The 117,249-nt window shown below is 38.1% G+C and overlaps 2 protein-coding genes across 2 annotated transcripts in view; both read left to right on the forward strand.

Annotated features, from left to right (window-relative positions):
- ranbp10 (RAN binding protein 10) overlaps positions 1 to 9,768 on the forward strand; it is a 108,324-nt gene extending 98,556 nt beyond the window's left edge. Inside the window, exon 15 of the mRNA XM_039763093.1 lies at positions 7,349 to 9,768. The gene's annotated coding sequence lies outside the window, so the exon portion shown is untranslated. The remainder of the gene's footprint in view (positions 1 to 7,348) is intronic.
- A 36,304-nt stretch (positions 9,769 to 46,072) lies between these two features.
- Positions 46,073 to 116,686, forward strand: dync1li2 (dynein, cytoplasmic 1, light intermediate chain 2). The gene is made up of 13 exons (XM_039763094.1): positions 46,073 to 46,206; positions 46,899 to 46,972; positions 48,185 to 48,301; positions 50,140 to 50,370; positions 80,422 to 80,591; positions 82,040 to 82,133; positions 82,408 to 82,543; positions 83,816 to 83,927; positions 91,281 to 91,340; positions 92,524 to 92,565; positions 96,294 to 96,411; positions 108,771 to 108,887; positions 113,278 to 116,686. Exons 1-13 carry the CDS (start codon positions 46,112 to 46,114, stop codon positions 113,385 to 113,387), a joined length of 1,476 nt encoding a protein of 491 aa, XP_039619028.1. The 5' UTR covers positions 46,073 to 46,111; the 3' UTR covers positions 113,388 to 116,686.
- The last annotated feature ends 563 nt before the right edge of the window (positions 116,687 to 117,249 follow it).

Raw genomic sequence — 117,249 nt, forward strand, 5'->3', positions numbered from 1 at the left:
TAAATAGAGTTTAGTTTATTTCACCAGCACCAGTAATCACTACTACATTTCTGTACTAAAGAGGCAACAAAAGCATACATTAGTGTTTTAACTTGTATAAAGCAGGATATAGCTGAGTATAGTATACTATAGTATATAGTATAGTAACCACTGAGCAAGTAAGTAAATTTAGAAAGATTTCAAAGAGATTAATCAGAAGAGTGAATCAGTGTATTCACAGTACACTGGTTATAATGTATGTATAGAGCATAAATACTGTATACATTATTAATTGGTATCTACAGTATGTCTTGCCACTTAACTATAATACTGAAGAAATTTAAAAATAACATTCTCAAACCACTTAGTTCAGTTCAGTTGTGAATGGAGCAAGTGCCTATCCAGACAATGAGTACTTACCCTGAATAAACGGCACAAGAAATGTAACTACAGGAATTTAGGAATTCCAACCAGAAGACTGTGACTCTCCATAATATACTGTCACTGAATTAACTTGGCTGTCCATTTGAGAAATTCTAAATCTGCTGGTGATTCAAGTCATATACTTGTGTTTGCTGCCTCCTACTGGTTATGTTGCTATCCTTACAGTTGAATACTTGGATTTTGGTCCAGAGTTGAAAAGAAGAAAATACAGATTTCCTTTTTAGAACATGTCCAAAAGTTTTGCCTGTTGTTAAGATCTAAGATCTAATGTATATTTATAAATATACTTGTATCATTTAGCAGTCACAGACAATTCTATTTTTGTAAGATTTCAGTTACAGATATTTAACCTCAAGAGTTTCATTCAAGAAAGTTCACAAGCACAAAGAATCTTAAAAGTATCTGGAATAATCAAAGTTACGTTAAACCTTCAGAAGTACTAAATATCAAGTCGTCATTATTACACAAACGTGAAGCTCCAGAGATGAACAGAATAAAAATTACAGTGTCTAAAATATGGGCAAGTCCAGCTTTTTATTACATTGGCTGGATATTGAAGTAAATTTTAAATAATTTTCAACTTTTCCATTAATAGCATTTTTAGACGCTAAATAAACATATTTTAAAATTTTTCATTAAAAGCAAGTTTTTACCCATCTATTTTGAACTAAACAGTAATGCAACTACAATGCCGAACTTCAGTTTTCACGCATAAACTGCAGCAGGAACAGATTTTTGGTTAATTTGTATTATAGATTCTTTTTCTTGTCTACTGGGTTTTTTTTAACCAGGTACTCCGGTTTTCCACTACCTCCCTAAGATGTATTTGCTTGGTCAGTTGTAGACATGAATTGAGCCAATATGAGCGAGTGTGTTTGCTTGAGTGTTCCCTTTTAAGGGGTATTTTCTAGTTTCTATACATTGCCACAGGGTTAGGCTTTGGCCAGTGGCAACTCTTAACAATAAATTAGGGAAATTATGAAAATGGATGAATGACTAGTATATTGGACAATAATAATGGCACAGTTTAGTTGCTGGATCTGTCACTTATCATTTTAATAGTAACACTTTAGTTTAGGTACTGCAAAAATGCATCTATTGCTCATTTACAACAATTATAGAACATCAGTAGATAGGTTATTCATTTCTGAGCAGTGTGGCTTATTGATATGATGGTAAAATTATTTGTTAATGTGAAGGTCTACTAAATGTATATTATCAAAAGAAATTTGTCTGTGTTAGGCCACCTCAGACCACTCCAAAGTGAAGTTTTGTTAGCAGGTCACATATCAGAGATGAGTAAACACTTTATTGATGCTTTTTAAGTGTTCGGAAGACCCAAAGAATTGTTTGTTTCATAATAGTAAATAAGTAATAAATGCATTTGTGCAGTACCTAAACTAAAGTGTTACCTATACACCAAAAACATTTACATATGAATATCCAATCAGTCAAACAACAAATCAACATACACATTAGAAGAATACGGATTTGGTTTCAGTTTATCTTCATCACATACTGTGTATATAGACCTATACTACATCTCATGAAAGAAAAACAGCACCTTTGTCATTCAAATGATGTCCTTAATATGAAAATCTCTCCATATATGTGGCTTAAAAACTATAAAATCTTAAGTAAAAATATTGTTTTAATGGTATTCAAACATTGTTAATTCATAATATAAGAGAGGAAACCGAATGAAGAGAAAGGTTGAAGGAGTCTGTCAGAAGTTCCTTCTCCTAGGAGTTTCCAAGCCAGCTGAGTGTGACAGAGAGAGAGAATCCTTTCAGCATTTTTACAAATGCAAAAACTATTTAGTGAATAATGGTTATTTGATACCATATTTATCTCTGTATCCAATCCACATGCTTTTTAAGAGCTCTTTAAAAGTTCTCAACATGTCTACTTCATCTGTTTGATTCAGTAGCTTGTTCTAGATTAACATGACCCTTTATGTTAAGTTCAGGCTTTACTAATAGCTCTCATTCCAGTAGGCGTTTTCTGGTACATCTTCTGTGGAATGGCCCCAATTCTCTCAATGTGGAGCACCCACCTTTAAGGCCTTTCTAAATTGTCACTACCCTTGACTTTGACAGAGAATCAGCCTCACAGCTCAACACAGGAGGCCCTTATATCAGCCAATTTTATCTGTAAACTTGTTTTTTCGGTCTCTGCCTTGAACTCAAAACCATACGTGAAGAGGAGGGTTTAGTTATATTGATAAATCAAGAGCCTCCCTCAAGGACATGTCTGCTGCTAAATGACAGTTTGGAATAACATCAGTTGTTCTGTTACTACTTCGAAATCCTTTGGGGAGAACAAACTAACTCCCTTCTCAGGAGAGAATCCCAAACTCAAAGTTGAAAGTACTGAACTTCATTCCAACTTTACATTTGGCTGTGAATTACTCTGGTAAACATTTGAGATTAGCTATGTGAGACTGAAAAACATCATGTGGAAATTAAATTGATGCTGTCATCAGCTTCACGGGCTTTATGCTTTCCAAGTCTCACCTTTACATTGCCAATGAAAATTCCACATAATGGAATCTCTCCTGCCCCCCCCCCATGAATCTGATTGTTCAAGGTTACCTGGAGTCTTCTTGTCAGCAAGCCAGTATAGAATTTTCTGTGAACAGCGAGGATCTCCCAGTTCCTCATTGTTTGAAAATGTGGGCTGTTGCCTCAGTCTACTAACTTAGAGGTACTGTACCCACCTTCCAGCAACAGTAAAAAAATGAATTGAGAAAGAGCAGCAACTTGCAGAACATTTCTGGCCCTTTTCCATGTAGTGCTGCATCCCTGCCACCACTGTGGAGCTCCTTAAAAACTGAAGTGGCCACAGCATTGCCTGAATATATATCGGTGCACTTCTGTGGAGGATGCCTCCACTGGGCACAGGAGTTTCCGAATATGTTCCATTTTCACCTTGAAAGTGTCCGTATTCCCAAACGTCAGCCTTTATTATCTCACAAAACTATTCCTAGAGACTTTGTAATGAATATTATTGCAGCTGCTCTTTCCTCATTTCAGAGGTACAGCTTAATGTTTGACATTACATGGAAAACTTCCCTATTCATGATGATGGCTGCTTAATTCCACCAGTTGCTCCTACAGTAACCCATAACATGCACAGATCATCTTTTAGTCAGAAAAAAGCTTTAGATCGTTAACAAAATAATTTTAAGACTTCATGTCTGCTACTTCCACTAAAAGGAGGTAAAAGCTTTTTCCAAGGTGAGATTTGAGCTGCGCCTAAATAGAATAAAAGCAACTGATAGGTGATAGATTTCCTTAGTTTTGCTGGGTCTTTCTGGGTCAGGTGGTGATCAGTTGACAGCTCAGCAAATAAGAGTCATATGAAAAAGTTTGGGAACCCCTCTCAGCCTGCATAATAATTTACTCTACTTTCAACAAAAAGATAACAGTGGTATGTCTTTCATTTCCTAGGAACATCTGAGTACTGGGGTGTTTTCCGAACAAAGATTTTTAGTGAAGCAGTATTTAGTTGAATGAAATTAAATCAAATGTGAAAAAATTTGGGTACCCTTGTAATTTTGCTGATTTGAATGCATGTAACTGCTCAATACTGACTACTTGCAACACCAAATTGGTTGGATTAGCTTGTTAAGCATTGAACTTCATAGACATGGGTGTTCGATCATGGGAAAAGATATTTAAGGTGGTCAATTGCAAGTTGTGCTTACCTTTGACTCTCCTCTGAAGAGTGACAGCATGGGATCCTCAAAGCAACTCTCAAAAGATCTGAAAACAAAGATTGTTCAGGATCATGGTTTAGGGGAAGGCTACAAAAAGCTATCTGAGAGGTTTCAACTGTAAGGAATGTAATCATGAAATAGATGGCCACAGGCACAGTTGTGAAACCCAGGTCTGGCAGGCCAACAAAAATACAGGAGCAGCATATGCGCAGGATTGTGAGAATGTTTACAGACAACCCACAGATCACCTCCAAAGACCTGCAAGAACATCTCACTGCAGATGGTGTATCTGTACATCATTCTACAATCCAGCGCAATTTGCACAAAGAACATCTGTATGGCAGGGTGATGAGAAAGAAGCCCTTTCTGCACTCACACCACAAACAGAGTCGCTTGTTGTATATAAATCTTTTTTCTTTCTTTGGTCCCTAGCTGGCGTTTGGTCTGGACCTGGTCCTAAGCCCATACGCTGCTGTGGGTGCCAATGGTTGTCGGATTTCATTTTGCAGGCGTTTCCATGCAAGGCAATCCATGGCGGCTGTTCTGGCCTCATCGAGGTTGAGTCGACGGTTTCTGATGTCGTCTTCGACCTGCTTGAGCCACATTTTCTTTGGTGCCGTTCTTTGGATTCTCCACTGGGTGGGTCGATCGCACCAGAGGAGTTTGTGTGGTAACCGGCTGCCTTCCATTCTGCAGACGTGGCCAAACCACTGTAGTCGTCGTTGTTGGATTTGCTCCTCGATTGTTGGCTGTTGATCACACCGGCGACGGATTTCCTCATTTTGTATGCGGTCTCGGAGTGAGCTTCGTAGTATTGTATGCAAATACTCATTTAGACAAGCCAGATTCATTTTGGAACAAAGTGCTTTGGGCTGATGAGACAAAAATTGAGTTATTTGGTCATAACAAAAGGCACTTTGCATGGCGGAAAAAGAACACTGCATTCCAAGAAAAACACCTGCTACCTACTGTCAAATTTGGTGGAGGTTCCATCATGCTGTGGGGCTATGTGGCTAGTTCAGGGACTGGGGCCCTTATTAGAGTCGAGGGTCAGATTAATTCAACCCAATATCAACAAATTCTTCAGGATAATGTTCAAGCATCAGTCACAAAGTTGATGTTACACGGGGTTGGATATTCCAACAAGACAATGACCCAAAACACAGTTCGAAATCTACAAAGGCATTCATGCAGAGGGAGAAGTACAATGTTCTGGAATTGCCATCACAGTCCCCTGACTTGAATATCATCGAAAATCTATGGGATGATTTGAAGCAGGCTGTCCATGCTCGGCAGCCATCAAATTTAACTGAACTGGAGAGATTTTGTATGGAAGAATTGTCAAAAATACCTCCATCCAGAATCCAGACACTCATCAAAGGCTATATATTTGCAAAAGGAGACTCACCTAAGTATTGATATAATATCTCTGTTGGGGTGCACCTGTCTAATTTTGTTATGACGCATATTTTCTGTTAATCCAATAAACTTAATGTCAATGCTGAAAATACTACTTTTTCCATAAGGCATGCCATATATTAAAAGGAAGTTGCTACTTTGAAAGCTCAGCCAATGATAAACAAAAATCCAAAGAATTAAGAGGGGTTCCCAAACTTTTTCATATGACTATATTTACCTTGGGGTCCAGGACATATCGCCTCAGCACAAATAATTTGGCTACAGAATTCTTCATAAATCTTTGGCCATTGGTACAGTAGTAGAAATTTGTCTGGTGTTTGAAAATGCTTTAAGTGAGCATAATCCATGCCTAGGAAAAATCCCATTACTGTTCACAAGTGTGACCCTTCAGTCATGTCAGTTTTCTAAAAATTAGTTATGAATATGAATTTTTCTGTTGGTCTACCAAGTCAGCAGACATTTATTTGTTTTAAGGCTGTATTTTTTTTTTTTATAATTCTTGACATCCCACCTAGGCTTTGACTCCTTCCCGTCATAAGTCTGTTTTCATCGGCATGATTTCATCAATTTGAGCAGAGCTTCAAATGATACTTGATAGGCGTTCTTTGCCTCTGTTAGGCCTGGCCTGTCCATGCTAAGTGGGGCACCCAATTTGACACCTGAAATGTTTCCAACTGTCCATTTCCTGGGAGAAAAAGTCAGTCAGTCAGTCATTATCCAATCCGCTACATCCTAACACAGGTTTACGGGGGTCTGCTGGAGCCAATCCCAGCCAAAACATGGTGCCAGGCAGGAACAAATCCCAGGCAGGGAGCCAGCCCACCGCAGGACACACACACACCAAGCACACATTAGGGACAATTTAGGATCGCCAATGCACCTAACCTCAAATATATATGTGGGCTGTTATGGGGGTTAATTTTCAGCTTGTATTTGTTTGGGATCTTTCTTTAGACAGATTTGCCAAGCATAAATGTACCAAGAAGTCAAGACAAAATAGCACTAAGAATCAGAGTGCGAACCTGACACTTGTATAATAGTATCATCACAGACCTAGATGGGGATAAATGAAATGGTGTGGTGATTAAATTGAAATCTTAAAAGAAAAAAACAAAAAAAAAAACAGATGTGCCATGTTTTATATTGGGAATTCGTTCAAAGCACTTTGCAGATATCTGTTTTCACTTTGACATTAAAGAGTCTCTGTTAGTCAGTGAAAAAGGCAAATTAAATCTAATGAGATTCAGTGTTGTGCATCAATAAAATGGGGGAACAAGGAGGTGAATACTTTTATACACACTATAAGTGAAACTAAAGGATTAACATTTACACTACACGTCACTTTTAGTCAAGTCTATTTGATTTTCATATGAATATGTATATAGATGGGTTCCAAACTAAAATGTACAGTACATTATGCTGTACTGCTCAGATATTTTTATTGTCTATGTGTAAAGTGTAATTTAGTCTGTAACTGAGTGTCAACTTTGTAGACAGCTGATTTATACTTGGGATCATTGCCAAAGCAATGTACTAAATAATTTGTAGTGTGTCTTTGATCAACTTCTGTATGAACTCACTCACAATGAGATTTATTTTTACTTTACATGGCTTGCAACCCTAAGTTCTGATAGCAGGGCTGACCCAAAAATATGTTACATTGTTGTTTGGTTGAGGACGGTGATGCACTATTTTGTTCAATGACGGGGTCCTGTACACCCACCTTTTGAGCTAATGCTCTTATCTTTATCCTGACTTTTTAATTTATGTCTTTTTTCACCGCAGGCATTTTAGCGGACAGCCAATGCGTGGACTTGGCAGCAAGGACACACCAGAGTTCCACACGGCTGAGGGTTTGGTTTTGCGTGCTGTTTTTCCAGTGTGTGTGAAGCATTTGGAGGAAAACAAATACGACAGACAATGAGTAAAGAAGGCGTCTTTTTAATTTAGCATTATCTAATACAAATGTGTGACACTATTTAAAATTATTATGTTTAGCTAGTTATTTTTAGTTTTTATTTTATGTATTTTTGTTATGTATATCTCTGAAATTGTTTTTTTCCCTTCTGTTTTTATTTTCAAGGGTGACAGTAAAACCCTCTCAAATATTTTAAAACTTCTGTATACATTGCAAAGTATACATTGTAATTAAACACAGACAAAACTTTGTGGCTCATAACTCAGGTATATGATACATCATACTTTCGCATGGATTGTGGAGAAAAAATGTTTACCTGCTACAGAACTTCATGTTTCAAATGTTTTAAATGTTTTCTAACCTTTAAAATGTGGATAATGTGGAGATATGGTAAACTTCGAATCTCGTTGCATCTTTGCTGTTAAGATACACAGAATCACCTTCAGTTAAATGGCCGGCATGTAAGCCATCAATTACTCTGATCATGCAATGACATTGATCTCTCGGTGACAGTTGTATGCCAAAAGCTGCATTAACTGCATCATTATTTTTAGTATTGTATTGCCACTAACGGTGATGTCTTTTTTCCAAGGGACAACTGTTTTTAAGCTGTCAGTCACAAGACATTAGTTTTCAGTATTTCTTTATAATGACTACTGATGTGTTGGTCATAGTGCAATAAAGCAATCCAGTTCATACATCTGTTAAAACATACAACATTAAAATGCTGTCAGAGAAATAACGCTGTGTTTTCTCTGAATCATAACTGCAATATTCATTTTATTGTTTTGATCGCTCACATTTAATGATCTTTGCTTTGAAGAAAGCACAATACAGGGAGTGGTGAATATTAAACACTTGCTGTAGAAGTACTCAACTGCACACAGTTTTGTTCCTTTCCCTCCAAACATTCACAGACAGAAAGGTGGCACATAAATGTGAGACAATAGGCCATTATTAGAATATTCATACGGCAGACTAAATTAGCAATTCTTTGAACTAGAAGGTAACAACCCTACTTTCTAACACAGAATGCTGACATCTACAAGGACTGAATAAATCCAACAGACATGTCTTTGCATCACTTCTTTGAAGTTTTAACATTAAAATGAAGATGGAATAGTCAAATACTCTCACCCACTTTGACAGGCTGCTACCTGACACATTTCCAGAGCTCTCCTACACTTCCAGCACCCGTGTTCCAGTTTTAATTGTACTTGTCCCCAACTTTCAGGACATCTCTTTTGACTGAATACCTTTTTCTATTGTAACAATTTGAATGGAGCTCCAGTTTTGTGTTTGGGTAATCACAACTGACTTTATGTAAACCTCCAAGGCTACACCCTATCCAAGATTCTATACCAGCTGGAAATAATGGATTGAGTAAAACAACTGTATTTCCTATTTCTTCTTCCTGCCAAACTAGCACAATGTTTGTTTTTTTTCTTCACATTTGCTTCCAGCGCTTCAATATTTAGCAGGCTCCCTCTGGGGTGCTCCAGTGGTGGTGATATGCTTTTAATTTATGAACAAATTATGACTTGCTGAGTTCGGACTCTTAAAACAACATTTCAGATAACCTGGAAATAGTTAAACTGCCAGAAAACATACAGTGTGTTAAATATAGCTTCAAAGTATTTGAAATAGTGTCTCTGCAAGTGTCAGTATGTGATTGTGAGATTTTACAGAGAAGTTTCCAGAGAGCAGCATCTCAGTTTGACCCAATCTTTTTTTTATTTATTTATGTTTTTTTTTTTTAAATATTTTATGATTTTTATACCAATCATGTTGACTATTTTTTTTCACCCGCTTTAGTTTTATTTATTTATTTTTTGACCAGTTCAATACGTTCTGATGGAAAGTGTTACTTTTGCTGTTACTATGGGGAAAAGTCAAGTAGTTTTGTATTACTCAATACAGAAAATCACAAACTTTGGAAGAGTATGAAAGAATATGCAGTGGCTGACCTATGACCATACAGTATATCCTGAGCCAAAGTTGAATCTTATTACCAAAAAATACCATCTAGCTCTCTCATAGTGATTTAGCTGTTGTGTTCTTGTCTCCTTTCCCCCCTTCAGACTAAGCTGCTTCTTGATCCTCACACATCCAGCACAAATGACAGGCTGAATGCAACGTATGCTCTCCTTGCGGACTGGAGAATCCGTTGGCTCGGTCTCGGTCAACAACACAGGCAAGTTTTAGCAAGTAAATCACTAAGATGGCTAAAACGGACTCTTAGACTGGTCAGTGAGTGCACACACCTGGCACATATTTCTGATATATTTTTTTAATTTATTTGAGATATAAAAATATTTTAACATATTCCAGCAAAACAGGTTCATTTAGTTTTCTCTTTCTTTAATTATTCATCCACTTTAAACCATAATAGTTGAAGTTAAAGGGAAAGAAGGTAATGCCAGCTTACCCAGTGCGATCCTAAGCCTGGCAGCTCTACAAAGTCATTATTCTATGAACTGGTCAGTTTCCGCTGATTTGTATAAACACCAGTACCCGCTGAGGACTTGGGATCATTTTGACTATCGGCACACATCATTTTGCACTTACTTTACAAGAGCAGAAAATGACGCCAATTTCTTCAGTAAGCTGAAGACTGAGAAGTTATTTATGGAACATAACAATCTGTGCGCCATGTTCTTTTTTTTTTTTTTTTCCCAGATTTAGTTTAGTATTTGTGAAATACATTAATCTCTACTTAGCATGAAAATTTGAAATCTTTAAAAAAAAAAATTATCAAATACCTATGTACTGGAAATATAGTAAAGAAAAAATATTGTACTCTGTTGTATTTTGACAGAATTATTTTTTATTAAAATACACTTAAATGTGCAAAACATGATGTGTCTGTGTTTGATTGTTAAATGCTGTGAAGACAGTAGTGAAATGAAACTTGCTTTTTTTTCAGCATTTTCTCCTAGGAACCAGTTTGTATTATTTCAGTTCTGTGTATGTGTGTGTGGTGGAGATTTAAGATTGCAGTTACTTGAGCTATTTATTTAGTGTGCATAAGAAAGTTAAAAATCCCAGGTGACATCTCTGGCAGCAAGTCGAGCAGCCTTTTGAAAGTACAGCGCCGACCAAGTTGCTGGGATCATTTGTTGATCATATGAAGTCTGTCCCCAAGATTCATGATGATGGCTTTAGGATACAAAAGTATGGCGAGGGCATTTCTGTTTGGTGACCGTGAAATTCTCAAAGTCTGGTCGACTTCTTAGATAATCGGTCACACCTACAATTCACCTGCATCCGTTCTGCACAGTGCACTTTCTGTCACCAAGCAGGCAGAGCTTGGTTTGGCTGGCTGCTTGAGTTTGTTAGCTTAGCTGCCCTTATTAGGCCTTTTCTTATTTTTAAAAGAAGCGGAGGGTTTCGCCCCCAGCCCTCTTCACTCGGCAACCCTTTCTACCCCCTGCCAGCGCTACGCACCATTGTGAAGAGGGGGGCTGAACGCATCCCAAGGAGATGCGGCTGATCCTCTGAAACCCCTCTTAAACGGTGATACAATGGGAAACAAATACATTTTTTTTAACCTCCTCTTTGCTCGATCAGTTCCTGGCTTGCTGCTGCTGCCATGCCGTGTGATCTGCATCTTGTGCGGCGCTTCAAATTTTTAAAAGCCTGTACAGCACCTGTCCTTTTGTCTCACTGTCTTGTCTCTCTTGTCCCCCAGACATCCTCAAACACTATTCAGTCTCTTTTCGCTCTTTCGTTATTTCACTGAGTAACATTTTCCGTTTGTTTGCGGTAATGTGATCTTTACTGTTATTTTATTGAGACTTTCGAATATTCCTACTTCCATTATCTCTAACCTGCTCTGCATGTGTATCATGGGACTTGCTTCCAAAGGCTGTAAGTATGATGTGACTTGACCGCCTCGCAGAATGTGAAAGTGTCTCTCTGTCTCTCTTCAAAAGATCACGTCTCGTCACATTGCAAGATTTTTTTTTTATAATAGAGAGATTAGTCTATCTATAAGACATTGTATATTAAAGTGAAAATTGTGTACAAAGCAGTGTAGATAGTATTAGAGGAGAACAGGCCATTCAGTCCAACAAAGCTCGCCTGTCCCATCCATGTAATTCTTCTAAACAAATCATCCAAGTCTAATTTTGAAAGTCGTACTGTCCACCACACTACTTTATTTCATTTGTCTGTTATTTTATCCGTGATCAAGTTTTACCAAGAGTCCAGCTGCGTCCCGTTGGTCTTGATAAACTCATTTTAAAATAATAGTCTCAATCCACTGGACTAATTCCCTTCATAATTTTAAACACTTCAACCAGGTCTCCTGTAAGTCTTTTTTGTTGAAACTGTAAAGGCTCAGCTCTTTCATCTTTCCTCAGAACTCATCCCCTGTAGTCCTGGAATCAACCTAGTGGCTCTTCCCTGGATTTTTCCCAGAGTTACCTCTGTACCAGTTGATCACTTTATTTCATAATTGGTAAAATCATTTGTGTGAGATGTATATAATAAACTAATAATTGCGTAGCAAATTAAAAACCGTTCCTCAAGAAAGCTTAAAAACTAAAGGCATAAATGGTGGCAGACTATCACAACATTTCTGGGTCACCACTACTTATTAAAACACTCGCTGACAGGGAAACCATTATACATGTCAGCCTGAGACAGAACTGTACTAACAGCCTCACCCTTATAACACATTCGCCATTTAACAACACCTTTCCTAACAGCTTTATCGACATCTATTTCCAGACCTGTATTATCAGCTTGTGTTTTGTAACAAAACCAAATGCATCAAAATATCCTTTCAACATCCATATAAAGCAAATATAGTAAATAACGTCTTATTTTAAATCACTCATTTTTACAGAATCCACCTCCAAGTTTTTACAATTGCAAAGTCATAAATTCACAAAATTCACCTAAGCTCCCACCCAGACAAGAGTTTGCCTTTCTTTGTACATCATTTGCCTCAGTAAGTCATTTCTCTATATAAGGACCGCTCAGTCAGGCAGGCAGGCACTGTTGAATGCAGTCGTGACCAAATCGTTTGAGAATGACACAAGTATTAATTTTCACAAAGTTGGCTGCCTCGGATTTTTTGATGGAAGTTTGCATAGAGAATGTTATGAAGAGAGATCAGAAGAATTGCAATTAACTGCAAAGTCCCTTTTTACCATGAAAACGAACTGAATCCCAAAAAACCCATTCCCATTGCTGTTGTGAAGAAGCCACTTCTCTCCAAGAAAAACATCAGGGACAGGCTGATATTCTGCAAAAGGTACAGAGATTGGACTGCTGAGGACTGGGGTGAAGTCATTTTCTCTGATGAATCCCCTTTCTGATTGTTTGGGGCATCCAGAAAAAAGATTGTCCGGAGAAGAAAAGGTGAACGCTACCATCAGTCCTGTGTCATGCCAACCATGTGTAGGGTTGCTTCTCAGCCAATGGAGTGGGCTCACTCACAGTTTTGCCTGAACACATCAATGAATAACGAATGATGCCAAAACATCCTCCAAGAGCAACTTCTCCCAACCATCCAAGAACAGTTTGGTGACAAACAATGGCTTTTCCAGCATGATGGAGCAGTGTGCCATAAGGCAAAAGTGATAACTAAGTGGCATCGAAATTTTGGGTCCATGGCCTGGAAACTCCTCAGACCTTAATCCCATTGAGAACTTGTGGTCAAACCTCAAGAGGCGGGTGGACAAACAAAAACCCACACATTCTGACAAACTCCAAGCATTGATTACGTAAGGATCGGCTGCCATCAGTCAAGATTGGGCCTGGAAGTTGATTGACAGCATGCCAAGGCGAATTGCAGAGGCCTTGAAAAAGAAGGGCCAACAAATATTGACTCTTTGCATAAACTTAATGTAATTTTCAATAAAAGACTTTGAAACTTATGAAATGCTTGAAATTCTACTTCAGTATACCATAGAAACATCTGACAAAAGATCTAAAACCACTGAAGCAGCAAACTTTGTGAAAACCAACACTTGTGTCATTCTCAAAACTTTTGACCACCACTGTAGATGAAATCTGGCTGAGGTGGGAAGCCACTAGTGGTGTGCATTTGGTTCAAGTCATCATGCATGCCCGTCACTACTTTTGCCAGTATTGTTAGTGATGCCGCCATTATAAAAACAATATATTTTGGCATAGACTGTCCTGCGTCCCCCACAAACTCCTGGGCTGGCTCAGGACAAGTGCTGCCATTTTGCCCCATCTGTCATTGCTCATGCTCACATTAGATACAAGAAAGGTTGCTGGCACATTATATCATCTTCACTCAAGAGGTACGGCCATCTGGACGGCTGACAGAAAACGTGCAGTGCAGCCATAATACAGCCCAGCATCTCCGTGTGGATCTCTTGAGTACATAAAACTGTGCTACACAATTCAAGGGTAGGCCATAGAAGGAGTGGTCAGAGCACAGCAGCCATATGATTTTAATAAAACAAGTGGAGTTTAGCAACGTGGTCCTCTTTCTGGACATTGAAGTCCTACTGTGGCCTTTAATAACTTTCCATGCTCAGCGTACAGAGGAAACCTTGACTGATGTGGACTGGGCTGAATGATTCTTCAATCAGGTATAAATTATTACTTGGGTCACAACTGCTTTTTGTTGTTTCTGTTGTGGTTGTTTTGTCCCCGTGGTGGCTTTGAGGTGGCACTGTAAGCAGATGACCTTTCCTCAGTGCATTTCTCAATATTGAGCCTGGTCTCTTTGCAGAGCTCCCTACTGGACATGGCAGATGAGTAAACTTGCTGCTTCACACAAATGTTAATAATCTGTAAAGTTAAGTTACTCGAGGTCTCCAGTGCACAGGGCAATGCCACCTACAGAGCTCCAGTCATGGGGGGAGTGATCTGCTTTTGGTGCCTGCATCAACCATTTCCACTTCTGGCTCCATTTATCTTAATTTTCTATTTTTTGCTTCTTCTTAATTATCCCAGAGAGTTCATATAAGCATTGCTGTTCTTTCTTTCTTATGTTGCTTGGCTAGCAGTGGAAACAAATGCCAGGAGAGTTTAATTCCCAGATAAGTGCCAAGTCTGGTTGGGCTGATGAGCTGGTCCATAGCGCCAGGAGCCGTGAATTGGCGCACATGAGGTTGTGCATCTGTTAATGATTCATTTCATCCTCCAGACCTAAATCCCTTTTCAGAGCGTACCCTGACAACTTCTGGGTACAAGGTGGGGAGCCGTCTTGGCCAAGATAATGTGGCATCCCCACTCATATGGGGACAATTTAGAGGTGTGAATCAAGTCAAAGCAAGTGGACAGAGGGGAGACTGTGGCAGGCCGTGGATGTTGAGCACAGCTGCTTAGAGCTGTGGACCAGCAGTACTAACTACTGCGCCACCATGCTGCACATAGTGTTGGAGAGACAGCGCCAATCGGGATACGTGTCTCACATTTCAGGGTGCAGGTCCCAGCATGCACGAGAACAGCACATACTATTATGGGATGTTCGTTGAGAGAAAGAGATGCATGTAGTAGTCATTTCTGCATGGAGAAATAGTAATTTGTAATAACGAACAGTCCGTATTATGCCAAATCCATAAGAAAGTGTGAGCTTAATATCTAGAAGTACGTTCATTGGATTTAACTTGCATTACCTGTTTATTATACAGTTAAGATATAACGGTGTTTAAAGTGTACTATTAGGCATTTTCCTATTAAGAATATTTGCCTCTGTTTTATTTACATACAATAATATTTATTTCAATAATGTTGCTACATTAATACTTTAAGTTTGTTGATCGTGTTTATTGGTAAACTTTATTGCTTTAAATTTCATACTGCCGACAACTGTACTAATTTGACTGTAATGCTGACATCTAGTGGACTTTTGTGTGAGTTACTAATGGGTTTTCTGTATCCTTTATTGTAGAACAGGGGTCACCAACTCCGGCCCTGGAGGACCACCGTGGCTTCAGGTTTTATTAATTTCATTCATTTTACTGAATCAGCCTGCGATCTTGGAGTTATCTTTGACTCTAGCAGGTATTGTAATTTAAAGCACACATTCCAAAGTTGTCCAAATCATGTTTCTTCCAACTTAAAAATGTTGGGAAATTAAGGCGCTTTGTAAATAAACAGGATTCTGAGAAATTAATTCATGCATTTATTTCTAGTTGGATTGACTACTGCAATGCGGTGCTCACTGGATGTTCAAACTGTTCTTTATACAGCCTTCAGTTAATCTAAAATGCTGCTGCAAGAATTATTACAAGAACAAGAAAATATGAACACATAACTCCAGTTCTTAAATCCTTACAATGGCTCCCAGTTAAGTTTAGGGTAGATTTCAAAATCCTCCTTTTAACATATAAAGCATTAAATGGCCAAGGTCCAGCTTACTTGTCTGAACTTATCATGACTTACAAACCAGAGCACACATTAAGATCTCAAGATGCCAGTCTGCTACTATGATTCCAAGGATTAATAACATAACAGTGGGGGGTCGAGCTTTTAGTTACAGGGCCCCTAAACTGTGGACTGGTGTGCCTGCTACTATAAGAGATGCCCCTTTGGTCTCAGCCTTTAAATCCCGGCTGAAGACTCACTACTTCAAGTAATATGATAGTTATGATTTGTTACTAACCCTCACCTATTCGGTTTCTTTTCTCAGTACTTAAATGTAGCACTTGGTGCCACGGCCCACCTGCCAAGTTGTTTTGCCTGCCTAAGGTAAAGTCATGCCTGATGGAGGATCACAGGAATCGTGGGAAAGAGGGGTCGTTTCATCGGATTAGCGCTATTTTAACTGTGGAATGGCCAAATGGGGGAGGCAGCCTGATGGATATGGTCTCCAGGACTCTAAACAAATCCAAATTATATTATGTGATATCATCTACTGTTAAATTCTACTCTGTACTTCTAAATTTTTTCTTTTTATACTGTATTGAGGATTTGTTCTATTCTGTGTATTGTACTGTATTATATTGACCCCCTTGTTTTTGACACCCACTGCACGCCCAACCTACCTAGAAAGGGGTCTCTCTTTGAACTGCCTTTCCCAAGGTTTCTTCCATTTTTTCCCTACAAGGGTTTTATTTTGGGAGTTTTTCTTAGAGAGTCAAGGCTTGGGGGGCCTGTTAAAGCCCATTGCGGCACTTCTTGTGTGATTTTTGGCTATGCAAAAAAATGTATTGTATTGTATTGTATTGTATTGTTTTCATTCTCACCCTTTTCTTAATTAGTGACCTGTTTTGCTCCTAATTAACTTCTTTTCAATTCATTTTAATTGACTTGCTCTTTAAGACTCAGGCCCCTTCATTGTTTTTTTTCCTTAATTAGCAGCCAAACAATAATGAGATACAAAATGAGCCAAAACAACTGGTGTCCATCATAAAATACCTGAAAATAAAGAACGATGAAGGTCTAAGGAATGTCGATCTGCTCAGGTCCGCATAACATTTTAACAGAAAAGAGAAAATCAACAATTTTGGAAATGTCTGGTAGTGCACCACGAGAGCAGCAACAAGCCATGGAATTAAAGAACTGGTTTGGAGTTTGAGACCCTGACCCCTGAGTTCTGATCTCCTCACTTCTCATTTCATTTCTGTTTGAATGCCATTTAAGGATAAAAATGAAGCAATTATGAGGAACAAAACTTAAAAAACAAGTCAATTAAAATGAATTCACAAGACGTTAATTAGCAGCACAAACGGAGCACTCATTTAAAAAAAAAAGGGTTAAAATGAAAACCTGCAGCCACGGTGGTCCTCCAGGACGGGACTTGGTGACCCCTGTTGTAGACCACACACACCTACTCAAACACATGTCTACTTCTCTTTATATCATCCAGTAAATTAGCTGTAATTTCTTTCTGAGCTGCTGTGTTGAATCGTCTGAATCCTTTACCGGTGCTCTGAGCGACTCTCTGGCGTCAACACTGTGTGTCCTAAACTCCTCACCGATATCACTGGTCTACAAAAAAGTATTTTTTGTTTGCTACTGAGAACTTCTGACCAGCTCTCTATCAAGTTTTTTTACACTGGTTTCATATATGAAATCGGAATTAAGCTAGCACATCAGATTTTTGAGATACAGATCATTGCCGTTTTGGCACTTTTGAATATTAATATAATATATCGACACGATATCTGGAGTTTGGATTATGGATGTCCCACCAAAATTGTTTGAATGTGTTTATTCTGAAAACAATCCAGAAGATGATACCAGAGACACTTTAAAACAGGTTTATGTTAATTTACCTCAATATAAAAGCGAGGTCAGTGTGCTCAAAATTGTCTGAGGCAATTGCTTTTGCGCTTGTACTGCACATCCGTCTGTCTTTGCATGAACCAACAGTAGTCACCCTTCATGCTCGGAATAAATTTTCCCTGATATCGATTTTGCATCACCTTTGTATCTTGATGAAATCTTTCCCCATGCTCATTGCTGACATCGCTTAGATTTGGTGCAAAAAAGTCGAGATGAGTATGTAGAAAATGCGTCTTCAGTGACATTCTGGCTCCCGTAAGCTAAAATACTTTCAGCGTATTCTCCACAAGCTCAGCATACAGGAATTCTCTGCTCTGTGACTGGCAAGAAAATTCTGGACAACCTGCACAAATGAAGGTGCTGATTCAGTTTACCTTCAGTTTCCTTTTGAACTCTTCATCAAGCATCAGTTCATGGATTTCAGGACTAACAAAAACACCTTCCTTAATTTTGGCTTCACTTTTCTCGAGATCAAACTCTTTTCTTAAATGCTGAAACGCATCACCAGTCACCCTAGTTGTCCAAGACCTGGAACATCATAACTAAAAAATGGGATGTGCTGGACGAAAACAGTTTTCAGATTTGGCGTCAGCAAGTGAAATTTGTTAAAGTACAGGTGAAAGAACCCCAGTAGCAAAATGCTTGTTGACCAGTGACAGTCCTCCTCTGCTACAAAATTTGGTTCTTCAAGCTGGATTAGTTGCTTATGGGTTGAAGGTACAGTAGTTGCTCTTGAATGCCTGCCTGCACCTCCCATAATCGTCTAATCCCTGTCTCAACTATTGATTCTCAATTTCAAGGTTATGAAAAACGAATTTGTATCTCAGTGGTAAGAAGTCAGCTCCTTCTGATTGAAGTAAAGGTGTTTTCATATTTTGTACATCCCCACTGGTCTAAGGTGGTGTGCAGTCTCTTCTTTCCTCCATTGGACCTGTGTGCACTGGTAGAAGATGAGGCTGTAGGGTTACTTAGCGTTGAATTCATTCAGGTGTAGCATTTACTGGCATGCTGGTGATACCTTTCCTGTTCTGATGTTTGGTGTGATGTATGGACCACAGCCATGAAAGGAACGTTGACCAGGATAGTGGACCTCTGTCTTTAAGACTGGCTGGTGGACAGGTCAAGCGTTGACTGCAGTCACTGTAGAACTGAAACTCCAACATCCTTCTTCCACTGTAAACACTCAACCCGCTTGAAGGACTAAATTTTGTAGCAAAGGAGGAGTTCAGGGAATGTAGTGTTCACTCTGGAGTGTCGGTCAGAACACCGGTAAAGGATTTTGAGTATTCCACAGAGCAGCTCCAGAACAGTGATAGTCCTAAAAGTGCAGATCTGTGCATTGATAAAGATGATCTCAAGTAAAGATGAGCACTTGCAATAAGATGGCATTTTCATTTATTTGCTTGGCAGATGCTTTTATCCAAAGCAGGGAAACATAATTGAGTAACATTCGGCTAGAGCCTGTTTGTTCAGCAAGTGTAGGTAACAAAAAGTTGACTGCCACAAGTGGACAAGATGTAATAATTAATAAATATACAGTCGTGGATTACAATCAATAAACCAATTAAACTAAGTCCAACAACAAACTAACCATCCATCCATCCTCTTTCGCTTATCTGAGATCGGGTCGCGGGGGCAGCAGCTTAAGCAGAGAGGCCCAGACTTCCCTCTCCCTGGCCACTTCTTCTAGCTCTTCCGGGAGAATCTCAAGGCGTTCCCAGGCCAGCCAGGAGATATAGTCCTCCAGCATGTCCTGGGTCTTCCCTGTGGCCTCCTCCCGGTTGGATGTGCCTGGAACACCTCACCAGGGAGGCATCCAGGAGGCATCCTGATCAGATGCCCGAGCCACCTCATCTAACCTTTCAATGCGGAGGAGTACAAACAAACTAACCAAGAATATAAAACATCACAGAGTTTGAGTTTTTTTCTATCAATTATACAGATACTAGGGGGGAAAGCCCCCCCTGGCGCCAACCTCTAGCTGTGGCCAGAAGATTAGTAAATTCTGTAAATGTACAAAAGAAAAATGATTATTTATAGGGGTTTTCCCCCTGCTCACTTCGCTCACCAAACCCTATACGTCTCTCCTGCTCACGTTGTGAAGAGGGGGGCTGAACGCACCCCAAAGAGACACAGTCGCTCCTCTGAAACCCCCTCTTAAATGGTGATACAATGGGAAACAAATAACTCCTCTGTGCTCAATCAGCTGCCGGCTTGCTGCTGCTGTGCCGTGTGATCTGCATCTCATGCGACGCTTCGAACGTTTAAAAGCCTGTACAGCAGCTGTCCTACTGCTTGTCTTTTATTTCCCGCCCCAGGTGTGGTTAAATCTTTTGGTACAAAGTCTCGTCTCGCGGGAGGTGAGTTCTTGATATTCTTTAGTTTATAATTTAAAAACGGAATAAGAATCTGAAAATCTAACAACCTCACATTAAAGGTCAATAAATTCTGAAAAGAATGATACCAAACATATACAGTATGTGTAAGTTTTAAAATAAGCCCGATTTAATGTGTGACAAAAAAGTGACATAAAAACATCACATAAAATCGTTGCACAAACTGGTTGCACTTTTAGGTTTAGGATATTATATACTTTATATGGAGTAGATTCACAGAACAGATGGGTTTTCAGTCGCTTCTTAAATACACTGAGGGAGTCAGCAGTTCCATTGGAGGTGGGCAGCTCTTTCCAGCAAGTGTGAACTACACAGGAAAAAAGTCTGAACTGAGACTTGATACCACGCAGAGGTGGCATCACCAGACACTGTCCACCAGCACACCTGAGTGGGAGAGAAGGAGCATAGCATCTCACCAGTGTCTCCATGTATGCAGATGCTGACACACTGACTACTCTGTAGGAAAGAATCAGGGATTTGAACCTAATGTGTGCTGCTGCAGGAAGCCAATGTAGCGACCTGAACAGCGGAGTGATATGTGCTCAACACGGCTGGTTAAATATAAGACAGGCCTCTGAATTCTGGACCTACAGTGGCTTCATAGAACATATGGGTACTCCTGCCAGGAGCAAGCTGCAGTAGTCCAGATGTGAAAAGACTGGACCAGAAAATGTACTGCATATTCCATCAAATAAGGTGTGATCTTGTGGATGTTGTACAATGTTAATCTGCATGAATGAGAAACAGCATCTCGGAAAAGCCAGTGTTGTATATCCACCCCGATGGAACGTCTTGCCTTACTTGCCAATGGAATGGATGGGCATACTGGACAGAGTATGTGCTGCTTACTGCCTCAGGTGCAAGTCAGGAATAATGGATTGACATAAGGATTCTGCCTCTCAGGAGCGAGTGTTCCACCAGCATGTGAGATGACCATGCTTCTCTGGCGTGCCTCTGGTTTGGCCTCCTGCAGGAGTTCATGGGACCTGTAGTTTGTGAGAACAATCCTGTTGGGTTTCTGCTGGAGAGGACTCACATGTTTCATGCCTGTTCTGCCTGACCTGGACCTGCTTCCTGAGTCCAATGTTCTAGCAGTGGAAGTAACTCCCGACTCCCAAGATGGAGAAAGAACAAAACTTGTCTGAGAGGAGTGGAGGAAGAAAACAGAAAAAGAAATGAAACTGTCCAGTATTTTGTGTGGAAAGCTGGTAAATTTGAATTTCCTCAAGTAAAAAGGGTCATCTGAACCTGGGACTGTTCTTGTGCACTTGTATCTGGGGACTTGGGGTTCTGTTACTCACCTCATAGGTCACAAAATGTCAGGACTGACACCAAAGCCAAGTAGATGATAACTGAGAAGCTTAAATGTAATGATCGGTAAGCATTTTTAAAGCTTTGCCTTCTTCACTTTACCACCATTGTGTGTTTTTTTTGTGATCTGTGATAATAAATATCTTATACAAAACAAAAATAAAGGAAGAAAACAAGACATAAAACACTCCAGCACTCCAGAAATTCCATACAGAGACCAGAGCAATGGGTACAAGGAGCCCTGGTGACAGACCAAAGAGGGTAGGGTCCGTGACCAGAATGAAGAAGAAGAGGAAACGATGAGGTTAGGATCTCAGCAGACACCCAGAAGATTGGGATCTGAAGATTGTTTTACCTGATGTCATTTCCAGAGGATTTTCCTGAGAACTCCCAGAGGAATCCTATCATTGAAATAAGATTGCCAAAAGTCAGCAGAGGAAGAGAGAGGGGCTTTCCAGTGAAATGCCTGTACCAGCATGAGAGAGAATGTGGCAAAGTCCAGGACATACGTAGGGAATATGAGCAGGAGAGGAGTTTGAGACAAAAGACCAATAGGAAGAGACACAGGGACTGTCCCGTAATAGTGTTAGTCACATTTTTAGCAGATTTTTTTTTTGATAATCAAGAGCTTTTCAAAACTCCAAGTTTGGAGCAAGATACTTAAACATGATTTTAGATGGACCTGGCCTTTCATGTACAGTGGAACCTCTGGTCACAACTGTAATTCGTTCCAAAACTCTGGACGGGACCCAATTTGGTTGCGACCCGAACGTAATTTCCCCATATGATTGTATGTTAATACAATTAATCCGTTCCAGACCGTACGAACTGTATGTAAATATATAGTTTTTTAAGCTCAAAAATAGTTAATGATACCATAGAATGCACAGTGTAATAGTAAACTAAATGTAAAAACATTGACTAACAGAGAAAACTAACATTGTAAGAGTTTGCGCTATAGCCTTACGAACCACTCGCTGTAAACACTTTTTTTATGAGTTTTAAGCACAGAGGAAAAAAATTAATGCTACTTCTCTTGCAAAGCTTTTCAAACCGTCCTCTAGTGGCTTTAAATTCCTCACCTTCGCCACTCGAAGGATTTTTTTCAGCACATTGCCATGAATCTTTCTGTCTTTCTCGCTTATGCTCGCTTCCTTATCGTTATCCCCAGCAAGTGGCTTCTCGTTCAACCACACTAGCAACAGTTTTTCCACCTCTTCCAGCACTTGAGGCCTCTGCTTGGTTAACATTGTAACTCCTTTTGCAACATCAGCTGCTTTGTTAGGCCCGATATACGCAAACAAAAGAAAATGGAAAAAAAGAGAATGGGAAATCATTGGCGCTGACGAACGCGCGTAGGGAAACTGGCCGCCAGTGTTTCTGTTCACCACCAGAGCGTGTGGTCGTGAACAGTTGCAAAATTTTGGCAAACTCTTTGATCATAACCCGATGTGTACATGTTCGGAAACATTTGTGACCAGAGGTTTAACTGTTCTTGAAAACAAGATGATGGTAGGTAAAGGTTTCCATGATACTTGTCACAATAACAGACCACAGACATGAAAAAGGTTTGGGGCAGCCATCTGAATATTATGCCTTGGGTGCAAATGGGTATTTTTGGTTGAGTTGTTCACAGGTTGGAGTCCAAAACAGAACTGATTTAAGAGTGCAAATACGGCGGCTTCAACGGCCAAGGAACTGGAAGTGACATCATCAATAGCAGCAGAACCAGAAGTGACATCTTCGCGACCGGAAAGTGATGTCATCAATAGCGCCAGGACCTAACGGGATTTCCCATGGATAGTCTGCAGAGGATTGAGAGAGAAAGTCAGTGCAGCGCACCACCACCTGGTCTGGTGTGGTACTACTATTATTCAGGCCCTTTTGCTGCCTCCCAATCACACGTGTATGACAGCTGAAACATAAGTTTTATTTTATTTTTTTTCCCTGTATAGAATTATCTTTTATTTATTTTAGGTACATTTACATATATAATGTGAAAAGCACCCACTGCCATAGCCATGTCTGTCTGCATTAAACAACATGAGTCTCAGTGGACCAATTTTGTTGACCTTTGGCACACTTAAGGCTACCGTATGTCACATTAGACGACTCTTCCAGTGACTTTCATCATTTCGTCCTAGCAAGTCAGAGGCAGTTGCCGGTGTGTTCTCGTGAAGGCAGTCGTCTGATGTTCAAAGACATGCAGGTTAGGTGCATTGGCAAGTCTAAATTGTCCCTAGTGTGTGCTTGGTGTGTGTGTGTGTCCTGCGGTGGGCTGGCACCCTGCCTGGGGTTTGTTTCCTGCCTTGCGCCCTGTGTTGGCTGGCATTGGCTCCAGCAGACCCCGTGACCCTGTAGTTAGGATATAGCAGGTCGGATAATGGATGGATTTATACAGAGTCACATAGTACTAGGGTGTTGTCGCGTCTTAGCCATTATGAATGTAGAGAAAAGCCAAGCAAAATGACACCTTTTATTGGCTAACTAAAAAGATTACAATATGCAGGCTTTCGAACTCCAGTTTCTGTATTGCATCCTGCCTGAAGAAGGGGCCTGGGTTGCCTCGAAAGCCTGCATATTGTAATCTTTTTAGTTAGCCAATAAAAGGTGTCATTTTGCTTGGCTTTTCTCTACAGAGTTCATTTAAACTATATAAAAGTTTGAATTTTTGGCTGATGTGGGGAAAACAAAACAAATGGAAATAAAATCTCTGGTGGCTGTGTGATGGTCCAGGTTGGCTCCATCAGCCACAGCATCCTTGAACCCAGAACCGCTGAGAGTTAATGCCAGTGCAATGAGGACACATAACGCTGCAGGAGATGATGCAAAGAGCTTTGTGCTTTTATTTTTTAATGCTCAAACACACAAATTGCAAATAGTGTGGTGCAAAGCCTTCCTTAATCCATCCATCCATCCATTTTCTAACCCGCTGAATCCGAACACAGGGTCACGGGGGTCTGCTGGAGCCAATCCCAGCCAACACAGGGCACAAGGCAGGAACCAATCCTGGACAGGGTGCCAACCCACCACAGGACACACACAAACACACCCACACACCAAGCACACACTAGGGCCAATTTAGAATCGCCAATCCACCTAACCTGCATGTCTTTGGATTGTGGGAGGAAACCCACGCAGACACGGGAGAACATGCAACTCCACGCAGGGAGGACCCGGGAAGCGAACCTGGGTCTCCTAACTGCGAGGCAGCAGCGCTACCACTGCGCCACCGTGCCGCCCGCCTTCCTTAATAATAAATGAAAAAACTAATATGAGCTCCGGTGCCTCCTTCACCACCACGTCTGTGCTGCCCACCCAAGCGCAGTCCAACCTTCACGTGGGCTCTCCCTCCAGCCACCTCATTTGGTCATCGGCCCAACTCTTGTCACTCGCTGCCATTCCTTGGCTTTCAGGCGGGTGCCCTGCTGCGTCCGTCCTTCGGGTGGGAGCACACTAAGCAGTTGGTCGCTTTTGCTTCTGCAGGAGTGACCCTGATTTCAGCAGAGCTACAACGACAACAACATTTATTTCTATAGCACATTTTCATACAAACAGTAGCTCAAAGTGCTTTACATAATGAGGAATAGAAAAATAAGACACAGTAAGAAAATAAAATAAGTCAACATTAATTAACATAGAATAAGAGTAAGGTCCGATGGCCAGGGTGGACATAAAAAACAAAAAAAAAAAAACTCCAGACGGCTGGAGGAAAAAATACAATCTGTAGACCGCCCAGTCCCCTCTGGTCCGTTGCTCCATCTGGGGCTTAGCACGCTACATGCCTCACCCTTCTCCAGGCTTTCTTATCTTCTTTGACCCTTTCCCTCACTCTGGCTCCCTGTTTTCTGCTCCTGTGGGCGCAGGGTGGTTGTGGAGCAGCAGACCACTTAAACAGTTAGTGTACCTCCACAATGAACACCCCGTGGCAGCCCTATGAAGCCTGAGTCCCACTGCTTTTAATTAAAGATTTGTGTCGCCTTTCCCATCACAGGCTGTAGTTGCAAAAAAAATGTCGGTTTGCTAAAGGAAAGTCACAAAATGGCCAAGCGGCAGCAAAATATTTAAATGTGTTTGGCAAAGCCCCCAAAATCCCCAGAACTCTCCTGTTGGCATTGAAACAAAGCAAAAGCGAAAGCAAGCCAGCAAATTCTGCTGAGGATCGAGCTGTGAGCCACTTGACAATGCTGACGTAGAGGAGGAGAGACGCAGGGAATGGGAGAGAGGCAGCGCGGACATGACACATCAGACGAGGCTGAAGAGAGTGAAGGACCCAATATGAACATGCTGCCCAACGAGTAGCAGACGAATAATTTAAGATTCACTAAACCTTTTAATGTGTGGCTGAAATAGCACGAATTTAGAACATTAGAGAAACTGAAAGACGAGCAGGCCACTCAGCCCTACAAAGCCTGACAATCCTCTTCACCTAGATTGTCCAAAATAACGTCAAATCGAGATCTGAAGGGCCCTGAAGTCTGGCTCCCCACCACATTACATGGTAAATTATTTCACATGTCTGTGGTTCTTTGTGTGAAGTTAAATTTGTGTAAAATCTGCCCTTAACAAGTTTCCAACTGTGTTTCCATGTTCTGGATGCAGAGTTTGGTTTTAACGACACAACTGTACTAATTCCTTTCATACTCTTAATCTCTGTTTGCTTGAACTGAAAAGGATCAACTCGTTCAATGTGTCCTCATAGCTCATACCTCTTAGGTAGCCTAGTCGACCTTCTCTGGACCTTTTCTAGCGCTGCTTTGTCCTTCTTGTAGCCTGGAGACCAAACCTGCACACAGTACTCAAGATGAGGCCTCACCAGTGCGTCATAAAACTTGAGCACAACCTCCTTGGACTTGTACTCCGCACATCAGGCCAGGGCGCTATATAACCCAACATTCAGATTAACCTTCTTGATCCTAATTATACCCTGCCAGGCTGTAGACAATCACAAGTCCACTATGACTCCCAGCTCTTTCTCATTAGGGGTACTTTCAATTTTCAGACCTCCCATTGTGTATTGAAATCTCACATTCTCGATTTCTATGTCTAATACATTTACTTACATTCAGTTTAATCTGCTTGAGCCTGCTTGCTGTCCAAGTCCCTCTATAATGATTCACCGGATTCTAGATTATCTGCTAGTCCACCTATCTTGGTATCGTCTGCCAACTTAACCAGCTTGTTACTTATATCCCAATCTAAATCATTTCTATATAAACTGCTCAAACAAATTTAAGGAACACTTTGAAAACACATCAGATCTCAATGGGAAAAAGAAATCCTCCTGGATATCTATACTGATATAGACTGGGTAATGTGTTAGGAACGAAAGGATGCCACATCGTTTGATGGAAATGAAAATGATCAACCTACAGAGCCCTGAATTCAAAGACGCCCCAAAAATCAGAGTGAAAAAATTATGTGGCAGGCTAGTCCATTTTGCCAAAATTTAATTGCAGCAACTCAAAATTGTACGCAGCACTTTGTATGGCCCCTGTGTTCTTGTATACATGCCTGACAACATCGGTGCATGCTTCTAATGAGATGACAGATGGTGTTGTGGGGGATCTCTTCCCAGATCTGGACCAGGGCATCACTGAGCTCCTGGACAGTCTGAGGTGCAACCTGGTGGCATTGGATGGACCAAAACATAATGTCCCAGAGGTGTTCTATTGGATTTAGGTCAGGAAAGTGTGGTGGCCAGTCAATGGTATCAATTCCTTCATCCTCCAGGAACTGCCTGCATACTCTCACCACATGAGGCCAGGAATTGTCGTGCACCAGGAGCCACTGTACCAGCATAGGGTCTGACAATGGGTCCAAGGATTTCATCCTGATACCTAATGGCAGCCAAGGTGCCTTTGTCAAGCCTGTAGCGGTCTGTGTGACCCTCCATGGATATGCCTCCCCAGACAATCATTAACCCACCACCAAACTGCTCATGCTGAATGATGTTACAGGCAGCATAATGTTCTCCATGGCTTCTCCAGACCCTTTCACTTCTGTCACGTGCTCAGGGTGAACCTGCTCTCATCTGTAAAGCACAGGGCACCAGTGGTGCATCTGCCAATTCTGGTATTCTATGGCGAATGCCAATCGAGCTGCATGCTGCTGGCAGTGAGCTCAGGGCCCATTAGAGGACATGGGGCCCTTGGGTCACCCTCATGAAGTCTTTCTGGTTGTTTGGTCAGAGACATTCACACCAGTGGCCTGCTGGAGGTCATTTTGTAGGGCTCTGGCAGTGCTCATCCTGTTCCTCCTTGCCCAAAGGAGCAGATACTGGTCCTGCTGATGGGTTATGGACCTTCTATGGCCCTCTCCAGCTCTCCTAGAGTAACTGCTTGTCTCCTAGAATCTCCTCCATGCCCTTGAGACTGTGCAGGGAGACACAGCAAACCTTCTGGCAATGACACGTATTGATGTGCCATCCTGGAGAAGTTGGACTACCTGTGCAACCTCTGTAGGGTCCAGGTATCGCCTCATGCTACCAGTAGTGACACTGACTGTAGCCAAATGCAAAACTAGTGAAGAAACAGTCAGAAAAGATGAGGAGGGAAAAATGTCAGTGGCCTCCACCTGTTAAACCATTCCTGTTTTGGGGGTCATCTCATTGTTGCCCCTCTAGTGCATCTGTTGTTAATTTCATTAACACCACAGCAGCTGAAACTGATTAACAACCCCCTCTGCTACTTAACTGACCAGATTAATATCCCATAAGTTTCATTGACTTTATGCTATACTCTGATTAAAAAGTGTTCCTTTAATTCTTTTGAGCAGTATATTAAGAATAGCAGCGGCCCCAGCACTGACCCTGTGGCTCACCACTCCTAACATCAGCCAGTTCTGATGAGGGTCTTCTCGCCATCACCCTCTGTGTCTGAGCCAATTCTGCACCCTTCTACAAACATCACCCTGAACTCCCACTTGTTTTAGTTTGATGCCCAACCTCTCATGAGGCACCTTATCAAATGCTTTCTGAAATTCAGGATAAATAATATTTTATGCTCCACTTTCTTTCTTCCTAGAATTCCAGCATGGTAGTAAAACATGACCTCTCTCGTCTGAACCCCTGCTGATCGTTGCTCCGTCTTTCCCTTAATAATTCCTTCTATTAAATGACCTGTGAAGCAAGTTACGCTTGCTGCCTTATAGTTAGTTACTTGGATCTGCCTGATCAAACCCTTTTAATATTCAGTAACATAATATTTGCTGGCCTCCAGAAATTTCCCCAGTGTGCGAAATTTTCAAATATTTTTTTGCCAAGGGTGTGTCGTGATTTTTTGAGTCCCAAAGCATTGCCAATAATGCCCACCATCAAACTATGACTAGTAATAAAGACAAGTACCAAATCTCTCTATTGTAATAAAAACATCTTGGGACGAGACGTGATTTTCTGAAGAGACTATTTGGAATGAAGTCCCGCGAGGCGGCCACTTTTAACATGAGATTCTTTCAAGTCACGCCATACTTAACGACCATTTTTTAACAAGACCGCGGTCATCTAAGCTCTCGGTCGTGTGAATGCTTTTAGCAGACACACTTCCTACACTCTCATCTCTTATTAATTTTATCAGGACAATAATTTTATGCGTTTTAGATGATACGTCAATGACTAAGCGAAGAAGAAAGAGCATCGCGTACAAAAGAAACCCAAAAGCATTGGAGATAAAAGCATGCAAAAAAGAACAATAATACAGTAATCTATGTGCCAATTCTGGAAAATAAGGAAAGTAATCAGCCCGGACCAAGTGGAATTGAAAACCTCGCAGGTCCAATCGGAGTAAGGAATAAAACACAAAGAGTAAAAGACAAAGTAGAACTTCATTTTAACAGGCGGCAAGAAAGGTAATGTAGTACATATTCTGTGAAAAACATTAGACACCAAAGGAGATCTTGATATGCCATTCGTATTAAAACATTTACAGTTTCCTGTGAGAAGGGCGTTTACAAAGACAATTAACAAATCACAGGGACAAACATACAAAAGTCGGGTAATTTATTAGAAAATAAAGAAACTAAACTCACTCACGGGCAGTTATACATTGTGTCGTCACGATGCAAATCCAAACACGGAATCAAAGCGCACTGCGATCTTGAAGAAAAGTTAATTCCAAATATTATTTTTACTGAAGTAAAAGTGAAAATAATGAATTTGTAACAATTCCCACGAAAATAACGATCTCTTTAAATCGTATACCCGGTTAACCAAAACCGGGGGTTGGCGAGCGGAGCCCCCTAGTCTTTATAAGATAAAAAAAAGGTTTATTTCACAAAATGCTCTGTAGATATGAAGTGACAGGATCACGACAAAAACATTTACAGTGACACCTAAGCATGTCACACAAATGTGCCTTATTTTAGGTGAGGCTTGAACGATAAGCTGCTTTGGTTGTGTTTGTAAAACTGATGGCAGCTGAGATGTGCTGTGCGCATCCTCTCCACAGCAGTCCTCCCCATCCATGTGGTCTGCCTCCTGCTTCCTTAAGTCCTGCCTTATAAGCCAGCGTTTCTCATCCTATTTGCGACCCGAGTTTTCATAACAGTTTTAATCGCTCCGCGTAACATTTTTTGAAATGTAGATGCATATTTTATTATACCTACTTAACTTTTATCGACATTTATCTAACTCTATATTTATTTTTCTAGTATCAGAATGTAGTTTGATTCATTTGTTTTGGTTTCAAAAGATTTTTTTTTTCATATTTTTGATTCTTGTTTTCCTTTTTTCACATCTTCGCGCCCCCCTTTTTGCTACTTCACGCCCACCTAGGGGGCCCACCCTACAGGTTGAGCTGCTTGGATTTTCCAATATCAGGGAGAGGTTATTTCCATGGCACTGTTGTGTTAAAAGTCAGATCTCTTCTATGGAAGTTGCCTGATCATTGCTGGTGGGGTCAGGTCTGCATGGCAGGGTCATCAGCACTAGTTTTAAATTGCCACCAAATCACCAGCACAGATAATACGAAGGACATATTTGTCTGCTCATTGAGTTGTTTGCATAACTTTATCTTACAATTTGAACGAATAGTCATAACAGCAACAATGCTGGACTTCGCAGCAGAATACTCGGCTCTTGTGTGGCTCGGCTGTATTATGGATCTGAACCACTAGGTGGCGAAATTGGCCGTCCTAATTCCTGTAATGGCAGCGCATCAGCTTTCACCTCCGCTTTGGCATTTAATCTTTAAAGCTTATTCGTACATCAATTTCACTTTTTTCTTTTCAGTGAACATTGCACAAAAATAAAAATGGTTGTAAGTAATAATTAGGAAATCAAAATAAACCATTGCTCGACAGTTTGTGAACTGGGGTTCATGTTCTTTTTTGCACTGAATACTGCCTATAGAACAGGGGCATTTCTAAGATTAGACAGGGCCGCCTGTGTTGAAAAAGATAGCCAAGACATTAGTAGAGTGTAAAATGGGCATTACTGCTTGAAATGACTGATTTTTAATACATTATTCACATAGAGCTGCAAAACCCCACTTTCAGCACAAATTCCTTCATTGACCCAATGGTAAACTTCCTTACTTTATCATTCATTAGTCACGTTTACATGCTAATTGGTTATTAGAGAAACCTCTGTAATTGTATTAGCACCACTGAAACCTGTTATTCTGCTCACTTGGGCTGCAAGATACTGGCATTCCTAAAGTTAAGCTCTGGGTTCCAAAATGACCAAAATGAACCAGCTTTCTCAAGAAACATGTTCGTCTTTTGCTTCTTTTGCAGAATGGAGGCTATTTCATGTGACAGATGCCAAAAAAACTGAAGATTTCATAGAAAGGTGCCTGTTACTGTCTTGTGAGAAGAGGGTGAACTAGATCTAAGCAGGACAGAAAAAGAAGGGTCAAAAAAAAAAGTCAGATTTATTTTGCAGATAATATACTGTTTTTACATGGTGCTCTTGTTTGCTGAATATCTTCCTACAAATTTACACTTTGTGTGGCTGCTTTAGGTGAACATATTTTTCCCCAAGCACCCCATGATGCTTTGCGAGGCCAGTGAGACATCACAGAGCGGTAGTAGCCATACGCAGACCACGTGATGTCACCACCCAATCAGTACTCCAGCATTTCACCCTGCAAGCGTTTTAAAGTAAATAAAAAAAAATCTTTCAGCATTTTCATTTGAGCAGAACTTTAGCTTATCATAATGAGGCCAGCACTGCTATGTGACTATTTTGCACGCATAATTAGCCATTTACCCTGCAACAACTGTAAAACAAGCATTACAAGGGCCCTCTCCCTCCCTGAGAAAGAAAAAACAAGTAAAATAATAACAATGAAAGGTCCATTACTGTTTACAAGGCGATTCTATGTTCTTCTTCAAAGAAAAAAGTGGAAGCCATCTGCACAGGCATCGGAAAATAAAGACATTTGAATGACACCCAGTGCTGGGACTTCCAACAAAGGAACGGGCTTCCACGTCGTTGCATGGCTAATGTGTTCCCCAAGACTGGAACAATGGGAATGCAATTATATATATATAATTATCTATATTATATACTGTATATTGTGGCGGACGGCTGGGGGTGGTACTCAGCCGGGACGCCCAGGAGGACCGGAGGAGGGCTTGCACTGGGGACCACGGGTTCAGAGCTAGGAAGCTCAACCCTGTAGGAGCCCGTGGTTACCACCAGGAGGCGCCCTGGTGCCTGAAGAGCCCTGGACCTCAGCACTTCCGCCACACAGGGGAGTGTCCGCGGAGGAGTGTCGGGAAGCAGCTGGAGCCCATCCAGGCTGGTATAAAAGGGGCCGCCTCCCTTCATTCGGAGACTGGAGTCGGGTGGAAGTGGACGGGAGTCTGGAGAGAGAGGAGTGGAGGCAGCCAGAAGGAAGTTGCTGGAGAATGATGCCTGGACTTTGGGAGATTGGTGCTGGAGGCACTGGGTTGTGCATGGACTTGTAACTTGTAAATAGTGTAAATAAACTGTGTGTGCTGGGTGACAAAGCTTTGTCCGTCTGTCTGTGTCCGGGCCACGTTCCACTATATATAAATATATATATATATATACAGTATATAGAGAGAGAGAAAGAGAGGGGGTTGCTGCCCACCACACGCCAAATCACCTGGATTGGCACCTGAGTGCAACACAATGGAACAATGTGAGGTATTTTACGATGGCTGGAGTGCAATTGTGCCAGCAACACCCAAGTTTTCCGTGTAAATCGGAGGACCTGCTTGCAGGCCTGGATGCAGATTAACGTCATATCCAAGAAAAGCAATTGCAGGTTAAGGGTCTTGCTCAAGAGACCAACAGAGTAGAGTGACTTCTGGCATTTTACGGGATTCAAAGCAGCAACCTTCCAATTGCCAGCACAGATCTCTAGCCTCAGAGCCACCACTCTGCCCTATACACACACACACACATACACATAAAGTATATATATATATATACAGTATATATATTGTCGGAGATGGCTGGGGGGGCGACCTGGCCGGGACGCTAAGGAGGACCGGAGGAGGGCTTACGCCTTCCCCAGACCATGTGGGGGTGACCGCCCTGGTACTTTTGGGGGCATGGGTACAGAGCTTTGAAGCTCAACTCTGTAGAGACCCGTAGTCACCGCCAGGGGGCGCCCCTATACCTTTGGAGCCCTGGACCTCAGCACTTCCGCCACACCCGGAAGTGCTGGGGAGAAGAGGAGCAGGGACACCCGGAGTGCTTCCGGGGATGCTGCCGGCACTTCCGCCACACTGGGGCGTGTAGGTGGGAGATTGCCGGGAGACACCTGGATCAAGTCATACAATGACTTGAGTCGGGTGGAAGAGGACGAGGTCTCTGGAGGAGGCAAGAAGGCGGCCTGAAGAGAAAGTGAGGCATTTCTGGTGTGTTGGCCAGGACTTTGGGGGACTTTTGGGGTTTGTGCACTTATTGTAATTATCCATCCATCCATCCATTTTCAAACCCGCTGAATCCGAATACAGGATCACGGGGGTCTGCTGGAGCCAATCCTAGCCAATATAATTATGTATAATAAACGTGTTGTGGGTGAACCTACGATGTCCGCCTCTCTGTGTGCAGGCTAGTCTCCATAATATATATATATACTAGCAGACCTCGTGCGCTTCGCTGCAGTCGCTGTATTTGGAATAATTATATATCTACATGCGACTTATAGAGCTTCTTTATATACAACATTTTTGGTTTGTCCTCCTGGAGCCAAAATATGTACATCTTCTCTGTGACTAATTCGTGAACATGCTACATAAAAAATAGAAATGGGAAAAACGGCAACACCGCCGGGAACAACAGTAAAAAACAACATTAAATGAGATAAAGTAAAAGTCTACTAAACACTAAAGTACAAAAACGAAGTAGAAAGTAACAGTAAACCGCAACACCGCCGGAACACCGCACACCGAGTACTAAACACAAAGAAACACTAAATAGAAACACTAAAGGAAAAAATACTATTCAGTAAGTACTGCGTCTAGTAAACAGTACATCAGTAAAGGAGAGAAGACTAAACACTAAGGACAAAGAACGGCAAGACCGCGTCAGCTGCGGAGCTCAGCTCGGAGCGAAATGAAGTGAATGAAATGACGTAAATGGGAGGGGAGATGATCACGTGACTCCCTCACCCTCCCTCCACAAACACACAAACACAGTCTCTTGGATCCCAACTCTCCTTTATATATATAGATATATATATATATATATATTTTTTTTGTGGGCTGGCATTCTGCCCAGTGTTTGTTTCCTGCCTTGCTCCCTGTGTTGGCTAGGATTGGCTCCAGCAGACCCTCGTGACCCTGTAGTTAGGATATAGTTGGTTGGATAATGGATGGATGGATATATATATATATTTTTTTTTTGTGGAAGAATACGCCTTGACACAGGAAAAAAGGTTTGGGGCAGCCACCTGTATACTTAATATAAGGCTGCAAAATAGACAATTAGATGCAATGTTATGTACAGATTCGAGTCCAAAACAGAACGATCTAACAGAAGGAAGACGGCAGGATTTTAAGGTCGGTCGGGGAAGTAATGTCATCAGACTGGAAAATGGAAATGCTGTCATCGGGCCAGGAACTGGAGGTGATGTCATCAGGCCCAAAAGTGACATCCTCAAGCCTGGAATCGGACATGGTGTCATTGGGTTCAGGCAGAATTTCCTGTGTTTGGTCTGCAGGGATAAAACAGAAAGGATTATTGCACTCTGCCCCAATGGCCTGGTGTGGAATTACTTTCTTCTGAGCCTTTCAGCCACCTCTCATGCACACATGTGTGACACAACCCAAGAGATCCATTGGGTCAGATGTTCCTGACCGAGAGATTGTGAACTCGAGCATTGGCATGAAGGGTGCCTTGGTGGTAAATGACCGAAAACTTGTAAGGCTGTAGGTCTAAAAACCAGTTGTGACCCATGGGTTTGACTCCTTGTGTAAGGCCATCCACTGTAATGGTGCATGGTCTGTAACCAGGGTGAACTCGTGGCCCAAGAGGTAGTACCTCAGCTAAGTATTCGCCCATTTAATTGCCAAGGCCTCCCACTCCACCACTGCATACCTGGTCTCCCGATCCAGCAGTTTCCGACTCAGTGTTCAACACTGTCGACAGTTTGACTCAGCACGGCACCAAGACCTGTGTCCAAAGCGTCCATCAGGAGGATGAAAGACAAAGAAAAGTTAGGCACTTCCAAGATTGGTACTGATGAAAGGGCCTGGTTCAAGTCATCAAATGCAGCTTTGGTGTTAGCATCCCATACAACGTTATTCAGGTTCCTCTTCTTTGTTAGGTTAGTCAAGGGCACCGCTCTCTCTGAGAATTGGAGTACAAACCAGCGGTATTAGCCCACAAATCCAAGAAAGGCTTGGACTTACTTCTTGGTCTTCAGACAGGGCCATTTCAATATGGCATCTATTTTGGAACAGTGTGGCTGTACTGTACCCCAGCCCATGAGGAAGTCCAAATATTTGGTTTTTATTTATTACAAAGAAAATTTCTTTGGGTTAATATCTGGACTCCCCTAATGGCCACAATACATCTTGGACCTGCTGAAGGTGTTCCTTCCAAGTGTTCGAATAGATGACTATGTCATCCAGGTAGGCAGCACTATATGAGTTATGAGGACAGAGCGCTTTATCCACCAGATGCTGGTAGTTCTCGGGTGCCCCATGTTACCGAAATGTAAGGGCAAGAAACTGTCAGTGCCTATTATGGGTGCTAAACATAGTCTTATCCCTCGCAGTATCCATTAAAATAATCTACCAGTACCTCTTCGTCATGTCAAGTGTGGTCAAGAATTGGAGGTTGTCCACTCGCGGCATTGGATATGCGTTGAATTGGGAGACCTGGTTAACATTATCTTCTTCTTCTCAGCACCAAGATACTGCCCAGTGACGGCACCCGACTCTGCCCCTTTTAATACCTCGTCCATAAGAATCCTGGATTCTTGGAAGGAGGTGTAATTTTTGCAAGAGTGAATCGCAGGGCAGAGCTATCGATCAAAGTGACCCCTATGGAAGAGAAAATTGATTTTTGTTACTGCAGTGATGCCAAAGCAAGCATTTCTTTTGTTTATTTTTTGGTTTGTGTTAAATGGGATGACCTGGTTGGCCTCCCAGATTTTTAATCTGGCAGTCTGTAGTTCCCGGCCACAAAGTACATGGAGCTCCATATAGCCAACTAGGTAAAAAGGAGCTGCCAGCAAGGGCAATCCAAGGTGAACAAGTCACGACACAATCTGAAACAAAGCAAAATGGTCAGAAATCCAGACAAAATCACAAAAGCACAGTAGAAAACTCACCAACTCCCTAGCACTTGAAACTATGAGAGGCCCTCCAGATTTATAGGGTGGATGGCAGTCCCTGGCGGTAATTGGCAGGTGGCCCCACCTCTTGGGGGACCACCCAGAAAACACATGGAACATAACACAGGCTTAGATACAGATTCATAAAGAATACTGCAGATGATAAGCAAAGGAAATAGTATCACATAGAAATGAATCAAAAATTTAGTACAAAGACACAAAACAAGCATTTGAACCCCAGGTTGGCAGAGATATGACAGCTGCAGGGTAGGCTCTGACTTGAATTAGGTGTGCCTGAGAATATTTATACAGCAGATTTGGTTGCCAGTCGTTAAAATGTATATTGTTACAGCTGAAGTTTAACTAACTTGTTTATAAAGAAACAGAAACACTAAGTGATGCAGGGGCCTTCTGTTTTAAAGCTCACCGTTCCTATCCGTTACACCACAATGGCACACTTGCAACACTTTTTTTTGAGTGTACAACTGTTCTACTTTTCTGTATTACAGAGTCATGGGACATAGAGCCTTTCCCAGCTACAAAACAGGAATTGATTCAGGATGGCATGTCAGCCTACCACAGGGCTTAATCATTCAGACACGGGTAAACCTGTTCTGCATGTCCCTGCGTCACTGGGTGAGAAACCTGAGCATATAAAAAAAATCCAAGCCGAATGTGCAAATGGTGATTTGAACCCATGACTCTGGAGCTGGGAGGCAGCAGTGCGGACACCCCACACCACATTTTAACTAATAAATTCTGGAATCGTGTGCAGCATTTCTGAAGTTCAATGTTATTTTAGCATGCATGCCAGGAAAGGAAATTTCCTTTAGGGTAAAAATCACAGAAGATTGCACTAAATGGCTTTAAGCACCGATATGTTTTGTCTTTTGAAATGCAGAATAAGGCGTGTCACCATTTGATTTTTTACTAAAATATAACAAATATATTTTGGCCGTTAACGAAGCAGAATTATAATTATTTGCCAATAACTACATGAAATAATGAACAAAGTGTACAGCACACTGGAAAACCCATCAAATATAGGAGCAACAGCACGCAAAATATACACAAATAAAAAAAGACTTGAAAAACTGGACTGTGAAATGTTACACAATATTAGAAAATCATAAAATCTCAGTGCCCAACAACAGACTGGCATGCCAGGCTCTGGCTTGAGTCCTGACTCACAACGCACAATGCCCAGGGCTGCCATGATGGATTCTGATGCCATGTCATTTTCCAACTCACATAATCCAGACCAGGGTTCTGGGGGGCTGCTGGAGCAGGAACAGACCCTGGACAGGGCACCAGTCCATCGCAGGGCAAAAACACACACACGCACACTGCAAACACACACTAGGTTGCATTTACAGTAGCATCACCAACTCAGCTAACTGGCATTTCTTTGGACAGTGGAAGGAAACCCATGCAAACACCAAGAGAATGTGCAAACCTCACACAGAGAGGACCTGAGATGCAAACCCTGGTCTCCTTACTGCAAGACAGCAGTGCTACCACCATGCCATTGGGGTGAAGAGATAACTAATAAAATGTATGCAAAATAATATTTCAGCATGATGTGACACAAGTTTTTTCTGTTTTTTATGCACTGTAAGCCTACCTTTTGACAAGGAAAAGTTGCTTGGATTTTTGCATATTGTTAGTTATTCATTTGAGCATTTTTCATTAAGTGCAGAAAACAAAAACAAACCAACACACCAAACTCACAGCCATTGCAGGTCCTGAGTGTTTTATTAAAGAGGATGAACAACCACAAATGTCAACATCTTACCAGGTACTATTCAGCGAGGCTGGAAATGAAAGTGTGTCAACAATTAGTAGTGGTTAGGGTTAGACTTAGGGTTGGGGTTAGGGTTAGGGTTGAAACGAACCAAGAAACCAAAATGCAAACCAAACTTGTAGGCAGAAAGCATACAAAGTCCCAGCTCTCTAGGAAAATTTTTGCCCTAGCTAACACGGTGTCATGGATGGGCTGGCGCCCTGGCCTGGATGGACTGTATGTACCTACCCAGCTGCAAAGCCAGTGTAACAAACAATCCAAGGGTATGGAGGAGCATCGTGATGAAGATGCTTGGCGTTTACTTCCCCAGCCAGGAGGCTGTTGTGGATTGTCAATATAATGCATGGTATAAAAGGACAGGCATACTGTCTGGCTGCTGGGTGACCATAACAAGTATGGATGAGCATAATGACCAGAGTGGCTGCTGTTCTCTGCCTTTGGAAGCAGGGATAATGAATTACAGATAGAATCTACCTCTTGAGACCCCAAAGCACTAGATGTCAGTGACCCTCTGGGTCTTGCTCTGTTACATCCAGCACCTGCATGTCCTCTCTCACCACATCCATAAATCTTCTCAGGCCTTCCTCTTTTCCTCTTCCCTGGCAGCTCTATCCTTAGCCTCCTTTTCCCAATATACCCAGAATCTCTCCTCTGAACATGTCCAAACCAGCGTAATCTCACCTCTCTTACTTTGTCGCCCAACCGTCCAACTTGAGCTGACCCTCTAATTTCCTCATTTCTAATCCTATCCATCCTCGTCACACCAAATGCAAATCTTAGCATTTTTAACTCTGCTACCTCCAGCTCTGTCTCCTGCTTTCTTGTCAGTGCCACCATCTCCAACCCATATAACATAGCTGGTCTCACAACCGTCCTGTGGACCTTCCCTTTCACTCTTGCTGATATCCGTCTGTCACAAATCCTGACACTCTTCTCCACCCATTCCACCCTGCCTGCACTCTCTTTTTCACATCTTGTCCACAATCCCCATTACTTTGTACTGTTGACCCCAAGTATTTAAACTCATCCACCTTCGCCAACTCTACTCCCTGCATCCTCACCATTCCACTGACCTCCTTCTCATTTACACACATGTATTCTGTCTTGTTCCTACTAACCTTCATTCCTCTCCTCTGTAGAGCATATCTCCACCTTTCCAGGGTCTCCTCAACCTGCTCCCTACTATCGCTACAGATCACAATGTCATCAGCAAACATCATAGTACACTCCTCTCTAATCTCGTGTCTGTCAACCTGACCATCATCATTGCAAATAAGAAAGGGCTCAGAGCCGACCCCTGATGTAATCCCACCTCCACCTTGAATGCATCCGTCACTCCTACCGCAGACCTCACCACTGTCACACTTCCCTCGTACATATCCTGTACAACTCTCACATACTTCTCTGACACTCCCGACTTCCTCATACAATACCACAGCTCCTCTCGAGGCACCCTGTCATATGCTTTCTCCAGGTTCACAAAGACGCAATGCAACTCCTTCTGGCCTTTTCTATACTTCTCCATCAACATCCTCAGAGCAAACATCACATCTGTGGTGCTCTTTCTTGGCATGAAACCATACTGCTGCTCACTAATCATCACCTCACTTCTTATCTGAGCTTCCACTACTCTTTCCCATAATTTCATGCTGTGGCTCATCAATTTTATCTCCCTGTAGTTACTGCAGTCCTGCACATCCCCCTTATTTTTAAATATTAGCACCCGTACACTTCTCCTCTCCTCAGGCATCCTTTAACTTTCCAAGATTCCATTAAACAATCGGGTTAAAAACTCCACTTCCATCTCTTCTAAAACACCTCTATGCTTCCACAGGTATTTCATCTGGACCAACAGCCTTTTCATTTTTCATCCTCTTCATAGCTGTCCTTACTTCCTCCTTGCTGTTGTATTGAGGTAAATTACTTGCTGTTGTAAATGTATTGCTGTTAATAAAGAAGGTACTTGAATCGAGGAATGTTGTTCTTGTAGTTTCAACTGGGATTCAGGGGGTCTGAGACCCACACTTGTGGTCAGAACTGCAAACGTGTTTTATTTAGAATCCAACTGGATGCCAGAGATACAGTAGCCACTATCTTAAACACTTTCTAGAGGATGACATCACATGGCAAAACATCTGAAGATTACATGGTAGCAATGGAACTCAGTTGCTAACAACAGCGGAGACAAAACTGCAGTAAAAATCTATATAAAAGTATAATTTTATAACACTTAATAAATGAAACAGAAATTGCCCAAAGGGTAAAAAAATGAGAAGCATAGACGGCAGAAACATTCAAGTCATAACATAACACTATGGGTGTGACCATCTGTCTTTACTAGATGTTTAAGGTGAAAGTGACACACTAGTCTAGAAGCATGAACAACCTGAAACAGCACCCATGAACAATCCCCCAGACTGCTAATGCACCAATGGACCAAGTCAAAAACTCCAACTGGTTGGAATTTTGTGGACTTCAACTTCTTGCTTCCCATTCACATCAATCAGAAAAGGAGAAGGATATCATCTATAAGGACTGATACAAATGAGTTTTAATAGGGACACATAGAAAAAACCATGGCTCTCAAAATGGACTGGCAGATACACTTTATTTGTGACAGGACCAACATGTTTAAGTATAGTGCAGGGACCTAGAAAAGGGGGTTAGGGTGTTTGAACGCATGCTAAGGAGAAGCGGTCGGATCATCTGCTGGCTTTCTGTGTGTTTAGCTTGTTGCTTGTTGTTGTTTTAAGACCTGGGATTACATGAAGCGTATCTGCCAAAAGCAATCCAACAACTGCTAGGTTAGATGTCCGTGGACTTGTTTTAAATGATGTCTCACTGCCTTGTCTCGCGTGACGTGGTTAAATCTCTTACTAGGATGTATAATGCTGCTTGCGTTGTGAAGGGGGGTGGCTGAATGCAAACAAGGAGAAGCGGTCAGATCATCTGCTGGCTTTCTACTGCTGGCGAGCTGCGTGTTTTGCTTGTCGCTTGTCGTTGTTTTAAGAGCTGGGAGCAAGTTAAAGTGTCTCTCTCGGGACTTCAAATTGTCTTCCGTGAATGTCTTGTCTCCCTAGTCTCCCTCCTCAAGATTTTTTTTTATAATAGAGAGACAATTCTTACTGCTGCATTCTGCATTAACTGTAACCGATTGATGTCTTTCTTAGGTAATCCTGTAATGAGTGCATTATAGTAATCTTGTTGACTGAAAACAAAAGTGTGAATTCATTGTTCTTGTAAAGTTATAAAAAGTCTAGCTTTAGCTATATTCCTTAAGTGAAAAAATGCAGTCCTAGTAATCTGATTATTATGTGATTTAAAATGTAGGTCAGAGTTGATAGTTACTCCTAAATTCTTTACCTCTGACTTGACTTTTAAACCTAAGGTATCAAGGTTATTTCTAATACCCATATCAGAGAGCCAAAAGCATCAGGTGTTATCCATAAATACAGCTGAGTGTCTACATAGCTGTGGTAGCTCACCTTGTGCTTTGAGATAATTTGACTTAATGGAAGCATATAGACTCTAAAGAGCAGCGGACCCAAAATTGATCCTTGTGGAACACCATATAAAACATCATGGGCCTCCGAGGTATAATCATCACAACTAACAAACCATTTTCTGCCTGTTAAGTAAGACTGAAACCAATTTAAGACACTGCCAGAGAGCCGAAACAACCAACCGACTAAGGCAATTAATTAGAATACTGTACTGTGATCAGTGGTGTCAAATACTGAACTTAAGTCTAACAGAACAAGAACAGATAAATGGCCTCTGTCTGCATTAACCCACAAGTCATTTACTACTTTAATGAATGCAGTTTCTGTACTGTGATTTATTTTAAAACCTGACTGAATCATGTCAAGAATAGACTGTTTATTCAAGTAATCATTTAGCTGCATAAATACTGCCTTTTCTTCAATTTTACTTAAAAAAGGCAGGTTACACATTGGTCTAAAATTGTCAAAAACACAAAAACAGAAGAGTTGAGATTATTTTTTTCTGAGCAGGGGCTTGACAGCTGCAGTCTTAAGGCAATCAGGAAAGACTCCCGTATCTAATAATGACATTCAGTAGAGAAATGTAGTTCTGTGTAGTTCGGTTAGATCTATTCTGGTGAAATAATTTAACTTGCTTAAAATGGAATATGGAGGTTCAATTGGATTAACTTTGGGTGGGTGTACTATATTATTTCTTTATGTCTTTAATTTTGTGTTTAAAAAATATAGTGAAAGCCTCACAAGTTTCGCTAGTAGTTTTTAGGAGGCATTCCATTGAGTGAGCTGGGTTTAGAAGATAATCAAGAGTTGAGAATAAGTAGGAGGAAGTATAGGCTGAAGAAGTTCCACTGGAGGTGTCTTACTACAGACAGTGTGAGCTAAGACTAATTGTTGAATTATCTTGAGGCACACTGATAAGCTCTCTAATATGTGAAATACCGAGAGAAGCGAAGAGGTTGGGGGCATTGATCGGTAGAGCGTATTACCGCACCCACCACACAACAAACCATCTCAGGATTAAAAATTTGGACCCAAGCGCAGGCGTACAATGGTTGACACTTCAGCACCACAGCAGTTTGAACAGAATGGAACAGTGTGAGGTTTTTATTTATTTATTTATTTATTTTTAAAGTGGCAGGAGTATCAATTCAGTTACCAATCTTTGAGCTCTACCTGCAAGTTGGAGGACCTGCTTGCAAGGCTGGATTCATGTTAACTTCACACCCAGGATGGAGCAATTGCAGGTTAAGGGTCTTGCTCAATGAATCACTTCTGGCATTTACCAGATTCAAACCAGCAATCTTTTGATTGCTGGTGCAGATCACTAGCCTCAAAGCCACTACACCACAATACCTGGATATCCAAAAAAAAGAAGAAGAGTCTTGGGCTCACCAAAGAACTTTTTTTCCTTTAAAACAAAGAATGATCAAAGACTTTGCCTTCTGGGACCTCTGAGAATACCAGAGCACTATCTTTAGCTTGCTCGATTAAAGATATTATGTTAAGAGGGTTTTCCACAAGACAGATTTAGGTTCACCATGATCCTCCTCACGATCAAATCAAGGAGGGAGTGCATCTGCTGTTCTCTTCTGATCTATCTCCCTATACAAGATTAAAATCGACTAGAAAAGAGAGATTGGAGGTTTGCGCACCAAGATCCACTTACTTAGATGTAGCATGCTTAAAGTGTTTCTTAGAAATAAGTTATTTTGTAGCAAAATCTACACAAATTAAATTTAATGTTAATGCATTATTGAACCAAACTAAAATAACATTTTATGTAATAGACAGAATTTTATTTGTTCCTAGGAGGAAATCTGGCTTTTTGCAGAAGCTTTTTCAAATATATATATATATATATATAGGTGCTGGTCATAAAATTAGAATATCATGACAAAGTTGATTTATTTCAGTAATTCCATTCAAAAAGTGAAACTTGTATGTTAGATTCATTCATTACACACAGACTGATGTATTTCAAATGTTTATTTCTTTTAATTTTGATGATTATAACTGACAACTAATGAAAGTCCCAAATTCAGTATCTCGGAAAATATGAATATTGTGAAAAGGTTCAATATTGAAGACACCTGGTGCCACACTCTAATCAGCTAATTAACTCAAAACACCTGCAAAAGCCTTTAAATGGTCTCTCAGTCTAGTTCTGTAGACTACACAATCATGGGGAAGACTGCTGACTTGACAGTTGTCCAAAAGACGACCATTGACACCTTGCACAAGGAGGGCAAGACAAAAGGTCATTGCTAACGAGGCTGGCTGTTCACAGAGCTCTGTGTCCAAGCACATTAATAAAGAGGCGAAGGGAAGGACAAGATGTGGTAGAAAAAGTGTACAAGCAATAGGGATAACCGCACCCTGGAGAGGATTGTGAAACAAAACCCATACAAAACTGTGGGGGAGATTCACAAAGAGTGGACTGCAGCTGGAGTCAGTGCTTCAAGAACCACCACGCACAGACGTATGCAAGACATGGGCTTCAGCTGTCGCATTCCTTGTGTCAAGCCACTCCTGAACAAGAGACAGCGTCAGAAGCGTCTTGCCGGGGCTAAAGACAAAAAGGACTGGACTGATGCTGAGTGGTCCAAAGTTATGTTCTCTGATGAAAGTAAATTTTGCATTTCCTTTGGAAATCAAGGTTCCAGAGTCTGGAGGAAGATAGGAGAGGCACAGAATCCACGTTGCTTGAGGTCCAGTGTAAAGTTTCCACAGTCAGTGATGGTTTGGGGTGCCATGTCATCTGCTGGTGTTGGTCCATTGTGTTTTCTGAGGTCCAAGGTCAACGCAGCCGTCTACCAGGAAGTTTTAGAGCACTTCATGCTTCCTGCTGCTGATGAACTTTATGGAGATAGAGATTTCATTTTCCAACAGGACCTGGCACCTGCACACAGTGCCAAAGCTACCAGTACCTGGTTTAAGGACCATGGTATCCCTGTTCTTGATTGGCCAGCAAACTCGCCTGTCCTTAACCCCATAGAAAATCTATTGGGTATTGTGAAGAGGAAGATGCAATACGCCAGACCCAACAATTCAGAAGAGCTGAAGGCCACTATCAGAGCAACATGGGCTCTCATAACACCTGAGCAGTGCCACAGACTGATCGACTCCATGCCACGCCGCATTGCTGCAGTAATCCAGGCCAAAGGAGCCCCAACTAAATATTGAGTGCTGTACATGCTCATACTTTTCATGTTCATACCTTTCAGTTGGCCAACATTTCTAAAAATCCTTTTTTTTGCATTGGTCTTAATTGATATTCTAATTTTCCGAGATACTAAATTTGGGACTTTCAATAGTTGTCAGTTATAATCATCAAAATTAAAAGAAATAAACATTTGAAATACATCAGTCTGTGTGTAATGAATGAATCTAATATACAAGTTTCACTTTTTGAATGGAATTACTGAAATAAATCAACTTTGTCATGATATTCTAATTTTATGACCAGCACCTGTATATATATATATATATATATATATATATATATATATATATATATATATATATATATATATATATATATGTGTGTGTGTATGTTCTCAACACACTCCAGAATGACTAAAGAGGAAGAAAACTTTGGACTTGACAGTCCCAGTCAAAATGAGGCATTACGTAGACGTATTGCTGTTGGTATAAAGGAACTCCTCTGTTTCTTGACACGCTTCTGCTAAATTATTTATTAATGTATTAATAATGATGCAATTGTTCCCAATTTAATGACTGGTTTATATAAATTGCTGTACATTTTCACATGATTATTCATTTCAGAAATTCCTTTTTATGCAATTCGTTTTAGTATAAATAGTATTCCATAGTTTAGCTCGGTCCTGCGTATCAAGTTCCAGGCCAGGTTTTCTCCGTAGGTGCGTACCTAGTGGTTGAACTCTTCGCTACATCATATCTGAAATGTACTGAAAATTGACTCATTATTCTAGAAACATGTTTCACTTTTGAACAATTTTTAGTGCAACAAAACAAGTCGCCGTTCATTTTGGTTGTTTGCGTAGTTTTAAACGCAAAATGCCCCGGCCCCCATTGACCGTGACACTCAAAAAGAAATGAAGAAATAAAACCTGCGACGTGGCTTGGCCCCATCATTGTATGTATATGTGTGACGAAAACGTCATCCGTTTATAGTCATATATACGAAATTACACTCCCCTGAATGTTAGAATACATAATGTTTAACCGAAAGAAATACACCGTCGTTATGAACGGGTAAAAAAATCATTAGAAGAATAGAATGATTGTGATCAAAGCTCAACATCCATTCTGATCTTATGACTAATTTACGGTTTGGTCCCTAGCCAGTCCTGGGTGGATCGCATTTCCTGAGGCTGTGAAGATCCAGGGCGGCAGCCCTAGCCGATGACATCATACTCCAGAAGGGGAGACCGCGTGAAGCGGAATAGTCGTCTATGGCACTGCCCGATTTAACGAAGAATAATTTCATGCGTTTTGCACTCTACTCTTTTAAGTACTGTTTTATCAGCTTTTGAGCCATTATTCAATTTTTTCACTCTGTAAGGGCGGCAACGCCCGTTGCGTGGTCCCCTCCAGCTCAGGCGGGGTCTTGAAGCGCTCAGGTGATGCTTCTCTTTGTGGCAGTAGGAACAAGATGGCTCCCGTGCTGGAGAAGAAGCTCCTGGGCGCCGGTGGGGCTATTGACACCTTAGACAACAGCAATGAAGACGAAGAAGGACAAAATCTATGGCAAGTTTACGGTTTTGTTTTAGAAGCAAATTGCAAACTCCACCTTGAAACGTGGAATGGCCAATGAAGGATGTATCTGCTTTGTCACTCCCATGTGTAACCAATCTTAAAAACGCCGGCCGGAATCAAGCAAAGAATCGACGCAGAGTTCCTGTTGATGCATGCAAATAAAGAAGTAGATTTTTTTTTTAATTTCAGTTTCTAGCATATTTGAATAAAATTTATAAGAAAGCTTGGCTGCACTGTTCTCTTCGTTTGGCTTTGCCTTCTGCCAACGAGGCAAGGGCGTTAGTTTTTCTTAATGCTGTTGTTATACGTATTCTTTTTGTTGTTTATTAAATAAAGCATTCAGTATTATTTAAAACAAAAACATCATGCTGCTACACGTGTCTTTAATGTACGGAGGCTGTGCGTAAACGCACCTTCAGCTGTCAAAACTGCCTTTGCTGTAGAACTGGCAAGTTTGTTATTGTTTTGACAGCTAACACGGCATCAGCTCGGCTCGCCCAGCCAGGCAGGAAAAATCGGGACTTGGCTTTGGAGCGATCTGAACGTCTCACTAAGGCTATTTCTGTATTTCGCTTCAGATTGTTCCCAGTTCTTTTCAATTGGCCATAAAACGACATTGGCTTATCATACAGAGCAGTGTCAATCAATACTGAATACTGAACGGGATGTTATTGATGTTGCAGGTCCTCTATTCTGAGTGAAGTGTCCACCAGGTCGAGGTCGAAGTTGCCGTCCGGGAAGAATATTCTTGTTTTTGGTAAGTCAAGTTGATGTCAGAATGCTTAAACATTATTTTGTTGACCGGTTAAACTTGATAATTTCCTATATAGCAAAGTTGTAGCATAGTCTGTACACCCGCAGATTAAAAGGACACAAAAAAGCAAGATGTATTTTTTGTAGTAATAATTTCTGATTAGAACAGTGACTTTACGAAAGTGATATATTTAAGGGTGTTTTGAGAGAAGAACATAAAGACACAGAGCAGATGTAAAAAACTTAAATAAAAAAGTTTTCAGTAGTTGATTATTTAAAGTTTGTGTTTTTTGTTTGTGTCAATTTTATTATTTCTCAAGGTGAACATTGTTTTGCATTTAAACCAAACCATCACCCTTAAAATTGTGATATTTACTTCTATCTTAAATCCTGCCTGGATGTCCATGAACAATTATTTCTTGTGCTACTGATGACAACAATGACATTTATTTCTAAAGCATGTTTTCTTAAACAGGGTGTAGCCCAAAGTGCTTGACAAGATGTGTATATGAAATAGTTTCAATAAAGACCCCCAAAAAAATTGGATAAGAATAATAATGGATACTTAATATTTGGTGAATATTCCTCACCACCCTACACTTTAATCTGTGTTTAGGAAGTGTTTTCTGTATGACTCATTCTCTGTCTTTAGAGGCTATTTCACTCACTTCCCCATTTTTGATATATTTTAAATGTGACTATTTTTGAAGTTTCATATCAATGCTGTTATCTGTTTTATAAATCTGTGTATAATTGCACCTCCTGTATGTAATGCAGCTCAAGAATGGTAAGTTGTTTTTTTTTTATTTGAATTTATAAAGGTGAATTGTCATGGGTAATGCTGTTTAAAATAGCAATTGGTTGAATTTCTACACCAACTTGTACTTTATGCCCAGAGGGGACTGGGCGGTCCCGTGGCCTGGAACCCCTGCAGATTTTATTTTTTTCTCCAGCCGTCTGGAGTTGTTTTTCTGTTTTTTCTGTCCACCCTGGCCATCAGACCTTACTCCTTTTCTATGTTAACTAATGTTGTCTTATTTTAATTTCTTATTTTGTCTTTTATTTTTCTTTTCTTCATTATGTAAAGCACTTTGAGCTACTTTTTGTATGAAAATGTTCTATATAAATAAATGTTGTTGTTTATAGCTCTTGCATTACAAAGCTTCATCATAGGTTATTTATTTTTATTTATGCATTTTGCTTTTTTTTCTTGCAGGAGAAGATGGCTCAGGAAAAACTACAATTATGGCAAAGTTGCAAGGAGCCGAACACAATAAAAAAGGGAGGGGACTGGAGTATTTGTATTTAAGTGTACATGATGAAGACCGAGATGGTAAGTTGCTTTAGTTCTCCAAGGGGGCTTTTTTCAGTTTTGCTTTGTTAAAGCAAAAAATGGTTACAGGTTTCACAGTAACTAACTTCTTAAGAAGTCTTGAGTTTGTCTCCTGCAGAACATGTTTTCTTTTAATTAGGTTTTTGATTTAACCCTTTTTAGGATTTTTTTTGAGGCCTCTGTTTCAGATTCTGCATCATTACTTCCCTTTGATTCACTTTGAAAAATAAACTGTGCACATATATAGTTTTGCAGTTTTTATTTATTTTATTTAAACTTCAGAGAGTAATACGTTTCGGTCTTTTTATTACTTATGTTTATTTAATAAATATCAGTACATAGAAATACTGTATTAGCATAAATTCAACTAAGCTAACTAACCTAAAACGTATATTTAATGCAATGAGAAAGTTTGGTTTTCTAGACTAAGGGGAACATTTTCTGCTCAGATGAACTACTCCTACTTTATGTACAAACACACGGTCTCCCTGCTCCTAGCAGTTTAGCAAATAAAATACTGTTCTGACGTTTCTTGTTATTTCTCTTGTATTATCATACAGCTAAACATCTGTTTAATTGATAAAAAAAAAAAAAAATCATACAGTGCTTTAAGTTTAACCAAATTACTGGAGAACTCTGCTATATCAGTACACTAGCATTCTGTGTTTATGGCAATACACTAGCATTTGATTGTGCACTAAGGAGGGTGGGGAGTTTCCTTGTGAAACTTAATAACATTTGATCAAAGAGCAGATTCCCCTGTGAACTTCAAAAGCCATGTGTACTGTAATGTGACTGAGAAACTGGACATTAAACCACAAGCTTGTGGATCCACTTAACCTGCCTCTTTCCACTATTAATTTTAAAAAAAGATCTAAACATTTTTGCTAAGTGCCTAAGGGCACAGTTGTATTCTAGATGAATCTGTACTTGTAAAAGCTCTCAGAATAGTGTCCAATATTTGAAACTGCAATGTAAATTATTTGTTCTTGCCTTTGGTAGAACCATTGGTTCAGCTATTATATTAGACATTTTTAGCAGACAATAAAGACAGGTAAAAGCACTTTAAGGTAATGCAAAGTATTTTTGATGAGAACTGACTTTCATAAATCTATTTTCAATACCACTTAATTTTATGTTGGTTTGGGAACAAAGCCTAGCCGTTCCTGCTGTACTTGGTCTGCATAGAATCTACAAACTCCAGTAAAAAATACAACTTCACTTAAACAAAAAATATGGAACACACCTCAAAATGTGTCGTATTGGTCACTGGATGTGGCCTATGTGTTATAACCAGCTATCCGTTTTACATGGATAAACAAGCATTGAATTGCTGGGCTGTCCTTTTAATTAATTAATATGGGCCTAAGTAACCAAGTTTTATAGAATAAACTATGAGAGGAACCTGTAAAGATGTAGGTATCGTTATAACTTTGCAATTCATAGTAGAGTTGCTGTGAGAATCCCTTTGACTGTTTGTGTGTTTGCATGTGTGAAATTGCTTACTTGCATGCATCATATCACCACTCCCAGGATCCAGAGATTTATTCTACTGTTTTACCTTGGTATTTTATGTATTGATGTGTTTTACAGATAGTTTTTCTTTCTTAATAATACACTTTGAAATGGTTGAAAAATATTTTTGAGAATATCAATCACATAATGCAAGAAGTTATGTTTCAATATTCTCTACTGACAGAAGTCCTTGACTTGTCTGCTTTATAGGATTGTCTTGGGTGTGCAAGTCAGGAAAAAGTAAAGCATACTCTTTTGGTAGTGTTTCTATTTTTTTGTATAAAGATATGAATAATCGGCTCTTTTCCTTATCATTAAAACAGATCAGACAAGATGCAATGTATGGATTCTGGATGGAGACTTGTATCACAAAGGCCTTCTGAAGTTTGCTGTTTCTGCAGAGTCGCTGAAAGACACCTTGACTGTGTTTGTTGCAGACATGTCAAGACCATGGTCTATTATGGAGTCGTTGCAAAAATGGGCTAGTGTTCTCCGTGATCACATTGATAAGTTGAAAATTCCACCAGAGGAGATGAGGGAAATGGAGCAGAAATGTAAGTAAATTTCACATATCTTTGTATATGCAAAAATTAAGGTTGCATTGAAATACTAAAAAGATTTTTTTGGATGAATGGGTAAACCTTTAAAGATGTATTTTACATATTTAAAAGTTATTTAAAGGTGCATTTCACATATTTAAAAGTTATCTTTTAATAAGTTCTTTTTAAATTAATTTTGTAGCTGGTGAAGTAAATATTCCCTCCGTATTTCTTACTATATACTGTACAAGTGTAGCGTGTGCCTTTTGTAGAACTTATATCTCAGCAGAGTAGCAGGCTGCGTGGAAATGGTCCTTTTTCTTAATTTTAATATCTGTCCATGTTGTAAAGGTTTCTTCACCCTAATTAAGCACTGAACCAACTTCAGCCCCATCAGCTTCTGTCTGCAGCACAAAAATTATGCTTTGTGCTGCAAGTATTAAGTCAATTATCCATTGTATTTAAATTAAATAATATCTTTGCCATTCTCCTTTTCTTATGGTTGTACATCCTGAACAATAACATGTACTGTACTCTTTATATTTTTTAACTTTCTTGTCAGTGTCATGATTTTTGTAAGATATAATATTATAGTCATTAGAGAGAGGTGCATAATGATTTCATATCCATCAGGGTAGACAAACTGCAGTAAAGGAAAATAACTGCCCCATCTGTTTTTCTTTTATTATTTTTAAAAGGGTTTTAAATTGCAATTTTGAGAGCCTTTTTTAAAGGAAGAGAGAGTCTATTCTGCTGCCTCATGCCACAGTGTAATGCTAGTCAGTATACAGTATGTATAATGTATGGTGTGACAGAAGTGGGTTCTGCTGTCTAAGTGGTGTGATACCTAAAAAGTTAATCCATTCCTGGACCTTAAACAGTACCCATTTCGACACACTTGGCAAATACAGTACATGTAATGTAACATAAAAATAACACAATTAAATACCCTAAATAATAAATTAAAACATGAACACGATAATAAATTCTGCATAATAATGAAAAGTGCATTTACTTTATATATAACCAACCACACTAAAAATGAAAAACACACAAGCGTAAAACGAGATGCTTTCACAGTGAGAGCAAGAGACAACTTGGGCACACGAGATGGCGTTTATGCTCTTTCCGTAAGCACCATCTGTTGCTGCATTTTTCACTGTGTATGAAAACGTAATGTAGCATCGTTTGAAATCTGGATCAAATTTCTCTTTGAATTTAGCATTTTAAGTTAGAATTGTTTAAGCTACGAGGCACCACTGTAAATCAGTTATATGTGGAGGCTAAGAGAAGAAGAAAATGTATTTACTTATTTTTGAATTCAACTTCCCAAATTTCATTCCTTAACCACCCACAGCACTTGAAAACCACACAGGATTACTGTGGGTAAGGAGGTCTCTGCCATATGGTTTCCTATGTAACTTTTCAAAACGTGCATCCACAAGTTATTTAATGTTTTAATATGTTTCATAATGTTTACAATAGTCTGTTCAGATCTTAAAAAATAAATAAAAAAATGAAGAAAAAAATTTGCAAAGTGTGTGAGAACTAGATTTATAGAGCCCTGTAGCAAAAAAAAAAAAAAAAAAATCCATTCAGATGTATTATTTTTATTTTTTTCCTTGACTCTCTATTTCAATAGTACAGAGCCCCATTCTATATGGAATTCGTTTGAACAGATTATTATTGTTGTTAACTGTTGTGGTCCAGTTCTTATACAGCCCATTACGATTTTACTGGCATACAGTCCAGTCAACTGTAAAGTGTGTATTAAAATCAGTGAACTGGAAGACCACTGCAGTTGAAATGATCCTTTTGAAGAGTCTTAAAATTAGTTTCAAATGCAGAAGAAGTAGGCTAATGAGAATTAATTTATGGAATTTTATCTAAGAAGATGATATTTCTGAGTCAGTGGTGGAAAAGTTAATAGAAGAAAAGGTAAGTTTAAAATTTAGATGATGATGGCACTAAACAGAGTAGAATAGAATAATATTGGCTGGCTATATTCCTCTGATTCCGCTTTACTAATTTGTATACCAGGAATAATAAATAGCCACTGAAATAAGAGTAAAAAAAAAAAAATATATATAAATAATCTGTTTGAACAAGTCACATAATTCATTTGAATGGATTTTTTTGTTTGTTTTTGCCTGACACCTACAGGGCTCCACATGGGGTTGTTAAAAGTATTGAAAAATCGTTTAACATTTACAATTGCTTTGATACTCATTTTTCATGGTATCAATTCTACAGTCTTCATTTTTGAATGCACTTCAGGTTCAGGTTTGCTATTGTTTGCATTGCAGCCCAGTCCAGTCCCATTTCCACCCTCTCAAAGGTGGTAATATAGCAATTTCAGTGGCTTTGAGACCTTCAGCGTGCTTAATTGACAAAGTGGGCATCAGAGTGGTGTCTGGAATTACATCGGCCTTGTGGCAAATGGGGACAGAAAACCACACAATAACATGCAAGCCTGCATGCAAGATTTGACACGGCACAATACCAACTAAAGGGCCTAACATAATCAGTTTAGTCAAGCTCTCAAAGGTAGCAATGGATGAAGCTCATATGGAACTGAGAGGGGGGCGGGAGGGGGTTCACTGTTAGTAGTGAATTATTTTGGCATGTTCACAATCCTAGTCTGTTTGCTTTGTGCTGAAGCAGGAGAGAGATTGGCTTGTTCAAATCTCCAGTTAGTTTGGTATTGTTTCAGATAGCAAGCCTGCAAGCTTTCACATGAAACAGACACACTTACCAGGTGTGTTGTGGACTTCATTCATTGGGCAGAAATAAGTGTTTTGTGGTTAAAAACCATTATGGAGTGTCAGCAAGGGCTGTGTTTGTCACAGTTGCATTTGCAATAATCACACAGTTTGTTAACGAGACACAACTCTCTGAGTAGAATGCCTATCATCTGATAAGTGGAAGATTAAATAGAACTTACACACCACGTCTAATGCTGCTGAAAAGACATATTTCATGTGCACGACTCTACGGAAAAAGGCAATCTCTGTTGAGGGCATACAGTGATCTGGTTTACTGTCATTTAGATGATAGAGGCATCAAGCGGGTTTCATTTCATTATATGATACTGCATATTTACTCTCCAGTAGTCTGCTATATGAAGCAAATGCTGTTTAGTTTATCTTAAATCACGATTACTGTCTTTTGGCATGTAACCTATAATAAGTTTAATTTTAGAATGTTGATTAACATTTACTATTGTGTTTAATCATGTTGATCACATGTTGATCGCACAGAGCACTGCTATTCGTTTCTCGCCTCCTCTGTATGTTGAGTTTACACTTATTTTTAATTTGGTAAATTTCAATCTGATTGTGAGACAGAGAGGCTGGGAGTCTGAATCAAATACTAAGCTTGCCCTGATTGACTAGTTCTTATGAAAGCTGTTTTATGCCAATTGTGTTATGTTTGTTTTTATTTTTACGTTTATTTTCTGTTAGGACAGTCGTTTTGTTTGTTTATATTCATTCCTCACACAAACCATTCCAGGATTCCCTTGGTACCACATGAGACCACCACTTCTTTAAGGAGTTTCTAGTTGTTTTGGTCCACATCAGAGTGCCATTGCTCTGTTTACATCTACCTAAATGAACCTATGGGGGAAATTGCTGCAGAGTTCACAGCAACTGCTCCAAATTAACTAGGTGTGAAAACACTTATTAACTATATTAGCATGTTTACATTTTCTGTACTTCGATGTTCTTTTTTAGCAAGCAAAATGATATTTTGGTTAGTGGACTTTTTGGCTAGCATTAATTCTACCAGCCTTGGCCAATGCATCAAGCCTTGGGAGAAAACGGACAGTTGGAAGCCACAGATGGAACCTGATAATCAACTATATGAATTTTGCATCTGCTCAAGCAGAGAATGAAACTTGCCCAGGTCATTAAATATTTTTAGGGAGAGAAGGGAAGAGGGATTTCTGTCTAGCAATAGTTGGGGGATCTGCACACACGGTTTACACCTGGGGTGTTACTGTACCTTGTTCAGAAGCCAGATGTGAATTGGGACTTTGCTTGATGGAGAGCACACTCCTGCACACCCCTGCTCTAACTCATACTGATCTAGTTGTAGCATCACCAGTGTAAAGGAAAATTTATGTACCTGGAGAAAGAATCACTCAGACATGGGGACAATATGCAAATTCCTTACAGGTAATTATTGTGCTAAGATTAAAAACAAGTACACTGGATCTGTCAAGCTGTAATGCTAACCACTGTAACAGCATGCTCCACTTACAGTTTGAACTATTAGGATAATAAACTGTGTTTATCAGCAGTAAATAGAGGCAGTGTTTTGAGAAAATGGGAGAGACCAGCATTTAAATAGATTTTCTTTCAAGTGTTGTGTTCTTTGCTTCCACTGTCTTTATAAATACTTGAGTGCTTGTTTCAAGCCTCATGGCTTGTGATGGTTTACTGTTAGTGGGGGTGGAAGAACTGTATCCACTTTATCTCTCATCTGTCAGCATTTTGTTTTTATGTTTGTAAAAAGCTTCCCAACTTTGTGTTTTCTTTGTGATCAAACCACAGGCCCATCAGCATTTGTGTTTTGTACACACAGTTTTCTTTAAACAAAATCTGTGTTTTGTAGGCACCATGTGATTAGTGTCAGTTTATAGTATACAGTAATTAGTCCTGTTACTCCTTATACAGCTTAAGCAGTGACATTAAGTTTGTTTTTTTTTAAGCTTTGTTACTAAAAATGATGTGCCTCTGTATGTATGACTGGAAAGAGTTGCAGGTAACTTTACTTTTAGCTTCATTCAGCTACTTTACCTTGACCTTGCTGATGTCAGTCTTTTCTGTATTTTGGTTGCCAAGTTTTTATTGTTACATTAATGTACAATTTTAAGAGTCTGAAGCTCTTATTCCTGAAACAGTTTTCTGGTAGTTGTTAAAGCTGGCTGTATATTACTTGACATCTAGTCAGAAGGGATGTCAAACTTGAATACAGGAGATGCACAATTAGAATCATAGGGGTGGACAAATGACACAATTCTGTGACAGCTTTTCAGCAGAGGTTTAAATTTCCAAAGTATCATAACTTTGCTCTGAGTTGACAACCAGTTAACGTGCAGCTTGACCATGCCAGCCTTTCTAGATATGAGTTCAGCCATAGTCTCAGCCCCTTTTTATTTTTCCATTCTTTTGTGATACGATAAATAAGTGACTTCAAACGGTTGAGCCTCTGTTCTATTTGCACAGTCCAAAACACCTGCACCACACCTTATTCCTCATGGCTGTATTGTTTTCGTACGTGTGAGCACCAATCGGTTGTCGCCTCTTGGACCCATAGGAACAACCCTTATAATTTAAGACAAACTCAAACCTGTTTGATTTAGTGTGGATAAATCTGAAACTGGTCTAGGGTGAGTTGCTAGGGATGTCAAACTACATGACTGGAGGTCATAGGAGCTCACTGTGACTGCCCTCAACTTCCTAAAATTTATGTACGTAGTGTCTGTGACTGAATTAGGCGAATGGGGTCCCTTGGGTGTTAGTGCTGAGAATATTACTTAATATGTTTAGGATAATTTATAAAACATTTTTAAATAATCTGGTTAAGTTTGTAGGAGAAATGGCATGTATCCATCAGTAACAAATCAATTAAAGTAATCACATGTGCAGACTGTGCATTGAGCCAAAAAAGCATGTGAAGAAGATATTAAGTTACATAGCACAGTTATGTTGAGTAATGGTCAAGGAAGGTTTTTCCTTAATTGTGTAGTGGACTTGTGGCATATTGTCCAGACATATGTATGCAGGTTGAGTCTCCATACTGCCAAAAAAAAGTACAGGTATAGATTAAATTGACATGACAGTTGTATTTAAAATTGTAAAACAATTTGAAACATTTAATTCTAGCTGTTACAGGTTTGGTACCGGCCATAACTGCAAAGTTAGCTAATTGTCAAGAACACAAGATTACAAATTAAAACTGTCAAAAATTAAGTGAACATTGCATGTTCACTGTACATTTCATAAAATTGTTTATTGAACAGCTGTTTATTGTACAATGCATAAAACAGTGTTTTTTTTTTTGAGTAATCTAGTCTTCCTCCCACATTACAGAGATGTGAATGTTAGTACTCAGTACACAGGGAGAGAGGGAGAGAAATTAGCACTGCGCCCTTTAATAGATTAGTGCCTCATCGTTTTCGTCTCTAGTATCAGTATGAACCACTGGGGCCCCATCAGCATTTTATGGCAGGAAGCACAGTGACAACTGCTAAACATATTCAGTAGATATTTTTATTTATTTATTTATTTATTTTATAAACATTCTTGCAGTCTTGTGATGAGTGGAAATTCATTTCCTTTAGTATGCTATATTGGTCTACATGGAAACTAAAGGGAGAAGCTTATATTGTAAGCCATGTATTGGAGCATAGAAACTATTTGGCTTTGCAAACTTTGTGCCTTGTAGCCAGAGGAGAATGAAATGGTAATAAACAACTACTAGTACTGTAGCATGAACAGTGACAGCTCCAACTGGAGTAGAAATAAGCAAGGTAATGCTAATTGTTGTAAATCTTTAGACTGCATGATCTAAATTTGCATTTTGCTTTTAAGTAAAAGCCTTGTATCTAAATTCTTTATTGCCTTCAGCAATTCCAATCACAAATTTAAGTGGTTTTGCTTTAAGTGCAAATTTTTTTACAATCCTTGATAAAACTGTGAAACATAAGAAAAGCTAGACTATTTAATTAATTTTGTTGTTTGATTTAATTGAAAACTACTGAATAGCCTGAAGTATGCTTAACATAAAGACAGTGTTTGCTTAGTCTAAGCAAATAAAATCATCTAAATGTGCTTTTTGAGCAAGTATTCTGTTATGTGACTGGTATGTACAGCTTTGCAGACTCTCCGTATGTACAGTAATATAGTTTGAAGCTAGGTCAAATGAATGATTGAATAATGTTGTGCATTCTAGCAGCAGTGCATCTTAAATATACTGGTATTCCCCTCCCCAGAATAATAATCATTAGTCACACAGTTGTGTTTTTTTTTTTTTTAAATAATATGGCTTTTGTTACTAGAAGCTGCTAGGGAAGCTTTCTTCTCTGTCATGCTTTGGGGGTGACTCTTTGCGGCTTTGATGGTGACTTGATTATGTGCAAACTAAGTGAAAACCAAAGTACTGTAGATCCCCACGAAGAAGCGTTTCAGAGTTCGTGGCTTCAGTCATTCGGGGATTTTTCCTTAGAACCTATCTAATAATTGTTAGCGGAAACCGCAAATATCCTCTGCAATTTTTATGGCTTTTATTGTTGCAATACTGCACTTTAGAAGAACAGGAAGCGACTGTAGAGGAAAATGCGGCTTGGGATGGTGAAAGTGGCCAATAGAATTTAAAACTGCAACTCCCAGCAGTCTCTGCAATGGCTCTGATTGGTCTTCTGCTGAGGGTGCTGGGGTTGTCGGGGTCAAAGGATGTCAGCGTGGCTTTTAAAAGAGAACCGGTGACCAAAAGCAAAAACAAAATGCCTTCTGTTGGGTTACCTGTACTTGTTCATTTTGTCCTGGATTGTTTCTTGCATCTGGATTGTCTGCTGTCTGCCTGTGTATATGAGGACTGTAAGTGGATTCATGGCCATCCTACAAAGAAACGAGCGCTCCTGAACCCGTCCACCCATCTTTGCCATTTCAGGAACTAGCGGTAGGACTATCTTTACATTCCCATTCAACGTGCGGATCTCTAGACCATCTATTTTCATCATTACATTTCGTCCGTTGCCGTTTTTCATGATTTACTGTGTGTTTTTTGTTGTATTTAATGTGTAACCGCCGTAAAGGGAACAGGGGTGGTATCGTTGTTTTCATTTATTTCAATTGTTTTCATTACATTCTTTATTTGCTGTTTGATTACCGGTTTGCTTTGTTTTTGTCTCTGTTTGTGAGTGTGTGCGGGTCGGGCCAAGGCTAGGTGAGTCCCTGGAATCTCCACCATAAAAATAAATAAATCGCCGTCTTCTCGACGTCTCCTCTTCACCGGACCACTACAGTGTTGTTCATTTCTCCTTGCTGCTGATTGACTGTGATGCATCTCCAGCTGAGTTTTCTTGTGTTTTCTGTTTTGTTTCTCTTAAACCTTAAGCCGGTACAACCGGCTATAGTCGTTTCCCACTGCCATTTGTGAGCATGCAGGAGCTGATCAGTCAGTGCCGTAAATTCGTTGAGTAGGAGGGCTGAATGCATCCTTAGAAGACACGGACGCTGCTCAAAAATCCCCTCTTAAAAACGCTGATAGACTACTTTCATATTGCTCCCTTACTTGCTGGGCTTATTTGTGGCTGCTCTATTGCGTGACATACTTCTCGCACAACGCTATGCTATGCATACTTTAAAGCCGGAACAGCACCTTTTCTTTTTGGCTGATTGCTTTGTTTCTCTCTCCTCCCTCAGACATCCTCTGCTCCTGTTGGGAGTCCTGCTTCCATTGTGCTCCCCTATGATGTTTGTCTATTCTTTAATTGAGTACTAACTGCATACTGAGCTTGTTTTACTTCTGAAAGAGACATGTTTGTTTGAAATGTTTGAATAAAGTTCCTGCCTCTCCAGTCTCCTGTGTTTCTGTACAGTTCTGTGACCCAAGCGTGACACCCTTCAGCACTGCCCCTGAGATTGAGCTTCTGCAGTAGACTAGCCTGGAGTCATCAGCGCTTACCTCTGTGTGCTTGCGTGCAGCCTGTTCAAGCGCAGTTGGCTCAGTGATTTACTGAGTTTCATCCATGGTGTTAGTTGCACTTTGTATATATTGTTCCAGTAGTTTTTTAAATAGTTTTTACAGTTCATTAGCAGTGTGTAAAATGATCAGTGTTGCAGTAATTGTGATGCTCTTTGCATGAAAAAATGTTTTCCATTAAAATTTCACTTTTTCTTTGTAAATTGTGACGTTTACTTAAAGTGCAGCAAATAAGTATTTGGCATCCAGGGATGCATTAACCCCCGAGTATGTGGTGGTTTAAGGGTTAAAGCCCCAAGATACCGCCGAAACTCCCTGCACTTTCTAAGGCTTCTGGCAATGAAAGTGCTCTTGCATGAATTACAGTACATATAGCGGCAACATCTGTATTTTACATTCTAGCACTGTGGGAGACATAGCAGTACAGTATACAGGTTTACCTTTACATTCTTTTTTTAGGTAATGTATTAAGCTGAGTTTGAAATTAAAGTGTTTTGGGGCATTTAGGGTTTAAACTATAGGAATTTTTTTAACCACATCCAAAATTCTCGGTTTTTCACAATTTGTGGGTGCTCTTGGAATGTAACCCACACGAATTTTGAGGGTGTACTGTATTTAAATATATACGGTGCATTGCATGGTAACGTGCAGTGAATACACATGACTGGAGCATTCATAGTTTTCATCCTCTTTCTCTGCACGTTTAGCATTCATTTGCTCAGAGGTTGATGCGCTTCATGCTTCCTGAGTAGCTAATTTTCTCCACTCTAGTGGCACGCTTCTTCTCTTTTTTTGTCGGCATCTTTTCGCTTTAAAACTGATTAAGTCAGTTTTTGTGTTGCAGTTACTTAGTATGTTTTTCGTAGTTTTTCACTTAAGCTGGCACTTCTGTCTTTAATCTGCCTCAATAATGATTTAATATATGAAGAGGTAGAGGAAATGATGGTGAAGGTGGTAGGGATGAGAACGGTGCCTTCACGCATGTGCCTCACAGGCGCCCTGCTGCCGAGAGTTAATTCTACAATAAAATAAAATTGAAATAAAAAGAGTAATAAAAATCATCACCCCGAAAGCATACAGTGGAGGTCACGTAGTATATGTCTACCAAATTTCAGGTTAATAAGTCAAATGTTTTGCGAGCTACAGGTGATGTAATATCCTGGACAGACAAAAGCAACAGCCACGGTAGCGTATTATATATAAAAGATATATAGAGTGTGTGTGTGTGTGTGTGTATAATATAAAAATAATATGGAAGCAAAGGTCTGTGATACAGTATCTTAAAATAAGACAAATACTGTACATAAGGAAATTTGTCTTTTTACAGAAGTACTTTAAATAAATAAATATATAAATAGGTAGATAAGTTAAATAAATTTACACTCACACCTTGGTCTGAACAAAGAAGAATATTTAGAAGAAAGAAAACTACTGACTTAGCTGTTACAGTTAGGCATTTGTACTAGTATATTTTCTGTTGTTGTAAAGTGGTGTTTAGGCTGGAAGTCCTCTGTGTTAGTATTTCAGAGAGAGAGGATTTGCAGCATTGTTCATAATGGCACTCGGTTTTCTTTTAATTCTCTCCTTTGCTTGCCCGTTTTAATTGGCTTGTTGATTCATTGGGCCTCTCTTGAAGGGATGCTACCAGCCCAGCATACCGCAATGTAAAAAATAATACTGGCCCTCACAGAGTTATAGAAGATGTGAAGGATGTCACTTCCCACATTAAAGGAAATCTGTCTCCTTAGGAAAAAGAGCAAGCTCTACCCTTTCTTGTATAGTTTCTCTGTGTTCTGACACCAGTTCAACCTGTTATTAATGTAGACCCCGAAGTAGTTGTAGGAGTGGACCACCTCTACATCCAGTCCTTGAATGGTCACTGGACATAGAGGCTCTTTGGTGTGGCGAAAGTTAATACATATTTTGTTGGTTTTGCTCATGTTAAGATGGAGACAAGTAACAAAGTTCTCCACCTGACCTCCTATACTGTCTAATCCCTTTTATCAATACACTCCATAAGTGCAGAATCATCTGAGAATTTCTGCAAGTGACATGACCCTGTGTTATATTTATAGTCTGAGGTGTCCAGAGTGAAGAGAAAAGGAGACCGGACTTTCCTTGTGGTGCTCCAGTGTCGCTCACATCTGTATCAGAAACACAGTCATTGATCCCACAAACTGTGGTCTGCCTGACAGACAGTCCATTATCAGTTGATATTGATTAATACTGATACATCAAAATATCTTTTCTTAGTGGATACTTACTGCTGCAGATGTACCATCCTGTCATATTTCAGATTTTTAAGCTAAACAGGAAATATCATGAAATGATTCAAAAAACAAAAGAAATGAAACCAAATCTTGTATCTCAAATGTTGTAAATCACTTTGGATAAAAGTGCCAGAAATAAATAAATAAATGTAATTGTAAATAAAGGCTACCATTCTTCAGTTTTATTTAGTTACAGTACAAGTGCAGAAATATAAAAACTTGAGTTTTACCAACTTTCAAAGTACACTAATGTGAACAGTAAATCATTTGTGAGTAGATGGTGTCTTGAGGTTAGAAAAGTTGACATGTTAGGCTGTATGAGATAATTGATAAATATTTAGAAATGGATGCATAGCCACAATAAGGAAGCAGTTCTTATTTATTTTATGAAGGTATGAAAATAAAAATTCAGACCAGTTTTAAACTAGATGGCTCTCTTTGTAACCACGAAACCCCCACCCCCAACCAGTTTGCAGTGATTGATAAGTGTTGTTCTGTAGGCCGTTTTCAGTATAAAAAAAAAATTAAGGCATCATTTTAAAACATTTACAATTGACAGATACCCATGATACTGTTTTCAAATGGCATTTAGTGAGGCTGCTAAAAATCTGTTTCATTGTTAAGTTTGAACTAGGTCATATCATATTTTTTTGAAACACATTGGTTTTTAGGGAAAACTGGGAGTCCATGCATACAGCAACCTAAATATGATGATGGACTACCATAGTATAGAGTGACAGGAATGCAGTAACAAGTTGCAAGCATACGTCATAATTACTGCAAGTAGAGCCATTCCTGTTAAAGGGTTGATTTTGGATTAGTCCAAGAGTGTGATCATGTATAGGAACTGAAAAAAGTCTGTTTTTGTTAGTGCTAAATTAATGGGAAGAAAGGAATTGATCCTCTTTCACAAAAGTTTGTAAGTGATTAGGTAAACTTTCCTGAATGTAAAAATGCTAGAATAAATCACCTAACAATAAATATAAAGCAGCTTGCAAAAGTTTGGGCACCCTTGCTTAAAATGTTTGTTAGTATGAATAGTTAAGTGATCAGAAGATGAACTGATCACCAAAAGTCATAAAGTTATAGATGACACTTTTCTTTAATGCTTTAAGTGAGATTGTTTTTATTTCCATCAATCACTGGTACAAAATACCAAAAAAAAAAAAAGTGAAAAGGGCCTGAAGGAAAATTTTAGGCCTTGACATAGTCAGTACTTAGATACACCCCCTTTGCCAAGTATCAGTAAATGATTTTTGTAGTCTTTCAATTCTTATTTGGGGTATGTTCACCTATTTGTCCTTGCAAAAAGCTTCCAAACCTGCAAGATTCTTGGCCTGTCTTGCACACATTGCTCTTTTGAGATCTATCCATTATAATGTTTAGGTTGTTTATCCTATAATGTTTAGGTTGGGGGACTGTGAGGGCCATGGCAAAGCTGTCTTGAGGTGTTCCATTGTAGATTTTGAGGTGTTTCAGATCATTATCTTGTTGTAGGTCCCATCCTCTTTTTAACTTCAACTTTTTTTTTTTTTATAGACGGTGTGATGTTTGCTTCCACAATTTGCTGATATTTATTTGAGTCCATTCTTTCCTCTACCAGTAACATGTTCCCTGTGCCACTGGGTGCAACATAAGCCCCAAGCATGATTGATTTATTGCCATGTTTATGAGTCTACTAAGTCTTCCCGAAGGTCTTTTGCAGTCAAACTGGGATTTATATTTGCCTTTCTAGCAATTCAATGAGCAGTTCTTTCAGAAAGTTTTCTTGGTCTTCCAGACCACAACTTGACCTCCACCATTCCTGTTAATGTCATTTCTTAAAACATTATGAACTATGGAAAAGGCTACCTGAAAAACAGTCTTGTCCTGCTTTGTGATTATCAATTATTTTATTTTTTAGAGTGCTAGGCAGCTGCTTAGGAGTCCACGGCTGTTGACTGTTGGGGAAAGGTTTGAGGAATCTAGACAATTTATACAGCTTTGCAATTTACATCACCTGTGGTTTCCTAATGATGAATTTAAACAAGCCATAGTTCAAACAAGCTAATTAAGGTCTGGAAACTTGGTAAAAGTTATCTGAGACATCAGATATCTTGGAGTGCCCAAACTTTTACATGGTGCTCCTTTCCTTTTTTCACTGTACAATTGTAAAATGCTGAAAAGAAATATGTCCTCTTTAACGTTATGCCTTTTTCTGATCAGTTCATCTTTTGTTCACTCAACTATTCACAGTAACCTATTTTAATCAAGGGTAGTGCTGGGCTGTATTTTTGCAGAAAAAAAAGGATTCACATCCGTTGCCTGGAGATACTTTGGTTTTAAAAGGTCAGATGTGGACCATTATGTTTAAATGTGTGAATACTGTTTCTATACTACTAAATAATACTGCAAGCCAAGTTGTACTTGTTTTATTTTTTTTTTCAATACAGTGTAATGTACCTGGGTACTGTGTAATAGTATGACGACATGTTGACTTTATTCTCGACATTTCCAGTTTAATCTCGACGCTTATGACGAGAATAAAGCCGACATGTTGACTTTATTCTCGCCTTTTGTCAAGATTAAAGTCGACATGTTAAATTATATTCTTGTAATTTGTCATTAAAGTAGAACATCGTAAACTAAACTTCATCGCTAAATGAATATTTAATTTACTAGATTTTCTCAAACCCCACCGTAAGTTACATAGCACATTAAATGCTTTGTGTTAATTGTTCCCCAAGCCATGTTGAATCGTAATGTGCTTCTTAAACTGACTTCCTCTTGTACTGAGGAGGCGCTGGCAGCGGTCACTGCACAGAATACACAAATACTTGATATCATCTTCATGATGAAATGCATTAAAGCATGTCTTAATCATGTGGGGGCACGGCAACGTGGAGGTTGCACTGCTGTTTCGCATCAAGGGGGTCTCAGGTGTACCCTGCCTTGAATTTGCATGTTTTTCTGGTGGGTTTACTCGGCGTGCTTCAGTTTCCTTTGAAAGTCATATAGAATGTGGGTTTTGTTATGCTATATTGACCCTGCTAGTGTATTGCTCGTAATTCACCCTGCAATGTGCTGGTGTTCAGGATTTGCTCCTGCCTCGCACACAATGCTTGCTGGGATGGGCGCAACCCTGAATGGATGCATAATTAAACATGTATAATGAAGATTTTTTTAAAGTTCTGAACACTCCGTGGGCTAAGTTTATAACTAGTTTTAATTTCACAAAGACATTTATCGTGTGGTGGTTGGTTAGATGGAGAAAGAAAAAGGAAGGATAGGAGCTAAAGGTTTAGTACGTCAATTGTTTGTTCGTGTCTCCGACCACCAGATCACAAACCCAAAATTTACACAATATTGAAGTTAATCCTGTGCGATACCCATTCATGCATCCAGTTGTTTGGAGCCTCGTCACACCTGCCATAAAGTTCTCTACACTGAACATACACCTAGGGACCCCTTACTGCGACTACCGCCACACTACTCTGCATGTTTAATACCAGCTTTAATACATTTCATCATGAAAATGATATCAAGTATATATCTTAGCATTCTAAATTTTCAGAGAGCAGGAATATCATGAAGTGAATGGATTCTGTGTGGTGATTGCTGCCAGCGCCTCCTCTTAATGCGGAGGAAGTCAGTTTAAGAAGCGTAGTGATTAACAACTGGGTCAGGGAACACAACACAAAGCATTTAATGTGCTGCATTAACTTATGATGGGGTTTGAGAAAATCTAGTAAATTAAACATTGATTTTAGGATGAAGTTTAGTTTACGACATTCTACTTTAATTATAAAACTATGAGAATAAAGTGGAAATGTCGACTTTAATCTTGACATAAGCGTCAAAATTAAAGTGGAAATGTCGAGAATAACGTTGACATGTTGTCATACTATTACACAGTATAGTTTGTTTTTTTTCTTCCCTGTGTCCATATTTTTTTTCTTCACCGTGGCCCTAATACGATTCCGTAGGGCTATACCACAAAATGCAAGTTGCATTTTTATTATCTGTACTAATAAAAGGCAAAGCCCTCACTGAATGACTGATTGACTCACTGACTCACTCATCACTAATTCTCCAACTTCCTGTGTAGGTAGAAGGCTGAAATTTGGCAGGCTCATTCCTTACAGCTTACTTACAAAAGTTAAGCAGGTTTCATTTCGAAATTCGATGCGTAACGGTCATAACTGAATCCTACTTACGTACATATATACGGCCATAGCCTGCAGCTCGGTCGCAGTGTGAGACGGAGTTGCGTCACCCATCACCACGCCTCCCACGTAGTTGGCTGCCTGCCTATATTGCGTCCCCCATACGCACGCCTCCCACGTAATTGAGTGCCTGCCCATATAAGGCCATCCGTCAGCAGCAATCCAACAGACACGCTGCCGCTACGAGGCATTTGTCATGCCTAAGATGAATATGATATTCGCGAGATAAAAGTTTAATGAGAAGACGCAAGGTATAAACGAGACTTTTGATCACTTTGTAACGGAGTTAAAATTGCTGGTGAAGGACTGTGCTTATGCAAACGAAGATGAGATGGTCAGGGATAGAATAGTGTTTGGCACAAACTCAGCGAAGGTGCAAGAGAAACTTTTAAGTGCCAGGTCTGAGCTAACATTAAATAAAGCTGTGAACATCGCAAGATCACACGAGATAGCACAAGCACAGCGGAGAACCTTCGATCGGTTGACAAACACGGAATGTAACTTCAACAAAACACATCCTCTAAATACGAACCTGATTGAAAGAAATAATGATAATCAAATCCTTGATGACAGCAACACTCAGAACAGTCACAAAGCAATTACATTGACAATCAGGTTACGTTATTTTTAAAATGTTTCCTTTTCTTTTTCATAACTTCTTTAACACACTACTTCTCCGCTGCGAAGTGCGGGTATTTTGCAAGTTTATGTATATAGCTTGGCTTGAAGCAAGGTCCATATTAATGCAATTTGCCTAAATGATGGTTCAGTTGGTAAAGATGTCATCACCAAGTTGCACTTGTTTTATTTTTATTTGGTGAATACTGTGTAATGCACCTGGGCTTGAAGTCTTGAAGTAATAGTATTATTACTGGAAGTTGCACTATTATTTATTTTATTGTTATTATTTATTAGTTTAAATATTATGCAGTTTAATGATGGTAAAGTTGTTTAAAAAGTCACTTTAACATGTCAGTGGACAGAGATTGTTAACATTAACAGAAAGTGTAGTTGGTTTACAAAAAATATTTACTATTTATTCCTTTTCTAAGACATGTTCAGTGCAATACAACTTTTGACAAGCACCTCTGGATATTTTACTTTTAAGTCTAAATGCCTCTTTGGATGGTTGAAAATATAAAATTATAGTTTAAGTTATTTGCAAAATTAGTTCAGTAAAAAGGTTCTCTATTTTGACTGCATCTGTCATGCAATGTGATTCTTTCTCTTCATTAGTGCCACCCCCTTGAAAACTATCACTTTATGGGGCCATGCAAACCTGTATTAATAGTTGTGTGCAGATTAAAATGTTTTTTTTTGTACAATGCTCATGACAGTGGAATAGGTTATTCTTAGCCATTCTACTGCAGTAATTGCAGTGGAAAATGTGGTTAACATCAGCTTATGCACAGGGAAAAAATACCATTGAATACCGTGAAAACAGGATAATTTAGAAAAATACAGCCCACCCCTAATCAAGGGTCCCCAAATGTTTGCTTGCCACTGTAGCTACAAAGTGACTTGTTGATAATATTGATGGCCAAAGTAGCTTTAAAATATTGTTGTAGATGAGAAATAAAAATAAATGGAAGTAGTTTGATAAATTTTCTTTTTTCTAGTTTACGTGGTTTGTGGGAGTGATTTTAATTGTTAAACATTTTTTCAGTTTGAATTACTGTAAAGAAAATGTCAGATTAAATTCAGTATATACATATGTTAATATTAAGTTGTTTATGATAGTCACAAATAATTTAAATCCCTTCTAAATCTTATAAAAAAAATAAAAAAAAAATTTTTTTTTTAATCCTTGCCTGGAAGGGGTTATGGAATCTGCCTCTTGTACAAAACTAAATTCAAGCTCTGAGTCATGGGTTTTGCTGCTGCATTTTAGTCTAACTATAGATGGAACATAACTGGTTTAAATAGCTGATATGTATTATATAGTTGGGTCTGTTTTGTATTCATATATCACAACGGTTAAAACACATACTTAGTTCTGAGTTAATTATTTCTTTCTGTCAAGAATATAGCAAGTTAAATCCTTTTATGGTTAGAGTTAATACATTGTTTTAATATAATCTAAAGTCAATGATTAAAGACAAGGTTTAGTAAAACTTTAGGTTGAGCCTTTGGTTTGGTGTCATTAATGACCAAGTTTTCCGCTTTATGTATTAAAAGTAATGGATATTGTATGCTAAGTAACTTGTATAAGCTGTAGAGTGTGTGGTGTTAAAAGGAGAATACACCAGCAGTGGATCAGTAATTTTATCCAGTAACATGTCTTTAATTCTTTAGCTTAAGCACATTTTCTTTTTTATTGAGATATTGTGCACAACAAACCAGAAGAGAGCAGTGTAGCGAGAAGGGGGTCCCTGGTGAGTGACCTTTAAAATTGGAGAAGCGTAGAACAAAACTGTTAAATCAGAAAATCTATGGATATTACAAAGAAACTTTTAAAAATGTTTCATATATCTGTGTAAACTCAAAATACTAAATGACAAAGTGGAAACTTTGTATATTGCTGGGAATAAAAGAAATATCCTTGTCGCTGTACTCTTATGTTCTCTTCTCAGAAATGTCACTCCTCCACCTGCTTCTGCTAGGGTAGCCTTAGAATCTGCAATGGCGATGGTGAATGTCATCTTGACCCAAGTTAAAAACAAAATCTGTCAGTGCGTGAATGACTGATATGGCTCTGTAGAAAAAAAAAATCCTTTATAGAGCTTCTGTTTTTCAGAGTTTGCCAACTTTAACCCATTTACTGGTTTATCCTAATTGAAGGTGTTAACTTAAGGATATACTGATTCTTTTTCGATTTTTTTTAAGGATCTAAATTACTTCAGCATAGGAAATGCAACACAAGCTGTTTCCTGTATTTGATCTCTCCTAATAGTAATACTTACAGAGAAAACTAATAAGATGGACTCTGTAGAACTGAAATGTTAAACAAGAAGGAAGCAGTATAGTTGTCAAACATCTGCACAATCTGATATGACCCAAGTAAAGTAAACTGTTTTACCACTTTAGATAGTGGCGTTATAGATTGCGGAAAGGTGTAACATTTACACATGCAAGAGCTTATCATTGTATAGCTATGAATGAACATATCAAATAGAGAACTGAAACTAAGAATGCTTGCTGTATGATGATTGATACAGAGGTACAAAGGTTAAGTCGTCTTTAATTTGTGCAGTGTGCAGATTCTCTTGTAATCTTTTATGATACTAGTTCTAGGAATTACATGCTCAAGGATCAGAAATAATGCAAAGTAATTTTTTTTTTCTATTTATCTAAAAACATTTTTATTCCTTTTATCGCATTTGGATAATTGTCATTTCGATTCTTATGCAAAGGTCCTCTAGGCTTCAAAATCAGCATAGCCAACAATGGATGGTTGTAAGAATCTCAATAGCTATTTTTCACTCTATAATTTTGTGTAATTTTTTCTAAATACATATGAGAATTTTGGAAATGCATCAAAAAGGTTGGCTATCATTTTTATTTTGTGTCTTTATTGAACAGTTACCATCACATTGTTATAAAAAGGTCATAGTCTGTGTATATGCAGCTTTTTTATGGGATGTCACCAAGTATAACTTTTTATCTAATAGATAGAATAGCATTTTAGTGTCATGAATGTTAAATAGATATGTTAGATTTTGCAAAATGTGCTTTATACACTATATTAATATAAAGTGACATTCTCAGGTTACAGTTCAAAAGTTCTTTTTCCTTCACAGCATAGTGTATTTTGTTTCAATAATAATGGAGGTGGAACTAGACTTGAGTGTCTTTCCCATTGGAGAACTTACTCATCACACCCTGCTGCTACTTGATCATATTTGTAGTGTGTTCCCCCCTCTTCCCCCAGTAAACCTTTTCATTTATAGTCTTGAATAAAAGATGTGTGTATATGTATGTATGTGTGTGTATGTATTATGTATAACGTGTGTGTGTGTGTCGAATAAATGTGTGTAATTAATAGTGATTTATCACATCTAACATTAAAACGTAATTATAAAATTAATACATATAGCAAAAAGTAAATACATACTTAATCATAAAATTAATATAGAATTAACACAAAGGAATTTAAACAAAAATTAATGGCATGGTTAAACATGAATAATGACATTGAAGCTGACCTTTTAACAAAATAATACTTGAGCAAGTACAACCTGAATTTGAGTGCCTTCCTAAAAAGCAAGTTGAAAAGAAAGCAATAAGAAAATTAAGCCAATTTATTAATTCTCAAATTGGCATAGCATGTGAGTCACAGTTGTGTCAAAGTAAAAAACCAATCGAAATGACTGTTGAATTTGAATGCTCTGCTAAAGAGTGATTTTAATTGAAAGAATATGCATCTCTTAAATGGACAGGCATACTTTACATCTTACGTTAAAACTCTGCAAATGCTATCCTCAATTGCTCATCACCATTAATGACTTGATGATTATACTCCACACAAGTGTTTTTCAACTGGTGCACTATAGAAATAACAGTGTAGTGCCCGGGTAGTTGAGACCTGTCTGAGGAGGATGGGACTACCTGGGGAAGCCCACATAAAAGATGCAATGTGATCACCATTTTGCAAACCACAGTCTCCAAGCTGCTTTTTTTTTTGCCCTCCCTGTCCCACTCATTCAGACAGTTTAGCACGTCTAAGAGATTTAATACTTTTTTTTGGTTGGTAGAATTGTGGTGTGCCTGGGATTTTTTGGTTTACAAAAATTGTGCCACCACAAACAAAAGGTTGGAAAACACTGCTTTCCCTACATCTTCACTCCTGTCACACTAAAAAAGTTCTCTGTAGCAGCAATCTCACTTAAAAACTGACACAGTGTATTTACTTGGATGGCTGTGTTGTATTCTTTGCTTAAATTAGGGAAGATACTGTAGACTGGAGTAATGAGTAGGGATAATCATTTTACTTCTATTTCGTAGAATTTGGTCGTCATATCGGAGCAGTCAGCACTGTAAGCTACCTGGCACACTTTAGAGTTAAATACAAAGGTACTAGAGACTTATTTTGGTTTTAGTGCAACTCTAAGATAACCTACTTAGCACTTGTGTGATATGACATTGATTTGATCTTGGACAGTGCAATTTTTACCTTTGTGACTTTTCTATATTGCACCATTGCTGCCTACTTGACATAAATAAAGGGTACGGGATCAAAGCACGTAAAAAATGCACACTAACAAAAGCTGACAGTGACAGATGTGCGCGGTTTGTAAATCCCCATTGGAACATATATAAATACGAATGTCTGTGGCTAACACATTAATAAAAATGCATATTGACACCCCAGCTGAAAATGTAATTGATTTAAACTTACCAGGGGATACCAGGTGATTTAGGCTATGCAGCATAAATTAGGGATGGAAATTAGAGTGTGAGTACCACTGAAGTTCCACTGAGGTATACATGCATTAGACCTGTGCAGTGGGCTATTTTTTAATCACATTCTCTCAGATGCCTTGACTGCTTCTATCAGTTATAGAGTAATTTAAAATCTAAATCTGTGGGTTTATCATTGCAAATATGAGTCGTTTACATTAACACATGCCTTTGTTTACTTAAAGTGCTTCTTTGGTTTCAGCTGCCAAGTTCCACTTTTGTTCACTTCGGTCCATCAAAGGTGTTTCACACTGCCTCATATATGGTAGCATCTACATGTTGGAGTTGAAATTTGAAAAAAGCAAAAAGCACTAGGGCTCCAACTAATGATTATTTTGGTAGTCGACTAATCATTCTTTTTTTTTTTTTTATTTATCACAATTATTTCATGCCTGACTATTTTGATGCCTGCAATCTGTGGTTGCACATCTTGTTCTGGGCTCCAGTGCATGTCTTGCCTCATCTGCTCACATCTGTCCACATGTGAACGTCACCCTGATGTCTCTGTATTAACACGATTAAAATTAATAATAATCAAATTAAAATAACAACCAATGAAACATATGAATTTGAAAATAATCAGATGTTTTATTCAGATGTTTTATATTAGTCACAATAAAAAAGAAATACATTAAACAATACATACTAAAGTGCGCATAGTCTTTAAACAAAAAAAGTACATTTAACTTAACCAAAAATGGCCACTGGTGTGTCTTAAAGTCCAAAAGTTTAAATAAAGCTTCAATTCAAATAAAACAATAATGTACAGTTTATGAAAGATTAAGTTGATATATTCCTGATTGCAGTGCAGGAATGTGAGCATTTCGACATGCTCTGGTGTGAGGCTGCCTCTCTTCTTTGAGACAATGTTCCCAGCTGCTGAGAAGAGACTCTCAGAGGGAGTAGAGGTAGCAAGAATACACAACAATGATTTCTGCAGACAGAAAAGATGTTTTAATCATCACACTCTAAAGGAAAAGTGTTGTAGTTTATCACATCATGTACTATATTATGCCAAAATAAAAAAAAAATAATAATAATTGACTAAAATATGTAACAAGCTAATTACTGCCAGCACGCCGGAGCCGAGTATATTCGGAAAAGTACATTTGTTGAACACTGCAACCGGCTAGAGTCTGTTTCCGATGCAATTTGGAAGCACGCTGAAGCCGAGTATATGCGGCGACATACATTCATTGAGCTCCGCAAACGACTATATTTGCTTCACAGAGCAATAATAGATTGTTGCAGTAGTAGTTTTTTTTTTTTGTTTAATATATTTTTTACAGTTCATTTGCAGTGTGTAAATTGATCAGTGTTTCAGTAATTGTGATGCTGTTTGCATGGAAAAAAAAATACATGTTCCATGAAAATTTCACATTTTCCTTGTGAATTGTGACATTTACTTAAAAAGTGCAGCTAAAAAGTATTTGGCGTCCAGGGGTGCATTAAACCCCAAGTATGTTGCGGTGTAAGGGTTAACTATCATTGTCGAAACCTTGATATACATATTATAGTACAAAAATCAACGTTAACACGTGACACTAACTTTACTCGCTAAAACTTACCTCTCGAGAGATGGCGGCGGCAACACAGCTGTAGGATGCTTGTGTTGGTAGGACTGTGTGCAGTCTTGACAAACAGTAACAAACAATACGCTCCCAGACGTTCATGCAGTGCATTGTAGTTACAAAAACCAATGTGGTTCTTTGTGACTGGAGCCTCTATTTAACGCTCTGTTTATGACGTGTCGACAATAAAAAAAAATCCCCGATTTTTGTACTCAACGTCGTCGATTACATCAACTAATCGTTGCAGCCCTAAAAAACACCTGGTCCAATTTTGGTGTGCATTGCACTTGAAGCATTATTCATATACAAAAATCAAATTTCCAATATTTCATATTTTAATGAACAAAGTATTGCACAGTCTGGCCAAAGCCGTCACCAGCTAGAAAACTAAGAATAAATGAGTGAATATCTCCACATACAAGTACAACACATTTCTGTATTTTTTCACTTGCTTGCTCCTACAAAAATGAACATCTTGCTTTTCAGCAAAGAGCAATTTGGCTTAGCATGGAAGCATTAAACATAATTCAGATAGTATAGCTCCTTTCCTTCTAAATCCCAAACCAGTAAAAGACTGCTATAAATGTCTGACTTACTTTTTTATTGGTACCTTGCCTACAGCTCATAGTCACTTATTAGTATAATTCCATGTTGCATTTAACACATTCATTAAAGATGTTTATGTGAAAAATACAAAAATTCTAATATTTGTTGCTGTATTTGAATTTTGAAGCCCTGAATTTCAGCCAGTTATTCATAATCATGCCCTCAGCCATGAAGGTAGTATAATAGCAGGCATTCTGATAACTGTGAAGTAGCAGTGTCAAACATAAATGGCCACATGGAAGTAAAGGTTTGCAGTGGTCTCAGGTGGGTTCTCTTGGATGACATCATAGTGAGCTTAAAATAGAGACCTGCATAATGACTAGTAAAGGTTGGACTGGAGGAGGACTATGTTGAAGAAGTGTTTAGTGATGCTTCTTCCTGCTCCTGTTCACAAAAGTACAAGTTACTGTAGCATAGGGGCATCAATCCTGGAGAGCTAAAGTGGCTCCATGTTTTGTTCTAACCCAGTTGTTTAATTAGAATGTTGATAAATGATTTCATTTTATGGCTGCTTATTTTATTCTGTCACCATAGGTAATTTTTCTGTTGTAGATTTCTTTTTTTACCAAGAATAACATCCACATGATTTGTGAACCAGAGCAGATTAGTAATCGTTAATCTTTCACTTTTTGTTTCATTTTCTTTCCACATATTAAAAAAACAGAACCTAGCAAATAAGCACACACAGTTTTAGTAGGATAAAGTTTTTATCTTATGCTGTAAGTTTTACTTCTAGTTGATCATATTGTTTAAATAGATGGTCATTTTTTCTGCATTCAGAAAAGCACACTTGTTTAAGATTGAGTTTTATACAAAAATTCAGAAATCTTTGTCTGTGAAGCTCCATGAGCACGGGAAAGGTGCTATATAAATGTTTATTTTTAATAATAAAAAATTATAACTTTTTATATTCACCTTTTTTCTGTTGAATATAGGAATTTCATAATGACAGGATTTTTCCATTTTATACCAATACCTATCTATATATCTATCTCCAATGTCTGTCTGTCTGATTTTCACGAGAGAACTACTTAATGGATTTAGATCAGGTTTTTTTCTATAATTTGCTTGAACATTCTGGTTGATTTTGTGACTTCTCTCATCATGCTAAGTATAATGGTTCGCTTGCAGAAGCGATTTATTTGCTCTAATCTGAGACCGATGCTGAGGACCAAGGCGAAGGGGAAGCATGACGCCAGGAGTGGGGAGCCTTGTGGGGTCCTCCTCACTCACGCACCAGCCTGTGTTTGAGTCGGTCCGCCTGTCGCCACGATTTGGAGCATACTTTGCTTCCGCTTAGCTAGCGATATCTATTTGTTTATTGATTTTTTAAGTTTGTCCTGTTTCACTTCTATGTGGGACGTCTGGAATGGGGAGCTGGGTGGGGCCCTCCTCACTCACACTCCAGCCTCCATTTGAGTTGGTGTACCTCTCATGATGTATTGGAGCGTACCTTGTCTCCGCTTAGTTAGCGATACCTGTTTATTGATTTTAAAGTTTATCCTGTTTCACTACTATGTGGGTGGAGCAACAGTGGACAGTTAGTACACTATAAAATATATAAATGCTAACAGAAACAGCATCCTTAAAATAGTGGCATTTCCATAATGTAGTTCACCAACTGTCATTTAAGGAGACTAGTAATTGGAATTCATTAATATTAAAATACAATGCACAGCTTAAACATTAATGTGTGTCAGTGCAATAAATGGGGTTTGTAAAGAATATCATCAAAGACTATGTGATTCTTTATAGTATGTGCACATTTTAAGGTTGTATAATATTTTCCCTGAAAGATACTGCTTAAAATCAATACTAAATATAAAAATCCAAACATCATTATGTCTAAACTAATGAATTAGTTAATTTTGAAGTGTGTTATTTTGACTATATTGGTTTCTGCATGTTCCAGCAGTTGTTGTGCTTCTGTACATGTCATATTAATTTAGAGATACCTTCTTTTATGAAGTACTGAATAATGTTTGTTCTGGAGAAATGGAGCAACTAAATGGAGAAACTGATTTCATCATCGTCCAGTCCTCTCACTTTCTATAGTCCTGCTTGTACGAATGGATTTTCAGTAGACGTGCTCATTATATTTAGAGAATGACTGTGAAGTCACCATTCTTTTATTGGTACTATGTAGGACACTAATAAAAAGCAGTTAATCTAGCCATGTTTTCATGACCTCTTACAAATGCATGACACTACAAGCTAAATGATTACACCTCATCGATCAGTCTATTTATGTCACTATCAAAGCATGCACAAATCTGTTTCTATACTAATTCCAGAATCAGATAAAAAGTGCAGTTCGTGAGAGCCTAAGTGTGTGTGTTTTTTTGATTTTAAATAAGAATTCCTGCCATCACAAGCATTTCTCGTCATGACCTTTGCTGTTTCTCTTTTCAACCTGTATTAATGCATTACATTATTTTCACAAATTTGAGCCATTTTCATATGTAGTTTTTACCCATTATTTTCTCACTTGTTATTATGCCATTTAAAAATCATTTGTCGCATGAGTGCAATACTGACTTCCACTCTGTACTACTAATACCATAAAAAGGTTACTTTTTTGAGATGTTGGCATTGACTTGGTACCAAAGTATAGGTTATTCCTTATTGGAGTCTGCTGCCTAAATTGCAATCTAAATATAATTAATGACAAGCAAAGGAGGTACCAGCACAAATCACTCTTAAAGACTACAGCTGCTCTTGTCTAGTGTGTCCATTTATGGATAAGTTTGGTATTTTCTAAGTCTTAAGTTATTTCTTCACAAACAAGGTACATATAGTCCTACATTTTCTATAAATTACATAAAATTTATCAGTGGTGTTTTACATTGAAATTAACAGGGCATTGGTAAAGCTGGAAAACATGCTCATTTTTCAAGTCAAGACTGTTGTTGAGTATTAATTCATGTCTTACAATTATGCACACATTGTAAAACGGCTTATACATGTCATTTTTGAACAAGAAATTGCCAACATGAGATTCAACCATTTTAGAAGACAACCCGATATGCAGAGCTACCTCAGCACTTGTAGTCTTCTGCAATAGCTTTTCACCGACCACAGGAAACTTTTTGTGCCACATTTTTTGTTTTCTTTTGATTTTACTTCTGTACTTATGAGAGAACTTACACAAGCAAACTGAAAAGATACCTTATGTTGTAGAAAAACAGTACCTAGAATATGTGATAAAGTGATTATTTCCAGATCCTTCTTGTCAGAAACTTTGATGGCATGCTTTCTTTTATTGAAATTCAAAGAGGACATATTTTGTAAGTTTTTGGCTTTTATTTTCCGGTGGTGCTTTGTGCCCATTGCGTCCATTGTAAAGTGCCAATGTGGGCAAGATATTTTTTTTTAATTTATAGAAAACACTGAAACATGGAACACAGTTTTGAGTGGCAATTGCATATATTACTATGTTTGTGAAGAAATAACTTTGACTTAAAAAAAAAAAAAAAAATTCCATACTTTAATACCTTTATTAAACAACAGCCTAAAAAACTAGAACAAACAGGAAAAGTGGAATGAATACAAATGATGGTAATGAAAATCTTAAAAACCAAGGTAAAAATATTCACCCCAAATGACATGCATAAATCCTTGATACATTGTAATTAAAATTTCAAAAAAACAGTTTTGTAATTTATGAATCGACTGTAAAACAAGGATGCAGAGAAATAACGGCTTGCCCAATTAAAAGCTCATTGGTTGGGGCAAAAACCTGCACCTGGGCCTCTAGGACTGAATCTTGGAATCATTGAGTTAGATGGTGAACATCTGGCTTCTTTGTCATTTATGTCTTAATAAAGTATATCATCACTATTATCATTAGGAAAAACAAAAAACAGTTAAAAATAGTGAATGAGATTAATACTATAACAAGCAAAAAAAAAAAAAAACCAAAATACTTGGCAGTCTTTATAAACAATTTAACTAAAGCATAGAAATTTTGTTTGAGCACCCAGTTCCTAACTCAGTTTGCTGAAATAACATTTAACTAACTTGGTGCGGAGTGGTGGCTCTAAGGCTAGGGATTGAATCTTGTAAACTGCAGAAGTGACTGTACTCTGCAGGGCCCTTGAGCAAGGCACTTAACCTCCAATTGCTTCATCCTGGGTATGACGTTAATCTGCATCCAGCCCTGTAAGCAGGTCCTCCAACTTACAGGGGAAAAAAAGGTAAAACTTGGGGTTTGGTGGCACTTAAAAAAAACACCACCACCCTCACACTGTTCCAGAGTGGTGCTGAGGTGTCACTCACTACACTTGGGTCCCAATCCAGGTCGTTTGTCATCTGGTGGGTGCAGCAATGTGCTATCGGCGCATGCTCCCAACCTCTAACATTACCCAGTCTGTTAACTACCTAAATTAACCATTCATAAACCATCAGAAACATCACTCGCCATATTCTTGATGGATTGATGCCAGAAAGCCAGATTTTTTTTATATATATTTTAGCTACCATTCACAAAATCACCAGCAACATTGGCAAACATTGCAAGACATTCAAGGGATATTCATCAGCATGCGTTTCTGTTTAAAGTCTGTTCAACTTCCTTATTTCAATGTCTGATAGATTCACCTGTTTTAATAGTTGTGAGCTTTGGGCTGTTATTTGTGAGATCATTGTTCTTCATGTTTGCAGCATTTTACAGTAGCTGGTTGAATAAGAAGGCAATCCATTTTATGAATGGAAGTATTTATGTAGTCAACAAAAGTATAAAATTAGATGGATTTGCATTGAATTTCACTAGCAAAATTGATACATTTGCAGGAATTTTTAATATTTATTCTTAGGTGTATAATTGATGTTGTTATTAATAAGGTATTCTTAAATTGATACAATCGCATATTAATGTTTCCATTCAAAATTACTTCTGTTCTTGTGGAATTCCTTGATTTACACAATGTGTGTCAGTAATGGTTCTCCAAACCTTAGACATTAAAGCTGCTTCCACAAAACCTTAATAGGGGTTTTGAGCGGGCAGTGTGCTGGCTAGTCCATTATAGACAGTACTCCAGTTAACTGTTTTTTCCGATAAAGATCTTGCATAACGTAAAATGCTTGGTTTATTGCCTTGCTTCTTGATGAAATTGGCACCTTTAAGTACATATGGAATGGCAGGCCATCATGAAATAGAGTTGTTCAGTATTTCTTGAACTTGGTATAAAGCTTCAACTTTACCAGCACCGAAGTAGCCCCATACCATTACATTTGCTCCCTGATGCTGTTGTCATGCAACCTTATAGCATCTTTTCACATGCTCTTCATCTCTTCTTCTCTTTGATGCAGACATCTCGAGTTGTGTGTACGGATGCATTTATATTCCAATCATCTCATGTGCAACCCTAATCCTTGTGCCTTTTTTAACCTCTCCTTGTTTGTCTGTTTTAGATGTGGCTTTTTAATTGAATCTTTCCTTGCAAGATCATCATCCCCATGTCATATTTATACTGTTGCAGATATTGATAACTGATATTTAGTGTGTACTGTTTAATGAAGCTGTCAGATGAGGAACCATAAGGCATGAGTTTCTTAAATGTCAGGCCCTGACATATGTCAGTGCTTATGCAGTTGAGTATCTGGGCCTATCAAATATGCTTCTGTATTCTTTTATTTTGTCAAGGTAGTGGTGGTGCTGTCCTGTGAATGAAATTGTCCATTTCTTGGCAGTTGAACTCGTGGAGAAACTGTCATCTTTCAAAACAAGAATGTATAGAGTTTTAACAAAAGTCTGTTTTTTTTTCTTTTTTATCTTTTTAACTAAATTTCAATTTAGAGCTATCAGTGTTTAGCAACCGATAGAAATGCATTGTGTGGCAGTTTTTACACTCCACTCCACTACACTGTGAAAAGCTGTCATTAGAGAAGTTTAAGTAGGGGAACCATATATTAATCAGTCATTCAGACCTGGAGAAATATGGCTAAAATGAGCTTGCCTGCTTCTTGGCTTTTCTTTGAAAAGTGACTTTGAAGCCCTGTGAAAGAATAGAAACAAAGGTCAGTGTAGCTGTGATCAAGGGACATTAAATGCTCTACAACAGACTTTGTAAGGTGTTTGATCTTAATCTCCTTAGCATTACATTTTGTTCCTCAAAAAGTCATGTAAAAAGCATTGCATTTTTGGCTTGAAAAATTACATTCTTATTAAATCACATATTTCTACTGTAAAACGTGAAAAACACTAAAAGTATAAAGTCAGAAGTGTAGAAAGTTTAATAATGACACTAATAATAATAACGATGAATAAAAGTAATAATAATACAAATAACACACTGCTCATATGCGAGTGACATGGAATGTCACTTTTGGAGTCCCAGAATCCCTTTCAATTTTACTATCCATTTCAGTTTCACTGCCTGAAGACAGCTTCACTTCATCAACACTGATGATGAGAGGTGTTTCACGCTATTATGAGGCTAGGAGAAGATGCATCTACACTGTTGCCTGGGTAAAGTTCAGACTTGACAGTTATGCTTATGTTGCCTGAGTAACGCTCGGCACAAACGCTCTTCGTACTTTTACACCCCAAGTAAATCTCGGGTCTTGAGTAAGACGCGTCTGTACAGTTGCCTGAGTGACACTCGAGACTAATGCTTTTAGCACTCTTTTTACAGCCCAAGTGATGCTCAGGTCTAACACTAAGGAAGTCAATGTCTCAAACATGCTCCCAGAAAATATCTGCTAGTTTTCTCCCTGTCTCACCTATATAGATACCTAGACACTTCCTAGAACAAATGAAATAAATACAATTTTTAGACGGCATGAGGTTCTTTGTTTAACGTTGAATTTAACAGATGGACCATATGCAAACATATAGTTAGTGACATAATTGCAAGTGATACATTTGCTTCTGTTGCAGCTCAAAGTGCCTGATGGGAAATGTGGCTGTCCTTGGTGAAGTGAGCTACAGTGAAGTATGCCTGATTTTAAATGGCCAACAGAAGAAGATCAAAGGATAGTTAGGAAAAAAGGGTCCTGTGTAAGGAGCAGTCTGTAAATAGGGAAATTTGTGTTTAAAGCAAGAAAGAGTTTCACTGTATTCAGTATACATCACAATATTACTAAATAGGCACTCTGTCTGACGTAATTTTTATATTAAGTTTAATTTACAAATGCTAATTTTTTATGTGCCTTAGTGATACTGTCTTTATTCTCTGAGGCTGGTAATCATTGTGGAATATTTAGACAAAATTGAATTGATTTACTCCCATGCAAAATGTAATCGGTAAGAGCATGTATGTAGAAGTAAACTGTTACAGCTTTTTTTCTTCATCTCTGCAGTGGTGAAGGAATTTCAGGAATACATGGAGCCTGAAGATGCAACTCAGGGATCTCCGCAAAGACGAGCACCTACATTATCAGGGTCAGAAGATGACAGCGTTGTCCTTCCACTTGGTGAAAATGTACTCACGCACAATTTGGGCATTCCAGTGCTAATAGTTTGCACCAAAGTAAGCATGTAAAAGTTCTGAATAATTGTCACATGGCAAATCATTTAGTGTCCTCCTTTTGGAGTGATAGTTTCTGTAAGGCATGTTATTGATCAAAGTATTGACTTTGCTGTGCTACCATCTTTATTTGCGTTTCACTAAGAGCTACATTTGGAATAGAGTGGTCAATTACTACTGAATATATTGATAAATTAGATTAAATTAAAATAAAGGTTAAGCTGAAAAAGAGGACGTTTAAAAATTGGATATTAAGTAAATAAAAATATCAGACAAATAAAGAGTTCAATTTATTTGGCTGTTCCAGTAGACCTAATTGTACAGCTGAAAGAATGAATTGTCCACTTTCCTACTTAGAAAATGACAGTTGTTTACCATTTTGCACCCTTTTTCTTGCACCACAATTTGTTGGCTGCACTTTCTTAATGTTTGTTGTTCCTTATCTTTACCCAAATGCACTACAATTAAAGAAAAGACAGTTTATAATCTCAGTAGGTTAGTTTTATACTCTAAGGGACAGAGAAACTAGGGAGTACATTGCCACCATAAAATCTGAACCTCCTGGTTCCAATGCACTGCTAACTTTTTCCCCCAGAACTCCTCTTAATTTGGATTTCTAATATAAGCAACTGAATCACCTTAAAATTTTTTTCAGAGCTCATCTTCTTGACTTTCAATTGCAGACTTCTGTTCTGATGTTTCTTAAAAACTTCTGAAGAACCGTCTATTGGCTGAATTTGTGCTCCTTGGCAATGTCTGTTTACACACATTTATTTTTTTAGATGCTGTCTAGTCTCTAATGTAAAAGAAGAATTTCCAGAAAAATATGTTTTTTTTGACCAATTGTGATTACACATTTAGAGTTTTTATTTTAATAATATGCTTTATGTTTGAAAGTGTGGGGGATTAAAAAAAAAAAAACAACAAAAGAACATGCATGAGGAATATTTCTCTCATAAGGACATTTAATAATTTAAGGTATGATTTGATTTATTATTTCAGTAAATTATTTTTTATCAGTAGGTTTCATATTCATTTAAACATTCTCAATACCCTTTACATTATAGTATTTTCTATTTCAGGTAATTTTAGGGTAGTATCAAAGAAGCAGAAAAGGATTTGTATAGTGTATAAAGTGGTTAAATGGGGCTAAAGTTATTAAAAATACGTGTTTATGATGGAGATTTTTAATGACATTTTCTGTTTTGGTTTTCATTTGTGCTGTTTTCTTTGAAAAATATCCCCTATTTAATAAAAAAAAAACCTTTCCAGTATTTCCTCATCCTTATTTGCGTAATGTTTTAAAATTAGGAATATCAAGAAAGAACTTTAACATCTTGTGCTTATTAATTGTACCTTAATTAAAACGTTACATTTACATTGCATTACTCATTTACATTGATATTGTAGGTGTTCCAAAATTCTTTTTTTTTTTTTTCTTTTGTTTATAGTGTGACGCAGTGAGTGTCTTAGAGAAGGAACATGACTATAAAGAAGAGCATTTTGATTTTATCCAGTCCCATATCCGAAGATTCTGCTTACACTGTATCCTTTTTACATTCTTTATAGAGTAAGCAAATTTTATGGTGAAATTAATAAATACACAGAGTGCAGTCCAGCAAATGTGGAAGAAGTAATATGAGCTCAGAGTTAGGCTTTTAGTATTTTGTGGTTAAGATCTGGAAATGAAATGGAAGAAAACACAGTTTTGTAGATATGAAATGTTTTCTTTTTGTAATGGTTTACTTTTGAAAATATTGCAAAATATATATTATATTCTTGAGCAACTTAAAAAAAAATCCTTACATCAATTCTTTAGATGGAGCGGCCTTGATTTATACTTCAGTTAAAGAAGAAAAGAATTTGGATCTTCTTTATAAATACATTGTACATAAAATGTATGGCTTCCAATTTACCATTCCTGCCTTAGTGGTAGAAAAAGATGCAGTTTTCATGTAAGTTGTGTTTATTATGCTAAATAATAACTTTTATGAATATAATGCTAATACGCCAACACATTTTAATCTTTGTAACTTTTTTTTTTTTAAATTGTGGTAATTAAAAATCTTTATTAATTAAGCTCTTAAAAGAGTAACTTATGTGAAATGTGTACAAACAGCATACAACTCAAGTTGTGTTAAGTTTGTTATATTTTGTGATTTGTATGTATTATTTAATGCTGAGCTCGTTTGATTTAATATTTGAAGGAGGAAGGTCTTTTTTGTTTGTTTTTCTTTTTCTTCCAATTCCAAATAAAATGTCAAAGACCGTATACAAATATTTTTCCCTAAAATTCTTCCTCCAAAGAGAGACACCCCATTACATGTGGAAAATTGGAATAACTCTTTTTGGTGTTTTAATTTGCTTAGAGTTTGAGCAGTGACAGCACCCTTCATTGCTAAAATATAGTCAGTAGTAACAACTAAATTGTTATTTTTAAAACTTAACAGGAGTGTAACGAATATATGTGTAACAAACACCACAGCACTAAATAATACACAGGTGTCAATTTCATTGAATACAATTTTTTCCAAGCAGTGATTAAAACACTTCTGCCTTTAGTTAAAGTTTTTGAACTACCTAACTGGGCTGGACAGTGGTTTAGACACTGCCAATGTTAGTAACCGTGAGAATGATAAAGGGAGTGATGGTGAAGGCTGATACATTTTCAAAGTCTTATTAATTTCTGTTTCAATCCAAATAGTAAAATTCAGAAAGACGAATCAACATCTGGTAAGTGTAAATTGGGAGATGCATGAATAGCTACTACAGTAAAGGTAAAGCCTTGTCATTCTTAAGTACATTATATTTTCTGAACATTCTCAGAAACCTAAATTTGCCACTAAAGGGGAACTTGTACACAAAAATCATGAATGGGCACAACGCAGCTATTCTCACATAAATCACCCAAAAAGAGTGGACTGTTGATGTCACTAGTCTAGTATTAAGCTGGTGGAAGAACTGAAATCCCAATTTTCAATAATACACAAAAAAATGTTGTTGATTAAATGTAAGATGTCTTAGAAAATGCTAGTCCATAGCTTTTCCCACTTTAATGGAATGCTGTATTTACCACTTTTTAGCATTACTATCATAGATACTAACTATTTAGTCTGTTTCCTGGTCAAGTCAAAGTAACCTCTGAACTCTGGCAGTGTTGAATTAGGACTTGTGTCAATAGCTATACATGCAAGTAACTCTTTGCATAATGTTTCTTTCTGTAATAGACCTTCTGGATGGGACAATGAGAAGAAAATAGCTATTTTGCATGAAAATTTCACAACAGTTAAACCAGATGATGCTTTTGAAGATGTCATCGTAAAACCACCTATTAGAAAGGTAAAAAAACTCTGCTTCATTTAACACATAAAGTAAAATTTTGCTGCAGCTGTGATGATTCTTAATTATAATTGCACTATCATACCATAAAATGCTTTTCCAGATGTTTTCCTGTTTACATATAATGACAGTTTTCTAGTATACCAAGACATTTAATTAGCATGTTGCATACTCTCATTTATTCACCATTTTTTTTTTAGTCCATCTATATATTTTTATAACTTCTAATTCTAATCCACCAAGAATGTTGAGCTGTTTACATGGATGTCCTGAGTGGCAGCATTTTTTTGGTTCCTGTTAACTTCTTGCTTAATGAGCAATGCTTCTAATGGAATATGCTTTTTTGGTATATTTTACCAAATTTAATTATTAGAATTTGAAAATTTTACTTACATTTTTACAACTACATTTAAAGTCTTTTATAATTGCTTCTTTGTTTTCTTAACTATTTGTTAGTCAACAACGAGATGCTATTAACAGAGGAACCAACCAGCATGCATACTTATTTGATTTCAGTAGTATATCTGTTTGTTCATCATAGTTTGTGTTTCAATAAAATAACTAGAAAGAATTAAAAGAAAAAAGTGAAGGGCAGACAAGTATTGACAGTCCATAAAGCATTTTGTTCAGAAATAATCTTCAAACATGATGTTAGAGTAGGATAGCAATAATTAACATTTATTTGAAGTGTAAACACTAAAATGGTTAACTAAAAAAGCACATAAAATTATAACTATAATTTTGGTTACTGTGAAAAAGATAGCCCAGCAACAGACAGACACAGAGGCTCATGATATCCCAAAATACATGCACCATTTATTTTGTGACACAACAACACACCATAGCATGCACAAACCACAGTGTACTTAGTCCTTATTCCTTTAGCCGCCTCCACTCCTCTCTCGCAACCTCTGTCCTCTTCCACTCAACTCCAGCCTCTCGAATGGAGTGAGGTGGCTCCTTTTATCCCGTCCCGGATGTGCTCGGTGATGGTCTTTTGGCAGAGCTTCCAAGTGCTGCCTTTGCACCCAGAAGCACTCTGGGCGTACGCAGTTCCTGGTTCGACAACACTTCCTTGTGTGGCGGAAGTGCTGTCCTCAAAGGCTCCATGACCATCCGGGCGCCTCCTGGTGGTGGCCATGGGTCTCCACAGGGTTGAGCTCCCCATCTCCATATCCGTGGCCCCCGATGAAATCCAGGGGGGCTGCCCTCTTGCCTTGAGGGAAGATATTGCCCCTCTCCTGGTCCTTCCCTGCTCCAGGTGTCCCAGTGGGGCAAGGTCCCTGGTCGTCTGCCACACTACATAGGTAACTTCCAAATACTAACCAGCAGCAAAATCCACCTTACATTTATTGCATATCAGAGCCATTCTACTTTGTTATGACATTACTGCTAAATCAGCTAATGGGTCCACTGTTAGTGTCTCTTTCAAATTAATTAAGACCTGCTACTCAAGCACATAATTAAGTTAAGTCTTTTATAGCTTTTGTCCATTCCATTTCTGCTCATAAACTTGCAGCACAAAAATTAAGGTTGTTGTTTTTGTTAGTCATGAAAATGTGGACTATCTTTCTTCTTGTTTACTCTGTACACAATGCTCAATTTAAGAAAATTGATAGCTGTAAAATATGTAAAAGCAGTAAATTTCAGATTAGATCCATTATGCAACCTGTACATTTTTTTTCTTCATACAGTATAGTTTCAGTATTGGATAAGTTCATAGCCTAAATCACAAGGAACACCTTCCTCACCACCTTCAATGGCATATTTTAAATGCTTAATCCACAGCATTACTTTCACTTTAGATTGATAGTATAAAAGTGATATACAAAATATTATGATCTCAATTTAATATTTATTCTGTTGCTGAATCTTTCAGTACTCTTCCAAACTAGCTTTACATTTCAGTATGTGCTGCTTCAGTTCCACTTAATGTACTTTTGTGGTTATCACTTCTATCACTATAGCGAAAACCAGCTGACTTGGAATGAATTTCTGGTATAGCCCCACATTTACCTCAAAACCCTTTATGTCCCTGTCTACATTGCTCATCTTAGTTCATATTTGTTCATAAATTGACGTCACCACAGACATTCTCCATTCCTCAATATATTAACTGTTTTCAGTGCTCACCTCATTACCTATTTTAGTATTTTGTTAAATGACTTCTCGAGAACTACACATGCATAATATAGCATTTGCCTGACAACAAAGTTTGCATCTGTTGTTATCTCTCCCGGCATGGAAAAATGCATTTCATTAACAAGCCAAGTTTCCATCCAGTTTTTTGGGACGTTTTGTTATCGACAAACAGAATATACGTAAAGAAAATGTGCGAAATTTGCTGTCTCCAGCCTGTTTCCATCCAACTGGCTTTTTATCGATAAAATGGTGTGTGTGATGACGTCATCCCCTCCAAAACGAACTGCCGCATAAGTTTTGTTGTATCGCGAAAAAAAATCTGCCCTTGAGCCGTTTCCGTACATAATTTTGTGTATGTCGCAAATTATCTACCTTTTGTTTTCCACGTTACACCCCCTCCACTAAACAAAGAAACGGAGAGATTATTCAGACAGTTTTTTGAAATTTGCCAGCTTACTGTTATTTCAGTTTCACAAATAATTGGAATTGTACATAATATCCGACGACGACAGCAGAATGAAGCAGTTGCTTGTCTGATAGCCCTAGAGCTCGAAGAAAGTACCCCAGTGCGACGAAACCCACGGGTATGGGAGAGATGACGGAATAAGACCTTCTGGGAGGAGGTGGTGGGGAGACACTTCACAGAAAATCTCTGGCTGCAACATTTTAGAATGACACGGCTGACGTTTGAGATGTTGTGTGGATTCATCAGTCCTGATGTTGCGCCCATCATAGGTTGTCACCGACCACCGGTTCCAACCCCAAACCGGATTGCCATCACCCTTTACAAGCTGGCAACCTGCGCCGAGTATAGAGTAGTTGGAGAAACTTTCGGGGTTAGTAAAACTACCGTCCATCGATGTTTATATGCTGTATGCACCGCTATTAAAGAAAAATTAATGCGGCATTATATCAGACTTCCGACTGTAGCGGAGGCCAATGGAACTGCATACCGCAATTCCTTGGTGCATCTTGTGCCACAGATTTATGGTGCTCTGGATGGCACGCATGTGCCTATTCTTCCCCCGACGGAAGGCTACCGCGATTACATTAATCGCAAAGGGTGGCCATCTATTGTTCTCCAGGCCCTTGTTGATGACAGGTGCATGAAACGAGACATTTGCGTTGGCACTCCTAGAAGTGCCCGTGATGCAGCTGTGTTTGCAGCATTGGATCTGTACAGGTGAGCCTACCTACCTTTCAACATCTCTTCTCAGTGCGATAACAACTGAATTAGTACTGTAACGTGCTTCCCTTAAGGTTTTTAATTAAAACTGAAATTTGAATTAATACAAAATAACGACGTTTAATCAAAAAAAACCTAAAGTTAATATTAATGAGAGAATTTCTCATATATGCTAAAACATCTGCCATTTAATAATAAGAAAAAAATGTTTAGATAATGAAACACACGGTTTATTAAATATTTTGACTGGCACAGTAAATTACCTTTGCGGTTTTTGTATTATTTAGACATCCTGAGACACACCCCCAGGCTACAGTTGATGTGGAGGGAGTTCAGGTACCCCTTTTAGTAGCAGGAGACCCAGCCTATCCGCTACTGCATTGGCTCATGACGAGAAATAACGAGTCTCTTCATCAGACCATGCGAACCGCTCCGCTATTCTCGTTTTGATTGCATGTAATGAAAATGTATCATGTGACACATTTATTTGCGTTAAAGCCCTTTTTTTTCCCGACAAAAAGTGTTTCCAATGTAGTTTTTGCGACATCTGAAGTATCGATATGGAATTTATGCGCTAAAGTTAAACGGAAAAATATTATTAATTTTAATTATTAATTTTATCGATAATTAGCATTTCCATCAGCTAAAATTTGAAGCGCTAAATATTTTTTCGCAAAAACTCCTTGGATGGAAACCTGGTTACAGTCATCTGATCTTTGTTTCTTTTCTCTAGCATTTTCTTTGCCACCTTCATTACATGCTCCAAAAGTCTGATTGCTTGATAAAATTTATATTCCAATTGATCACCCTTTCCTTTGTATTATGGAGTGAAGCACACTTTTTCATTTTCTTGAAATTCCTTCAAACACAATCTTGTTACACAGAGCTCTCCAGCATTCAACTCCAGGCCTGTCTGCTGCCTTTAAACATTTCTGACACCACTCCATTGCATATCTTAATTTTTTTCAGTGCCTCTTACTCTTGTCTCTCCTTGATAACTTGTGCCACGAAATTGGCATCCCCACAGTTAATCAGGTTTAGCACAATCATAAATCTCCCTGTTGTTCTACTGAGTTCAACTTTTTGCTTGACGTAAGCAGATGGTGGGGGGGTATGCATTGGGTATTGTAGATCATTTCCCACCCATGCTTTATAATTATCAACTTTGTATATCATAATGGGGGTACTGTGCAGAAAATGTTAGTTTTGGATGCCGTTCATGATGCCAACATCCATTAGTTACCTTTTCAACAGTATGGTGACTTTACCTAGTCTTTATTAATACCTCATTTTAGAAATTAAAATTAAGGTACATTTTTGTGTGGCTTTTTTACAACATTGCTACCTCTTGAATGCACATTTCTGGCACTATTTTGTACTTGTAGGTTTGTTTAAGCTCTTTAAGCCTGACTTTTGTGAATAGCACTATGTAAAAATAAGCTTATTTGACCTTAACTCTTTTAGGGTGGATGTCGACTTTTGTCGACAGGAGAGGTTAAGGGTGCTTGTCAACAAAAGTCGACATCCAGGGGTAGAGGGCGACAATTAGCTGTTAATGGCGACAAAACTCACTGTTACGCCACAGGCATTCCATCTCTGCTTGGAGGAATGTAAGACTAATTGACTCGGCATCTAATCCTTGCGTGTGCGTGAGTTCCGAAATGTAAGCAAATATAAACAAAGGCAAGATGGCATCGAAATCTCACGAGGGAGCGAAGCAAGTGCAGAAAAGAAAATACTCCGCTGACGATGTTTTGCGCATTATCGCTGAGTCAGACTCTGATTTTTCAGAATCTGATTTTGTTGACGGTGATCAGGAGATCGAGCAAGAGAGTGAGGAACTGGCATCAGCTGATTGGACACCAGCCGATGCCGTCCCAGCTGATCGGCTGCCAGCTGAACGCATTTGTGCAGCCAATGCACCTACGGCAAGGTTCGTGTGGGAGGAATAGCCAGACATTGATCCATGTGAGCCAAACTGGCTACCGGACTTCACAAGACAGCGTGGCTTGCTGTTGGACATGACAGATTACCAGCTGCTGGACTACTTCAGGCTGTTTTTTTTCCTGAGCCTGCTTTTCAGCTACTGTCAGACGAGACAAACAGGTATGCAGAGCAATTTTTTTGAATCGTGGGCTGTGCTTGCACCGCATTCTTGTTTTTCAAAGTGGCTTGACATTGTGGAATCAACATATAAACAATTTTATCAGCTTGGCCGTGATTTGTCTGTGGATGAATCTATGATAAAATACAAGGGACGCATTTTTCCCACCAGTATATATATGCCAGACAAGCCCACAAAGTATGGCATAAAGGATTTTGCACTGACACAAGCAAACACTGGTTTCTGCCAGAAAGTAATTACATATACTGTACAGGAAAGTTTTCCTTTCAAAGAGAGAGCTGTCCCTTGACAAGTCAGGTTGTGCTGGAGCTGCTTCAGGGATATGAACATTTGGGTCATGTGCAATTTTTATACATAACCAGAATTGTTCATGGAGCTACAGAGCAGGGGAATTGGAGCTTGTGGCACAGTAACGGTGAACAGGAGACACAGGCTTTCACAGTTGAAGCCAGACAGGCTTAAGATGAAAAGAGGTGACAATCCGGTTTTCATGTAGGCGGAAAAACTTGGTAGCAGTAGCATGGTACGATGTAAACGGATGAGCGCCACTTTCCTGCAACATATGAGGACAAAAAATACAAACCTGACTGTGTTGTGTGCAGCAACAGACAATTGAAAAGGAGGCATCAGTGCAACACATATTGTAAAGCAGTGCAATGATGGCAATGCATACAATTGGCTGCTCTGAGCGATATCATACTTTGCAGCACTTTGCTGTGTAACATGTACAGTATGTAAAATCATATAGTATGCAGGCTCATATAACATGCAAGACAGTAACATTTATCAAAAATAAATATTTTTTGTTGATTTAATATGTTAAATCATTGCTTTGTATGTAATAGTATTAGTAGTTTTATTTATATAGCGCCCTTCACATACAAAAGGTCACAGTGCACTGAACAGCAAATACAGTACAAATACAACAGTTAAAACAAAATATAAACAAAACCAATAAAAACAGTAAATAAACAAACTGGAACTATTCAGCACTGATTAAAAGCTTGTTTAAAAAGAAATGTTTTTGGTTGTTTTTTAAAAGAATCAATAGACTCGACTCCACGCAGACCACAAGGCAGGCTGTTCCATAGTCTTGGTGCCACAGACTGAAAGGCACGATAACCGACGGGTTTTTAGCTGAGTGCGTGGGACAATGAGAAGGCCCTGTTGCCCAGATCTTAGAGTCCGGCAAGCTGTATGGCATTGGAGCAGGCTGGTTAGGTACTCAGGAGCTTGTCCATGCAGAGCTCTGAAAGTAAGCACCAAAACTTTAAAATGAATTCTATAAAACACTGGGAGCCAGTGCAGTGTGTGCAAAATGCGGGATATGATCACTCCTGCTAGGGTGAGATAGGAGCCTGGCAGCTGCATTTTGAACTAACTGAAGGCGTGAGAGAGAGGACTTGCTGAAACCTGTAAAGAGAGTATTACAGTAATCAAGCCGTGAGGAAATAACAGAAAATGTTATTTTTTTTAAAAAAGTTAGTTTTTGGAAAAATATTCAGCCCTGGGAGAAAAGAAACAAAAAAAAATTAGCCCTAAATGAGTTAAAGATTATACTGACATGTACGTTGAATCCACCATTTGTATCAGGTAGGGTAGTAGAGGCACTTTTTTGCCTCGAGGTATATCAGTCAGCTCTTTAAGACTATCACAGATGTGGCTAGGCATCATATAATTTATGGTTTTATCAAAATTTTGATTCTTTTTAATTATTGTTAAATATTGTTATTGTTAGTACTATTGTTATTATTGTTTAACAAATAGGTATTTGGTGGCTCTATTTCCTGTGACTTGTGACTAGTGAATATAATCTCCTCCATGGAACTGGCAACTACCATTGAGTTTACACTTACAACAAAACTTTTGTAAACATCTATCATGCTTTATTTTTGTTTAGTTGGTACACGACAAAGAAGTGGCAGCAGAAGACGAGCAAGTTTTCCTTATGAAACAGCAGGTAAGCAGTTATACTGACTTGGCTATGATTTTATATATATATATATATATATATATATATATAGATATATAGATATATAGATATATAGATATATAGATATATATATAGATATATAGATATATATATAGATATATATATAGATAGATATATAGATATATATATAGATAGATAGATAGATAGATCTCTGAAAGTATTTTATCATGGTTACAGCAAACTTTAATTTAGGCTACTCCTTGGTTAACATTTTCTTTACACAATATATAGATACTATACTTGACTTTCTGAGAAACTTTTATAATTGTGATAGAAAAATGGCTTCTAATCAGATGGCAAAAATTATAGAAGCACTTCCTCTAGATTCACATTTTTGATATAATGAAATCACAACCTGTCAGTGATAAACTAATCGGCTTCCTCCATGATAAGGGGAAAAAAAACCTGCTTACAGGTAGTGACCAACTAATTATTGCCTCTCCCAGTTTGCATGTTAGTAATTAAAAATGTTTGTCTGGAATGAAATTGAGATATTTGTTAGATATGAGCCAGACTTCTTTTTTTCCTCATGCCTCTTCATCTATACTCACTTCTTTGTGGGGTTCATTGAAATACGAAATAGACATTTACTATTAAAATATTGTTCATTCATTGCAGAACATGTGTTGAGACAATTTTTGTAATGCTGACTTAAACTATTACAATATGGATTTGCCTATAATATTGAAAATAACATTACTGACATGTAAGTTGGAAATTGTAATTTCCATTAGTTTATTTTCTGACAATGATGATTTATTTACCATCTGTATAAGCTACAAGTACTATGCATATCGTGTCTACTTTCATTAGCTGGGTTTTTGAAAGTTATTCAGAAAAAATAAGATTTTGTTTATTAAAACAAAAACTAGGATAATTGTTTGAAAAGATGTACCAAATTAAAAAGGAAAGTGAGTAGAATTGTTGTTTTGTGGGTGGCTGTCTGAAAATTGGGTGGAAGATTTATTAATTAAAAAAAATGTTTTTTGAAAATAAATTACTCTAGGTGTACCCAAAACCACAACTGAAAATTGATACCCGATTAAGCAAATAAAATAATATATTTGCATTTAGTTTTATTTATAATTGTATAGGTGTATAATTAATGTTCTCCTTCCTCACTAAATCTTACTTTTATTTCAATGAACAGTCATCATTATCCAAGCAGCCTGCTACTCCAACAAGAGTAACGGTAAGTATTTATAAGATTTGCGAATTTAACTTTTATCAGAACTAAACAATAACTTAAACCTGGTAATTTGCTTACAAATGATTGTAGTTTGTTGCATTGCTGTAAGGTGTTTAAGACCAAAATATTTTATCAATATGGCAAAGTCGTTAAATATCTTCAGTAAGGCAATACAAAGTGTAGGTTATACAAAGTGTAGGTTAATGTATTTTTGTCGTGTTAAAGTGTTTCACATAAGGTACTTTAACCTCTAAGGTTCTTTTTATATTGGTGGACAAGTTAATATTGGAAATTCCTAAATTTTTGGCCATGATGTATACATACACCTCATAGTACTTACCTGTTTGACATTCGGTCATCACACATGTTTTTAATCCAACAGTGCCCAAGGGCCTGTCACTTCTCCTGCCAGGTTACTGATCAAATACAAAGCAGGAATACCTTAGCAGAGGCAAAGGATCTATCACTGCCTCTGGGTCACGTGCCCTGAAAGGCCTTCAATTCAGAATACCTTAGCAAAGGCTAATGGTCTATTGCTGCCTGTGGGTCACTTCCCCTGCGAGGGCTACACTTCAGAATACCTTAACATACACCTGTTGCTGCCTCAGGTTCACTTCCCTTGAAATACTTTAGACTGCTTTAGCAAAGGCCAAGAGCTGCACTCTGGGTGTGACTTACCAGAAAACTGTCTTTGAAAGGGTTGTGCAAATCTAGCAGAATGAGCACTGCTCACACTTGAACAAACATTTAAGACATACTCATAAAAAATACCAACAAATAATCACATAAACATGCTGGTGCAAGTGATACCAATAATCAAGGCATGTTTCAGTAATAATATTCAAATGTTAATTATTACTTTATTTAATGAGCGGTTTCTTTGTAAATACTAAAAATCAAAATTAGAAGAAAACAGACAGTCAGAATTATTCAGATTAATGTCCGTAAAAGAAAACTTAGCTTCAGTATGATTAGAAAAGAGATGTTTGTGTAATTTAAAGTGACCATTCCACTTAATCCTGCTAAGGTGTGGTGTTTTTTATATATATACTAGCAAAATACCCGCGCTTCGCAGCAGAGAAGTAGTGTGTTAAAGAAGTTATGGAAAAGAAAAGGAAACATTTTAATAAATAACGTAACATGATTGTCAATGTAATTGTTTTGTGACCGTTATGAGTGTTGCTGTCATCAAGGATTTGATTATCATTATTTCTTTTAATCAGGTTCGTATTTGGAGGATGTGTTGTGTTCAAGTTATATTCCGTGTTTGTCAACTGTTGTAAAGATAACAGGTTTCATTAATCGAAGTGTTCACTACCCAAATCGGTACTCGTGAATCTAAGATGTTTAACAGACATTCCCGGTGTTAAGTTGTGGATTTGCCTGCGAATATTTAGTGGTAGCATGTCTATGAACACCTTGCTTTCCTATTGATATGTCTCCAAAGGCTTGTTCAGATTCAGAGGGCTGTTCCTTTCTTACTGCGTCAATAAACAGCTCGTCTTCCTGTTTATCTGAGACATCACACAGTGCATGCACAGGTTTACCTTTCCCAGTCCTGCAAACTTTAGTGAAGTGGTTAAATTTACCACATTTTTTTACACAGTCTTCCTTTAGCTGGACATTGACTTTTTCCACCGTGTGCTTTGTTTCCGCAGTACCTGCACTTATGAATATGGCTGTATGCGTCACATGCTACATATTCTTTTGCTGCCTTTTCAAATGTGTAATGCGTTTTTGTTCAGCTCATTGGAGCTCTTGCTTTTGTGTGCATACTCGTTCACAGTCAGTTCACGTGAGCGCTCGGAGTACATGCATCGAAGGTTCTCTGCTGTGGTTGTGCTATCTCGTGCGATCTTGCGATGTCCACGACTTTATTTAATGTTAGCTCAGACCCGGCACTTAAGTTTCTCTCGCACTTTTGCTGAGTTTGTGCCAAACACTATTCTATCCCTGACCATCTCATCTTCGTTTGCACTGTCTTCCTTTAGCTGGACATTGACTTTTTCCACCGTGTGCTTTGTTTCCGCAGTAGCTGCACTTATGAATATGCTTGTATGTGTCACTCGCTTCATATTCTTTTGCTGCCTTCTCAATTGTGTAATGCGTTTTTTGTTCGGCGCTCTTTGGAGCTTTTGCTTGTTGTCTGCGTACTGCGTTCACAGTAAGTTCACGTGAGCCGCTCGGAGTACATACATCAAAGGTTTGCTATCTCGTGCGATCTTGTGATATCCACGGCTTTATTTAATGTTAGATCAGACCTGGCACTTGAAAGTTTCTCTCGCACTTTTGCTGAGTTTGTGCCAAACACTATTCTATCCCTGACCATCTCATCTTCGTTGGCATAAGCACAGTCCTTCACCAGCAATTTTAACTCCGTTACAAAGTGATCAAAAGTCTCGTTTATACCCCGCGCCTTCTCACTAAACTTGTATCTCACAAAATCGATTCGTCTTAGGCATGACAAATGCCTCGTAGCGGCAGCGTGTCTATTGGATTGCTGCTGACGGATGGCCTTATATGGGCTGACACTCAATTACGTGGGAGGCATGGGTATGGGGGCGCAACTAAGCTGTAAGGAATGAGCCTGCCAAATTTCAGCCTTCTACCTACACGGGAAGTTGGAGAATTAGTGATGAGTCAGTCAGTCAATGAGGGCTTTGCCTTTTATTTATATTTATTTATATATATATATATATATATATATATATATATATATATATATATATATATATATATATATATATATATATATAAAAGTTTGCACTTTCCTGGTGCATTTTAGGTGTTGCTGCATTACAGCTATGCATCATTCCTGAAGACTGTGCCTTCTTTTATACCGTGGCTTTATGGCTGCTTTTATTAAGTGACATCAGTAAAAATCAGACCACTGAGAATTTACTGTTGGTCTTGCTCTTCTGCAAACTTAAAACATATAACTATGAGATACAAGTTAAACAACAAAGTCTCCAAAAGCCCCTATTCCACATCTTCTTACAAACCCATACATTATGGTTAGTTCATTTGAGCTTAAACATATTTTTCTAATAGATAATAACACTTCTTTCTAAAGTTTGCTTTATAATTGCATATTTACCAGGGTTCCATTTTTTTCTGTTTCATTTAGGGAGTGAGCCTGCAGCTGCTCCACAGCGTCTTAAAGCATGATGTCAGTAGTAATTGCCTGCCTGTCAGTGACTAAACTGTTATGTGCCTGCTCTTTTTTCTCCAGTGCTTTTGCCCTATCCAGGGCTTGTTCCTGTGTTGCGCTCTATGCTATCTGGGATAGGCTTCAGCAAACTAAGCGGGTTAGAAAATGACTAACTGACTGTTTAAATGCACACAATTAAAAACACTGCTTAAGTGTGCGATAATGCTACTCCAGCCTTGGTCACAGAGTTTATTCAATTATAAGCTATATCTTATGTAAATTATCCTAAATAAAATGTATAATTTATGTTTTATTTAATAAACTGAAAAATGGGGTTTATATTATTCAATGTGTTTATATAAATTATTTCATTTATTGTATTAAATAAGTAGTCTCCCATATAAAAATAATGAATCCCCCAACATTTAGAAGATGCATTTCAAATTTATTAGATTTTTGCTTTGTTCCATCCTAAGAAAATCACAGTGGATAATCTTAATCATTGTTCTTAATATTTTTCATTGCACAAAAATGGTTTGGGAATTCATATAAGAACACCAATGTGCTTGTTGTGCTGTAGGAACCCCCACCAAGAGCTCCTACTGGTTCTCCTCGACCTACAGGTCGCTCTGGCCCAGCAAATGTTGCCAGTGTCTCCCCAATGACAACTGTGAAGAAACCGGATCCTAATATGAAAGGTACTGAATTGTTTGTGTGTGTGTGTGTGTGTGTGAATGATTTATTTTTTCTTCAAATTTAATCTGCTGAAATGAAATGAATTACCTAAAATGGTTAAAAGGTAAGCAGTAAACTGCCAGAGGTTTAAATTTGAAATTTAGGGTAGGAAAAACTGAAAAAAGCAAATACAGTATCAGAATAATGGGCCTTCTTCAGGAACCAACTAATAGGTTACTACTTACAGATTTTCTGCAGCAATTAAAGTAATTCAAGCCTTGCAAGTTGAAGCGAGCAATTCGTACAGGTGTCTCAACTTATCTTGATTACTTAAAAACCCTCTGTCTGTCTAAAAGCAGAATTGGAACAAGCTGTGTTAAAGGATTAAACAGAAACTTGAATGAGTTGATAACATTGCATCGTAACTCGTTCAGAAAACATTTTTCTCAGTCATTAGGAAGCTCAGTTCACTTGTTAAATGAAAGTGCATATTCAATATGAAAATATGAAAAGGATATTACAGCTTGTAACGTTTCAGCGACAGAAAGTGCTTGACATAAAAGGACAAGAGCTTACACGATGTCCTGATTTCTCACTTCTGGTGTGATATGAATTATTGGCTAGTATAGTTATTTGACAAAGTACAAATAATTTAAAATTTGAAATATGGTAGTCACTGCAGTTGTTGAACCTTGATACTCTTCTGCTTGTTTCCTATTTTGAGAACAGCAAACATTTTATGGAACTTTGCTTAGCAGGGATCCACTTTGCCAGGAAGGCAGAAGTGCACATTGCGGGTGCCACATGTGCCAGGATGGCCTTTTCACATTCAGTAACTTCTTTTACCTTTAGATGCTCTACTGATTGACCTGTCACCCTAAGAAAATCAAAACATTTGCAAACAGCAGTGCTAAACCTACCTGTTCAAAATGCGTCAAAAGAAAATAAAAGACGAATAAATTATTTTTATTCAGAGTCTGGGGTGGCAGATGCGTGTTTATGTCATTTGTAGTCTGTCTTTCTATGTTCGTCAGCTGACTAAGAATGTTAAACTGTAGAAATGGGAGACGTCCCATATAATAATATTCAAAGTTAAATGTAATACATGTGAATATCAATAGTGATCATGACTGGTGATTGATAACACAATCTGTGCCTGGTCTGTGTCTTTGAAGCCTGCAAACAGATGCAGAGTTTAAATAACGCCATGACTTATTGACCTCGACGAATCTCAGAATAGCTTGTAACATGGTCAGTTAAAGAGAAGAATTTTCAAATCTGAATTTCATGAAAAGTGTTATAAGCATAAAAGTTGCATTTAAAATCTATAGATGTTCTTGTTCTCCAGATTCAGCAAATCCAGTGACCAACGGATGGAAAACAAACTATGTTTTTATACAAGTTGCAAAAAATAGCTTAATAGCAAGTTTGGGCATAGCAATTAGAAATAATCTAATCGAGGATAGTGAATATTTATCAATCATAAATTAATGAATAGCAGCTATTAGAATAATTTTCTTGCATGCTGATTTAGTGCAAGTGTTAAATGTTTTAATGACAATATGCAAACAAATGAACACTAGACTGATTTCATTCTTTGAAAGAACAGTATAGAGGGTTTACATATTTTGATGTATGACAAATGATTATTATTATCACTTCAGTAATTACAAAATGTATTAGAATTGAAATACATGTATTGATTTGTTTCTGTAAGTGATTAATTTTAGGAAGAGTTGTTATTGCATCAATGTATTAGGTTAATGCTCAGTGATAATGCACACAGCTCAATGGATTATGCAGTTATACATTAGAAGCATTAGTCTATATGAACTGTTATAAAATCTTACAGATTTTGTCTTTTAATAAGATGAGCTATATGATATGGATGTTATAAGATATTTTTGTTTAACACTTAAATTCAGATATGTAACATCCTGTTATAATGTAGGCAATGTGTGAATTTTGTGTAATGTATGATGATCCTACTGAAGAAACATTGTCACTAGCATAGTTTAAATGTATTACTCTATTTCTTGCTGTTATTTTATGAGACTGAACTGCGGGTCTAGAATTGTCATTTATAATGCTGCATTTGTATGATACATATGATTGGGAAATAATTGCTTTATGTTATGTATTTGCTCTACCTTCCACCCTTCTCTAGCATAGCAAGTAGCTTACGGTTAGCCACTCAATTTAGTGGTTAAAGCCTCTCCATTCAGTGGTAAAGTTTCATGAATGAAGTAACAGGTGGTGTATATACAAACGAAGATTTACAGAGACTGTACTGCGCTAATGACTTTTAATCTGTTGCACATACCTGAGAATAGCTGGTGAAGAAACACTTGCTTTCCAGAGGGAACGGAGTAAAGAACTAAAGAAAGATTGCAAGTCCAGCTACTCAGATTTGATGCCATGAACTAAGACAAGTTTTATGGACTGTGGCAGGGACAGGCTGTAGCCACTGAGGTGATGTGACAGCTGTTGAAGGCTCCCATGAATGACCACTGAATACAGTGCAAGCTTAGAGGGAAGTGAACCTCTGCTAAAAGGGACAGTCACCATGTGTTCATCTTATGAGCTCCCTACTGATAAAAGGACTGTTTACTTTCTGTTCCAGTAACAACAAACTTTAGTGCCTTGAAGCAGTCACACTTTGTTCAGACGGATCTGCAAAGTTACCAATCTGCAAAGCCACCAAGAAAGAGACTTTGTTAACAAACCACTGGGTTGGACAAGGCATATATATATATAGCAAGTCTAGGAAAATACTTGAAACTATTATAAGAAGGGCTCAAAGGTATGAGGATATGCATGATTTATCAATGATGTGAACTTGTAAATTGGTAACTTGGAATAGAACATCTGATAGTGAAGTTGGGGAGGATAACAGATAGTGAATGAACAATTATGCAATAATACTAGTTAAGAACAATTAATAATCATAGCAATGAAGCTAGAATAGCATCTGAGTTATGTTACAACTATTGTAACTCATAAAGGGATCAGACATCAAAGGGTGGGCACATCTAGCAACATATTGAAGCTAGAAATGATAGAAGTGCCAAAGAATAGTGTAATCCATCAAGATGCTATATAGGATTGTAATATAATCTGATGCTATGACACCCACTGCATGAATTCAGTAATATGTAGACACAACACAGACTATGTAAGAAATAACAGGGCAAAAATCTCCACTAACACCATTGATGAGATATCACTACTTGATAACAGCATGTTAAATGTAACTGTTTGTCCATGTTTACGCTGGTTTTAGATGAATGGTACAGAAGCTATAGTGATACTACATCTCACATGTCCCAAATGACTTGAAATATTGACACTGTGATGGGGATCAAGTACCTTTTGTTTTGTGGATATGACTTTCAAATATTGTTTTTTGTCACAGATCCAGTGACAAAGGGTGGCTTGTAATACTACATTTTCTTTATGTCACTGTATCTGGACAGTACTGTTATGAGTTTTATTCACATGTGCATGTTAACTGTGGCACACAGAGGCTCAGCAGTTAGAATTGCTGACCAAGCATTGGATTAGATAGCCAAAGACAACTGGAGGCTTGTATAGTCAGCTTAAACACAGGTTAGGGTATTTCTGTCCTCTATCAGCACAAACCTTCTTTCCTTCTTGGGAGAATGAGAATCGACATGTAAGCACTATGATATTTCTGTATTTTGTGGGAGAGGAATTCAGCCCTTGTTTGGAAACGAGAAGACCAGCAAATGAAGCAAGAACCATATAAAAGGTCTGGACAGTGGCCAGACCCTTCGAGGCTGTGACACCAGGTGTGTTGAAAACCTCCCAGCGTAGGGACGGAAAAAATGGCTGACTGTGTTGATCCAGATTCCCACCTGGATAAAGTCTGTCCATATGCCTCCTCGTCTGTAACTGCGTAAAACGTCAGTAAATGTAAGCTAAAAGATATTTTGTCTCATGTGATTCTTGTACGCGTAATCACTATGGGAGGGATATCGCCTTTTCTGGTATATTATGATATTGTCTAATTATTTAATAAGCCACAATATTAAAAGAACACATTTCCAAGAGAGCTAATGCCTCTGCAGGAAACAAGCGCTCATTGGAGCTCTTGCTTTTTGTGTGCATACTGCGTTCACAGTCAGTTCACGTGAGCCGCTCGGAGTACATGCATCGAAGGTTCTCTGCTGTGGTTGTGCTATCTCGTGCGATCTTGCGATGTCCACGACTTTATTTAATGTTAGCTCAGACCCGGCACTTAAGTTTCTCTCGCACTTTTGCTGAGTTTGTGCCAAACACTATTCTATCCCTGACCATCTCATCTTCGTTTGCACTGTCTTCCTTTAGCTGGACATTGACTTTTCCACCGTGTGCTTTGTTTCCAGTAGCTGCACTTATGAATATGCTTGTATGTGTCACTCGCTTCATATTCTTTTGCTGCCTTCTCAATTGTGTAATGCGTTTTTTGTTCGGCGCTCTTTGGAGCTTTTGCTTGTTGTCTGCGTACTGCGTTCACAGTAAGTTCACGTGAGCCGCTCGGAGTACATACATCAAAGGTTTGCTATCTCGTGCGATCTTGTGATATCCACGGCTTTATTTAATGTTAGATCAGACCTGGCACTTGAAAGTTTCTCTCGCACTTTTGCTGAGTTTGTGCCAAACACTATTCTATCCCTGACCATCTCATCTTCGTTGGCATAAGCACAGTCCTTCACCAGCAATTTTAACTCCGTTACAAAGTGATCAAAAGTCTCGTTTATACCCTGCGTCTTCTCACTAAACTTGTATCTCACAAAAATCGTATTCGTCTTAGGCATGACAAATGCCTCGTAGCGGCAGCGTGTCTATTGGATTGCTGCTGACGGATGGCCTTATATGGGCTGACACTCAATTACGTGGGAGGCATGGGTATGGGGGCGCAACTAAGCTGTAAGGAATGAGCCTGCCAAATTTCAGCCTTCTACCTACACGGGAAGTTGGAGAATTAGTGATGAGTCAGTCAGTCAATGAGGGCTTTGCCTTTTATTTTATATATATATATATATATATATATATATATATATATATATATATATATATATATATATATATATATATATATATATATATAAAAGTTTGCACTTTCCTGGTGCATTTTAGGTGTTGCTGCATTACAGCTATGCATCATTCCTGAAGACTGTGCCTTCTTTTATACCGTGGCTTTATGGCTGGCTTTTATTAAGTGACATCAGTAAAATCAGACCACTGAGAATTTACTGTTGGTCTTGCTCTTCTGCAAACTTAAAACATATAACTATGAGATACAAGTTAAACAACAAAGTCTCCAAAAGCCCCTATTCCACATCTTCTTACAAACCCATACATTATGGTTAGTTCATTTGAGCTTAAACATATTTTTTCTAATAGATAATAACACTTCTTTCTAAAGTTTGCTTTATAATTGCATATTTACCAGGGTTCCATTTTTTTCTGTTTCATTTAGGGAGTGAGCCTGCAGCTGCTCCACAGCGTCTTAAAGCATGATGTCAGTAGTAATTGCCTGCCTGTCAGTGACTAAACTGTTATGTGCCTGCTCTTTTTTCTCCAGTGCTTTTGCCCTATCCAGGGCTTGTTCCTGTGTTGCTCTATGCTATCTGGGATAGGCTTCAGCAAACTAAGCGGGTTAGAAAATGACTAACTGACTGTTTAAATGCACACAATTAAAAACACTGCTTAAGTGTGCGATAATGCTACTCCAGCCTTGGTCACAGAGTTTATTCAATTATAAGCTATATCTTATGTAAATTATCCTAAATAAAATGTATAATTTATGTTTTATTTAATAAACTGAAAAATGGGGTTTATATTATTCAATGTGTTTATATAAATTATTTCATTTATTGTATTAAATAAGTAGTCTCCCATATAAAAATAATGAATCCCCCAACATTTAGAAGATGCATTTCAAATTTATTAGATTTTTGCTTTGTTCCATCCTAAGAAAATCACAGTGGATAATCTTAATCATTGTTCTTAATATTTTTCATTGCACAAAAATGGTTTGGGAATTCATATAAGAACACCAATGTGCTTGTTGTGCTGTAGGAACCCCCACCAAGAGCTCCTACTGGTTCTCCTCGACCTACAGGTCGCTCTGGCCCAGCAAATGTTGCCAGTGTCTCCCCAATGACAACTGTGAAGAAACCGGATCCTAATATGAAAGGTACTGAATTGTTTGTGTGTGTGTGTGTGTGTGTGTGAATGATTTATTTTTTCTTCAAATTTAATCTGCTGAAATGAAATGAATTACCTAAAATGGTTAAAAGGTAAGCAGTAAACTGCCAGAGGTTTAAATTTGAAATTTAGGGTAGGAAAAACTGAAAAAAGCAAATACAGTATCAGAATAATGGGCCTTCTTCAGGAACCAACTAATAGGTTACTACTTACAGATTTTCTGCAGCAATTAAAGTAATTCAAGCCTTGCAAGTTGAAGCGAGCAATTCGTACAGGTGTCTCAACTTATCTTGATTACTTAAAAACCCTCTGTCTGTCTAAAAGCAGAATTGGAACAAGCTGTGTTAAAGGATTAAACAGAAACTTGAATGAGTTGATAACATTGCATCGTAACTCGTTCAGAAAACATTTTTCTCAGTCATTAGGAAGCTCAGTTCACTTGTTAAATGAAAGTGCATATTCAATATGAAAATATGAAAAAGGATATTACAGCTTGTAACGTTTCAGCGACAGAAAGTGCTTGACATAAAAGGACAAGAGCTTACACGATGTCCTGATTTCTCACTTCTGGTGTGATATGAATTATTGGCTAGTATAGTTATTTGACAAAGTACAAATAATTTAAAATTTGAAATATGGTAGTCACTGCAGTTGTTGAACCTTGATACTCTTCTGCTTGTTTCCTATTTTTGAGAACAGCAAACATTTTATGGAACTTTGCTTAGCAGGGATCCACTTTGCCAGGAAGGCAGAAGTGCACATTGCGGGTGCCACATGTGCCAGGATGGCCTTTTCACATTCAGTAACTTCTTTTACCTTTAGATGCTCTACTGATTGACCTGTCACCCTAAGAAAATCAAAACATTTGCAAACAGCAGTGCTAAACCTACCTGTTCAAAATGCGTCCGTTTTCCTATAGGGGGCGCTAGGTCCCTGGTTGGAATAAGTTCTTTTGTAATTGCAGCGTCTTAAGTAACCTGCACCTATATATATATATATATTATAAAGAGGCAATATCCCTCCCATAGTGATATGGCGGGAAGAAATCACATAAGAGAAAATAACTTAGCTTTCTTTAATGACGAGACGGGAAGTCATGACAAGACCTTTGTGTAGAGTCTGAAATTTTTGTTGCTGCGTTGGAAGGATTTTCACGATCGGATGACGTTCTCTCCCATCTGTCCGTCGACTTCAAAGGTGTGCAGGGCAATGTTCCAAGGTTTTATACCCTTTTTCCATGTGCAGGCCCCTACTTAGGTAAATCATGCCATTCCAAACAAGCAAAAGAAGATCCAATATCATGCTGACTCTGTCACACAGAAATAGTACAATGCCCATTTTTGTAGTTGTCCCTTTCTTGTCTTCTAATGCTTGCCTAGCAGTTCTAAATGATGAGCCCCTGTGTGCTACATCTGGCCTTGTGTTAGCTGTACATGTGAGTGGATTTATAAAATAGTTTTTTGTGCAGAGCACAGTGACATATTAAACTTATGTACTTATTACAGCTTCCTCTTCTGATCCTTTCTATTTGTTACCATCTCAGCACTGCCAGGCTACATGGGCATAGGCACACTTAGAAAGATTGCTAGAGATTTTTTGGATTTTATTTAACGTTCAGTTGTGAATAAATTAAAAGTGCTGAACAACTCGATATTGAATTTTGCATAGTGATATTTACTAAAAAATTGAACTGAATTAAAAATTTGAGGTATTGCCAAGCCCCAAACAAAATATGAGATAATGAACGGAATTAAATCATTGTCAAGATATCTTTATTAATGTCTGCAAAATATGAACCAGTTCAGTTACAAATTGTAAATCATTCATCTGCTAGGATTATTCAAAATGTATTCTCTATATGGAAAAACATCATCATTTTGAACTGTGCAAAAAAATCTTTTATTATTTTTCTGATAGAAATTTGAAGGAAAAAACATATTTTGTTTCAGTGAGGATTTACCCAAAGCTTTTTCAGAGTTTGACAAAAATTTCTTATTAAAAAAAAAAAGGCCTTTTTTAATTTGTCAAAGTCTATAATAAATTCATGTAGAGTTCTCTTAGATCACATAGTTCTTGCAAAGAATATATTTTTGAAAACAGAATAATTATTTAAAATATAAGCTATGTTTTAACTTCAGAGGTTTGTGTTGCAGCAGTATATGTCAATGGTCTTTATTGCTGGCTGTTGTCTACTGTAGTTACAGAATAGTCATTTGTATTGGAAACAAAATCAAGAAAAACAAAAATGTAGTAGTCCAGTAAATACTATAGAAACAAAATATACTGACACACGTTTACTGTTGGCCCACAACTATAACAAACCACAATATATCCTACTGTAATGCTATAATCCATCCTGTCCTCTGGATTCAGCCACAGGTTCTCATTAACGACACATATGATGTCCTCTGTAGCAGTACATTTAGTGTAGTATCTTTTGGCATGCCTGTTCCATCCTTGGCATTGCTCTGGTATAATATCTTGGCATCCAGTAAGGACATGTGAACATGTAGGTGGTTGTCAGAAACCTTCCACCTCCACGTAGAAAAGAATTCCTCAGTGGGGTTCAGGAAGGGATGGGGGGAGTATTATGGCAGAAACATTGATGTCATCCTTGTTATCCCACACCACAACAAATATTGATGTATTGGTGCCCACCTGCCCTCTCTCATCCTCTATTACCAGTATCCTGTAGAGTTCATCGATGAACAAATTGAGGCACTCTGTGTTGTATGGGCCAATGACTGGTTTGTGTGACACAACAGCATCATTGCATATTGCTGCTCACTTTGTGCTGTTGGCCCCTCTCTGTCCTGGAAATTACATAGTTGCTCTTTGCCCTACAATATTTTGTCCTCACTGCCATTGTTTTGCCAGGTTACACCCAGCTTCATTCAGAAAGCTGAACACATGTGCTGTTTACATAGCCTCTAACTCCATGACCCTCTAACAGGAAAAACACAAAGTACCACATTGTAAGGATTATATTGCATTACAGTAGCATTTATTGATTGATTGGCTATATTATTTATTGTGTGAGTCTCTATCCTTGTATGTTTCTGCTGCTGTATGCAAGTGAATTTCCCCTTGCAATTAATAAAGTTTATCTAATCTAATTACTGTATACATAGCTCAGTTTGTTATGTTGGAATTCAGACATTTGTACGGAACCTGTAAGGAAGACGGCCTTACTCACACCTGTGGAGAGTTGATCAATTAGAGGCATAATCCCTCTGGAGCAACTCTGGCGTACAAGGGTCTTGTTCAGTGCTAGGGTAGCTGGTCGGGACTGGTCTTGTATCATGGACTACTTTATTCATAGTGTATAAGCTTTAATGTCACAACCACTAAAGAACAAAATACAACAGTGTTATTTTGAAAAGACAATTTACCTGGGGGCATATTGGTATCTGAGTTCCTTCATAGCTACACTATTCCTCTCAAATGGGACAGTGTATAAGACCCTTCATGGTCAGTTTATGCTTTTGTAGTACTCTGGCAATTGCTGTCATGCTGACACTTGCCATGTTGCCAGATTCTTTGTTGTTTGCTAGAACTATGTCCCGGATTTCACGGAGTCATATGGCATTGTCAGCAATGACCATGTCAACAATGGCAGTTGTTGTGCGAGATAATCTTTGGATTCTAAGGGAGAAAATCAATACTCAATGTATGTAAATATACAGTACTATATATAGTACATACTGTAATGAGCAGTTCTGAGACTGCTGAAGCCTGCATCCTACCTGCTGGTTTGGTGGAATATTCTCATGGTTGATGCAACTTCAGCATTCTGCAGATTTCCCTGCATCTATGTAAGAGAGAGTCCATGATTGATTACATGGTCAATAATTCTAACCATTATTTCATCTGTGGCCACTGCCCTTGGTGTTCATTTCCTTTGTTGGAGTCTTACTTTTCCTCTTCCTGCCACAATTCTTTTTGTTGTTGTACTGCTTGGTCCATGTTTTTTAAACAGCAGTCATTCCAAAGATGACCTCTTGTATATAGATGATAATGAGATCAATTTACATAAAAACACCAGGTTAGGTACTCGGTTGACACAGACCTACTGTGTTTGACCTCATTTGAACTGCCATTAATTTTATATTATGTGGTGTGTAGTGACAGGCTTGAATGGCTTTTTAATAGTATTGATAGCATTATATAAGCATGTGCCAAATGGCCTCTGAAAACGTAATCGACAGCATTTTGTATGAAAACAGTGAGTACTGATTCAGAGTTTAGCCCACATAAACTGACGTTGTGGCAACTCTGTGAGGAGATTTGAGTAAACAAATTCAGTATTGCCTCTTAACAATTGAATAAACTATACTGTACTTGCATATTCTAAACTTATTGGTGATGACAAAATGCCAGAATAAAATGCCAGTCACATCAGGCATATTATGTTACTTTTAAGAAGGGAATGTGTTAGTGAAAAGTTCATAATACTGACATCCCTGACCTCTTAAAGTTAAGCTAATAAATTTTCTGAATGTTAACATCAGATGCAGGTTGGTAAATTTCCCTCCAGAAATTACGTTTCATATCTTCCCAAATGGTTTAGTTTTAAATCACTTAAATAAGCAGTTTAGGAAAAGAACAACAATGGCACTGTAGGCACTGGAAGTGGCCTACTGAGAATGTTTCCCTCACTGATTAGAACACTTCTTTAGCATATGCTCCTATAATAGTTTGTTAATTAAAGGCTATTTCACATTATGTGACTTTCCTGATGATTTTCAGTCATAGCATTCACTTAGTGAGTCAAAGGTAGTTGCTATGGCACTCCTGCGAAGCCAGATGTGCAATGTGACACATCCAATGACTTACTCCAGCTAGCAATGACTTGCACCAACAGAATCAAACAGAACTGATTTTGCCTTTAGTTGTAGGTGAGGTGTGGGCTTGTGTGTGTGAGAGCTGACAACCAATTAATGCTCTTTAGGAAGTACAATACATCTTTCTTGACGAGGAATGAGGAAATGCATGCGTTTTGGACCTCAAATACAGAAAATAAAATTGTCTGTGCAGAGTCTCCTGCTTTTGAGACTTTAACTGAACTCACTGTAACTGTTAACCCTTTCTACAGCACTGGCTCTTTCAGAGAGCATGCTTGGCTGTGAGCACACAAGTTGGTAAATAAGGCATGTTTAGTGATTTCAGTTGTTTAAACCAACATGATCTGGTGACTAGATTAGAAACTGCTGTCAGCAAGTCTTAACATGACCCACGACTAAAACATTAGTTATACAACACTGGCCCAAGTATTATTCTTCTGAGTCAAAATCTTCAATAAAAACCTTAGACTTTTGTAATCTTCACTCTTTGTTGAATAAGGTTGCATTTCATCTGGTGACTGAAAATGATCCAAGGGTTAACATGTAAAACCAACCTTGTACCATCCTGATGTTTCTCTGTTAGGCAAGATAATCTTCTCTAACTGCTGCTGACAATAGTGTGTGCTTATGGGAACCTGTTTTCATTTATAACCATTCTCTCGGTGAAAATGATATTGGACAAGATATTTTTGTCTTCTTGTCACTAGTAATAGGAATTCCTACTATTTTGCATGCAGCCAGCTTAAGTAATGTCAGTGAACCGCTTCCATTAATTAATATTTAATACTTCATAACATCATATTTTGAATAATTTCATTACCTGTCTCCCAGATTTTTCCACAGCATGTCCTCTGAACAAACACTGCTTGTTCCATTGACTGCCAGTACCACAAATTTTCATTACTAGTGGCTGTGGGACCTCTAGTAATACTATAATTTGTGCCATCCAGTTTATGGATGAGGCTTTACAGTTCAAAGCTGGGCTCCATCTCTGATGATGACTTCTTTTTAGTTTCTTTTGTGCCATGAAGCAACATGTTTACTATATAGCAACATTTGGTAACCTGTAAGTATATATTTGGAAGATGGTGCAAGACCCAAGATTTAATCAGAGTAAATGTACTATGGATATTACTGTACATGTCCATATTTTTGAAGAAGGTTAATAGTGGGTCTCCACTTTTGTTAGTTGTGTTTGTGTACAAGGGTGCTATATACATAAAATGAATTATTATTATTATCTTAATCGATGGTGATTGTAATTATACAGGCATAACTGAAGACTTGATAATAAAATTGAATTTGCTTTTTATTTACTACAGGAGCTGCAGCGAATGAGGGTGTTTTGGCAAACTTTTTTAACAGCCTGTTGAGTAAAAAAACAGGCACCCCTGGTAGTCCCAGTGCTGGAGGTGTTCAAAGCTCAGCCAAAAAAGCAGGTATGAGTGAGAAATGGTATGTTTACTTTTACTATATCCATGTATTGCTCTGTTCTTATTAACATCGCTTATTTAGCTGCAGGTTTATGTAATTCTTTTTCAAGAGACTATTGAAGATTACAGTCTGTCTTTTTGCAGGATCTCTTTATACATCCTTAAATGGCTATTTAACAGTTCTTTGTGAAATATAACTTAGCCTTGGACATAGTAGGCATTTCCTGATTCTGAGGATCAGGTTACATACCCAATGTTAATTACCTAAGGAAAATTGTAGACAGGCTTGCTGCTTTGTCCACATGACTTTAAATGGTTGCAGTTATTGGCAAACCAAGTTGTTTAACACCATCTGGAGAACTGGTGCACAGTACTTATCTGCATAGCACTAAAACATAAATGTGCTACTGTTTGCAAGTGTATTTTTAAATTTTACTATTAGTGTAGCCTAGAAATTTTAAAAATTTTATACTCTATTTTCAGGTTAAATCAGATTAGTATAACTTTTTGGTTGTGTGTATATATGCTGTGTGTGTGTATATATATAATATATTACAGGCCAAACCCGATTTTAGGACAAACTACTTTAAACTATGGAAAAAAAACAGTTTGCCGAAGCGGATGGGATGAACCTATATTATCCTGAAATCAATGTAGAGCTCCCAGGACAAACTTCTTTGTCCTATCAAGCTTCATCCTCTTCCTCCCAACTCTGGCCTTGAATGAAGGCAGACGGCTCCTATTATACTGCACCTGGGAGTGCCACAGATGGCTTATTAGCAAGGTCTGGAATCACTCCCAGGTGAGGTGATAGCCCCACATAACAAGGCTCTGTCGTCTCTGCAGCTCCCCCTAGCGGCTCCTACGGAACCCAACAGAGCTGCATAAAACTCCAACTCCCAATGTGTCCTGCGGGAATCCATGGTGCCATTTCTGTAAAATAAAAACACATTTTTTAAATAAATTAAACCCTTCCATGTTATATTTAAAAAATGCTGTTTTACTGATTTGTAAATCAGTCTAAATATTGGACTAAATCTATTACAAAATTGAGTTTCTCTTGATTACTTTTTTTCCCTTCAGTCTTTCATTTCATATTGTGCATTATATTTTGTGAATATTTGGTAGATGCTTAACAGAGCCTATGGTTAAAGCATTTCACAGCATGAAGAAAGAGGAAAGTGTGAGTGCACTAGAATAAAAATTAAATAACAGTGCAAGATAAAATAAGGAAATTCAGACAGAATATATACAATGACTGACTATATTACTATCCACAAAGCAAAGGAAAATGTGCATTAGCTTAATGCATTATAGCTGAGGAAGTTTCACATTAATTAAAGACTGAAATAACATTTAAATATTTTTGACTAAAGGAATTTCATGGGTCTAGCAAACAGAAATACAGTTGTTCTTGAAAGTTTGTGAACCCTTTAGAATTTTCTATATTTCTGCATAAATATGACATAAAACATCATCAGATTTTCACTCAAGTCCTAAAAGTAGATAAAGAAAAACCAGTTAAACAAATGAGACAAAAATATTATACTTGGTCATTTATTTATTAAGGAAAATGATCAAATATTACATATTTGTGAGTGGCAAAAGTATGTGAACATTTCCTTTCAGTATCTGGTGTGATCCCCCTTTGCAGCAATAACTGCAACTAAACGTTTCCGGTAACTTTTGATCATTCCCGAACACCGGCTTGGAGGAATTTTAGCCCATTCCTCCATACAGAACAGCTTCAACTCTGAGATGTTGGTGGGTTTCCTCACATTAACTGCTCGCTTCAGGTCCTTCCACAACATTTCGATTGGATTAAGGTCAGGACTTTCACTTGGCCATTCCAGGACATTAACTTTATTCTTCTTTAACCATTCTTTGGTAGAAGGACTTGTGTGCTTAGGGTTGTTGTCTTACTATATGACCCACCTTCTCTTGAGATTCAGTTCATGAACAGATGTCCTGACATTTTCCTTTAGAATTCTCTGAAATAATTCAGAATTCATTTTTCCATCAATGAAGGCAAGCCATCCTGGCCCAGATGCAGCAAAACAGGCCCAAACCATGACACTACCACCACCATGTTTCACAGATGGGATAAGGTTCTTATGCTGGACTGCAGTGTTTTCCTTTCTCCAAACATAGCGCTTTTAATTTAAACCAAAAAGTTATATTTTGGTCTTATCCGCCACAAAACATTCTTCCAATAGCCTTCTGGTTTGTCCTCGTGATCTTTCTGCAGACGAGCAGTAATGTTTTTTTGGAGAGCAGTGGCTGCCTCCTTGCAGCCCTGCCATGCACACCATTGTTGTTCAGTGTTATCCTGATGGTGGACTCATGAACATGAACATTAGCCAATGTGAGAGAGGCCTTCAGTTGCTTAGAAGTTACCCTGGGGTCCTTTGTGACCTCGCCGACTATTACACGCCTTGCTCTTGAAGTGATCTTCGTTGGTCGACCACTCCTGGGGAGGGTAACAATGGTCTTGAATTTCCTCCATTTGTACACAATCTGTTTGACTGTGGATTGATGGAGTCCAAACTCTTTAGAGATGGTTTTGTAACCTTTCCCAGACTGATGAGGTCCTCAGAAAGCTCCTTTGTTCGTGCCATGATACACTTCCACAAACATGTGGTGTGAAGAGCAGACTTTGATAGATCCCTGTTCTTTAAATAACACAGGGTCCCCGCTCACACCTGATTGTCATCCCATTGATTGAAAACACCTGACTCTAACTTCACCTTCAAACTGCTAATCTTAGAGGTTCACATACTTTTGCCTCTCACATATATGTAATATTCAATCATTTTCCTCAATAAATAAATAACCAAGTATAATATTTTTGTCTTATTTGTTTAACTGGTTTCTGTTTATCTACTTTTAGGACTTGAGTGAAACTCTGATGATGTTTTAGGTCATATTTATGCAGAAAAATAGAAAATTCTAAAGGGTTCACAAACTTTCAAGCACAACTTTGGTTATGTAGAGTTGAAGGGAAAAAAGTGGTAAATAAAGTTGATTTCATATACAAACAGTTACTTTTCATGTAATCACCATGCTGCAGAATTACACTTTTAACAGTACTGCTACTGCAGCGCATTCAAATTAAATGATTATTACATCATGTTCACATAGTGAAGCAATAGTGGGATAGTACCTCTACTTGCAGGCTCCATTCCAGCCCCTAGCCATTAACCAGGCATCTAGAATTTAATGGTCAAGCGTTTAGGAGGATGCTGCATAAGGTACTTACCACAATATTCTCAGACCCACGTAATCTAAATCATGATTCAGTAAAGCAGCTTATCAATGAATAAATGTAAAAACATAATTGTACTTTTGATTCTCCTTATTAATAGCAACATGCTGCTGTTCATATTTAAGTGATTAAAGCACTTATTTTATTTAGCCATTTTTTCCAGTATTGTGTATCTGAAAGTTGAGAATGGGTCTGTCTTTGGAACATTTTTCAACATTGCCTTAATTAATGTCAATTTGAGTTACTGCATATAACTGTTCATAATCAGCAAAACTTATGCTGAGATTACCATTTGGTCTTTTTTTTTTTTTATTAAATCTGTATCATTAATGAGCTTTATTTTAACTCAAAAGTGACTAAACATTTTCAAATCATTTGTGGCACAGTAGGGCAGCTCTCATTTACCAGGTTTATCTAGTTCACTGTGTTTGAATGCTGCCTGCACATTGTTTAAATGCCACATTGCCAATGTCCTCACAGGTGGCGCAGTGGTAGTGCTGCTGCTTTGCAGTAAGGAGACTGTGGAAGATTGTGGGTTTGCTTCCCAGTTTCTCCCTGTGTGGATAGCGCTTTGAGTACTGAGAAAAGCGCTCTATTAATGTAATGAATTATTATTATTCTCCTTGTGTGTGGGGGTTTCCTCCAACATCCCCACAGACATGTAAATTAGGTTAGTTGGCAACCTTAAACTGGTCCTCTTTAGTGATGGTGTGTGTATATGGTGAATGTAAGGGGATCCTGCAATTTATGGGCATATAGGTTTGCTACCTGCCTTTTGTCTTGTACAGCAAGGGTAGGCTGCACCTGATCATGTTGACCTCTTTGTTTTTGTAAGTTGCTTAGGATAAAAATGTCCACTAGGTAAATAAATGTAAATGCAGCCAACCACAACCCTGAACTGGATTAAATTAGTTTGAGAAATTCATGCTGTTCTACCTTATAGCTACTCTAGGATGGTTTCTTTCATTCTCATTCACAGACCTCATGCTTAGTACAGTCTGGCGTATTACAGTAAGTTAAGAATGCCGCCTTTAATTTTATGTATGCTATTCCATACACTCTGAAATATTATCCTAATGTTCTGGGTACATAAATTACTTTTTCTTTTACTTTCTGTTTTTCTGTTTGAAGGACAGAAGCCAGTTTTGACTGATGTTCAAGCAGAGTTGGACAGAATGACCCGGAAGCCAGATTCCATGGTTACAACCAACAACACTTCCCCAGCAGACAATGAAGCTTGAAGGTGTCTGCTCCCCTTGGGAAACGATAAAAAGGACTGAACCAAAATATAACTTTAATCACCAGTTTAAAAAAGAACAGACTTCCTCCAAGAAAGCAGATGTTATATATATATTTTTTATTTTATTTTTTATTTTTGGAAAGGCTACATTTGAGGGATTGAGCTGACTTAAAAGGCATCAATTATGTTTAACATGTCTTGTGGCATATATTTTATGCCGCCACTGTAAGGTAGCAAAACACCCACGTACTTCCTCTACTTCATCTGCCGCACTCAGAAAACTGGTGATTTTATGTTTGTGCAATGGGCCTTGTGGAAGAATACATGTAAACCATTATGATGGCAAAAAAGACCTGACTGTTTTGAAGAAACTAAAAAAGAAACATGATAGCCAGGTAAATGTAAAGAAATAAACGGCTTATGGAAAATGTATTTATATATAAATTAGACCTTTTTTTATTTTGCATTGTAATGAATTAGCTGCATTAATTAGTCTTGAGTCTCCAGTATCCTCATGACACTAACTTGAAAATAGTGGCTTGAATAATGGTATGTATGAAATTGATGGTCAGAAGGAAAAGAAAATATGGATGGTCAATGAAAGTAGAATTTTGTGGTTTATGTAAATATCATCAAATTGTTGCAGTATGTAATACTAACAAGGTGTGATTGGTCCTATACAAAACAGAAAATGGACAGTTGCATTTTAGTTCAGGTTTATGAAATATTGTTGTCACTGGAAGGCCAATCAGCTAATAAGGGGGAGGTAATTTTCTTCTGTGGCTACAAGTGCCTGACACAGTGTGTCATACCAGGTGCTTGTTTCAGTTATGCACTGTTGTACAAGCAGTCACTTATATGTATTATTCGTTTCTTTTTTTTATTTATTTTTTGTTTATGACACCAGTCTGCAAATTTATAAGAATGCTTTTGTAAAGCTGTTGCCTAGGTGAATTCTTTTGAACGTATCATTGGGCATACTGCCTATTATTGTTATGGTGGCAGCATTTCAAAATTCACTAGCAAAAATCAGCATTGGCACCTGGTAAGAATCATTAAGTAGACTTCTAACATGTTACTTTTCATCTTGGTTTGAATATTTTGAGTTAAACCAGAAAGCTTATAAATATGAAAATAAAGCTAGCTTTTAATGGTCTGCCAAAAAGGAAGATTAAAAAATGTCAGCAAGAAAAAGTTTAATAATACTTTAACCCTCAGACTATTTAAAGACCTAATCCTGGCAACTCATAGTTGCCTACTAAAGTGAACATCTTTTTAATTTTTTTTTCTTCCAAACCTGTATGCATTATGAAATAATTTCTGTAATGTTTTTGTTTTTGTTACAGGATTTGCAAGTCACTATTAATTTTGCTAAGTTTAATATATTTTGGATTATTTGTGATCAGAAGAAACATGTTAGAAGGTAAAGTCACTGTAACTAGTTATTCCAGTGCAGCTACCTGCATTTATAACACAACATTTTCTAACCTGCCTAATTTAATTAAGGGTTCACTCATGCACACACCCTCACTCATACGGGGCCAATTTTGAATCGCCAATAACCTTACATGTACATCTTTTGAAGACATGGGAAGAAAATGGAAGTACCCAGAGAAGAACCCATGCAGACACAGGGAGAACACGCAAACTCCTTAGAGATGGTGACTGGTTATGAAATTTGATCCTAGGATGCTGGATCCATGAGGCAGCAGTGCTAACCACTATGCCACTTTGTCTGCAATTGTAGGTTTTCTAATTGTGAGACAAGTTAAACTAACCGATTGAGGTGTGTCATCCTAGATGTTTTAGAGTAGAATATTTACTCTTTTTATTGTTGATCTCAGTGTTAACACAATGAAAGGAACTTATCATAAGGATATGCAGATAGAATCCTTCTGTACCCTTCAGTTTCAGGCACATCAAGTGACCCGTATGTTGTAAATTTAAAGAAAATGCATTCATTTCTTCTTGAAGCAGTATCTTCCAAAATATCTGCCTTCAGATGCCTACATATTCCCATCCTCACCCTGGCCCTAAAAAGTGGGAAAGCTTACTAAAATACCGAAAACCGAAACTATGGTAGCAGCCAAAGATGCTTGGTTTTTATTCTCTTATTCTGCTTTGAATAAAACATGTTGCACTATCAACCTTGAATAATAATTGCAACATTTCAGTTTGCTTTGTAAAACACTTTGAAGTAGTGCTGGGACAGGTGTTTTATCAAATTGAGTGAACATCCTAATCCAACATTCCAAATTTTATGCTTGGTGAAAAGGCACATAAATGTAATGTTTAGACACTCAGTTTTCTTTTTTATGTAATTATATTATGATAAACATAAGACTACAAGGCAAGTTGTGTGGAGTCTTATTTTTAGTTGCATGAACCAGTTTATTGATCAGAAGCAAACCAGTCCCCCTTTAATGAATGGTATGTCTGGATCTGTTAAGTTGCAAATATAATAATTTACCTGTGTTTAAAAGTACTTAAATGCAGAGACTGATGCTTAAAGTGAAAGCACAATGATTAAAATTGGAGCATTTATTTGCATTTAAACATGTCTGTGTGCCAGGCAAGCACTTAAAAATGTGGAATAATGTATAAGAAGTCTCTTTATAATACAATTTTGCATAAATGTTTTATTTTGGAGTTTAAAAACATTGTGGTCCTGTAATTAACAACCTGCTTGCTTAGCTCTTTGCATTTCACACACAATGATTGAGATGTACAATATATTCTGATTTCCACATGATAATGGCAGTGATTTAGAGACAGACTTCTTCAAGCATTTGCTCCAGTTTCAAAAACAGTTATTAATTTCATAGTGGAAATTTGCTGAAAATGTATGGCTGCTATTGCCTGCCGTCCCTTCTATACATTTTAAGCTTTTCATTGTTTTATTTTATTAATATTATGGAAATGTGCCCCATGTTTGTCATTGATTTAGCATTTTGTTGCAATGGTCTGTGCCCATTATTTATCAAAATGTTGCCATCTTTGGAATCCTGCATCGTTTGGTTACCAGTATTTGCAGGAGTTAGAAACCAAAGTGCAGAAACACTTAACAGCCTTCAATTTTTGTCTAAAGTAATAACATTGGACATTAATGTTTGTATACAGGGATGTAATTATGTTGTAGAACTGTTTAGCCCTGAAGCAAATGTAAATGTTTTTAGTTTTATTATTTTATTCAGTTAATGTCATATGAAGAACAGTTTTCATCTAATACAGGTCTGGCTTAATAAAGACGGTTTTGTATCTGGCATAAGCATTCAATAAACTCAATTTTCTTGCTGCTAATACTGAGATTTGCACTTGCTTTTGTTTTGATTGGTAATTTGTAAAGCATTTTTTTAAAGTTGATTTTATATAATTTGTTCAGTGTGACTATAAACAATATCCCTTATGCAGTCTGTGCCTCTAAAAATGAAAATTACAGGAACAGCATGTATGGCTCTTCATACAGATTTCCAATCTCATTAAACCATATTTAGATCTAAAAGTGTCAGAAATTGATTAAACAAGAAGCATTTTATGGCTAAAAGTAAGAAAGGTCACATGAAATCAGGTACTGAAAAATAAATATGCCTCGAGTACTGGGTTCAGTAAGCTTGATTCTGGACTGGGCAGAGTTACTTGCTTGTTCACTAATGGGAGAATGATCCAAGTTTTTAAAGTGCACATGCAGTCAGATGGGTGGTTCATGGAAGTCATAATGTCACAACACTGTGTGAAGACGTACCTTCAACCATCCCTTTAAAAACAGTTGTGTTTATCTGCAGGTTGGATTATGTTTTGACTAATTCTTCAATATTTAAAAAGCTTGACCAAAAATACTCTGTTAGTCTCTTTCATTTAGGGGT

The sequence above is a fragment of the Polypterus senegalus genome, chromosome 9, assembly GCF_016835505.1.
Source record: "Polypterus senegalus isolate Bchr_013 chromosome 9, ASM1683550v1, whole genome shotgun sequence".
In the NCBI taxonomy this organism is placed as follows: Eukaryota; Metazoa; Chordata; class Cladistia; order Polypteriformes; family Polypteridae; genus Polypterus; species Polypterus senegalus.

What these genes read in the sequence shown, in the direction of transcription:
- dync1li2 (XM_039763094.1), top strand. Translation starts at nt 46,112, where the DNA reads ATGGCTCCCGTGCTGGAGAAGAAGCTCCTGGGCGCCGGTGGGGCTATT. An exon ending in TGCTAATAGTTTGCACCAAA is followed by an intron (nt 80,592 to 82,039) that starts GTAAGCATGTAA and finishes TTTTGTTTATAG; the next exon opens with TGTGACGCAGTGAGTGTCTT. An exon ending in TTTTCCTTATGAAACAGCAG is followed by an intron (nt 91,341 to 92,523) that starts GTAAGCAGTTAT and finishes TTCAATGAACAG; the next exon opens with TCATCATTATCCAAGCAGCC.